Source organism: Mesoplodon mirus, assembly GCF_964341445.2.
Source record: "Mesoplodon mirus genome assembly, chromosome: 16".
In the NCBI taxonomy this organism is placed as follows: Eukaryota; Metazoa; Chordata; class Mammalia; order Artiodactyla; family Ziphiidae; genus Mesoplodon; species Mesoplodon mirus.
This window is the reverse complement of record NC_138992.1, coordinates 56,704,877-56,849,055: the sequence shown is the minus strand read 5'-3', so window position 1 is coordinate 56,849,055 and position 144,179 is coordinate 56,704,877. Positions and strand designations below refer to the sequence as shown.

The following is a 144,179-nucleotide window of genomic DNA, read 5'->3' as shown; positions in this document are numbered from 1 at the left end:
TCTTAACTGCCAATTAAACCTCCATTTTCCACTTGATTTTTCACTGCACAGCATTTGTGCCCATGGCAGCCAACATAAATAGAACCAAAAGTAGTTGAAAGACACACATCCACAGTCACGGACTTTGAAAGGTTCAAATGTATGGAGTACTAGTGAAATGCATTAAGAATTTTAATCTGAGATTCATAAATTCTCTACATTCTAGAATTTAATACAGGGATAATATCTCTTAATTATTCTTATCTACCACTTCTGCCAGGTTTAAGAAATGTAGCGGCTAACCGTGCTTTCTTTCTCTTCTCCTACCACACTGTACTTCTGTTACCATAAAAGCAACATAGCCAACAAATCTCACATCTGAATATTATTATATGCCTTCTGCTAACATGAAAATGGATGCTACTGTACTATTGAAATAGTTTCTTCTTTTCAAGTGCCAGGGTAAACTCTGGCTGATTCCAATAAAATGATCTGAATTTTCAAGCACCGCACATGTCAGCACTCCAGTGAAGAACTAGGACAGAAGGGAGTTGTTTCCATTCACACACAAAATCCACAGAGTTGAGCAGACTTGTCTTTTGTACTTAACAAAACCACAAGTGGTGCTATCCTGCCGAGAACCAAAATACTTCCTGCTATTCTTAACAGAATTTAAATCTGTCTCCTGGCTGTCCTGCAGTTATCTTTGTCTGTGAGGCAATATACCAAATGGCCCCTTAAGTCCCAGTTTGCCTATTAGGATAGGCTATTTGTTTTAGGGATAGAAAACTGCTTACTTTAAAGTATAACATTATTATTCTTTCCAAATTTTGGTTGAGAATGACATTTATTTCATAAAAAAATAACAAAAAAGCATATGATTGAGAATAATATAGGGTTTAGTGATAAAGTTTCAGTTACAAATCCACAGAGAATATGTCCCTTGGAAATAAACTCTTATCTACAGTTGCCTCCAAAGATTTACTATCCTGATGATACGGGATAAAATAATATTACAGGTTTGAGGCAATTATTTTGATTTCAACTGTGGTTGAATGTACCCTGTCACATTGCTCTGAAATTGTCACAGATTATTTTGGTAGACTAGTAGACTATAAAAAGAGCCATACAGTGAGTATTGCTAGACAAATTATGGGGTATGTTCTCTTTCTTAGCACCTAAAATTATGCATATAAAAATCAGGCTAAAATGAAGTATCAAGGACAACTTTAAGAAAATAAGTGTGCTACAAATGGATAATTTTAAAAGTAAGGAAGCAGGAGAGGCCAGTATATGCTAAAGGTCTCTGTACCTGGTCCTCATAGCAGCCTTGAGTATTGATTCTAGGAGGAGACTAAGATGTATAGAGATTCGTTCTTCCTTCCAAAGCTAGCAACTATAAATGGCCTACTGCACATTCAAATTCAGTTCATTTTGTTAGAAACATTCTTGTACATGCGCCACAGAAAGGAATTAAACAGATACTTCTACCCTTGGTATAATGGTTGCATAAGCATCAGGTTTATATTTAGCAGCATCTGTTGCTATCATTTCTTCAACTCAATGTCCCCAGTGTCTCCACAACAAACTCAGGCCCTATTACAAGGAATCCAGGGAGGACACTTAAACATACTATAATAGTGCAATAATTTTGGCAATAGGAAACCAACATGATATCCAGTTGATGATCTATTCCTGACTTGTGAAGCATTCATATTTTTATAGTAGATACATCTCGCCTTGATGGTCTAAAGCATATTATGAAAAAAATACCCCAACCAAAACCCCCTCCTCTCTTCCCTCAACTTCCTACTGTTAGCATGTGTTTGTTTATTACTTTGTGCATTTGTGTATACATCCATCTTCCAAATTGTAAGTTCCTTTGAGGGCAGCAGCTGTAAAATCTAATTTTGTATTCTTTTTGCTGGAAAGAAAAATCTCTTAGCATACTGCTTGGTGTGCGTATATATATATATATATATATATATATATATATATATATATATATATATATACATACATATATGACATTTTTAACATTTACTGATCTAATAGAGTTTAGTTATTTCAATTTCTATTGCTTCAACTTTTTTGACTCATCTTTATACATACTTTTTTGACTACAACATATAGACTGAAGTAAAAAAACTTTCTACTAATTTTGATGCCTTCTCTTGTTTCTGACCAACGTGTGACATCATGCTTGCTCTTAAATCCTGACAGAGGAAGGATGGGACGTTTTGTGTGTGTGCAAATGAGAATGCTCTTCTCAATCTGAACATATTCACCACTGGTGGTGGTGTGCAGAAGGCAGTGGTATGGTCAATATTAAAAGAGATCGTTTTATAGAAATGCAATGATTTCGGTCTAAAAAGTTCAAGGGAAGACCTGGTTGGAAGACATGATGCTTCGTATATATTATGAAATTTAAAACAGTAAATTTAACATGAACAGAAAATGAATTGGTTCATATTTTCCTGTATACTCCGATTTTGTAAGTTATATTGTAGCATGATCAATGAAGCACATTAACATCCTTTGGGAGAGATACTGGAAGTCAATATTCAATCACAGGCAGCATGATGGATGGTGCAGCAACATAAGTGATGATACAACAAACTTCTAAAATCATATTTCAAAGCATAGTGGCAAAAAGATATTTTTCCCAATACAAACAGCTTACAAAAGCCATGGCACTGTAAAACTACCTTTTTTTACTGTGATGGAGGGTTACGACTTTAACCAAGAATGACACACTTGATAATAAGATACATGATGAGACAGTTCTGTAACATGAATGGGAACAGATGAGTTCCGGACACTGCAAGGAATATACATGTGCATTGACTATACATTAAACAAATAAAAAGGGCCTCTTCACTATCTATTATTCTAAATCTAGATCAGTAAATCTCTATTTATCACATTGGTCCGTAAATTTTATTACATATTCTCTAAATCAAATTGTTAGTACAGACCTCACTTTTGACTAAGATGGAGTAACAGGGACCAGATTACCTTCACATCTTGTACATAATGACAAAAACATTATAACTATTTTTATCCAAATATATTATGGATAAAGCAAAACATTTAAATAATAATCAATGAAATATAATTTGACATTATTATTCTTATCATAGTCTCCTATAAGGTATAATGTGTGTCCTTTTACCTATGTCAGCTTTTAGCAACATAGCTCTTGAATTTTGTTTCTTTCTCTTGCTTAGGCTTTTCAGTATTGAACCCTCCCAGAACCACTCAGTCTTTCTGGTATGTTTTCAAAACTATCCTCAGAGCCACCCTTATGGCATGTATCACTAAGAGAGAGAAGAAGACTTTAGTAGGGAGGAAAAGCTTTAAATTTGTCATATTATTCTAAAAAATACTGCCTCCTGGTTTTCCTCCACGTGTTGAGATAAAGGGATTGTGGAAACATAATTAGGATTTTTAATTTTAAAATTTTAACTCAGTAACTTTGACTTTCCAGGTAGAAAAAAGCAACTTTCCTTTCCCAGCATGAATTTTACTGCTAGTTACTATGTTTCCTAGTAGTAATTCAAATTGATTTACTTAGAAATTTGAATTATCATTAATAACCATCTCACTTATAGGATCAGTTACACATGTTTTCTGAATCAAATGGTCTTCTTGTTATAAATGCAAGTTTATGTCAAGTGTGACTTTAAAAATACATAATCAAAGCCTTTCACAGATTTGAAATTTTGTTTTCAAGATGGTTTTACCACAAGGAATACAAGAACAGTTTGAAGTTGATTGTGGCCTCTAGCCTTGAAGAATGGTACTAATAACTGACAGAAATTGGGGAAGCTCTGAAAAGAGAAAACTTTTGGGAGATTTTGATGCATTTAGTTTTAAGTATATTTTGTTTAAGATCATGATAGGATACTCCAGAGTAAACGTCCTACAGACCAGCAGAAATGGGAATGCCTAGAGCTCTGTTAACTCAACAACTATGTTGACCTTATGATTACTCTTCACATAACCCTGAGAACTAGGCATATGTAAAGTTTTAAAGAACACTTCTTAAATACCTTTTGTACCACCATTGGATTTCTGTACTAAAAGTAAAGTATGAAATATATTTCTAAGATCTATCTATAGTCTTGTTAATACAGGCTCCAATTATTTTTGTTCTAAAGTAAAAAATAATGAATAGAATAATGCTCTAACTATAGCATCTAAATAACTTTCTCACCTTCCTTCTTTTATTACAAATATTGCCAAAGGTTGCGTACTATTTCTACCACACTTTCCTAACATCTATAATCCTTCACTCTTCCTTCAAGTACTCTTTTCTTTTTTAATCAAATCTCCATTTCACAGAAAGTTCTCAGATTCTGAAACAACAGAGTACTTTTACAGACCTTAGAAACTCTAAATCGGAGCAGAACACAAGTTATTCACTTTATAAGTATCTTTCATTGTTCTGGTTGGAGGCTAAACAATGCTAATTAAAAATGAAAATAAAAAAAAATTAAAGAATTCTAAAGAACGAAACAAAACTCTTTGCTTAAAAAACAAACAAACAAACAAACAACTAAGCTAATGCTAATATGGATAGAAATACAATCAGGAAAAAAATCTTAATATTACCTTTTGAGCACTTGGTAACTACAAAATACTTGATCTTTATTATATTGGGTTGGCCAAAAAGTTCATTTGGGTTTTTCCCTAACATCTATACCGATTTCTCAATAGAGAAATGTATTTCTGTTTCACAAATGAGAACACAGACATAGAGAGGTATAGTACTGTTATTTGTGTAAATCATATTGCTAAGTAGCAAAAACAGGATTCAAAAATCAAACTTTTCTCTTAACCGCCAATCATAAATGCCTACCAGCAACTATAAAGTGACAGATAAATGTAGGCACTGCATCCTAGAAGATACAATAGTAATAATAATTAAAATAAGTAGACACATGGTCCAACCTACAGTTTTTACTACATTTTCAAAGCCTAAGAATTTACTTTAGCCATGTTATATATCTTGATCAGAAATAAGATATGTGAAATTCAAATTTTACACATGTATAAAATGATACTGAAAATTTATTTATTCGTTAAAAAAGCATGAAAAATCAGCAGATCCAGTAAATAATGGCGCTATCAACTCTGGTTAAATTATTAAAATATAGCAGATAATTCCTGAATATATTAATTTGTTAATAAAGAAAGTAAAATAAACACCCTATAATAATTGTAACTTTAGACTAATATTATGTCATTGCCACTAATAGCTATTTAAATATGTTTTATTTTCCAAAAGAAAAATTGTAATTATTTTTTGAGAAACTCTTTTTAAATTATCTATTTCTACAGTCATTTACTTACATCTCAGAATATGATGCAGACAATATAATAAAATTGCCCCAACAGCTGTAACTATTTTACATATATATTAATTTACATACTTATTTATATATACATGTGAATACACATATAATTTATTTTTGTGTAGTTCCCATACTAGTGCAGTTTCTCCTAGCTAAACCCTAATGAAGAAACACTAGCAGGGGCTTCCCTGGTGGCACGGTGGTTAAGAATCCGCCTGCCAGTGCAGGGGACACAGGTTCGAGCCCTGGTCGGGGAAGATCCCACACGCCTCGGAGCAACTAAGCCCGTGCGCCACAACCACTGAGCCTGCGCTCTAGAGCCCGAGAGCCACAACTACTGAAGCCCACGCACCTAGAGCCTGTGCTCTGCAGCAAGAGAAGCCACCGCAATGAGAAGCCCGCACACCGCAAGAGTAGTCCCCACTCACCGCAGCTAAAGAAAACTTGCGCGCAGCAATGAAGACCCAACGCAGCCAAAAATAAATAAAGAAATTTATTAAAAAAAAAAAAAACCACTAGGGGGTGACCAAGCATCATTTCCTTTTCTTCTCTTGCTCTGGTTAATACCATCATTTACATAATATTAACGTTGTATAAATGTTTCACTATAAATTAATTTATTGGTATTTCTGAAGATTTTCCAAGTTACTAGAAACGTTGGAACAAAACTGAATCCAATACAAGTTAGTCACAAGAGGTTTAAGTACTTCCAAATCCCCCATTTTGTTTAGTCTTAAATCATTTGATTAAACGTTTGCAATCATCTTAAAATCTGAATAAACATCAAATGTGAACTACAAATTGTTTACTCCACCAGAAGTGGATTTTTTATTCCCTCTAGGTTTATGTATTACTTAAATTAACTACAAGTTTGAAAATAAAATATGTAACATGAAAACAATGAGGCTTAGGAACATTTCCAAGCATTTGAAAAATTATGTGCTAACATAAAGATAATAAACGATAATAAACAATGTTTTGAGAACTCGGTTGGCATACAGATGAATTTTTGTTTTATTCTAATTTTGACTGAAGTTTATCATGAGAAACTTTAATAAAGAGTATATTAATAATCACAAATAGAAAAATTATGTCTTTAAAAAGCAATAGTGTTAATAGTTTTAAGTCTCAAAGGTCTGAAGCTTAATAAGAAATTTGGGAAAATATAAATTAAATTATCTATTGACATTTCTGAAACAATGAGCAACTAAACAATAAAGAAATCTTTTATTTACAAAAATGGAGCGAATATTTATTATTTAAATCAGTGATGACAGAAAGAGGAGTGCTTAAAAAAAAAGTACGTACTTGTCAATTCTCCCAGTTTTTGAACCATGAAACAGGCTATTATAAATAAGCAAGCCAATGTCATCCTCTTATTTTCCAGATAGAATGTACTTCTAGAGTCAAACTACTGAGCTTTGAAATCAAGCTTGGTCATTTGCTAATTGTGTGACCTTCAGAAAACTAGTTAACCTCTCTAAGCCACAGTGGGAGAATAAAGTGTTCCTCACTCATGGGATTGCTCAGTGGGTTAGCTGAGATACTGTGTATGATGCATTAAGCAGTATGACTGGCACCAAGCTCTGGCTCAATAAATGTAGAATTACTATTACATGAGAAACTCTGCATCTTGATGAGTGGGTTGGACAAAATGCATCATCTTCACAGTACTCCTACCATTGTCTCACAAAGGGATTAGTTACTGTTATATACCATCCCTCCTCTTGTATATATCATATATATCATTTCCTCCTCCCTTAGCTTTCAAATTTTCCCTCACAAGTTCCTCAAAATATACCATTTCAAGGACTTTGTACACAATTTAATGTGACAAAATTTTTTGAAATCATAGAAAAGAATTGTAATGATTATAAACCCACACTTAAGGCTTGGCACTATGCTGGATTCAATGAGGGATTGAAGTAGAATATAAAAACATGGTCTCTATCCTTGAAAATGAAAATGAGCTAGAGTAGTTGATGGGAGGATATGGGAGAAGAGGAGAGAGGAGGAGAGGGGAGGAAATCAAATTTCTGTTGTTTTAAGTCACCTAGTTTGTAATAATATTTTTACAGCAGCCCTAGGAAATGGATACAGAAGGACTTCCTTTCAAATCTTCATAGTTAACTAAGAAAGAATATATAAATGATTATAGCTGGAAAACTAAAAGATTTAGGTAAGAAATGTGTGTACTGAGTGTCACAGAGAAGAACAAACCTGACTCCATATTGGATCTAATCCTTTAGCTCTAACCTTTGTGCTTGCTCTATTGCCTGTGCTTAGTCATGCTGGCTCTGCACTGTTGTAAAAGAATGTTGCCTATAGCCTGAAATATACATCCCTATCTCAAGGCTCTGCCTCTCAGGCTTGATCTTTAAAGGTATAACACTTTTCATTCATATAGAGATAAAAAGCTGCAGAACAGAGAATAACATTTGTCTTGTTGGAGGTATACAGGAACCTCATAATGACCAGACCTGCAAGAAGAAAGTATTATCACATCCCTTCCAGGGTCTGGCCGGCACTAAAAAAGTTTGCAATAACTAGCCAACCAGTATAAAAGAAGCCTGAATTCTAACATGAGTAAGGTGGTTCTTTGGGACACTAGTCCACCATCTTCTCTGTCTGTTGGATTTCGGAATAAAGTCACTAATCCTTGCTCCATCACCTTGTCTCTTGATTTATTGGCCTGTTGTGTGGCGAGCAGTATAAGCTTGGACTCAGTAACATGAGTAATGAAAAATTTTGCAGTTGGATAGAGATAGCCTAATTGAAGTGTCAGTGATAGTTGAGTTTTCCAAAGTGCTCCTAGATTTTCTTTGGTTATATTTTTATGTTCCCTGTTGATGACATACAACAGGTAAAATTGTGACTTAACTCACAATTTAAGGTGTTGACTTCTTCACCTGATCTTTCTCTCAATTCCATCACATTTCTAACAGATATATTTGTTCTGGTCCCCTCCTCCCACAAGTGTAGAGGTGGTGGTACATGTGTTACCTGATGAGCCTTTGATGCTATGCTTTTCAGTCCTGTGTGCTGGAAATACAGAGAACTGTTTAATTTCAAGAAAAAAACAGAAATTGGAGTTTACATGAGTCTAGTAATTATGAATTATTATGTGACAGCCATTCTGTTAGGTATGTTCATGTATTGTTTGATTTACATTTACCACAACCTTTTGAAGTGCTATTACCACCTCTACTTACAGGTGGAGAAACAGAAACTGATGAAGTTGTCAAAAGTCATTTGATGACAGGAGATAAGATTATGAAGCTAATATGGATCTGTCCTTCTCCAGAGACTTAGCAATTAATCAAAATAGACTTTTATAGATAATATGCCCAACCTTAACAATTTGGCTCAGAGTCAAGGTGTTACTAATAATACTTGAGAATGGCTTTATACTGCCCAATGTAGCAATAAATCAGGCAATATCTCAGTAAGTCTTCAACAAGATGTTTTTGGTTGGACCAGAGCCTACCAGAGCTATTCCTTCCATAAATGGCTACAGAATACTGCTAGAATCACAAAATGTGATGTTTTCCAATGACATGGATCCTATAGTTAACATTTTTATTTTATGAAGGAAGAGACTGAAGGCAGAGATTGTTCAATGATTTGTTCAAGGATTACATGGCTAGTTAGTAATAAAACTTGGACTAGACTTACTGGAATTCAAAAGGAACAAGATGATTAATGTTGAACCTCTTGGAAAACATTTTTAAAAAGTCAAGTCCAAACCACTACAGGAGGAACCTTGCATTTATAAGAAATTTGTACTAAATTTTTAATAAAATATTTGAGTTGTAGTAGAAAAGAACATATACCAAGACACCCCTAAATGTAACCACTAGAGAGAAAAATTTTATCAAGTAGAAGTTATTCACATGGTTTGTTTCTTCAACCGTTTAAAAAAATTCATTCTTTTTTTTTTTAATTGGAGTATAGTTGCTTTACAGTGTTGTGTTAGTTTCCGCTGTCCAGCAAAGTGAATCAGCCATACGTATACATATATCCTGTCTTCTTTGGATTTCCATTCCCATTTAGGTCACCACAGAGCACTGAGTAGAGTTCCCTGTGCTATACAGTGTGTTCTCATTAGTTATCTATTTCATACATAGTAGCGTATATATGTCAATCCCAATCTCCCAATCTATTACACCCACCCCCACATACCCCTTGGTATCCATACATTTGTTCTCTACATCTGTGTCTCTATTTCTGCTTTGCAAGTGAGTTCATCTATACCATTTTTCTACCTTCCACATATATGTGCTAATCTACGACATTTGTTTTTCTCTTTCTGACTTACTTCACTCTGTATGACAGTCTCTAGGTCCATCCATGTCTCTGCAAGTGGCACTATTCCATTCCTTTTTATGGCCGAGTAATATTCCATTGTATATATGTATCACATCTTCTTTATCCATTTCTCTGTTGATGGACATTTAGGTTGCTTCCAGGTCCTAGCTATTGTAAATAGTGCTGCAGTGAACATTGGGGTGCATACATCTTTTTGAATTATGGTTTTCTCCAGGTATATGCCCAGAAATGGGATTGTTGAGTCATATGGTAGTTCTATTTTTAGTTTTTTAAGGAACCTCCATACTGTTCTCCATAGTGGCTGTATCAATTTACATTCCTACCAACAGTGTAAGAGGGTTCCCTTTTCTCCACACCCTCTCCAGCATTTATTGTTTGTAGATTTTTTGGTGATGGCCATTCTGACCAGTGTGAGGTGATACCTCAGTGTAGTTTTGATTTGCATTTCTCTAATAATTAGTGATGTTGAGCATCTTTTCATGTGTTTGTTGGCCATCTATATGTCTTCTTTGGAGAAATGACTATTTAGGTCTTCTGCCCATTTTTTAATTGGGTTGTTTGTTTTTGTTGTTGTTGTTGTTATTGAGCTGCATGAGCTGTTTTTATATTTTGGAGATTAATCCCTTTTCAGTTGCTTCATTTGCAAATATTTTCTCCCATTCTGAGGGTTGCCTTTTCATCTTGTTTGTGGTTTCCTTTGCTATACAAAGGCTTTTAAGTTTAACTATGTCCCATTTGTTTATTTTTGTTTTTATTTGTATTACTCTAGGAGGTGGGTCAAAAAAGATCTTGCTGCAATTTATGTCAAAGAGTGTTCTGCCTATGTTTTCCTCTAAGAGCTTTAGAGTGTCCAGCCTTACATTTAGGTCTTTAATCAATTTTGAGTTTATTTTTGTGTAGGGTGTTAGGGAGTGTTCTAATTTCATTCTTTTACATGTAGCTGTCCAGTTTTCCCAACACCACTTACTGAAGAGACTGGTCTTTTCTCCATTGTATATTCTTGCCTCCTTTGTCAAAGATTAGATGACCATAGGTGTGTAGGTTTATCTCTGGGCTTTCTATCCTATTCCACTGATCTATATAAAAATGCACTCTTAATTCCAACATTTTGTCAAATGGTCAACCAACTTGGTCTGTTATGCTGCTTGAAGAAGCCACAAGTTCATCTTTGACTTAATCTTTGCCTGTTTCCTAGTTTTTCCTATTCTAATTAATGAAGTAAGTAAAGAAATTACAAACTGGCCCTTTGGTTTGCTGTCATAATTTTTAAAAATTTACATGCAGTCAAACTATTTTTTTGTTTGGTGTACAATTCATTGTGGTTTAACACATGTATAGAGTCATGTAACCACCATAACTATCAGGATACAGAATATTTCCATCACCACAAAGTACTCCTTTTTGCCACACCTTTATAGTTATACACTCTCCCCCCCCGCAACTGTTACTGCCGAGCAACCACTAGTGCATTTTCTGTTTCTGTAGACTTAACTTTTCTATATAAAATGAAATAAATAGAATGCAACATTTTAAGACTGGCTTCTCTCACTCAGCATAATGCCTTTGAGATACAGTCACATTGTTGAGTGTATCAAGAGTTGTTATTTTATACTGCTGAGTAGTATTCCATTTTATTGGTATATCAACAGTTTGTTTATCTATTTTAACTGTCGAAACTTTTGAGTTGTTTCCAGCTTTTGGAAATTATGAATAAAACTGCTACAAAATTCAGGTGCAGGATTTTGTATGAACAAAGTTTTTCATTTATTTAGGATAAATACTTTGGGGTGGGATTGCTAGTGTCAAATGGTTAAATTTATATTTAACATTATAAGTAACTGCCTAACTTTTTCAGAGTGGCTGTAGCACTTTGCATTCATATCAACAAAATAGGAGACTTTCCAGTTACTTTATTTGCATTCCAGTCCTTAGTATTGTCGGTTAGTTATTGTTTTAGCCAATCTAAGAAATGTGTAATATTGTGTAGTGGTATCTCACTGTGGTTTAATTTTGCATTTGCCCCATGAGTATTCAGAAATGTATTGTTTAATTTCTAACTATGGGGAAGTGTTTCCATATATCATTAAAAAAATTAATTTCTAATTTAATCTCATTATGACAGAGATATACTTTGATGATTTCAATTCTTTCAAGTTTCTTAGTGTTTTCATATATTGTGGAAAATGCCCCATTTGCCTTGAAAAGAATTTTTATTTCTGCTGTTCCTGAGTGGAGTATCTACAAATGTCAATTAGTTACAGCTGATTGGCTCAACTGATTGCTCAACTTTTTAACATTCTTGATGAGAGTTTTTTCTACCTGTCTTATTAATTAACAGGAGAAGAAAGCTGAAATCTCCAAATCTAATTTTGAATATCTCTATTTCTCCTTTCAGTTTTATCAGTACTTGCTTCATGCATTTGGAAGGTCTTCTGTTAGTGACACAATCTAATTATTGTGTGTTCTTGATGAACTGACTCTTTAATTAATTATGTAATGTCACTCAATTTTTTGTAATTTTCCTTGCTGTGAAGTCTACTTTGCCTGTTGTCAGTGTAATACTCAAGCTTTCATGTGATTAGTGTTTGCATGGTTTATCTTTTCCCATCCTTTTAAACTACCATCATTCTATTTAAAGTGGATTTCTTATAAGCAGCATATAGTTGGTTCTCTTTTTTACTGATTATAAGTCTATATTTTAAGTGTGTGTTGAAACCATTTACATTTAATGTAATTATGATATGTTTGTATTTATGTCTACCATTTTATTATTTGTTCTATGTTTGTCTCCTCTGTTGTTTGTCTTTTTCATTTCCTGTTCATTTTTGGATTATTTGAATATTTTTTAGTAGTCCATTTTAATTTATTTATTGAGTTTTGACTATAATCATTTGTTCAGTTATTTCAGTTGTTCTAGGCATAATAATGTACATACTTAACTTTTTATATTCTACTTAAATTTAGTATTTTGCCACTTTCAAGTGGAATTTAGAAACCTTACCACTGTAGAGATACCTTTATCCTCTCCTCTTTATGTTGTGATTGTCTTTTATATCATATCTACAAACACTGAAAACCCCATCACAATTTTTGTTCTTAATCATTGTATATATTTTAAAGAAATTAAGAGGAGAAAATTATTATATTCACCCAGACCTTTACCACATCTGTTACTTTTCCTGCATTCCTGACCTTCCAGCTTTCCCTCTGATATTATTTCCTTTAGCATCTCTTTTAGAGCATGTCTGTTGGCCATAAATTCTCCTAGTTTTCCTTCATTTATGAATGTTGTTATTTTTCCTTTGTTCTTGAATAAGAATATTTCTGCTGGATGTGGAATTTTAAGTTGACACATCATTTCTTTAGCACTGTATAATTGTTTTTCTACTGCCTTATGACGTCCATGGTTTCTGACTAAAAATCCATAGTCATTTAAATCAGTAGTTCATCTTTTTCTCTGGCTGTTTTCAAGATTCTTTCTTTGCCTGGTTTTCAGTGGTTTGATTATGATTTATTTTCTTTGTCTCTTCTACAATGTCCATTTGATTCTTTTCTATGGCTTCTATTTCTTTCTTGTGATTTTCTATTCTTTCTTTTCAACAGTGTTTTTCCTTATTTCTCGGGACATAGTTTAACAGCTGCTTTAAAGTCTGCAATTATTTTCAGCATCTAGTTTCTCTCAGAGTTGTTGTCTGTTGAGTGAGTTTTCCCTTGTAATTTCTCAAAATGTCCCCATGTTTTGTTTTGTTTGTTTTTTAAAAATAAATTTATTATTTTATTTTATTTATTTATGTTTTTTGGCTGTGTTGGGACTTTGTTGCTGCACACGGGCTTTTCTCTGGTTGTGGTGAGTGGGAGCTACTCTTCGTTGTGGTGCGCGGGCTTCCCATAGTGGTGGCTTCTCTTGTTTCAAAGTACGGGCTCTAGGTGTGTGGGCTTCAGTAGTTGTGGCACATGGGTTCAGTAGTTGTGGCTCATGGCCTCTAGCATGCAGGCTCAGTAGTTGTGGCACATGGGCTTAGTTGCTCCGTGGCATGTGGAATCTTCCCAGACCAGGGCTTGAACCCATGTTCCCTGAATTGGCAGGCAGATTCTTAACCACTGCACCACCAGGGAAGACCTTCCCATGTTTTTATGTTGAGTAATTTTGACTTTAGCCTCCACTCTATCATCCACTTCCAGTGGCTAAGTTGGCCTCCAGAGCCAAGTGGCAAGTGGATAGAGAGAAAAAAAACAAAAGCAATGGGGATTTTCTCCATACTCTTTCAACCACAGTCCCTCTAGTCAGAGAGAAGGAATCTCTCTGTGAGAGGTATAAGTGCTTTCCTAGCCCCTGCTACTGCCCTGCCACCATGGAACTGTAGTTTCAGGACTGGAGCTTACCTGAGGGCAGGGCTAAGACAGTAAAAATAAGACAGTAAAGTACCCCCACTCTCTCTATTCCATGACAGTTCCCCTTCTCACTTCTCAAACCAGAAAGACAGTGTTTCTCTCTGTTCTTTTTTTGGTCCCTGCTGGTATGTACTTCTGACATTTGGGCTGCCTTCAAGCTCAGGTCAGGAGATTAAAAAATTAAAACAAACAAGGAAACCCACTGCCAAATTGCTCATATATCAAGTAGTACCTTTCTTCTCTAATCTCCCTGCTGCCATATATTTCAGATAGCTGTTCCATACCTTCAGTTCAGGGATTTTAGTTGCATTCAGTGGGAGAGACAGGGTGGAATATACTTACTCTATCTTAACCAGTACTGGAGGCTCTTCAAAGTGTTTTAAATCAGAATAAACCTACTTGGTAAGAAAGATGATTATGTATGTTATATTAAATTTTATGAATGAATGTAACTTTTTTTTGTTTTAAAACATTCCACACAGGTTAACAACTTATTACTTTTAACATTAATGAAGATTATGAATTGAGTTGGTTAATGATTGAAGTATCTATAGACAAATCTATGAGATAATACAGAACAAAGTGTTCCTTGATTCAGGTTCATAATTCCAGCTAACATTTATTAATACCTAATATGTACTAAGTGCTTCACCTGAACTTCCACATTTAATCTACATAATAATTCATGAATTAGCTACTATTATCCACATCTTATAAGTATGAAATGGGTGCCTCAGAGGAGCTCAATCTATTTTTCAAGGAAACGAAGGGTGCAAATCCAGGTTTGTGGTGCAGGGGTAGATTGGCAAACTTTTTCTTAAAGAGACAGGTAGTAAATATTTTAGACTTTGCGGGCCATGCAATTTCTGTTGTAAATACTCAACTCTGACACTGTTGAGTGTCAGCCAGAAAATATTATCCAGGAATGGTCACTGATTTTATTACCTTCTGAAATTTCAAGTAATGTTCTTTAATATAAGTACAAAGTTACGTTGAAAGCTGATATCTAGTGAGCAGCCAAATAAAATTTCTGCCTTGTGAAATTGAGAAACAGTAAAGGCAATTTAGAGAAGAGAAAAAAGTGAATTCAACCTGTCTTTCCCTAGAGAAAACATTTGACTCAATCTGTTTATAAGTTTTTCTAAATCCTATTATTTTCAATGGTATTCATACCTAATTCTATCAATTAAAGATTTTTAGTGTCCTACAATTCATAAAATTTATTAAACTTTGCCATATTACTGTGCCTTCTATTGTGTTTATCCTTTTACTTGGAAACATGGTATTATATTTCATTCAATTTTATACCCTGTATTCCTACAAGTTAATGTAAAATTAATTAGATGACACTGCTGTTTAAGAGTGAACCATTACACTGAGATGTGAAAAGTCCTGTAAATCATTTGGATATTTTGAAAGTTTTATCCAGATATACATCTAAAACAATAAAGAGTAGATACTTACCTTTTCATTTTTAAAATTTGAAGAAGTGATTTGATTTAAAATAGAAATTTCCAATGATAAAAAATGCTATTAATTTATGATCTGGCTCAGATATCTATTTTAATTTCACCTGTTAAATAAGTTTGTTAAAAATTGTTATTTAAAACCAAAATTTAATAGCTACTTTGTATCTAAGTTAGAGAGACTTGTAGAAGAGTCTTCAACTATATCTTTAATATTTTAGTTTCTAAGTTTAGTGACAAAAACTTGTGATTTCAGTGTATTATTCTTTCTTTTTTTTAGGGTTTTCTGGAAATTTTTAAAAAAGTTTTATTGAAGTTGATTTACAATGTTGCGTTAGTTTCAGGTATATAGTAAAGTCGCTCAGTTATACATATATATAAATATATGTATATTCTTTTTTTACATTCTCTTCCATTATAGGTTATTACAAGATATTGAGTATAGTTCCCTGTACTATACAATAGGTACTTGTTGGTTATCTGTTTTATATGTAGTAGTGTGTATATTTTAATCCCAAACTCAGATTATCATACTAAGTGATGTAAGCCAGAAAAAGACAAATATATATTGCTTATATGAGGAATCCAAAAAAAAAAAAAAAGGATACAAATAAGCTTATTTACAAAACAGAAATAGGATCACAGACATAGAAAACAAATTTATGGTTACCTAAGGGGAAGCGGGGAGAGGGATAAATTAGGGATTAATTCAGTGTATTATTCTTTAGACTGTATTATCATAAATCCACTATATTGTACATGCAGATATTTATGGGAATGGCATATAGAGATTCAAGGAAAAGAGTCTGATTTCCACAAAGTGATCACCATGGAGCATGGGGAAGAGACCCAGCACCAGGGATAAAGTTAATAATTCAGCAGAACTATGTCGTTGGAGTCAGATATGACCAAGAAAATATAAAATCTATAAATTGGCAAAACTCTTGGCCTTCCCACAGAAGAGTGTTCAATTTAAATAAATTTTCAAAGGACAGATTGACTTCTAATAGGTCAATTCTGTTCTAAAGCTGTGTAAACACTGTGATGCTGCTGCAATTTTTAGACAGACTTCACAGAATTAGTGGGCAAAGTGCTCATTATTCAGTTGGAGAACAAGAAGTAATTTTGAACTTTCTTTCTGTTTTTGTCCCTAAGGAAACACAATAAAGTGTTTGCTATGAAGATGCTTCATTCTGTGTAAAGGAAACAAATTTTAAAAATCCTAATGAAAACAAAATGTCCCTTTTCATTTTTGCATTTCTAAGGTCCATTTGTAAATATTTAAACTTCATTTTAAATTTCAAAATAAATTTTACTTTATTTTAAATGTCTTGGCTACATTGGTACTACCAGGATATCTTTGTAAATGATTGTTTGTTCGCTTAAGGTTGAATCCCATGTTGTAGAAAGGTGGTGAAATTTACCCACCAATCTTGTGATAATTAATTCAGTAAGACCTCATTATCTTTATTTTATAATTTCCCTGATACAAATGGTTTGACTTGTTAATAAGCACCAAAACTTTTACTACTTCATATCTTGCCACAGAAACATTTGTAAAAAACACAATGATGTTAACAATTCACTTCTAAACAGCAACACAAACTAAAGTGTTACTTTGACAACTATATCTCGTGTATTATTGAAAGTACCATATTTAGCTTTATTTTTCGTTTTGTAAAATATCTTATCATTGTAAATTACCAAATGCATATTTTTGTTTCCAATGAACTTCTCTGCCAATTTCCCTTTCCTTCCATTAGAATTTCCATCCTTTTAATCCTCCAAACTAGTCATCTTTATTTTCTAATTTGCCTTCAATTCTCATGTCTTACCATAAATTGCTTTTATAAATCAACTTTAGGAGGAAGTTTCCTGAAGAGTCAGAATACTTCTTAATATCTGATAAAGAGATCTTGTAATTCGGTTTATTTCTTCTAAGTTGGGGTAAGCTTAACTGTCAGAAGGTCACGGAGTTATGGTTAATCTTCAATTATTATAGCCATTTTATTCTAGTCATTGTAAATTACAGTGCCATACACCTTGTATGTCACATTTTAATTTTTTACTAGTATATCAAAAAAAAATGCTGCTATAGACTGAATTGTGTCCCTCCTCCACCCCCAAATTCACATGTTGGAGCCCTAACCCCCCATTGTGACTATATTTGGATGTAGGACCTTTGGTAGGCAATTAAGGTTAAATGAAGTCATAAGAGTGGGGCCCTTCCCCAATATTACTGCTGGCCTTATAAGAAGGGAGGCGAGAGAGAGAGATCTTTTTGTTTCTCCATGTAAGAACACAACAAGAAGCTGGTGTCTGCAAGCCATGAAAAGTGTATTCACCAGAACTCAACCCTGCAACCACCCTGATCTCTGACTCCAGCCTCCAGAACTGTGAGAAAATAAGTTTCTTTTTTCTACAGTACCTACCCCAACTATGGTATTTTGTTATGGCAGCCTGAATTGACTAATACAATGCTTACACTGTGGAGTCCCACCAATAGTTCTACAATGGAGCTATTGAACATTAGCCCAGCCAATAATAAAGTGTTTTACATTTTGTTACTATTTTTCATGGATAATCTATTTAATGTAACACATTGGTGGCTGGAGTAATTGACAAGGGAAGATTCATAAACTTGTATCCTGGAAAATGATAATATCAAATATTATAAAACCACACCCTTGGATCTACCAACTCTGTTACCAACAATAAGCTAAACCATCATCATGTGAGGCTTGGGTCATTTCAGTGTCCTTCCAAAAGATCACTCCACTCACTGTCTCTACCAGAGATAGTCATCTTAAATTATACTTTAAAAAAATGTTTCATCCTGTTCAAAAATCATCAAGGCTGAAGAGCCTTCATGGTCTATAAAATAAATTTTAATCCAAAACCCTCTGTAATCTGGGTCCAATTTAAATTTCTCACATATAATAATGCTCACTAAATACTTGTCTAATTAATTTTCCACCTTCACCATGTTCTCACTGTCCTCTGAACCTGCCCTTATCATTCCTGCTTTTCTGGCCTTGGTTCATCCTGTGATCAACACCCTACCCAAAATATCTGTCATAATCCTACATAACTTAAAAGAACAAATACAAAATCCATTAACTACAATCCATTTTCCAATTCCAAACCATATGAATATTTCTTCCCTATAACTCCTCTGCCTTTTTGACCTAAACTTTTCATTCTTGCATTTTTCATGTTCTGTGTGTGAGCATATATTCCTAGCAATTTTTTATATCTTATTAACCCCATCTAGATTGTAAACTTCTGTAGGGTTTCCATTCTCAGTATCCATTCTTCTTCATTAATCTTTCCTTAGAAACTCAGCCTGAAATAATCTCTCTACTTTGACTATTTAGTACATATTTTCTATAGTCTTCATTTATCCCTTAAATTATATCCAATATGTTATTTGCTATTAGTCATTTATTATTATTATCTTCACATGTTCTTGCTCAATGAACTAGAATTTAAGTTCCTTGAAGTCACAGGCTTTTATGCTTACAATGCCTAGAACTGAACTATGTAATAATTTGTATAAAAAGAGACACAAATTTACAGCCTGAAGGGCAAAGGGCCAGAAGTCAGAAGACCTGGGTTCTAGTCCATGGTTTAGCCAACCAACCATCCATGTTGGGCAATCTTTTAATAAATCTTTCTGGGTCTTTCTAGAATAAAGTGTGGAGGGAGATTAAGATATTTTATAGGTTTATTTTTTTAAATTGGGCCATAGTTTGCTTCTTTCTGTGGTGTCCAAATTGAGACACAAAGAGATGAAATATCTACCTCTGAAAAGAGGATGGGAACAAAGGAGAACTCTGACAACTGGAAGCAGCCAATGGGGTATCTGAATAAGGGCAAAGGTTAAATAAAGATTTGAATTCTTTCAGAGAATATTCTTGGTTTTACTTTGCTGCTTTCCAGATGTTGGTTACCCAACTACCTGGGTAAGCATAGTGTATTAATCAGGATTCTCCAGAGGCCTAGAACCTATCTATAACTATATCTATATCTATATCTATATCTATATCTATATCTATATCTATATCAAGGGAGAAAGAGAAAGAGAGAGCTTGATTGATTTTAAGCAATTGGCTCCTGTGGTTGTATAAGCTTGTAAAGTTCAAAATCTGTAGGTCCTTAGGCTGGAGACCCAGGGTAGAATTTCAGTTTGAGTCCAAAGGCACTCTGCTGACAGAATTCCTTCTTAGGGGAGGTAAGCCTTCAACTGATTGGATGAAGCCCACCCACCTTATGGAAAGCAATCTGCTTTACTCAAAGATCACCAATTTAAATGTTAATTTCATCTAGAAAACACCTTTACAGAAATATCTAGAGTAATTTTTGACCTAGCCAAATTGACTCATAAAACTAACCATCAGACATAGATTCTGTCATTGAAGGAAATAAAGAATAATTCAGATGGCTTCCATTTACTTCATTCCCATTTATTTCATTCCATGGACAGTTTATGAGTCCTCCCTTTCATGATCTGAGACAGAACAGGAATCCAATGCTTTCCCTTTTGTCATTCTCATCAGACTCAGTGTCATTACTTAGAAAAATCAGTTATGCTACAGTAGATGGATCTCAATTTAGAGAATATATTTACATATTCTAATCCTGCTACTTACTCACTCACTATAACTTTGAAAAAGTCACTTACTCTTATGGAATCTCAGTTTCTTTGACATAAAAATGGAAAGAATAACACCTACCTCAAAGGTAGGTTATGAGGATCACATGAAACTATATGGGAAATGGTCTTCATAGTGACATATTAACCATAACCATTATGCATTAAATAAAACCTCTCTGCCTACCTAAAAGAACTGTTTTGAAGACAACACCATTCACTCATATCTATTTACTCATTTAGCAAGTATGTACTGAATACCATTGATTGAAATATTAAACCAAGTTTCTCTAAAACAACATCCTACAAAAATGTAGAGAATTATCAAAAGCGCTGAATAAATGGTTGGTATTCTATATAGTTCTTATCAACTCAATTACTACTGGGCATGGGATGCAGTAACTTTTAATAATAGCACTAGGTCATTAAATTGTCATTACTATTTATCTATAAAGGGATCTTAGGTCAGGTTCCCTATAAGCAAGGATGGAGAGGGAGATTCTTGAGGCAGCGATTTGTTAGAGATGACTCCTCTTGAGTGAAGGAAGCAGGTAGGGCAATAGGGAAGAAGAAAGGTAAGAAAGGATGTGGACTTACCTAAAGACTGGCCTCAGCCTACCTCGAGTCAAAGGTTAGCCTGTTGTACCCCAGAGTCAGTCAGTCACTGGCTGCGGGCTGCTCCCTGATGATGAGGCCATAACCTTTCAGGGGAAGGAAGTAGCTATGGGTTATCAGACAACATTATTAACAAGTGGGGCTGGATGCACCTTCCAGTGTAAAGGAGATTTGAGAACAGGGCAACAATAACCTTCACTACAAAGGGCCTCTGATGTTCATAATAATAACAGATGCACTGCAAAGGTGTTAAGAACTCTCTGAATCCTTACTGACATCCATACGGTCTTTTTTTTTTTTTTTTTTCCGGTACGCGGGCCTCTCACTGCTGTGGCCTCTCCCGTTGCGGAGCACAGGCTCCAGACACGCAGGCTCAGTGGCCATAGCTCACAGGCCTAGCTGCTCTGCGGCATGTAGGATCTTCCCGGACCAGGGCACGAACCCGTGTCCCCTGCATCGGCAGGCAGACTCTCAACCACTGCGCCACCAGGGAAGCCCCATACGGTCTTTTATAGTATTCAAATGCTCTGAAAACTGCTTAATTTAATTATATGTAAATTAAATTCCTATTAATACTAATATTTTATTATATGTAATTTCTCTTTCTTATGAAAATATACATTTTATTATGTTTTGAAAACAGAACCAGAGGAGATTCTTATTTCTGTTTTGTTGATTATCTGTCAGCTGCTAAGAAACATAAAAGTGAATAGGCTTAAGCAACTCTGTTTCTTGGAAACAGCAAGCAAACAATTGTTGGATTCATATGACAAAAGTAGATCAACAATATACCAAGCTTACACTTTTGGTATGCATTCTAAGTAGCAAGTAAGTAAATAGAATAATATACTTTCATTGTAAAACTGTAAAAAGCAACTTTTCTAGAAAGACAGGATTGCAAATGTGGGCATTTGTATAAATAGTTAATGGCAGATAATTCTAATAACATGTATATCCATGACGGAAATTAGAGCTTTAGTTTTTCACTTTTACCTGTTAGTTCTTTAGGCAAAACCAAGTAGTCAATTATATTAGTAATTAGAATGTGTTTATAGGGTGAATTCTTATATAGCTGTTTCCATTAAAAGGTACCTGCAAAAACTATAGTACCTAATACTTGTTTTAAGAAACAGAGCCATAAGGCTTTTAAAATCATAAAGAAGCACCAGGGTATTCATTTAGGTGATTTATAATGGTGATGACATCGTCATCAACGTTATATAATATTTATTTGCAATACTATACAGCATTTTAAAGGAAACTCTTTTAAAGCCTGTGAGAAGCTGCTATGATAAATAATAAAGCCAGGGAGAAGGACTCAATATTTTTCACTTTTTTTTTTTCTGTTTTTCTTCCTCCAGGTGGGAAAAGAAGCATCTAAAAACATTTTGCTTTCCTGGCGACAACAGGCAAAATTGGATAAAGCTGAAATTCACGTCTCAAAACATTCTAGGCATTGGTTCTTATTTGAATTTTTAGAGTTACCCCATAACACAAAAGACACTAGAAAAAAATGTTTTTGTTGTCCTCTCCAGTTTGAATCTAAATTGTCTCCATTTTCTTAGGATTTGGTTTGGCTTCACTAACAGAAAAACATGTAAACAAATACCCTCATAATCTAGAGGTGAAGAGAACCTTAATAAGAAATCAAATGCACAATTCATAAGGAAAATATATTGATGGACTTGACAAAATTAAAGTTAAGGATTTCTATTCAAGGACAGGGATCATAGACAAAGTTATCAGATATTTGACAAACTAGGAAAAGATTTTTAAACTAATCAAAATCAGCAAGAAGTTAATATCTAGAATATACAAGGAATTTAAAAATCCATAACAGAAAGATGAGATCACAATATAAAATATGGATAAAATTAGGCAATTCATTGAACGGCAAATCTGAATCAGCAAGTTTATGAAGAGATTCCCAACTCGTGATTCCCGGCAGATGGGCAAAAATTAGCGCTAAGCCAGGTATTAATGAGATATAGGAAGATGGGCAGTCTTACACACTGCTGATGGCTGTGTACGCTGGTATAGACATTGCAGAGAACAGTCTGGGCATACTTACTGGAAATGAATATGGCCCAGTAATCCATTCCAGGGATGCATCCCAGAGGAACTTGAGCCCAGGTTCATAAGGGGACAGTCACAAAGATGCTCATTGTAGCAGCCGGTTAGAGGCAGCTGGGTGCCCTTCACTGCAGGAATGAGAAAATAAACTGTGGTGTATGCATATGGTAAAATACTTTTCAGCATTCGTAAGCAGTAAACTAGTGTTATATACAGCAGCATAGGTGAATCTCTAAATGAATATTTATTTAACACCAATTACTCTTATAAGCTGTACCACAACATCTAAGACTTAATAATCCATTGTATATATTGTCCTCTATTGTTCTGTATTATGTCTTGCCCAGGCTTCCTTTACTAGATATTAACTTCCTATAGAGACCAAAGAGACTATTTTGGAGCTCCTGTTGTGCCTAGAACAGTGTTACATATGTAGGAGTATCTCAGTAAGTATTTGAACTAATAGATTTTCATCTGAGATTTGGAATTGTGGTGGCAAGAGACATATAGATGGGATCATAATTGAAGGTTTAAAAAATTCATCCTTTTGCAGCTGGGAATTAGTTTTGAAAGTGGAGGAGAATAGAGGCTCCTTAAGGAATTGGAGTTCTTTCTGGAACTAGAGGAGAAAGAGGTAGAATAATCACTATCACACTGTGAACGGAGTAACCCTCCAACCAATGAAGGCAATGAAGTTTGCTTTAGGATCCTCTCTTTTTCCTTTTCTTAGTGTTTCCTTGTTCAGGACTATCATTATTTTGTCCCTGAACACTTACAGGTTTTGTTTTGCTTCAATCTACAAAATAAAACTAATAAGACCTAACTCAGAATATGGTTCCTCAGTCTAGAACACTTGTTCGGACCCTTCTCCCCATTTTTAAGGAAAATATGTCTCTTTTGTTTTTGATGAAAACTATAATTTTTGTTATGATTGCCAAATGTATAAATGATTTTTTATGTGTTAAATTGTGGTGGGTCAGTTCCCTGGAGACTGTGGAGGGAAAAAAATACCTTACAGAGTGGGTTTAGAAAATGAGTTGGTTTTTCACCGAGATTCAGAATCTCATTTAGCTGTGTTCTGAAAATGATTTGAATGAGGACCAAAGGATGTGTCTCTGAAAGGGAAATTGATCTTTGTGTAAGATCCAACAGGAGGTTGGAGCTTTGAAACAAGAAGATATAAGCAGCTTGCTCAGCCCTTTGGAAGGTGCAAATGAGATGTGGATGGGCTCCAGGGAATGGTGGTTGAAGGGAAAGTATTGCAAAGTGTAAAGAATCAGGGATATGATGTAATCAGACAAGCGTGCAATATCTATTTCAGCTACTTAGTAGTTTTGTAATCTGGATCGAGTCAGTAAACATCTCTGAACCTTTCCTTTCTTTTTTGTATGATAAGGAGGTGGGAAGATCTCTAATTCATATTCCTCTATGAATGTTACCATTAGCTAAAAAGCTCACTGGAGAGCAAAAGAAAATTATGAACAGATAAAAGCTTAGGAACATAGAGAAGAAACTGAGCTTCATTCATTTTAGTAACTGGATAGTAATGAAATGGTCCTGAAACATAGTAGGTACTCAACAAATATTTGTTGAATGAATGCATCAGAAAAATGGAATAGATCAAGAGGAAGAAAAGCCAGAGGAGAGCATCAAGACCAAAGAGACTCTCAGGCCAGGCATGTAAGAGACAGAGGAAGGAACTTAGGAAGGCAGTAAGAAAATTTCCTCTTCATCCAGGGATCAGGACCAGGAAAAGCTGAAGGAGCCAGGGTAGCTGGAGCATAAAAGTGTTGAGAGACCATTACCTGTAGAGATTGACAGGCACATTTTAAAGAATTAAGATTCACAGTAGTAATGCCTACACAAGTACACCTTAAACAATGAATCTGAATATTTGGATTTACATTTAAGATAATTAGAAAGCAATGTGGGGAGGAAGGGAAGTGAGCAGTCCCATGAAATCGTCACAGGTATTCAGAAAGACTAGAGTTTACATCCAAGCTACCATTCACTAAGAGTATAAAATATTAGCAACAAAATTAATCTCTCTGAGACATCTAGAAACTGAAGACTTTAATTCTCAAAAATGAAAATTATAGTATCTACTTGGTAGAGCTGTTTTTAAGATTAAATAAGTGAATATATGAAAAGGACCTAAAACATGCCTAATATGATTTTTTTAATTGTTACTATTATCATTATTATTGTTTTTGTTGTTACTATAGCATTTATGCCCAATAGGGTGTGTATCAACCAACTCCATTTTTTGGCTTGACTTTAAGAATTTGTCATTTGTAAAGTAAATTGTTTCTTTATTTTTGGTTTTTCTTCCAAGTGTGTTTTTTTCCTTCTTAGTGCTCTTTTAAAGCACTTCGATGCCCCCACGATTCTCACTTCAGCCTTAGCAGCACCAAGGAGAAAGGACCTTTCCACACTCAGTCCAGGGTGACTAAGTGGCAGGAAAGGCTGTGGGCTGGCCCATTAGGCCTAGGATCTCGGATCTCAGAGGAACAAAAGAGCCAGGGCAGAAACAGGGGTAGGGGAGGAGTTGAGACCGGGCTGTCTCATGACTCCATATAAGAGATGGACTGCACCACATTCAAATATACTTAGATCATCTTCCCAATAAGAGATGGTGCTGCCCTCAAGTGCTTGTTCACTTGTTTATAATGCCATCATTGGAGTGGAGAGAACTCTCGCTTCATAAAGGCTATTGGTTCGTAAGATACATACTTCTAACAGTAGACAAAGTTAGATATGATGCCAAAACTTTGTAACTGAACAGATTAATAAGAAAATTAATATTTGTTATGGAAATTACATTAATACTGATAACTTGCCGAGAGGTATACTGGAGTTACCCGACGATATGGCTTGCTTATCACTGCTAAATCAAATTTCCAAAGACATTTAGTTCTGGTGAAATGTTAAGCAGAGGTTTTAGCTGGTTTTGGAGTTACCTTCATCCCCAAGAGGTTTTCACAGAAACAGGCCTCCTTCTGTCATGTTCGTTCCCGCCTTAAGCTTCCTGATCAAGCATAGTTTTGATGTTACCTCATCAGCTGGGAGACCTGCATTCTACTTTAGTTCAAGAATGATCAAATCTGGGGCCACGGGAGGCCAAGAGTAGCTGAAGATGAAGGGAGGGCTGGGTTTCACCTCTTTTGGGCCCAAGCTTTCATGCTGAAGAAATTGTTTCTAAATACTGAGAGGAATCTCAGTTCTACAATCCCACTTAGAAAGTATGGTTTCTGTAGGAAGAAGGTTCCTTAACTCATAAATCTGTGTGTAAAGATAAAGTCTAGGGAACACACTCAGGTAAAGTGTGACAATAGCGGGTAACAGAGAGGGTGCTGCTCAGGAGTGTGTAGGACGTGGGCTCTGCTTGTTTGCTTCAAGCCCTCAGAGAGGGACAGACGGAAATTCAGAACTGCACTGACTGAGGGACTGCGGACGGGAACCCTGAGGTGCTGAGATATTCTAAACAAGAGGATAAGGCGTGAAGAAAACAAGGCTGGAATCGAACAAAGACGGCAGGACGCAAACCGAACCGCTCTAGGATTACTCGGAGGACTACCACGAAAGCCTAGAAACGAGAGGCAGCTGTGCAGCGGCAGCGGGAGGAACTCCACCCCGAGGCTCCGCCCCCCAGGAGCCCCGCCCCTTCAGCTCCGGACCAATGGGCGCTCGGAATATTAGCGGGTGGGAGGCGCGGCCGGGTTGCTACAGCCCGAGGTGCGCGGCGGCGGCGGCGGCGGCGGCGGCGGCGGCGGCGGCGGCGGCGGCGGCGGCGGCGGCGGCGGCGGCGGCGGCGGGGTGCTGTTGGAGGAGTCTGGCGGAACTGGAGGCGGTGGCGCCATGGAGTCAGTGGAAGGTAAGGAGGTGAAGGGATGCGGGCCGGGCGTCTGGGGGTGGGGTGGCTGGCAGGAGGGGCTGCCCTGGACCTCGGTACCGGGGAGGCCAGGGCAGGTCCGGAGAGATGGACCCCGCCGCTCCTCAGAGGCCCGGGGAACAGGCGGGCGCCCTGCAGCCCCAGCGCGGTCGAGCTAATGATCCTCAGGCTGCCCCTCCTCAGATGGTTTTCACCTGATGCTTCCCCACCCCGGGCCTGATGCTGGTTAACGCCTGCAAATCCCTTCCTACCATTTTCTGGTCTTGCCTGACTCCCTGAGGGTCCTGTTGGTAATCACAACCTCCGGCCAGATTTTATTTTCCTTGCAAAGTAGACTCTCCGTTAATGTCTACCGCCTCCCCACCGCCAGCCTTTGCTGGAGGCCCGTGGTGTGTCTTCAACCTCGAGCTTCTGATACTTTTCTTGGCCACTTCCCTTGGTTTCCCTAGGTAACCGTTTTTCCATTTCTACAGCATCTTCTGTGGGAGGGATGCCAAGAGCATCTCCCAAGGAAGTGTCACGGATCAGCTTTAGAGCCGGGACAATAGATTAACCGCAGGATTTAAGGGTTTATTCACGAGGACTCTGTAAGGAAGAGCCAGCACTGATTCGTTATCTTTAGGTTTATCTTTGTGCTGTAACCACGACTCCACATTTTGCTTTGTTCCCAATTCTTTTACTTCTCTATTCTCTTTACCCATTTTATCTTGTGTAATACAGCATTCGCTTAAAAACAACAAAGGGGGGAAGAAAACCCAGCTAGCATTAGCAACAACAGTGTCAAAATTCCTTTTCAAATTGTGGTCAATCCTTCTGATGAAGAATAAGCCTGCAGAATTGACAGATCCTGTTGTCTTGATTTAGCCTTGATTTTTTTCCCCCTCTTAATTTACATAGATTCAGGTGGAATTAGTAAACAGAGGTACTGAGTTCTGTGTATTGTTGCATGCTAGAGAGTAAATTGTTTCAGGTTGTGTTATGAAAGGAAAAGTAATAACTGTTGACTGCAGTGACCTAGGGTCACCAAAAAACAAATGCAGTAATGAGTATGATAGTATTTCATGCTTTTGCTCCTAGCTCATAGTAAACACCTTGAGGATGATAGATAAGCAAGAATTCTGATGATTTTTCCACTTGTGAGCTGCTGCAGTATGCTACGACAAATGAAGTTCTTGTTCTTTGCTTGTTTAATTTTAGGCAGATCACTCAAGTTTCCATGAAATAGGACTTGTAATGAAAGTATTCCTTACTCAAGATACTTTTGTTTAGAGAGCTCCTGGAGGCAGCTTTTTTTTTTTTTTTTTTAAATAAGTTTTCAAACGTGGTATTATAGCATAGTGGGTAGGATCATGGGTCCTGGAATTCTCATGAAATTATCATAATGTACATAAAGTGCTTTAGAATAGTTGTTTTTCTGGAGATTTCTATTATTTTATTCAACATTTATAACTGAGGCAAAGATCTTCATCTGATTTTTCATTTATGTATTCTAAGCATCTAAAACAGTGTCTGACACAAAGTAGGTATTCAGTAAATATTTCTTGTTAGATAAATGACTTTGTCTATGAGAGGCTCTGGGGATGCAGAAAAAAATAAAAATTCAAAGCCCTGCTCTCATGGAGCCTACGTTTTAGGGAATCTTATATTTTAGCAGTGCTAAGACATTACTATTGAAATCTTACCAAGGATGCTTTTAAAATATAATGAAAACCTATTATAATGCTCAACTACATGGGTGGAGGAAAACATGAATTCTGGTGTAATATGGTATGTTATCGTGGGCGTGTTTTAGGGGACCAGCTTGTGATGTTTCATGTTAAACAGTACTTGTTCTTCACTCATTTTTTTTTAAACAAAATAAGTTACTGTCATTAACTATGATGTGTTTAATTGTAATGAATTAGGTTAAAATATATGAAATTATTCTTGTAGGCCAAAACAGTTGAATATTGGTAACTTCAAATAGTAATGAAATAAAATTTTTTATTTTAATAAAATAAAAGCTCTAAGAGTGTTTTGTTGAAGTTAGTGCCTTTCTTTTACTCCTTTTTTAAAATTAGTCCTTGTTAGGTCATACTTTATAGAGATGAACTTTGAGTCTCAAGGTTACCATTCATTAATTCATTCATCTATGCCTTCGTTTAATAAACAGTGATACATTGGTACAGTGATAGTTAAGATAGTTCTTCCCTATTGGAAATTAAAACCTAGCACTTTGAAGGTGTCTAATGAACATTATATTACAACATCCAGTAGAAAATCTTTAAGAGTTTGCTTAATATATATCCTAGTAATTGAACAAATATTGTACTGCTTGGCATTAGACCCATGTTTTTAGTTGAAGCCAGTTAGCAGACTAATCTTGATTGTAAAATCAGAAAATATATGGACTCCTGAAAAATTTTATTGAAGATTATCATACTCTTTATTTTTAAAATTACTTGCGTGTAGATCATATATCGCTTACATTATTTTTGGTCTTTCTGGGACTTTTATATTTCCTGGATTGTCAGGAGTTGAGCTGTTAGGCTGAACACTGTATTTCAAAATCAAATATAAATTATTGCTCATGATTTTGTATACTCTGTATCTGAGCACTTCTGCATTGTGTGTACAATTAGAGTAAAGCCTTTAATTCCTTTTCACCTAAAGCTTGTGCCCTATAGGTATATCTAAAGGCAATAGAAGTATTTCTAGATTTGGGAGAGTTCAGTCTCTCATAAGCTTTTTATCTGTAAAATGGAGAGGTGACAAACCCTAAGCAGATTTTATCCATATTATTTTCATTCCTTTCATAATATCTTGATAAGTGATTATTAACAAATATGACAGAGATCAAGCTGCCTTTTCCTCTTTTGGACTGCTAAAATTAGTAGATCTTAGTGTACTGCCCTGTAAAACTTGATTAGAAGTCTGATTGCTCTTTTCTAATGTAGCTCTTGATGTAGTTGAAGACAGCCATGCTGTCCCATTAGGGTTTTTTGTTTTGTTTTTCCCTAATCTAAGCAATGGTTTAACTGAATAATTCTTCATCTTTATTAATTTATCTAGATTCATTTTTTGTGTGAGTGCTGAATCTGATGCTAGGTTATTTTAATAGTCAGTGTATTGGACAGGTCTGTGTTTGGATTCTTGCTTTGTTTTGCTTTTTTAGCTCTGTGATTTGGTTAATCTGAACCTCAGTTTCCTGAGCTATAAAAAATGGAGCTAGTAAATACCAATCTACCTGAACTATATTAAGAATTTAATGATGAAAACATGTATAAAGCATTTGGCAAGCTGCCTAGTACATAGGAGGCCCCCTCCTGTACTTGTTTATTGGGTGGATAAAATCACAGGACATGTTTTAGGACCTTGAGAGTGGTTCAGTATAGGTAAAACGTAGCAGACTTGGAAGGGACTGTGGGCAATCTCACTAGATAATTATGGCAGCAGGATAGATTGGAGAAGGGAGAGGCTGGAAATACATATATGTGATAAGTATTTGAGCTAAGGCAAAAGTAGCAGGAATTAAAAGGGGTATAGATTTAGAAGACATATCTGAGATGGAAAGATGAAATAGAACTGCTCGAAGCGAGAGGGAAAAGGAATCAAAGATAAAGCAGCTTTCTAGCTTGGACTTAGAGTTAACATTAAGATCTTTAACCAAGAGAAAGACAAGTTTGGAAGATGAGGTAATGATTTTGGCTTTAGAAGTGTTGTGTTTGTATGGTACTTGGGGCATATCTGGTGGAAAAGTTTTATAGCTACTTGTAAATATCTCTCTGGAGTTTTTAGTTTAGTAGTCATCAGCATATAAGTGACAGCAAATGGATGTGTTTGCCCAGGAAAGCTATATTTAACAAAACAAAGAAAAAAACTTGTGAGGGACTGATGCTTCAGGGTTGAGCAAGAAAGGAAGTTGGAGTGGGGAACAGTCTTTAAAAAGGTTTAAAATTGTCAAGAATGGGAATTGGGGGAGAACAAATATTTATTGAGTAATGAATATGCTAGAAAAAGCTTATAGCACCTGGTATTCCTGGAGATCTAAGTACTAACTAGGTCAAACTCTGCTTCGTTGTGAAATCTGAAAAACTTGGGCTTAGGAGAGAGAAATACCATTGAAGCCAAGAGAGAAAGGACTTTAAAGGCAGAAGGGATTGATCAGCAGAGCCTTATGATGTGGAAAGGTCCAGTAAGGTGAGGATTCAAAAGAGGGCTTTCAGTTTGACAATTAATAGATTAGCAGCGATCAGTTGCCTCTGTTTCTTAAGGTCTTTACTCTAATGCCTCATTTTTTTTTTTTTAACAGTGAGTCTAAATTACTTTATTTTCAGATTTCTTCAGACATGAAAGAACTTGAGTCTATGCATTGTTCCCTGAATATAAACTCAGTTGGTTTAATATAAAGTGTTAAATGTGAAGTATTCTCCTCTCCATGCTTTCTAGATAGTATGTAATTTCAGTTTAAAATTTCTCTCTGATTCAGAGGTTATTTATGAGAGTGTTCCTTAACTTCCAAAATGTTAGGATTTTTTTTTTGTTAAGATATTTTTAGTCATTAGTTTTTTTTTACTTCTCATTTTGTGTGTTCTATGAGTAGTCTACCTTTCAAAAAGTTTTCTTTGTGGTCAAATACACCATCAATTTCTCCACGTTTTATAGTCATACAAAAATGCACACTCTGAATTGGTAGGAAACAAAGTACATATAATTTTTAAAAATAAATTTATTTATTTTATTTTTGGCTGCTTTGGGTCTTCGTTGCTGCTCACAGGCTTTCTCTAGTTGCGGTGAGCGGGGTCTACTCTTCATTGTGGTGCGCGGGCTTCTCATTGCGGTGGCTTCTCTTGTTGCGGAGCACGGGCTCTAGGCGTGTAGGCTTCAGTAGTTGTGGCTCGTGGGCTCTAGAGCACATAATGTCTCCTTATTAAAGAAGCTTTCACTGATCTTACCCACTTCTCAAACACACGCACATAGGAAAATATATAAAATGTCAGGTAGTGAAAAAAAGTGATTTTTTTCCCCCCAAAGAATAGAAACTCCATAAGATCAGGGTCTTTGTTTTTTTATCACTGTTTGCCTAACTCCTAGGACAGTTCCTATCTCATGCTAGGTGCTCAGTAAATACTTGTTGAATCAACAAATGGGTCTATTTTAATATAGTGTTTAATCCTGATAAAGCTTGCCTGCAGTTCAGATAGGGGGAGAATGAAAGGTAGAAAGGAGCTAGTCAGTAAATGTAAGCCAGTGTTTCGAAAAATATGATACTCGGGGCATCAGTCCTAAATACCTTTTAGGGGCAGAAAGGATTTCTGTTGGGGAAATAACAGCATACTAAATCTTTCTCTGTCTTTTTTTTTTTTTTTTTTTTTAAGACTGAGGAAGTTCTGTTCTAAGAAAACCTGTTTGTTTAATTTAGCATTTTCCAAACATTTGACCATGAGCAAAGGATTTGAGGGTGCTTGGTAGAAGTAGTGGAAATGACTAGTCAGGTTCAGACTGGATAGGAAGGGAAGTGCAGTCAGGAATGGGTTATCAAGAAAATGCAAGTCACTCTGAGATCAAGAAGGTGATTTAGAGGTACATGGTAGAAGCCTGTGGTTCCGGAGGGAGCTTGTGTATTTTAAGAGTCCAGAGGTGGATCATTCTAAGTTGTTTTAGCAGTGGTGGTTTTTGCTGAACTGGAGTGCAGGTCACTAAAGTGGAGTGGAGGGTGAAGGATGTGTGCTGAGTAGGTAAAGCATGAATGTTGAAACTTTGAAATCTAGGATGAGCTGAAAAGGAATATCTTGTGAGATATTAGAGATTGTTGACCTGGAAGTAATTCGGTTTTAAAAAAGGATTGTAGGAAGAAAGTAGTAAAACGGGTGCCGTGTACTTCAAAAGAGAGGTTTGTTGAGTTTTAAAGGTTGGTTTCAGATAAGCAGTGACCAGTGGTGAAGGAATAGACATGAAACACAGAGCCCAGAATTGTTCTTGATTTCCAGATTTTTCTTTTGGAAATGTTCTCTACTATTTCTTAAATATATACATTTTAGGATGTCATAACTATTTTAGATAAGAGCATATTATTTCACATCACCTGTATAATAGTATTATATAAAGATACCATTTTAAGTCTTATTATTGTGCAGATTTTGAAATTACTCAATACAGTAACTCATAACAGAATCAACAGTATGTACAGGATACATTTTGTAAGGAGAGGTTGGCTTCTTTAAAGTTTTAGAATATTAAATACTTATTCACTCGGTTCTGTCCATCAGTTTGAGTGCTTCTTTCAACAGTGAATATCATCTCTCTCTACTGTATTTTTATAAGCTGCACAATTCTCTAGCATTCGCCACTCAGGAGAAAGTAGTGGAGTTTGCCTGCATGCCCTGGAGAGTAGTATTTTTTATTTCATTGGTTGTGAAACATTTTTATATATAACCTCTCAGTTGATCCTCTTAAATTTTAAGGTAGATTGAGTGGATGTTATCTGCATTTAACAGATGTTAAACTTCAGGCTACCTATATGATTAGTCATACATTTTCTTGTAGTTCATATAGTGAAAACTTTTCCAGCAAGGAGAGAGACATCATGTTCTTTGCTATAGGTCCTCGCAGATTCTCAGTTCTGTATATAGACAAGTGGAAGTGATTTCCTCAGCATCCTACACACTACCTGAAACATTCATTCTACTGTCCACAATCGGTCAATTGGTTTAATCATTCTTATATGTGACCAATTTTTTTTTTTAATATAACATCAGTAAGGGAGGTGTCTTATCATCATTTACTTTTCTTATTAATGTGGTCTTAAGGTAGATTTTATTAAATAAATATGCTATATTTATTATGGCATAATAGAGGTAGAAGCAGGCCACATAGTTCATTTAATCTAACTTTCTTATTTTATACAAGAGGAATTTCTGAACCTTAGGTTAAATATCTTGCCCAGCAAGTCATAGCTCTTAAGTGACAGAGCTGGGACGTGAACTTAGATAGTATGAGACAAATTCCAGTGCCTTTTCTACTACACTCTCGTGTCTTTTAATGAATGCCATTAGAACAAAATGTGGTGATGTGACTCTAAACCCTAAGCTGCTTATTGTTACCTGTCGGTAGAAGTTCTTTTCAGGGGATGTTGATACCAACACACATGACATATTTTGTGGATTATAGGGCTATACTCTATAAGAGGAAACTGTAAATTTATTTATTTATTTTATTTTGAATAAAGTAATAACTTAAAAATTTTTTTTGTGATAATTGTTTTTAAATGTTTTCTCTTTAATGCTGTTTTCTCTTTTGTATGCCTTGTAGCGATAATAATTTTCTTTTCCTTTAGAGACAATCTGAACATGTTTGATGACTTGTAGGAATTAATCCCAGGAGTTGGATTTTATTTTATGTTAGTATTCTAGTTGCTGTTATATTAAGTTTTAAGCTTTTGTATTAAAAGAAAAGGAAGATGATTTGGCTCTTTGATATAGTGAAGAAGTAACTCATGTAGACTCTTGGCTTTATGAAGCAAAGATTGTGTGACTCCACCCTTGTGTCACTGTTACTTGGTACATGCTTGTCAAGTATTGATAGTAGGTACTCAAGTAGACACTCACATTATTTCCATGTGTTGAATTGATTTTTCTCAATAGTTAATTTTTTATTAGATTTTGCTTTGTTATCTATTTAACAAGGAAATACTGAAATATACTTGTAAGCAAGTAACATAGTGGTACTTTTCAACATTTTATATGGATAAAGTTTTAAATTATTGTTTGGAATTTAAAGGAAGACATGAAAACTATAAATAGGCAGGCCTAATAGATTATGCAGTATGTGGTATCACTTTGACAGTCGTTATGAAGACATTATAATCTTCATATACCTAATGGAGTCCATCCAGCAACTGCTTCAACTTTTTGGATAGTTAATGGAACTAAGTGATCCAGATAAATGAAGTTGCTTTGCTGTCTCTCCCTAAATAACCTCGTCTTTGCTATTGGAAAGGACAAATCAGGCAAATCTTAGTTTTTGCTTTCCTAGTGTTCACAGCTTACCTGCCTACCTACCACTGAAATAGTGCGGTAGAGTACTTGGAGAATGAGAGAACAAAACAATTCTTCTGTTACTGTTTGATTGCGTTCCCTCCAATGTCTTTTTTGATTCTCCTAATAAGTTTTCTGTGGACTCTCTAAATGCCTTGGAACAACACATTACATGAAGTCCATAATTGTACTTTTTTCATGAGTTTGTTACTTCTAAAAGAAAATGTTTTTTTTTACTTGTCTTTCATATGATAAAAGAATTTTAACAGAAATTCAGCAGAAGATATAAGGGTATCATTTTTGTCATTTTTATGAAAATTACAGGTATGGAAATAAATTTAGGTGTGATGTTTGGCTAGATAATAAAATGACAAATTGACTTAATTATGTAGGATCCCAAAGAATGTAGTTTGTGTGTGTGTATATGTGACGAAATTTGTTATGTGCAAGTACATGATAGATGCATTAACTTCTGATTTTGTGAAAGTTGCAGCTACTTCTTCCTTATTTAATCAGTTGTGCCCATAAGGTCAGATTATCTCAATTTGTTGGTCCAGTGAATCTTAACGTAATATTATATGTATAAAATAATGAACAATTCACATAATGCGTAGTAACTAGGTGATCTTTTCCTTAAAGCCTAATACTTCTGTTGTCAGGGAGGACAACATTCTTTTTATTCTAGACTCCCTAATCATATCAGGAAGCCACCTCACTGATCTCCAGGGTTATTTCTTACTTTTTTTTTTTTTTTAGTTTAAAAAATGTTGTATTGTGGAAAAATAGACATAACATAAAATTTACCATTTTAACCATTTTTAAGTGTACAATTCAGTGGTATTTAGTACATTCACATTGTTGTGCAACTATCATCACTATCCATCCCCAGAACGTTTTCATCATCCCAAATTGTAGCACCTGTTTTTATCTTATTTTTTTCTTCCAGTTTTATATATATAATTGACATAGAGCACTGTGTAAGGTGTACAGAATACTGATTTTATTTAGATACATCATGAAATGATTACCACAATAAATTTAGTGAATACCCATCATCTTATACAGATACAAAATAAAAGGAAAAAACCATTTTTTTTCCTTGTGATGAGAAACTCCTATGATCCAATCTCTTAACTTTATACACAACATAGAACAGTGTTAATTATCTTTATCATATTGTACATTACATCTCTAGTACTTGTTTATCTCATTACTGGAAATTTGTACCTTTTGATGATGTTCATCCAGTTTCCCATCCTCCCCACCCCCCCCACCCGGTAGCCACAAACCTGATCTCTTTTTCTATGAGTTTGTTTAGGAAGTATATTTGACTACAAAACTATTTTTGTTCCTGGTATACAATTTAGTAATTTGATGCTTCTCTACATTTCAAAATGATCACCATGATAAGTCTAGTTATCATCTGTCACCATACAAAGATATTACATTATTATTGACTATATTTTCTACACTATGCATTTCATACCTGTGACTCATTTATTTTGTAACTGGAAGTTTGGTTGTCTTAATCTCCCTCACCTATTTCCTCCCCACCCCTGGCAACTACCTGTTTGTTCTCTGTGTCTATGACTGTGTTTCTGTTTTAAGTTTGTTCATTTGTTTTTTAAATTCCACATATAAGTGAAATTATACAGTATTTGTCTTTCTCTGTCTTACTTCACGTAGCATAATACCCTCTAGTTCCATCCATTTTGTCACAAATGATAAGATTTCATTTTTTAGGGCTGAGTAGTATTCGTGTGTGTGTGTGCACGTGTGCACACACGTGTGTCATTTTCTTTATCCATTCGTCTCTGGATGAGCACTGATTTAGTCTTGGGGTATTGTATATTTCTAGGAATTTGTCCATATCTTCTGACTTGTCCATTTTATTGGCGTATAATTGTTCATGGTAATCTCTTATGATCCTTTGTATTTGCATGGTATTAAGTGTAACTTCTCCACTTCCATTTCTGATTTTTTTAAATTTGAGCCCTCTTTTTTTCTTGAGTTTAGCTGAAGTTTTATCAATTTTGTTTAGCTTTTCAAGGAACCAGCTCTTATTTTAATTGACATTTTCTATGATTTTTAGTCTCTATTTTATTTATTTCTGCTATATTTTTATGATTTCTTCTACTAAGTTTGGGTTTTGTTTGTTGTTCTTTCTCTAGTTCCTTTAGGTATAAGGATAGGTTGTTTATTTGAGATTTTTCCTGTTTCCTGAGGTAGGTTTGTATTGCTATAAACTTCCCTCTTAGAACTGCTTTTGCTGAAACCTATAGATTTTGGATCATTGAGTTTTTCATTTTCATTTGTCTCCAGTTATTTTTTTGATTTCTTCTTTGACTTCTTCAGTGACCCAATGGTTGTTTAGTTCTACATGTTTATGGGTTTTTTTGCAGTATTTTTTCCTTGTTGTTGATTTCTGGTCTCATAGCATGTGCCTGAAAAGTTTCTTGATATGATTTCAGTCTTCTCAAATTCACTGAGACTTGTTTTTTGGCCTACCATGTGATCTATACTGGAGAATGTTCCATGTGCACTTGAAAAGAATGTGTATTCTGATGCTTTTGGATGGAATATTCTATATTTATTAAGACCATCTGGTCTAATGTGTTGTGTAAGGCTAGTGTTTCTGCATTGATTTTCTCTCTGGATGATCTGTTCATTGATGTAAGTGGGGTGTTAAAGTCCCCTACTGTTATTGTGTTGCTGTCCATTTCTCCCTTTTTGTTTGTTAATATTGCTTTATGTCTTTAGGTGCATCTATGTTGAGTGCATATATATTTACAATTGTTACAGCTTTTTCTTGGATTGACCCCTTTATTATTAGGTAAAGTCCTACTTTGTCTCTTGTTACAGTCATTGTTTTAAAGTCTACTTTGTCTGATATAAGTATTGCTACCTTGGTTTTTTTTAAATTTCCATTTGCATGGAATACCTTTGTCCATTCCCTCACTTTCAGTCTGTGTATTCCTTTAGATCTGGACTGAATCTCTTGATTAGCATGTATACAGGTCTTGTTTTTGTATCCATTGAGCCACCCTATGTCTTTTGATTGGAGCACTCTGTGTCCATATATACTTTAAGTGTAATTGTTGATAAGTATGTACTTATTGCCATTTTGTTAATTGTTTTCAGGTTTAGTTTGTAGTTTTGTTGTTGTTGTTATTCCTTCTTCTTTTGCTCTCATTCCTTGTGATTTGATGACTGTCTTTAATATTATGTTTAGATTTCTTTCAGTTTTTTGTGTTTGTATCTGTTATAGATTTTTAGTTTGGTTACCAGGAGGTTTATATATAGCAATCAATATATATGTGATTATTTTAAGCTGATGTGATGTCCTCTTAAGTTTGAATGTATTTTAACAACCCTGAGTTTTTACTCCCCTTCGATGTTTAATGTTTTTGACATCATAGTCTACATTTTTTGGGTATTTCTTAACTACTTATTTTGGGTATAGAAGATTTTACTAGTTTTGTCTTTTAACCTTTCTACTAGCTTTTTAAGTGGTTGGTCTACTACCTTTACGGTGTACTTGCTTTTACCAATGAGATTTCTCCTTTCGTAACTTTCATATTTCTAGTTGTGGCTTTTTCTTTTTCACTTAGAGAAGCACCTTTTCATTTCTTGTAAAGCTGGTTTTGTGGTACTGAACTTTTTTAGCTTTTAATATTTAAAATTTATTTATTTTATTTTATTTATTTTATTTTTGGCTGTGTTGGGTCTTGCCGCGTGTGGGCTTTTCTCTAGTCATGGTGAGCGAGGGCTACTCTTATTTGTGGTGCGCGGGCTTCTCATTGCAGTGGCTTCTCTTGTTGCGGAGCATGGGCTCTAGGCGCATGGGCTTCAGTAGCTGTGGCTTGCAGGCTCTAGAGCTCAGACTCAGCAGTTGTGGCACACGGGCTTAGTTGCTCCGCAGCATGTGGGATCTTACTGGACGAGGGCTCAAACCCATGTCCCCTTCATTGGCAAGTGGATTCTTAACCATTGTGCCACCAGGGAAACCCCTTTTTAGCTTTTGCTTGTCTGCAATACTCTTTATCTTATCTTTCTGAATGATAGCTTTGCTGGGAAGAGTATTCTTGGTTGTAGGTTTTTTTCCTTTCATCACTTTAAATGTATCGTGATATTCCCTTCCGGTCTGCAGGGTTTCTACTGAAAAGTCAGCTAATAGACTTATGGAAGTTCCCTTGTATGTAACTAGTTGCTTTTCCCTTGCTGCTTTTAATACTCTGTCTTTAATTTTAGTCATTTTAATTACGATGTTCTTTTGGTGTGGTCGGTTTGGGGTAGATCCTGTTTGGAACTGTCTGTGCTTCCTGGACTTGTATATATCTGTTTCCTCTCCCAGGTTAGGGAAGTTTTCAGCCATTATGTCTTCAAATATGTTCTGTGCCTCCCCTTTTCCTTTTGGAACCCCTATAATGCAAATGTTAGTATGCTTAGTGTTGTCTCACAGGTGCCTTGAACTGTCCTCATTTTTTTTTTTTTTTTTGCGGTACGCGGGCCTCTCACTGTTGTGGCCTCTCCCGTTGCGGAGCACAGGCTCCGGACACGCAGGCTCAGCGGCCATGGCTCACAGGCCCAGCCGCTCCGCGGCATGTGGGATCTTCCCAGACTGGGGCATGAACCCGTGTCCCCTGAATCAGCAGGCGGACTCTCAACCACTGCGCCACCAGGGAAGCCCCTGTCCTCATTTTTTAAACTCTTTTTTTTTCTCTTCAGCTTGAGTGATTTCTACTACTGTCTTCCAGCTTGCTGATCCATTCCTCCATATTATCTAATCTACTGTTGATTCCTTCTAGTATGTTTTTATTTCACTTATTGTTGTCTTCAGCTCTGTTTTGTTCTTCTTTATATTTTATAACTCTTTGTTAAACTTCTTACTATGTTTTTCCATTCTTCTCCCAAGTTCCTTGAGCATTTTTATGATCATTACCTTGAACTCTTTATTGGGTAAGTTCCTTAGTTCCACTTCACTTAATTCTTCTGGTGTTTTATCTTATTCCTTTGTTTGGAACAAATTCTTCTGCCACCTCATTTGCCTAACCTGCTGTTTTTATTTCTGTGTATTTGGTAGGTTGGTTACCTTTCTTGATCCTGTTGAAGTGGTCTTTTATAGGAAAGGTCCTGTGCATCCCAGCAGCTCACTTCCCTTTGGTCACCAGAGCTTTATGTTCTAGGAATGTCCCCTATGTGGGTTTCATGGGCCCTTCTTTTGTGGTGGGCTCATTTCTATTGGTGGTCTAGTAGGCATGGATGGCCCCTGGTCTGATTGGTTGCCACGCTCTGCGTTCGTGGATGCTGACAGCTGCTGGTAGGTAGGGCCAGGTCACAAGGTGGCTGGCTGATTGTGAAGGCTTAGGGGGTCCCAAGGCTAGTGCTGGTCCACTGGTGGGCAGAGCTGGATCCTGGTGTGGCTGGCTGAAGGTGTCTCACAGATGGTCTGTCCACTGATCGGCAGCACTGGGGCCAAGGGAGTCCAGTGATTGGTGCCTGCCCATTGGTGGGTGAGGCCAGGTTCTGGAGTTAGTGCCAGCCCTCTGGTGGGTGGAGCTGGGTCCTGGGTTCTCTGGTGGCAGGGCTGGGTCCCTGGGTGGCTGGGGGAATCAAGGTGCCTATAGTCATTGCCAGCCTGCTGTTGGGTGAAGCTGTGCCCCCACAGTTAGCTGCTTGGCCTGTGGGTCCCAAGGACTGTTGCAGACAGGCTGGTGGGTAGGGCTGGGTCCTTGCACTTCGAAGCTAGAGGGAGGACTCCATAATGTTTCTTGCCAGCACGAGCATTCCTCATGGTAGAATGAGCTCCAGAAAATGGCAGTCATCAGTGTCTGTGTCCCCAGGGTGAGTCCCACATGCCTCCTCCTCTCTGGGAGGCTCTTCAAGATCAGCATGTGTGTCTGACCCAGGCCAGTTTAAAATGACTGCTTCTGCCCTGGGTCTTGGAGCATGTAAATTTTCTGTGTGCCCTCTAACAGTGGAGTCTTTATTTCCCACAGCCCTCTGGGTCTTCTGAAAGTAAGCCCCCTGGGTCTCATCTTCTCATTGCAGGACCCTTCGGGTTGGGGAGTCCAAAGTGGGGCTTGGACCCCTTGCTCCTTGGGGAAAGCCTCTGCAATTGTGATTATCCTCGTGTTTGTGGGTAGCCTACCTGCGGGTGTGGATCTTGACTGTACCATGTCTCTGCCTCTCTTACTTGTCTCAGTGTGGATCCTTCTTTATATTTTTAGTTGTGGAAGATCTTTTCTGCTAGTCTTTAGGTTGTTCTCATCATGATAGTTGCTCTGTAAATAGTTGTAATTTTGTTGTGCCCATGGAAGGAGGTGAGCGCAGGGTTTTCCTCCTCATCTTCTCTATTCCACTAGCCACCAGTGTTATTTTTTAATGCTTTGAAGATAAATAATGTATTTAACCTTCAGATAAATTTGGTTTTTAAACTTCAGTAATTTACACTAGAGACAGCCTATAAATTAAGAGACTGTGACAAATTGATTTGGTTAAAATAGAAGAAAACCAGATATTTCCAACATTGTCAGTTTGGTTCTCCTTAAATTATGCATTCTGTATTTGGCATTTGCCTTTTTGACCACTGATAATTTTAAGTCTTCTGCCCATTTTAATTGATGATGTTACTTATTTCAAAATGACGTGACATTTTTCACAAGAACTGACAACTTACACATGAAACTAAGTGAAGACATTAAAATTTGGAACTTTCACAATTTGAGCCGCTGAGTATATTGACTACATTCTTTTCGATTTTAGAAAATGGAAGTGTCCAAGTTGGAGAATTGTTACCTTGCAAGATTTGTGGAAGAACATTCTTTCCAGTGGCATTAGTGAGTACCTTTTTTTTTTTTTGGAGTTTGGTTGATCTTTAATTGTTTAATACTTCAGGACAATGGAAAGAACCTTTGGAATAATTTAAAGAGATACTGGCTAGTATTCATTGCTCAGGAGTATCAATTCCATCTTTGTCATTCTTCCAGAGTGCTCTCTTTCCTTCAGAGTTTGATTGGTCTTCAAAACTCCTCTCTGTTAAACTATTAAAGTGTTTCTCCCTTTGTGGGACTATTAACAAAATAAAACCAAAATAAACTCTTAGAAATACTGTTAGAAATAATGTATTTAAAGAAGCAGAAGGCTATGATGTCTGGGATTTTCTTTAAACTTAGGAAAAAGTGCTGGGGCTGGGATAGATGAAACAAGATTGCTTAAATGTTGGTAATTGTTGAAGCAGGGATGAGTAAATGGAGCTGATGACACTATTCTGTCAATTCTTATGTATGTTTGAAATATTCTAAAGGAAAAAATATTTTAGTTAAAAGTGCATCTAAAATATATTATGCATTCTTTAGATGCTTAGTATATACAAATAGAAGCACATTTAACTGATTTTAATATAAAATCTCTAGCTAAATAGAGAATAAGGAAGTCAGTATGCCTTATGTAACTTCAAATATAAATATGTGTTTATTAATATTTTGATGTGGAATAAAGATTTTTCTTTGAGTATGGGTCGGCTGATTAGAGTTTTGCTACATTTTATTTTGCATCCTCTCATTGTTTCCAGTTTTTCTTTAAAGCAGTGAGGAATTAATGACCCAAAATGTCCACCTGACTGCAGACTCCTCTTAAATATTAACAGTTTTCTTTCTTAAACCTTTCTTGCCTGTGCTTAATTCATCGACTTTTTTTTGTTATTAATTAACTATTTTTCAAACCATTTTCAAAGCATTAAGCTGAGTTTTCACTGGGAAAAATATGCCTTTTTTTGGCCCTCATTTATGTATTTATTTAATATTTAAATGATATAATCACGATAACAACTACAATTTGTTTACATCAGTTTTGGGAACAGGCACTACATACTTTTGACATACACAGCTCAATGTGAGAACAGACATCACTAGAAAGTCGCCCGTTAGCCATCCTTTTTTTTTTCTTTTTAAGAGCTTTTATTCTAACAGTTACAGTTACTGTGTTTGTTTGTCAGAATGATATCCAAAAACAAGTATCTAAAACAGTTGTGTATTGAAAATATTAGCGGCTCCATTAACATTGAATCAGCCATTTCTGCGGTTCCTATTTTCCCAGATAAAGTTTAACAGTTCTGACTTGTTCATTGTTTATCAAAATACAAAAGAAAAAAAAGGCATCTAGTATCCTCTATGTTATTAGTCAAAATGTTTTATTTAGGGGAAGGAGAACTATTATTTATCCAGTAGGTTAATTTGAGGTCAGTTAAGAGAGCTTCCATTGTAATGTCTTTAAAATGACTATATGAATGACTGAACGAGCTGGCAGCCATATTAAAACAGCAACAGCAACAACAAACCCCCATCCCCCCACCCAAAAACTGTAGGAGTGGAACACTAGGTAGCACAAGAAAAATCCTTGGTAAAAAAAAGGTGGAAAATTTGAGTTCCAGAGAGGGGGAAGAGATGATAGTGGAGTAAGGACACAAACCTGACCACCTTGTCCTATATTGTGTTAACAAACTACTATTTTGTTAACTTGAGTAATCCCAACTATTATTATTATGTTAGCTTTTGTAATCCTAATGCTAATGTGTTTTCCATTTACATTCCTTTTTCTAGTATCTATTTTCAAGTATTTAGTAATAAAGGTAACTTTTTTCCCACTTCAATAGCTTTGACTTGCTTACATTAGCTTCCTTATTCTTAGCAGTGTAAAAACCAGGAGACTATTAAATAACTTTAAAAAAAATTTGGGGGGCTTCCCTGGTGGCGCAGTGGTTGAGAGTCTGCCTGCCGATGCAGGGGACACAGGTTTGTGCCCTGCTCTGGGAGGATCCCACATGCCGCGGAGCGGCTGGGCCCGTGAGCCATGGCCGCTGAGCCTGCGTGTCCGGAGCCTGTGCTCCGCAACGGGAGAGGCCACAGCAGTGAGAGGCCCGCGTACCGAAAAAAAAAAAAAAAAAAAAAAAAAAAAAAAAAATTTGGGAGAGTATTTATCAATACTTTCTTGTTGTGAGAAAGATAACTTGTAACATGCGTTGCATATATTTTTTAACAATTTTAGCTAAAACATTTCTTATTTATGGATTATTATTTATTTCATCTTTCAGGTTTTTAAACTGGTCTCAAATGACAATTTAAAGTTTTATAGTCTTTGTAGAAAAGAAAATGACATGTTGTATTTCCTCATCTTGACAGAAAAAACACGGACCTATTTGCCAGAAAACTGCCACTAAAAAACGGAAGACTTTTGATTCAAGCAGACAAAGAGCTGAAGGAACTGATATTCCAACAGTAAAACCTCTTAAACCTAGGGTAATTATATGACCTTGTGAACAGTATGAACATTGCTGCTATGAGTAATGAAAAAATTATGATAATATGTTATACTAAGATTGAAGAATAAGCAGACTTCTGTGTCATGTTCTCAGTTTAGAAGTGATCAGAAACTTGTTTATTTTGAATTTCAACAAAAGGGAGGCCAAAGTACTGTCCAACTATTACAGGGAGGTTTTTGTAGCATTGGAGAGCCAATTGCTTAGCTATAGGCTGGAAATAACTGAGAAGTCCTCATACATTCATTGTGAGTCGTTAATTACTTCAGCTATAATTAGGTTTATGTCTCAATATGTTACACTATTACCAGTAGTGTAATCCCTGTAGTATACAAAAGGAAAGCTATTAGTTACAAACATCTTAGCATAATAAATATTATCTTAGCTGACTGATTTGTCGGCATTTATCATCTTATTATGCTTTCTGGGGAAGAGTTTTATCCGTTGCTCAATTGTTCACATATGGTCATTGTCACCTTATTTTCTTCTTTGTAACTAAAAGCAATGGATCTCCTATGCTCATCTCTCCTTAATACCACCTGTCATGATATGTTATTTGCTAAGAATAAATCACATAAATGCTTTGTCCGACATAGTTTTAAAGAGTTATTTCAGTGTAATAGTCAAAATTTGAGTACCTGATTTAAATAGGTTTTTGAAACAAACTACTTTCAGTGGTAATAACTTTTCCCAGTGTTACAGGAAAACATTTCCCTATGAGGCAATTAATCTTACTAATAAAATCCTTTGATAACAGAAAAGTCAGTTCATCTTTGTTTTTCAGTTTATGAATATTTAAGGAAAGGATGGAGAAGCTTGAATAAGGTACATTATTATTTAAAGTTTTTCTTGGTAACCTGCCAGATGTATGATTGTATTAGCTTTAATTAGCTTAGATAAATTAATTAAATCTTGGTATAGCATAGTGGGTTTGAAAACTGGCTCAAGATTCAGACCGCCTGGATTTGACCCTGGCTCTGCTACTTTGTTGTGTTGGGTGAGTTACTTAATCTTTACTTCTGTTTGTCTGTAAAATGGAGGTATTAGTGTTAGTATCTATCTGTGGAATTATTAGGGGAATTAAGTTTATCCATGGTGATCTCTCAGTAAATGTTATTTATCTTGTTTCTTTAAGCGAGGAGGTTTGTATGCTTAAAAAAAATTAATCTTTAGGAAAAAGTAAAGTAAAAACCATTATTTTACATTAAGTAGTTTTATTTTCTTGCTCCTTAAAGTGTGGTCCATAGAGCAGTTACATCAGCAGTATTTGGAAACTTGTTAGAAATGCAGAATCTCAGGTCCCACCAAGCATACTGAATTAGAACCTGCATTTTAACAGAATCTTCGGGTGAATCATATGCATGTTACTTGGAGAAGCAGTGTGTTAAAAGATTTTGAACATCATGGTGTAGTTCTCAGTATCTTTACTTGTATCAAGGAACTCCTACAAAGTCACAAGCAGAGTGGAGCAAAGCAAATACAAGCTCCATTTTTGGAGAAAGGCAGGCATAATCCAGGGACTACAAAATATATGTTAGAGCTGCCCAAAACAACTGAGATCCAGGAGAAGCTACCCATAGAGGAAGGGCAGGAAGTTGCTGGGGAGCCCATGGCCCAGAATCTGGGAACCTGCCACCTTAAAGGTGAAGGGTGTGCTCACCCTTAAAGGTGACTCCTTAAAGATGAGGGGTCTTATCTGGAAGTATATATCTCTTGTTTATCACAGCCAAGGCAGTAACTGGGGTGAGCTGCAGGAACTTGGAATGAGCCGAAACTGGAATGAGCCTGGCTGAAATTGGACAAAAGCCAGGAGGGAGGAAGTGGGGAGAAGAGGCACAGAGAGTTGAAGAGGCCCGAGCAGAGGCTCTCAGAAAGCACTAATGGAAAAGAAAATATCCTTTCTGAAGGTGAGGGGCCCACTTTAAAAGGGCTGTGTCCTATTTTGCAAGTGGTTAGTGTAAGAACTGAGGGAAGTATGGATGGCAGCAGCAGGCCTCCTGGACACATTGTTTTAGAGAAGCAGAAGAGGAATGTCTGTGCTATCACACACAGAGGCCTTATTTGTATCAGTATCTGGTACATCAGAGAAGAGAACTGTTTTGTGTAGCCTAGAAAGCTACCCTGGGCTGCTCCTTTCTCCCAGAACCTCTTGTAAATAGCTGTACCAGGAAAACCTAACTCATTCAATGATGGGTAATAAAAAACATGAGCTAAGCATTAATATAATAATATATATAATAATACTTCGAGAAGAAAAGGTAGATGAGAACAGCAAAAATTAGTAATACTCACTGTGGAGCAGATGAATGTTGTGATCAGGAATCTCACTATAAAGTAAGAAACTCTAAAGAATCAGTCAACTCAAACATCTAAATCTGCTTTTATTTAGTTAAGATTTTTGCATCTATATTCATGAGAAAAGTGGCCTGTGATTTTTCATTTCATCAGTTTTGTTGCTCTCATGGGACTAGTTGGAAGGTTGTTCTCTTGTTTTCTATTTTTGAAAGAGTTTTTAAAAGATTGGTGCTGTTTCTTCCTTAAATTTCTGCAAGTACTCAACAGTAAAAGGCATCTGGGCCAGGAGTTTTCTCTGTGGGTCTTTTAATAATAGAGTCATTTAGAAAATAAATATAAGACTATTATAATTTTTCTGTTTCTGGTATCTGTTTTGTGGTGTTTGTCAAGGATATTACCCATTTCATCTTAAATGTCCCATGTATTACCATAAAGTTTTTTTTTATAATATCTTCTTTTCTTTCTCATGTTTGTAAGAACTGTTTTCCATTCCTTGGTAATTTTTGTTTTCTCTTTTTTTCTGGATTAGTCTTGCCTTATTAGTGTTTTTAAAGAACAATCTTTTGACTTTGTTGGCTCAACATAATATTCTTGATTTAAAAAACAAAGACATAATAGGAATAATCAGATATTTCAATATTATGACAAAATAAATTTCTTTGTAGCACACAAGCCAGCATTATGTTTAATGGAAAGATACTTAGAGGTAGTTCCATTAAAGTCAGGAACAAGATTAAGCTCCAACCAATACAGTAAGTGCTAGTCAATAGAGTTAAATAATAACAAGAAATTAGATGCATAAGAATTGGAAAAGAGGGGGTAAAACTATCATTATTAGATGATGATATACCTGGAAAACCCAAGAGGATCAACTGAAAAATTAGTACAAACAATAAGAGAAATCAGTGAAGTAATGAGGTGTAATGTTAATATACAGAAATTATCAGCTTTCATACTTCAACAAACAACTCCTTGAAATATAAAAATGATTAAAAGACCCTTATAAAATAACAACACAAAATATAAAATATTTAGGAATAAACCTTATAATAATGAAGGTACAAGACTTCCACAAAGACTACTTTTAAAAACCACTAAAAGACACAAACAAATACTTCTTCAGATGGAAATATATCTCATTCTGGGACAGGTAGACTTAGCAAAATAGAGTCCTTAAGTTCTTTAAGTTGTTTATGAATGTAATGTTTAATTTTTCCAGTTAAAATGTAGTTTAAAAAAATAGACAAGCTGAATCTAAAGTTCATATGGAAAAATACACATATAAGAATAACCAGAAAAGATTGAAAGAAAAGCAGAATAAAGTAGGGTTACCTTAGTGGATATTAAAATATTATTATAAAATTTCAATATTTAAAACATGGGTACTGACACACATATAGTCAGAACAGTACAACAGAGAATTCAGAAATAGACCCAAATGCCAAAGAGAATATGATAAAGGTGTTCTCTCAATTCACTGGGGAGAAAAGTTAATAAAGGATGGTGAGATAACAACATAGCCATGTTAAAAAAACAGAAAATAGAGTCCATATGTCATAAATCAGGATAAATTCCAAATGAATAAACGATTTAAGAATGGTTCTAGGTAGAAACATGGAAATATTTTATTTTACCTTGGTGTGAGGTTGGGCCTTGCTAACTGACTGCAAATCTGGAGACTATAAAAGAAAAAGTAAGTTAAACTACATTTAAAAATAATTCTGCATATCGGAAGACCCTTAAACAAGGTTAAAAGAGATGTATTGTGGGGGAGGGGTGGGTCTAGTCTCCTATAAAGAATTACAAGAAATTGTTAAAAAAAAAAAAAAAAAAGGCCAATAACCCAATAGATACGTTGACCAGGCTTATAAACAGTTCATAGAAAAGACAATACAAATGATTCTTTATGATTTGAAAAGATGTTCGCTCTCACTCATTATAGGAAAAAAAGGCAGTTAAAACCACAGAGAGAGCTATTTTTCACCTCTCTAATCAGTTAAAAAACCAGAAGTTTAGTATCATACTATGTTGGAGAAACTATGGGAAAATAAAGAAATACACTCTTAGTGGTGGCTTAAGTGTTTGTAACACCTACAAGAGGCAATTTAGCACTGTCTGTCACAATTACAATTGTATTTTAAAAATTGCATATAATTTAGTTGCCTAAAGTTTCTTTTTAAAATTATAAATTTGGGGGGGAGATCATTTAAGGACTCCTGATGAGGGAACATTTAAAATAATATGGCGTTTTCTTGAGTTTTATTTAAATTTATTAAAAATTGTTTTGAAACTGTTTTTTGTTTGTTTTTTTAATTTGTTTGCAGCCTGAACCACCAAAGAAGCCATCTAATTGGAGGAGGAAGCACGAAGAGTTCATAGCCACCATAAGAGCAGCTAAAGGCCTTGGTCAGGCCCTTAAAGAGGGTGGCAAACTTCCTCCCCCTCCTCCACCTTCTTATGATCCTGGTATATGTCATATTGTTGACAGAAATTGTTCATGTGGGAAGGAAATATCGATAGTATTGATAGATTTCTTATAAATTTTAAGATATTATTAAACTTATAATAATTGAACCTAATGAAGCATGATCTTAAAAGTTTTCCTATAAAATAATGGTGACAATCCAGGCATTTAGGCTTATAAAAGACACATCAGTGTTGAACATAGAATTGCATTATCTTTTTATCTCAATGCTTTATAAAGCATTTAATATCATTTAAAAATTATTGTAGTAACTATTAAATGTTAATATTCCAGGAATTTTTTTTTTTTTTTTTTTTTTTTTTTTTTTTTTTTTTTTTTGCGTTACGTGGGCCTCTCACTGTTGTGGCCTCTCCCATTGCGGAGCACAGGCTCCGGACGCGCAGGCTCAGCAGCCATGGCTCACGGGCCCAGCCGCTCTGTGGCATGTGGGATCTTCCCGGACTGGGGCACGAACCCGTGTCCCCTGCATCGGCAGGCGGACTCTCAACCACTGCGCCACCAGGGAAACCCCTCCAGGAAATATTTTAATCATGCATAATGTCGATTGAAATGTAGTGATTCAGTAAGATTCAAATAATTATGTTGCCTGGTTCTTTGGTATCTTCTAATCTGGGAAGGGAAAAAAATCATAATTTTGCTTCTAAAAATGTATTATTCTAGTGGGGTAACCACCACATAGACAGATATACCTAGATTATGCCCTAAATTCATGTATTTTTATATTTTCTTCATTGGGTGGGTAGAAGTTTCTTGTTTATTGTTCCCAAAAGCAAGGCAAGATGCTGGCAACCACATATGAGATAATTGAGATGATGAAAGATTTAAAATAGCACCATTGACATTTTGACAGTGGTTAATGGAGTAGCCTCAAGGGGTAGTTATTTTAATATAACAAGTTAGCTGCATTAAAATTGTGTTAGTAATCTAAGTTGGGATTAATTTCTTAGTAAAGAGAAAGTTAGGTGTGATCCTTTATAACATTTTATTGTAGAGGAGAGGTTGATAAACAATTTCTATAAAGGACTAATAGTTAATATCTTAGGTTTTGCAGTCCATAAGGTCTCTGTTTCAACTCCTTAACTCTGCCACTGTTGCAAGAAATCAGCCACAGAAAATATGTATATGAATGAATGTGGCTGTGTTCCAGAAACATGCAGCAGGCAGGCTGGATTTGGCCCATGGGCCCTTGTTTGCCAACTCCTGTTTGAGTCTTAGTAATTAACTTTAATGCTATGAGTATTTCTGGAATGTTCCATTTGGGTTTGCATCTCTTCAATTTCTACCTTAATTTTCCCCATGAAGTTGAATTCTCTCTTTGTTTTAGAGGTATTTGTATATTGCATCTTATTCAACACAGCTATATTTCTCATGTTTATGTTAAGTCAGAGCTGGGGTCGGGGGCAGTTCTTCAGGATAATTTGGACTTCAGAAATTTTTTGATCTCTTAGTCCTGACAGAACAACTTCTTTGTTATTAGAGATTTTAGACCTATTTCACTAGTTAGCAGGACAAATTTCTGAGATTCAGATGAGTAAATTCTAAAGGACAAAATACTCCATCTCAAAAAGTAAACCTGTTGAAATAAATTGAATATTTTTTTTGACACTGCTAAGTTGTTATATTTATTTCTTCTCTGTATCTCATAGAGTTGACATCTTTCACAGTGCTATAAAATTTGGTTCTTTCTGGGATAACTTTAAGATTTATTTTGTGAGAAGTTTTGTTTTTACTATATATTGCATTTGGGGAGAATACATAATCTGCAACATTTGCTGTTTCTTAAATTTGAATTAATTATGTTAAGGAGATATATTTTTATTACTTATTCCATCTGTTGGGATCTCTAAGAGAAAATAAAACTGTATAAAGTCTATTAAATTATATCTTAACAGCTTTCCTCTAATTGAAATTAAAGATTTTAACAGATAAGCCCAAATTTTAAATTTTTATTTTATGTAAATTTTTATATAATGTAATGTGTTATTAACTACTTAACCTAGTCTACCTTATGAAAATATATATTTGTGATGAAAACATGTAATATAGAAGCAAAAAGTAATTAACATTTTTCCTTTACTTATTCATTTTTATGAATAAGTAAGGAGTAGGGTTGGGGATAGGTTTAGGTTGAGGCCAAGGGTTAGGGTTAGCAAAACGGTAAAATTTACAGTACAGTTGAGGGTACAGAATCATATTAGCGTCAGGGTACGTTTCAGGGCAAGGGTTTGTGTTAATGTACGTGTTAGGATTAGGGTACTGTTTCGGGCAATGGGTAGGGTTGGGGTTAGTGTTAGGTTTAGGGCTTCAGTTCGGGTTCGCAAATGGTAATGTGTAGGGTACAAGTGAGGGTACGGAAAAGATTTAGGGTTCGGGTACGTGTTAGGCCATTGGTTAGTGTTAGTATATGTGTTAACATTATGCTACAGGTTAGGGTAAGGGGTAAGATTAGTGTTAGGTTTAGGTCTAGGGGTAGGGGTATTGTTAGCAAACCGGTAAAGTTTCGGGTACAGGTGAAGGCACGGAAACGTGTTAGGGTCAGGATATGTGTTAAGGCACGGGTTAGTCTTAGTGTACGGGTTAGCATAACGTATGGCTTAGAGTAAGGCGTAGGGTTGGCATTAGGTTTAAGTTTAGGGCTAAGGTTAGGGTTAGGAAACCTGAAATTTTAGGGTACAGGTGAGGGTACAGAAACCTGTTAGGGTCAAGTTATATGTTAGGGTATGGGTTAGTATTCGTGTACAGGCTAGGATTAGTGTACATGTTAGCGTAATGTGTAGGGTTGGGTTTAGCTTTAGGTTCTGGGTTAGGGTATGGGTTAGCAAACCAGTAAAGTTAATGGTACAGGTAAGTGTATGGAAAATTTTGGGTAAGTGTACGTGTTATGTCACGGGTTAGTGTTAGTGTATGGGTTTGGATTAGGGTACTGGTTAGGGTAAGTGGAGGGCAGGGGTTAAGATTAGGTTTAGGTCTAGGGCTAGTGTTAGCAAACTGGTAAAGTTTCGAGTAGAGGTGATGTTAAGGAAACGTGCTATGGTCAGGGTACGTGTTAGGGCATGGGTTAGGATTAGGGTATGGGTTCGGGTAAGCTGTAGGGTGGGGGCTAGGGTCATGTTTAGGGCAAGGGTTAGGGTTAGTGAACGGTAAGGTTTAGGGTACATGTGAGGGTACGGAAACGTGTTAGGTCCAGGGTACGTGTTAAGGCATGCATTAGTGTGAGTGTACAGGTTACAATTAGGGTGCGTGTTAGGGTAAGGCGTAGGGTTGGCTTTAGGTTTAAGTTCAGGGCTAGAGTTGTGGTTGGCAAACCTGTAAATTTTAGGGACAGGAGAGGGTACAGAAACGTGTTAGTGTCAGGGTACATGTTTGGGTATGGGTTAGTGTTAGTGTACGGGTAAGGATTAGTGTACAGTTGAGGGTAAGGTGTAGGATTGTGTTTAGCCTTAGGTTTCAGGCTACGGTTAGGCTTACCAAACCAGTAAAGTTAGGGTAAATGTGAGGGTACAGAAATGTGTTAGTATCAGTGTACATATTAGGGCATGGGTTATTGTTACTGTACGGGTAAGGATTCGTGTACATTTTAGAGTAAGGTGTAGGGTTGGGTTTAGCTTTAGGTTTCGGGCTAGGGTTAGGGTTAGCAAACCAGTACAATTTAGGGTACAGGTGAAGGCATGGAAACGTGTTAGTGTCAGGGTACGTGATAGGGCATGGGTTACTGTTAGTGTATGGGTTACCATTATGATATGGGTTAGGGTAAGGGGTAGGGTTGGTGTTAGGGTTAGGTTTAGGGCTAGGGTTAGTTTTAGCACACTGGTAAAGTTTAGGGTACAGGTGAAGGCATGGAAACGTGTTAGGGTCAGGGTACGTGTTAGGTCACAAGTTATTGTTAGTGTACAGGTTAGGGTTAGTGTACTTGTTTGGGTAAGGGATAGGTTTGGGGTTAGGCTTATGTTTAGGGCTAGGTTTAGTGTTAGCGAACGGTAAAGTTTAGGGTACAGGTGAGGGTACAGAAAAGTGTTAGGGTCCGGTTATGTGTTAAGGCACGGTTTAGCCTTAGGGTATGGGCTAGGATGAGTGTACAGTTTAGGGTACGGCGTAGGGCTGGGTTTAGATTTAGGTTTAGCACTTGGGTTAGTGTTAGCAAACCAGTAAAGTTTAGGGTACAGGTGAGTTTACAGAAACGTGTTAGTGTCAGGTTACATTTAGGTTACAGGTTATTGTTAGTGTATGGGTTAGGATTAGGTTACGGGATCGGGTAACGTTTAGGGTTTGTGTTTTTATCTTTTTTTTCCCCTCAAATTTGATTCTAAGCTGGGAGAAAATTGTAGTTTATCATATACTAGCATACTTTTTTTCTTAAATGTCTTTACTAAGTTTAGATAAGTCAGGTTGGGTGGTTATAAGAAAATGAGAGTTTTTGCTTAGCAGTTGTTATTTATGTTATATGTCTTGAGTTACTGTTCATAAAACTTATAACTCTTTATGCCCCATTTCAAGTATTATGTTACTAATCTGTTTCTTTTTTCTGTTTTAGATTATATTCAGTGTCCATATTGCCAGAGGAGATTTAATGAAAATGCAGCTGATAGACATATAAATTTCTGTAAAGAACAGGCAGCACGTATTAGTAATAAAGGCAAATTTTCTACTGATACCAAAGGAAAATCAACTTCTCGGACACAGGTAATCATTGTGGTCATTTCTACAAATAAATGAGAAAATGACTTTAAGTTCACAGTTTTGTATTTATTCTTTACAGCACATTTAACTACAGTTTTCTCACCTGCTAAAATTTATATATTACTGTTCAGGGATTTAGTAAGAAATTTGAATGGCTAGTTGAGAACAAAATTTGAAGTGGACTTGAGTTAGTAAAGACTTAAAAATATACAGATTTAAAGAGGTATTAGGAAAAAAGGGAGAAAATTAGTTTAAAATAGATGCAGCAGATTCAGAGGAAACTAGAGGGGTTAGATGAGTGAGAAAATGACAATAAAAATCCACATTTGAAAATCATGTAAGTTGTGAATGTTGCCATGTTATATATGAGTAACACATTTGAGGAAATGAAAACATGGGGTCACATCCAGACTGCTACTTTTGAACTTTTAGGCAAATGACATTAATGTATGTAATCCTTCATTTCTTCATCTGTGAAGTGGTAATCTACATAACTATAGTGAGAAGCAAATGAAATGATGTATGTGAAAGCACTTAGAGAACCATAAACCATGTAAAGATTTTGTAATATTAAATTTATTTTTACACTACTATTGTTTTTCTTTAAGCATATTGTTACATAAAAACTTTGACAATGTCATACTTTTAAGCAAATTTTATTTTTCACAAAGCTTTCATTTGTAAACTTTTTTTAGTACTGTAAACTTAGCAAATAGTAAATAATCAAATCTATTTTTTTTGTTACTTATGAATAAAATATTGGATTAAAAGACCACATTGCAATTGAGACCTCCTTGAGAGAATCCTCCTATTGAATTTTTGTTAATATTATTGGAAATGGAACATATCATTATTACCATCATCATTGTGGGGAAAGAATAGCAAAGAAAACTCATTTAGAAGAATTTCCAAAACAGATGGCAAACAATGTATATCTTTTGAACAGTTAAGAACATCAGTAGGATTTTGTTTTGTTTTAAGAATAAAATAGTAGAGCAAAGGAAGTACAATAGAATGGGTGTATTCCAGCAGCTTGGTGCCAAATGATTCGTAAATGTAAAATCCAAGTAGTTTTTAAGGTCCCACCTTAAATTTTATAAGTTCTGATACCATGCCTAGTCATATATATTTATTTCAGTCTGACCCCATATTTTCTCATCTGTATTCATTCAAGAAGTTTTTGAGTACTCTCTCTGAACCAGACACTGTACCCGGTACTGGATCTACATTAGTAAACTAAGTAGAGTACTCTTTCTAAACATGCTTTAATGCTTCCTTGTCATATTTAGCAACTGTAATCTGGCCTGATTACCGCCCACTTTTTGACCCTGCTCTAATCAGAATAATGATACAAACACAGTGAAGATCAGGTTTCTGTAGGTAAAAACAAGAAGTTCTATCTTTCAGTTAAGCTGTCATAATTCTTCTTCACTAGGAATTTTATCAAATTCAGGCATGGTTGTATTAAAGTAGACCCATGAAGACATAGCAAACCAAAAATATTATCTAATGTATGCTAAATTACATGTCTTGTTATTTTAAAAGAACAAATTATTTTGAAATAACTCATGCATAATTTAGATCCTGCAATAGTTTTTCATCAAATTAGGCTAGACTGAGTTACCTTATGATTTTAAAGCAATACGATAAGTATTTTATGATTTAGGAATTTTCCTAATCATATTCTGATAGGAAATCATATTCTGATTTCCAAATCAGTATTCTGATTGATTCTTACCCTACTTATTCTAAAGTAATTAAGTTTTAAGTCTGGAAAGATGATGTGCAATTTTTAATAAATTTTTTTTCTGATTATTAAAGGGATTCCTATTCTTTATGGAAAATTTGAGAAATATATATATTTTAAAAGTTATCAACATAGTTAACATTTTAAATATTTATCTCTAAGCTCTTATTTTCTACAACACTTTTATTCTGATTTTTTCTTACAATTTTCCTGTTATTTTTTTGTAAATTATACACATAGAAAAAAAGCACAAAACATAAATACATGCATAACCACAGGAAAGTTGAGAAATACAATATTGTTAGTCTCACAAAAGCCTCCACTAGTGTTTCACTCCCAGAATGTAATGTTCTCTCACTCCTAGCCCCCAAACCCATGAAGTAGTCACTATTTTGACTTTACATATAATCAGTTTTTCCCTTTTATATAGTCCCCAGACCTCAATAATATTTTTATTTACTATAGCTTTATGAAATTTTTTTAATTGAAGTATAGTGGGTTTACAATATTACATTAGTTTCAGGTATATAGCATAGTGATTCAGTATTTTTACAGATTATACTTCATTTAAATTTATTACATAATAGTGGCTATATTTCCCTGTGCTGTACAATATATCCTTGTTGCTTATTTATTTTATACATAGTAGTTTGTATCTCTTAATCCCTTATGCCTATTTTGCCCCTCCCGCCTTCTCTAACTCCACTGGTAACCACTAGTTTGTTCTCTGTATGTGTGAATCTGCTTTTTTGTTATACTCACTAGTTTGGTTTTTTTTAGATTCCACACATGAGTGATAACATACAGTATTTGTCTTTCTCTGACTTACTATGATATTCTCTAGGTCCATTTATGTTGCTGCAAGTGGTAATATTTAATTCCTTTTTATGGATGAATAATATTTCATTGTGTATATGTATATATATATATATACCACATCTTCTTTAGCCATTCATCTGTCAGTGGACATTTAGGTTGCTTCCATGTCTTGGCTATTGTAAATAGTGCTTCAGTGAACATTGGGGTGCATGTATCTTTTCGAATTAGTTTTCATTTTTTCCAGATATATGCCCAGGAGTGGGATTGCAGTATCACATGGTACCTCTATTTTTAGTTTTTTAAGGAACCTCCATACTGTTCTCCATAGTGGCTCTACCAATTTACATTCCCACCAACAGTGTAGGAGGTTTCCTTTTTCTCCACTCTCTCCAGCATTTATTATTTGTAGACTTTTTGATGATAGCCATTCTGACTGGAGTGAGGTGATACCTCATTGTAGTTTTGATTTGCATTTCTCTGATAATTAGCAGTGTTGAGCATTTTTTCATGTGTCTGTTGGCCATCTCTGTCTTCTTTGGAAAAATGTCTATTTAAGTCTTCTGCCCTTTTTTTTTTTTTTGCGGTACACGGGCCTCTCACTGTTGTGGCCTCTCCCGTTGCGGAGCACAGGCTCTGGACGCGCAGGCTCAGCGGCCATGGCTCACGGGTCTAGCCGCTCTGCGGCATGTGGGATCTTCCTGGACCAGGGCACGAACTCGTGTCCCCTGCATCAGCAGGCGGACTCTCAACCACTGCGCCACCAGGAAAGCCCTCTTCTGCCCATTTTTTAGTTGGGTTTTTTGTGTTCTTCATGTTGAGTTGTATGAGCTGTTTATAAATTTTGGGTACTAATCCCTTATCAGTCACATCATTTGCAAATGATTTTCTCCCACTCAGTAGGTAGTCTTTTTGTCTTGTCAGTGGTTTCCCTTGGCTGTGCAAAAGCTCTTAGGTTTAATTAGGTCCCATTCACTTATTTTTTCATTTATTTCCTTTGCCTTAGTAGGCATATCTAAAAAAAATATTGCTATGCCTTATGTCAAAGAGTGTTCTGCCTGTTTTCTCTTCTAGGAATTTTATGGTTTCTGGTCTTACACTTAGGTCCTTAATCCATTCTGAGTTTATCTTTGTATATGGTTTGAGGAAATGTTATAATCTCATTCTTTTATATGTAGCCATCCAGTTTTCTCAGCACCACTTAATTAAACAGACTGTCTTTTCTCCCTTGTATATTCTTGCTTCCCTGTTGTAGATTAATTGACCATAGGTGCATGGGTTTATTTCTGGGCTCTCTGTCCTGTTCCATTGATCTAGATGTCTTATTTTTGTGCCAGTACCATGCTATGTTGATGATTGTAGCTTTATATTATAGTCTGAAGGCAGGGAGCATGATACCTCTGGCTTTGTTCTTAGCTTTATAAATCTTGATATCTGGTAGAACTTTTTCTCCTACCTTCTGTTTTTTAAGGTTGTTTTAGCTAATTTTGGTCCTTTGCATTTTCACATAAATTTGAAATTATCTTTTTAAGGTCATTGCACACATGTACACATACATACACACCTGTATTTGATTTTTGATTAGGATTGCATTGAATCAGCTGGGATTGAGTTTATATCTTCACTGTCTCGGTTTATCCCAGACTCAATATTATCAATCTTTTTCATTTTGGCTGTTGTTGTGCATGTATGGTGGTGTATTGTTGTGATTTTAATTTACATTTCTTTGAAAACCAATTAGTTTTAGTATCATTTTGTGTTTTTATTGGTCATTTGTGTCTTCTGTGAAGTATCTGGAAGGTTTTTCTGGTCCTTTTTTTAGGTTCTCTTATTGAATGAAAGCATGTGTTAAATATTCTCAGTCTTTTCTCAAATGTGTATTAACAATATTTTCTTCCCTTCTGTGTCTTGGTTTTTTTTTTTTTTAAGGATGGCTTTTGAAAAGCAAAAGCTTAAAACTTTGATGAAGTCTAATTTATAAATTATTTCTTTTGTGATTTTTTTTTCTTCTTGTTTCTAAGGAATCTTTACCCTTACGAAGCTTGCAAAGATTTTTCTCCTTTGTCTTCTAGAAATTTTATAGTTTTAGCTCTTACATTTAGATCTGTGGATTATTTCAAGCTAATATTTGTATGATGTGAAGTAAAGGGCAATTTTTAATTTTTTTCTATATGGATAATCTGTTGTTTCGGCACCATTTGTTGAAAAGACTTCTTTACCCAATGAATTGGCCTAAGCACCTTGTTTGATCATCAGTTGAATGTATATTTTTAGGTCTATTTCAGGACATACTGTTCTGTTCCATTGATCTGTATGTTCTTTTATCAATACCACACTATTGCCATACTAAATATTATACCATATAAGCCTTAAAATCATGTAGTCTAAATTCTTCAACTTCTTTTTTCTTTTTAAAATTACTTTGGTTATTCTAGGTTGTTTACATTTTATATAAATTTTTTTTGTTTTGCTAATTTCTACAAAAAAAGTCTACTAGTGCTTGATTGAAATTACATTAAATACATAAATCATTTGGGGAAAATTAACATCTTAATATTGAATTGTCCAGTCCATGAATTTGTTATATTTCTTGCTTATTTAGGTGTTCTTCTTTTTAATTGAATATAATTGATGTAGAACATTATATTAGTTTCAGGTGTACAACCTAATGACTCAATATTTGTTTATATTACAAAGTGATCACCACAATAAGTCTAGTTAACATCCATCATCATACACGATTACCGAATTTTTTTCTTATGATGAAAAACAAAATTTATTTCAAGAGTGTTTTCCTTATCTTGTTTGATCTTGACATTGTTTCTTAATCTTGCACCCTACTATTTTGCTAAATTCACTTATTAATTATAATAGCTTATTGTAGATATCGTAGGGTTTTTCTGTGTACACAATCATGTCATCTGTAAATAAGGACAGTTTTACTACCTCCTCTTCAATCTCTATGCCTTTTTCTCCCTGTAATAATTTATTGCACTAGATAGAATTTTCAGTCCAGTGTTGAGTAAAAGTTGAGAAAGTGAGAGAGTTGCCTTCTTCCTGTTCTTAGGTGAAAACCATTCAGTTTTTCACCATTGAGTACGATATTGCTGTGGATTTTTGTTGATGCCCTTTGTCAGGCTGAGAAAGTTCTCTTCTAATTGCTGAGAGTTCTTTTTTAAACCAAGAATGCATTTTGCATTCTGTCGAATGCTCTTTATCTATTGAAATACCATAGTTTTTCTCTTACTCTGTTAATGTGATGAAATGCACTTATTTATTTTCAGATGTTAAACCAACTTTGCATTCCATGAATAAATTCTACTTTGTTATGAATTATTGCTCTTTTTATAAATTATTGGATTTGATATGCTAAAATTTAGAATTACTGCCTCTATGCTTGTGAGAAATATTGGTGGGTAGTTCTCTTCATTTGATGTTTTTAGCTGGTCTTGGTATCAGGGTAATGCTAGCCTCATATTGATTTGCAATTATTTCCTCCTCCATTTCCTGAAAGAGCTTGTAAATTCTTTTTTTGTAGACTTTTACAGTATTGGTATTATTCCTATTGTGTATGTTTGCTAAAATTCACCAGTGAAGCCATCTAGGTATGGGTTTTTCTTTTTTTCAGAGCTTTTCATCTACATCATTTTCTTGGGTAGATACAAAGCTGTTCAGATTTTCATTTCTTCTTGGTGTCAGTTTGGGCAGTTTGTATCTCTTAAGTAATTTGTGTAATTGGATTTATTGACCTAAGGTGTTAACTTCTTAATGTAGAAATTTGTTGTGATATCCTCTTTTTCATTCCTAATACAGGTATTTTGTATTCTCTTTTTTTTTCCCCTCTGATTAGTTTTTTTCCCTTGATTATTCTGTTTAGAGACTTGTTGATTTCATTACATCTTTTCAAAGAAACAGCTTTTGGTTTTATTGCTCTAGCATTGCTTTAGCTACAGCTCAAAAATCTGAATATGTGTTTTTTTTTTTCTTATTCATTCAAAACATTTTTAAATTTGTGGCTTCTTTTACTCAAAAGTCTAGTCAAATATGAGTCATTTACTTCCAGATACAGTCATCCCTTGGTATCCTTGGAGGACTGGTTCCAGGAACCCCACCCCACGCTCGCTGCCCCTCCAAGGATAAGTCCCTAATGTAAAATTGCATAGTGTTTGCATATAACCTACATCCTTCCCACATATTTTAATCAGATCATCTCTAGATTACTTATAATATCTAATACAATGTAAATGCTATGTAAATAGTTGTAAATACAGTATAAATGATATGTAAATAGTTGTGTACATGTGGCAAATTCAAGTTTTGCTTTTTGGAACTTTTTGGAATTGTTTTTGACCTGTGGTTAGTTGAATCCATGGATTCGGAACCTGTAAATGTGGAACCAGTAGATATAAAACCCATGGATACAGAGGGCCAACTGTGTTTGGAGCTGTTCTAGATGTTTTGTTGTTGTTGTTTTAATTCTGTTGTGGTCTGAGAACGTACTTGGTAAGATTTTTATCTTATTGGGATTTGTTTAATTGCCTAGCATGTGGTCTCTTAATGAATGTTCTGTGGCATATAAAAAGCAGAGTGCATTCTGAAGTTGTTGGATATAAAGTTTTATAAATGTCAGTCTGGTAAGGTGGCTGGTAGCTTCATTCAGATCTTCCATGTTCTTTTTATTCCATCAGTTACTAAGAGAAATGTGTTAAAATCTTTATGATTGTGAGCTTTTCTATCTCATTAATTTTGCCAGTTTTTGCTTCAAGTATTTTGAATTTCTCTTATTAAATGTGTTTTATATTTACAAATGTAATATCTTCTGTATTTATTGATTCTTTTATCATATGGAGTGTCCCTTTTTGTCTTTAGTGACATTCCTTGTGTTGAAATTTGTTTCATCGATAACATAGCTGTTTCAGCTTAATTATCCTAATTTTCTTTCTATTCTTTAACTTAAATTTGTAGATTTGCATCTCCTGTAGACAGCCTATAATTTTCTTTAATCCATCTGACAACCTCAACCTGTTTGTTGAAGTGTTTCGGCATTTACATTTAATGTAACCATTGATATGTTTGTGTTTAGGTCTGCTGTGTTGCTATTTTCTCTTTTTTTATTTTTGTTTTTATTCCTCTGTTACTTCTTCCTTGCCTCTCTTGTTTTAGTAAAAGACATTTTATTTTCTCTATTGGCTTTCTAACCATAAGTCTCTGTGTTTTTTAAAATCATTACTCTAGGGATAACAAAATGCATCTTTAACTTAACCCTGTCTATTGATATGTTTATATACCTCTCACCAATCTTAGTGCTGTTGTTGTATATATGTAAAACTCTGTAGACATTATTAAGCCATCAGTACTCTTGATGTGTATTGTTATAAGTGTTATACTTACTGCTTTAAAACCTGTCTTTTAAAGAAATTAGGAGAAAATAATATGTGAACATATATTTATATGTATATAGGCACACACACTATATATATTTATGCATACATGTATATACTCTGCATTTTATATTTACTCACATATTATCATTTCCAAACCTCTTCATTTCTTTTTATAAATCTCTGTTGCCATATTTTGTCATTTTCCTTCAGCCCAAATAAGTTTCTTTAGCTTTCTAATAGTACAGATCTGCTGGCAATGAATTCTCTGTTTTTGGTTATCTGAAAAAATGCCTATATTTTACCTTCATTTCTCTGTTGAGATTCCTTATATGTTCATTCACTGTTACCATATTTCCCTTTAATTCTTGTGTATATGTTCCTTTACTTTTTGAACATATTTATAATAACTGTTTTGAAATTCTTAATTACAAAGTCTTACACACCTGTGCCCACTTGAAGTCAGTTTCTGTTGACTTTTTTTTTGCTGAATATGGGTCATGCTTTCCTGTTTTCATTTTCCTTTCCTTGTCTCCCCTTTCCCCTTCCCTTCCGCTTCCCTTCTCTTTCGTTTCCTGAAATGAAACCCAGAGATACACAGTTTCCAGAAGGACTGCTTTTGGATGATTTCCAATCTCTTAAAATCCTTTTTTTAAATCCTCTTTTTAAAATCATTATCTATAGGAGGATTATACAGCTGCTTCATTTCTCCACCATTGAATTTGTAATCTGTTATTTTAATTTCTTCTTCTAATTTTCTGTTACTTTTTTTTTTTTTTTTTTTTGCCATACGCGGGCCTCTCACTGTTGCGGCCTCTCCCGTTGCGGAGCACGGGCTCCGGACGTGCAGGCTCAGCGGCCATGGCTCACGGGCCCAGCTGCTCCGCGGCATGTGGGATCTTCCCGGACCGGGGCACGAACCTGTGTCCCCTGCATCGGCAGGCGAACTCTCAACCACTGCGCCACCAGGGAAGCCCCCATGTTACTTTTTATAGTTTCCAATTCCCCGTTGATATTTTCAAAGTTGTCTTTTATATCTTTGAATGTAGTAAGCATAATTGTTTTATGTGTCTGATAATTGTTATGTCATGTGACCTTTATGGATATGTTCTTGCTTTTTTCATTCGTGGTTCCTTATATCATTATGTTTGTAATTATTGACCATTTTCTGCTGTTGCTCTTAAAATGTTATTCTCGAGGATTAATCTTGTGAAGTGCCTTTTTCAGAGAAAATTTGTACTTGTTTCTTCCAGGTATCTACCAGTCTGGAGACACATTAAATTAAATTACTGGCTTTAGTTTGCTGTACCATCTAGTAATGCATAATCATAAAGCAAATCCATGTGATGGCCAGACCCTGTTACAATCTCACATGGTGTTGGCCTGGCAGTTCTTTTTCCTCTCATCTGACATTCAGTGCTTTTAAAATGATTTTTTTGTACTTTCCTGAGCATTTTAAAATTTTTAATTGAAGGTTTGGTACAAATAGTACCTTTTACCATTTTATCAGAAATGAACGTCCTCCACGTTCTTTAAGCTTTTTCCAATTTCAATAAAAAGTCTTCGTAAATATAAATATTTTACTAACAAAATTTATTAGATTTGTGATCTGTATAAAAACACATGAAATAATCACCTAACAAATACTTACATGATGAATGAAATATGTATTGAGTATAACTATAAAATCAGAGTTTGTTCTTTTGATCATTAAAGTAAATTTATACAAAATTGTTGCTAGCTAGAGTCATCCTGAAATCCTACCAGTAGAATTTCAGCTTGATGTTGTAGAATAGATAAAATACAGGTCAGTAAGGAAGGAGTCATATTATCTAGGTCAGGGGAACAGCAAGTTACTGAGAGACAGGTGAATATGTTTTAAACAAGAGGCATTCAGAGTAGTATGAGGATTCAGTAAGGAAACTAATGTGACTAGTTTTGGTTGAAAATAATAGAAAATATTATAGGAGATAGATAAAGTTGGGCTAGGTTCTGGTCATCTCAGAAGATCTGGCCAAAAAATTGAGTAAAATAGTAGGAGGTCTCTACGGAGGGGGAAAAACAAAGCACCTTTTGAAAGGAATATTCTGCCTTTTTCTGTTTGTAAGCCATTAAGTTAATAATAGTAATTCCGAACATGTGAATAAAAATTTCTAGTACCGGTATGTAATGCTGCCAGGGCCCTTCCTGCCTAAAATTTGACCTCTCAATGTGTAATACGCTATACCAGTATCTTTTATTTTATTTTATTATTTTATCATTTTTATTTTTTTTTGTGGTACGCGGGCCTCTCCCTGTTGTGGCCTCTCCCATTGCAGAGCACAGGCTCCGGATGTGCAGGCTCAGCGGCCATGGCTCACGGGCCCAGCCGCTCCGCAGCATGTGGTATCTTCCCGGACCGGGGCACGAACCCGTGTCCCCTGCATCGGCAGGCGGACTCTCAACCACTGCGCCACCAGGGAAGCCCACCAGTATCTTTTATTAATGCTAATCATTTTGCTCTGTTTTTGGTAATTAGCACAATATGAGTGGGTTACCAATCCTGTTTCTTAATCCAATTTTATTGACCCCATTTTTAGTAGACATGCCTCTAATATTTTGACAAATCTTTGTTTGTTAGGTCTTTTTTTCCATATTGTTAGTTTTAAAATCTTGCCTTATGTCTTCATTAGCATTGGCATTTTAGTAGCAGAGACTAACACTAACCAGAAATACCCCTTAGGTTTTCAAAGAAACAGTATATTTATATGGCTCATCTCCAAAGTCTCCTAGTCATTTGTTCATTTGACAGACAGTTATTGCAGGTTTTCTAGTTGCCAAGTGCTTAAGAAATTGCAGTTTCTGGCATTACACTGCCAAATGTCCATGGTGTGTGTGTGTGTGTGAGAGAGAGAGAGAGAGAGAGAGACCATTTTACCAAGATTTGTTTTTGTAAAAGGTCAGTTACTGAATTTTGAAGAGAGATAATATTTGACTTCAAAATTTGTGCTTAGCAGTTTTCATTAGTAGCACATCTTAAATTTTTTACTGATTATAGGTTATAAATATGATTTGATTTTTGAAAATTAGGTTTCAAACCAATTTTTCTCACTAAGTCCAGAGCAATCTAAATAATGCATTGGGCTCAAGTACACATACATGCAAGCACAGTAATCACCTTATAGTTGCAGTATGGGGCTAGAACTAAGGTGGCGTGAGTCTTAATTCCTATTTTGTTGTTAAGTTGGGGTGTAACCCTGGGCAAATTCACTTCTTTATATTGGAGTAGGTGTTCAATAAGATTCTTTTAAATTCAGTAACAGCAAAATTTGACTCAAGTAAGAGACAGTAAAAATTAATGGTGATACCTCTAGAGAATAGAGAAAAAAATGAGAATAAACGAGATAAGCTAAAATACCCTGTCTTTCTCAGCCCACATTCCATTCATCTAACATGGTCTGGTGAGGTTAATAAAGACAGAATTAGCTCTTTCCACATTGGGACAATAATCCATTAAGCAGCTATTGTAAAACTTGTTCAGACTGATAGGTACTCTTATGAATTTTTATCAGTAAGAAATATGACTGGACTATATATATGAAATATAAAACCATACCCAGGAACATGTAAAAATCTTGACCTTTAAAGCTACACCACTGAGTGAGCATCATTGGGCATTTCGAAGTTTTTCTGTTATTATGGTTGGCATTTAAAATCTTAACATTGAGGAAATTTTTTTTCCATTTCATCCATTTTGTTTTCTTTGAATTGGGAATAGTTGCTCTTAGTTTATTTTAGCAGTACAACATCTGAGCCAAACTTTTAGTTCTCTAGTTTTGAGAAGAAACATATTTTAGGAAACCTCTCTGTGAGGTGATATATTTTAACCTACAGTTTCTAAATTTGGATAATTCAGGAACTAATAAAAAGATTGCTCATTTAAGGTAATGTATGCTTTTGAAATACTGGTTTACAATCCATAATCAAAGAGTGATGATGATCAAATATTTTATTTTCATTATTTTAGTATAAGCCTCCTGCACTCAAAAAGTCCAATTCTCCTGGAGCCACCTCATCAGGATCTTCACGATTACCACAGCCAAGTGGCACTAGCAAAACTGTTGTAGGTAATGAGATCCATAAAATAACTTGATTTTTTTTTTCTTTTAACAGTGTTGGTACAGAAGGAAATGAATATAGTATTCTGTTCTGGATTATTCAAAATAGATTTATAATTAGGATGAGATGTGGAGGATAAGTAATTATTTTGGCTTAGAAATAAAGCTTTCAGTAGCTTCTACTTTAGATATTTTATAGTACTTTTTTTTTTTTTTTTTAGCTATATGTCTACCATCAGTGTTGTAGTGATATATCATCTCTTGAGAATAGTCAACCAAGTTCTTTTCTTGATTCTTTGACCACAGTATTTTTCCCCTCGTTTCTCCCTATCCCTCTCTGAACTTGACAGGTATCCTTAATAGACAAATATTTAATGGTTTGAAGAAAATACTGATTACTGAAGTGTATCTTTACTTGTATATAAATTGTAAGAAGGAAATACAGAAATTATAAATGAAGGATGTGTATGTTGTTCCCTGGAAATTTTATTTATTTATTTTTTCTTATTTGATAACTCATTTTGTTCTTTTGCCACAAAGATTTATTGCCACTAAAGCACTGTTTTCCTTGTCAGATGCTCTGTTTTTTGTGATTTTTGTTTTTCAGACTGTCGTTAAAACTAATACCTTTTTTATTATAAGGTGTTCCTTCAGGTAAAGTGTCTTCAGTTAGCAGCTCTTTGGGAAACAAACTTCAGACCTTGTCTCCCTCCCATAAAGGGATAGCAGTCCCTCATGTAGGGTAAGTCTACATTGAATTTAATTTATTAGTAATATATACATATATATATACACACACGATACTAAGGTTTTATTTTGTTTAGGTAATTGGCTTTTTCATTAATCTTAATTTCTAAGTGTGTCTTTTAACATATTGCTCATTAGGAGCTCACACATTGCTATTGAGAATCTAAATTAGTATAACCAGTTAGGAAGAAAATCTGGTGGCATTTATCAAGAGTCTTAACATTCATATCTTCGATTGAATAATTTTATTTCTGGGAATCTAGTCTAAGGAAATCACTTAAAATATGGTAGATTTTTATAATCATTATTTTTTAAGCACGTATCAGGCACTGTGCTAGACATTTTACATTATTTTTATTAAAACTGTCCACTGCCATAGGATGAGAGGATCAGAGAAGCAGAGTAATTCACTCAAAGCTACACAGCTGTTAAGAGTTGGAAGCAGGATACAAATTGGAGTCTCTTTGGCAGTAAACACTGGTCTCTTTTCATGTTTTTATTATAAAGTAAAAAAAATAAAATCACCTAAATGTCTAGCTTTGTTTGAATAGCAAATTGTGAAAATCTACAAAAGGATATTATATAATCATAAAATATATATAAATTTTAAAAAGATGATCCTGCTATTATAGAAGTATGTGGGATACAAACTCCATGTATACTTTGATAGAAGCTATAAAAATTTAATAATTTTAAAATACTTTTTATCTTTCTATGGTTTTATATACATGGCTTTTAATAAAGTAGCATAATTAAGCTTTCAACAATTATTTTAATCTGGGAAAATTTGTTGATAACACTAGAGTTTTTAATAGAAGTCTTTCTATTCCAGTAGAAACTCACTTTCCATTTTGATAAACTAGAAAATTAAGGAATTGCCATATGATTATTAGAATGCAGCCTTATTCTTTATCTTTACACATACTGATAAAGTTGATTTAGGAAACATAGCATACATTATTTTCAGATCTAATTTCTCACTTTGGTTTTTATGTAGGAAATATATATGATGGTATCTATCCATATAGACTAACTGCCTTTTGTTTTCTAATTTGGACTACATAGAAAGTGTAAGACCTCAAAAGAGTTTCATGTAATTATTATAGAAAAAGAACGAGATCTCTTTAGTTAAATGTCTTTCCTCTTTGTTGTGCTTCCAAAAAGAAGAGACAGGCTATCCTTAAGAAAGAGACAGGTTATCAGTAGAACAGGTGGTTGAAAAGTAAAAAGTTCTCATCTTCCAGTGCTAAAAAAACTCATCGATTTTTTTTGTTTGTTTGTTTTGCTTCTCTGCTGAGTTGACCCACTAGATATTTCACTGAAGTATAGACATAGCAATATGTTTTAACTTTACAAACAGTAGCTTCATTTAGTTGATTATGAATTAAAGGCTGGTAGTTTTTTAGTACCTTTCCTAGCATACTGGTAATTTTATCAGTTGACACTATTAAGTTGTACTGACACTGTTTTTAAAAGAGAACATGTGAAGCTGGCTGGTAAAATGAAAAGGGTTACTGACTTTGGATTAGAAAGCTAGGCTTCTAGATCCTACTTTGCCCCTAAATACCTATATGACTTTGTGCATATCTCTTTTCTCTGACTCACTCTGACAACTTTCTGTGACTCTGCTTACACCTTGACAGATGATCTAAGAAAATCTGACCAACATTTATTGATCTTTAGGAGAAAATGTTTTTACTAACTAGCAAAGGCTTTAGGCACAAGAACTTTATAAGTTATGCACTGCTACAATGCTGTAAAGATTTAAAATTTTTGGTGGTCCCATATTATATTAAACTGTCAAACATAACTGTTTAAATCCCAATTTTATATATGATCCTATGTGTTAAAGGCGTTGTTTCCAACTACTGGAAGGAGAGTGCTGATGTGTGCTTCTGACCAATATATTACTGTATTAACTGGAACATTACTGTATTACTATATTGAATAGAATCCTTCATGACTATTTAGTGGCACAGCTGGTTATTTTTTTAGATTATTGAGATAATGATTTGTCTCTTTCCCTTACTAGATTGTAAGCTCTGTGATAGCAAAGCCCTGTGTCTGCTTTGCTTACAAATATAACTACAAAATGTAAATAGTATAATGCTTGGCATATAGGCACACGAATTTTTGGTGAATATACGAAAAAAATAATGAATCAATAAATTCCTCATTTGTCAATTTTTTGACCCATCACAGAATCATGGTCTGGTAGTGGTAAGAAAATTACTAGAGGTTTATATGATAACAATCATTTTTATTGACACAGATAATTCAGGATTGAGTAAAGATAGAATTAAGACATCTGACTAGCTATGATGTTCAAGCAACTGAACACCCTTCTGAGATTAGTAAAATGAGTTGTTTTAGTGGCTTGATTATTTAGAGCCTGGTATATATAATCTTTATTGTGGTCAGCTTTAATCATACATATCAGTGGTCTGTAATGCTTAGCATATATTGGAGTCATACGACAGAAAAATTTATCTTTTTACTTGGAAAAATTCTCATATGTTTGATAATTCTACACAACCTGTGGGTTGACTGATTTAAACAGAATTTTTATTTAAGCAAAACATACCCCTGATAGAAAATTTTTTTCTTAGCTAAAAGATGATTTTCTTTACTACTAGAGATTTTAGACGTATGATGAAACACAGAGCTTTTAAATAAATATTGCCACGCTTGAATTGTATCAGAGAGTTTACATAGTCATGCCTTGAGAATTGTGTTTTCTTAATGGTTAATTACTAGCTTAAATGAATATGTCAGCTGATAATTTTCAATAGCTAAATTATCAAATTTCAAAGATTTACTTCTGTTCAGTTACTCTGAAAAACAGGAGTTTACTTTGGAGATATAATGTAATAGATGTGGTAAAACTAGAGAAACAGAATGCATGTAAGGAGCATTTTTTAATAAAAAAAAAGAAATTGTTTTCTCATACTTTACATTAACAAAAGTGAGAAATAAATGTCTAGTTTTTAAGTATATTTTTGTATGAATGGAAGCAGGCTTTTCTTATAAGCCAATCTTTTGATGTGTGTGGTTTGTGTGGACCATTATTTAGATTTTTCTGAATTTCTCTGTCTTTTATTATTGATCTAGAAATGCCACAACCTAGAATTTCAGAGTTTGACTTATTTTATGGATAACAATGATTTAGGCTATTGGACTAGGGAAGCTCACTTTGCCATGGAATTGAGATACTACATTATCTGTATAGGATTGATGAGTTTAGGATTAAAATTAATTTGTCATTAATCTTATGACAGATTTCAAAACTTTGAGTGCCTCAAAGTATCAGAGCTATAGATGTCTACAGAGATACAGAATACCACTTGATAAAATTTTTCCCCAAATTATTTCAGACATCATTTTTCTACTTTTATCTATTCTGCTTTGTTACAGTCATACAGGACTGAGTGGCTTATTTTCTAAGGGTTCATTCTAATGGTATCAACAATAAACAAGGACCTCCCCTAAGTTAAAGTTTGTCTCAAATTAGAAATAGATTGATACTGTTGCCAAATATTTTTTTTAAATGTTCATTCAGGTATAAATATTTGGAAAGCCTGCCAAAGTATTGTTCCTTTCTAGATATACTAATCATATCATAGCAGTTACATGCAACTAGAGATAGTCCTTTTAAAAAGTCTAGGTCAAAATTGAAGAGTTTATCATCTACAGAAATGTATTAGCTTGACAAAAAGTTAAGTGTTTTTGTCTAGGAATACAGGATAATCTAGTGATATTTATCATAACTCTTTATAGTAAAATTTTAAAGATCGTCATTGAAATCTGCCTTTCATTTAGATTTTCAAAGTCCTAAAATACTGGCATGCTCTCATGTATGTAATTTTGATATTTTAGAACAGGTGATCTTTTTGTACTTATTTTATTATTATTATTTTTTTTATGTTGCGGTACGCGGGCCTCTCACTGTTGTGGCCTCTCCCGTTGCGGAGCGCAGGCTCCGGACGCACAGGCTCAGCGGCCATGGCTCACGGGCCCAGCCACTCCACAGCATGTGGATCTTCCCGGACCGGAGCACGAACCCGTGTCCCCTGCATCGGCAGATGGACTCTCAACCACTGTGCCACCAGGGAAGCCCCCAACAATTGTTTTTATTGGAACATGGCCACACCCAATTGTTTATATATTGTCTGTGGCTGCATTCATGCTACGGTTACAAAGTTGAGTGTGACAGAGATGGTGTGGCTTACAAAGCCTAAAATATTTACTGTCTGGCTTTTTACAGGAAAAGTTTGCCACTCCCTTTTTTTCTGAATGAGCGAGTTATCATAGGAATTAGATATTTGTAATTTGAAGGTATGGGTTTTAAGGATTCTTCATTTATTCCCAAGGATGGAACTGTTTTTAAGTCATGTGGAATATCTAGGAAGTTAGGCCAAAGATTAGTGTTCCCGTGAACCAAAGGGTTTTTTAAAAAAAAACTTTTATTAATCCACTCAAACACATTTCTGTGGTTGAATTGAAAGAACAATAAGGGATTACAAATACACTTTCGTGTTGATTCTGACCAAATCTGGGTGCCAATTTCAGGACATATCCTTGAATTTCATATGGGATTCTATGTTATGTGTAGAATTGCTTATTCTGCACCAAATTTACACTGTGTAGATGTGCTTGCTTGGCTTCAAAATACCTTCCTTTTTTTCCTTAACAGTAGCAAGACTTCTTTTACTGCTGAATGGATTTGTTTATTCCTGCCTTAATTTCTTTCAGACCTTGGGTGTGTCACTGTCATTACTGAATTGGACCCTTTAAAAGAAAAATAGCATAGAGACACTCTAAAAACATTGATATTGATAGTCCATAATTATTACTATCAAATTGAAATTTCTCAAACTTTGTCAATTATGTAAATATACATTATAAAGTAGATTTCTCATTGTACTTTTTCAAAATTTATTATCAGAGTAACCCCTGATGTAGATAGATGTATAAATGCAGTATTAAAATCAACAAAGGTGATTGTTTTTTTCATAACTTGAAACATCTAAGGCATCTGAGGGCAGGCCAAACATGTAATAGAGAACTCCTGGTTCCTTTACTTGTTTTATTCACTTCCTTAAGTCAGTTACTGATGGTGTGCAAGACCAAGAAAGACATAGAGAAGAAACTTTGACCAAAGAGCAATCAGTTGGGTTTAAAACTTTAAATTCCTTTTGAATATATGTCACTACTTTCGCAAAGATTTCAGTTTCTTTTCAAATGTCCCTTTATCTTGTTTCTGCTTTGATTTATCTTTAGTGCTACTGCAGGTATAGGGACAGAAAAGAAGGGGTTTAATAGAAAAGGAGACAAGAGCAAAGAAGTGTTCTTGTTCACTAAAATAAATATGAAGATGGTAAATGGTCTGGATCTGAGTCAGTTTAGGGAACGATTTAAGTATTTGAAAGGTCTTCTTTCATAAACTGATAATTTTACCTTTTAAATTTTTTATTGAAGTATAGTTGATGTACAATATTATATGTTTCAGGTGTACAACATAGTGATTCATAATTTTTAAGGTTATAATCCATTTATAGTCTTAAAAATATTGGCTATATTCCTTTTGTTGCTCAGTATATCCTTGTAGCCTGTTTATTTTATACATGGTAGCTTGAACCTCTTAATCTCTTACCCCAAACTTTCCCTCCCTCCTTCCGTCTCCGCACTGGTAACCACTAGCTTTTTCTCTATATCTGTGAGTCTGTTTCTTTTTAGTTATATTCACTATTTTATTTTATTTTTTAGATTCCACATATAAGTGATACCATACAGTATTTGTCTTTCTCTCTCTGACTTATGTTCACTTAGCATAGTAATACCCTCCAAGTCCATCCATATTGTTGCAAATGGCAAAATTTCATTTCTTTTTAAGGCTGTATAGTATTCCGGGGTGTGTGTGTGTGTGTTTGTGTGTATGTGTGTATTCAATACATATGTGTGTGTGTATATATGTACATATATATGTATATATCACATCTTCTTTATCCATTCATCTGTTGATGGACACTTAGGTTGCTTCCATATCTTGGCAATTGTAAATAATGCCACTGTGAACATTGGGTGCATGTATCCTTTTGAATTAGTGTTTTTTTGGATCTGTACCCAGGAGTGGAATTACTGGACCATATGGTAGTTCTATTTTTAGTTTTCTGAGAAACCTCCTTACCGTTTTCCACAATAGCTGCACCAGTTTACATTTTCACCAACAGTGTACAAGGGTTCCCTTTTTTCCACATCCTCACCAACATTTGTTATTTGCGGTCGTTTTGATGGTAGCCTTTCTGACAGGTGTAAGTTTTGATAGCTCATTGTGGTTTTGATTTGCATTTCTCTGATGATTAACAATGATGAGCATCTTTTCATGTGCCTGTTGGCCATCTGTAGGTCGTCTTTGGAAAAATGTCTATTCAGGTCTTTTGTTTGTTTTTTTCATGTTGAGTTGTATGAGCTGTTTATATTTTGGATATTAACCCCTTAAGGGTCGTATTACTTGCAAATATTTTCTGCCATTCAGTTGGTTGTCTTTTTGTTTTGTTGATGGTTTCTTTTGCTGTGCAAAAGCCTCTAAGTTTAATTAGGTCCCAGGATAATTTTAAAATTTATTTAATTATACCACATTGACTATTATTTCATGGTATTTAAAATATATATGTAAGCAAAATTTATATGTAAAAACACTTAAATATATAAATTCATTTATATAAAATTATATTTATTAAAAATTATAGAAAATACATTATGTATAAGTTTATTATATAATCTTGATTACATTATGAAATTTTTAAATTGTATTTTTGTACGGTTAGACCTTGATAATAACATAGCATAACAGTAGCAAATTTTACTAGAACATAAGTTCAAGTGATTTGAGCTTAATACAACATTTAGCCTAAGTAACATTTAAACACACACATACATATACATAGGTAGATATATCAATTGAGTTGAATTTCATAACACAGGTATGTGGTACGGTAAAATCATCATTGGAACTGCCTTTTAATTACGTTTTTAAAATCTGAAAATACTAGCAGTTTTTTCATATATGGAAAATATATAATATTCCCACTAGATAATTACCTTTAGATTTTTATTAGATTTTACTCATCTCCTTTGTTTTATCGTACATAAGATTTTAATAGTTCTTATCATGTTAGAATCCATTTTTAGAATGTTTCTAAATTTTTAAATTTTAATTGCAATAACTTTTTTCTGAGGGAGAAAGTAAGGTCTTGTATTTCTTTTTCCAAATCCACAGATGCCTTTTGTGAGATAAACATGTTTGGAACAATAATGTTTTGATTGTTATTAAGTAATTTAAAGAAAAATCTGATTTCTTAATTAAAATTCTAAATAGGTGAATTTTCCAGTAGTCTCTCACAAATAAAGCCCATAAAATTAATATTCTGAGACATGAGTTTCAGAATTAATGTTGTGAGACTAAAGTCTCAGAAATTTTAGAAATTTTGATATATATACATATATTTAATGGAGACATCTAAAAAATCCTTTAAAATGTTTTTAGGAGTATGATGTAAACACCTAATTTAAGTATCACCGCCAGCAAAATATTAATATCACCTTTTACAACAAAATGCCTGCTATGTATAGGATACTGAAGGAACAGAATGTGGATAAAATGTGTCCTTCCTTAGAGACCCTTATTATCTAGAGGAATGAACAAATTCGTTTTAGACACTAAACTCCTTAGTAAGAACAAAGCATCAGGTCTGTCTTATTTGCCACAATATCTGCATAATTTAGCACAGTGCCTGATACATAGTAGGTGCTCAAGGTTTAAATGAGTAAAAAAAAAAAAAAAAAAAAAAAAATCCCTTAAAAAAAACTATACTTTTTTTTTTTTTTTTTTTTTTTTTTTTTTTTGCGGTATGTGGGCCTCTCACTATTGTGGCCTCTCCCGTTGCGGAGCGCAGGCTCCGGACGCGCAGGCTCAGCGGCCACGGCTCACGGGCCTAGCCGCTCCGCGGCATGTGGGATCTTCCCAGACCAGGGCACGAACCCGTGTCCCCTGCGTCGGCAGGTAGACTCTCAACCACTGCGCCACCAGAGAAGCCTGATATTTTTTAAGTTATCAAATAGTGATGTGTCGTTCAGTAGTCATTTAAGATAATTCTAGTTTCCTAATTTAATTATCCCTGCTCCCTACTATGAATGGATATTGGTTGGTGATAATATAATTTGGTTGATGTAAAACAATGAGTTCTTTGCAAACCTGTAGTTTTTCTATTATTCACTAGCTGGAAATCCTTTACACTTCTGGTTAAAAAAAAATTGTAAGCTTCAGATGGCATGGCCACTTAACATTTTTACATGTGATTTTTAGAATTGCCATCCACATTTTCATAGGATCCTGTTTTACATTTCTCTGGATAAATTTTAGAAATAGTCATTCTTTGTTAGAAAGTCAGGGATAAAAATAAAAATACATTATTTGATTCATTATTTTATATTTAGAATTTTTAAAGGTAGGGGAAATCATAAAATAAAGTAATAAAGAAGAAAACAGAGAAAGGTTCTGTGATTCAAGGAAGGGGAAAATTAGATTATTTGTGAGCTCCACAAGAATAAACGTCAAATCTGTCTTTATTTACCAGACTAACAACTTTCAGTTCATCTCTGGCTTCACGAATTTTATTTGAAACAAATCCTTCTTAAGTTTTTTTTATTGATTCCATTGCCCTGCTGTGTATAAGTGTGGGATTTGTTAGGATATTTATCAAAACTGGCAGGGTGGCCTGCATGGTCAGAATATTCATATCTAATAATGGACATTGTATGAACTGTCTGAGGATTCTTTTTTGACATTAGTCCTTACCCTGGCAGATAATTAAGAGCTTGGGGGTTGGATTTCTGATGAACCAGAATAATGTCTTAAAAATTTTTTTTTAATATAAAGAAACGAACAGTAGCATTCTCCTCATGAGTACACCTTTATATATTTTAATAGTAAGATGGACAAGTTAGGCCCTCCACTTCGAACTGGAAGACATGTGCAAGGGTTGCATGACAGTGATACAAAATCAGACAGTGCCATCAAAAGACATGAGTTATTACCCATTTACAAGTAAGTATTTGTAACTCAGTTTCATTAATCTTTTTCAGATATTTCCTTAAAGGCTTTATATAATGGAATACTGTAAATTTGTACATTCCTATACTTAAATTTTTTTTTTATTTTAAACATTTTTAAGCCAAGAAGTACTAAATACTCTTCTAGGATTTATCACACTTTGATTTTTGATGAACATTTCTATTGTCCTAAATCTGTTTTTAGAGCTTTCATTTTATTCCATTAAATTTTAATTTTTAGGGGGTTGAAATAGGGGTCACCTTCAATAATTGTTATTTTTATGAAGCTCTTTTTTAGGAGTAACATTTTTTAAAGAAGAATATGGGGAATATTACATATATATAACATTGTTAGATTATCTTTTAGTTAAGCAGATGATAAATTATTATAAAAAAGCTGGAAAAAAAAAGAAGTCTTAGAAAACATTCAGTCCAGGATCCTGTCTTTTTGTTAGATGGTTACAAATTCCACATAAAACGGGGAAAAGGTTATGACACTGCCAAGCACACTCCCCTCTGTGTACTGGCCTAGCAGACTGAGTGAGGCAAGAGTGGCAGTGACAGTCTTGGAGCTCTCCCGCACAGGCCTTCAAGGTTTACTAGTTTGGGCACCCAAACCAAGTCTAGCCCTCTCATCTTAAAATGATGAACTTAGGGTCTCATAAATTAAACTACTTATTAACATTGAAAAATATGTTGTTAAATAGAGTTTACTTAGTTAAATTTTAAACCAAGGCCCGCTACAACATTCTCTTAACACTAGATTATAATAAATTTAACTAGATATACAATAAAACAAATATGGGAAAAGTCTGATGCATTAGCAGCCGTCATGTGTTATTTTTAAGTAGTTAGTGATAAATCCTAGAAGGAAGAATATGTGCCCTGAGCCTTTTTCTTTGTACTCCAGCTCTGTGTAGCCTCTGAAGCAGATCTCAAAGAAACAGTGATTAGCAGTGAGGTAGATTAAGTGCAGTTCCAAAATTAAACCTTTTTTATTATTGCTTGAACTACAGCAGGCAGACTATAGATACATAATATGGGTAGCACTTTTCAGACTCTGACCAGGAAGAAAAATGTGTTGACCATGTTAGACTGGGGTAACATGTTTTAAGTACTGCTCAAAATGGTTCTAGTTCTCCAGTCTCTTAAGAATCGTTCTCAACGTTCCGATTCTACGTCATAGATATTACTAAAAGTACACAATGGGCATTGAATAATGGCTGCTGTAGTTGATAACCTTATATTTTTCTCTAATTTTTAAAATTTTCTAATTATTTGAATAACTTGATAATGAAGTTGTGTGTGTATATTCATGGGTTTGTTTGCATTATCTATATATCTCATGTACATATTATATGAAGGTGATAGGATTTCTAACAAGACTTTATTCTAGAGCCCCCCCAAAAAAGAAATGTGTCCTTCCTGATTCTCTTATAACTCTTATTACTTGGAGGAATTGCCATCCTTTGGCAATGAATTTTCAGAGATTGAGTTCCTAAAAAGGCATGTGTTAGTTCTACAACATCCCTAGAGAGGCTGTATAAAAGTAGAGTAGAATACACCTCATGGATGGACTTGCATATTGAATATAAGATTTGTAATAAGACCCACCTAAATTCAAGTTCAAACACTCTGGCCATGTAATAGCTTTGCACTTTACTTAATCTCTCTGAATATGAGTTTCTTCAACTTTAAAATGGGAATAATATCTTCTGAGATTTTTGTGAAGATTAAAGAAGCAAAGTATGTATAGTACCTGGTATCATATTTGATATGTAATGGGCATTTGAAAAATAGTAGATGTTGTTATTTCCTGCATGTATTTTGGAGATAGCCCTTTAAAATTTTGGGAGACTCTCCAACTTTGCTGTATAAGTAGAAAAGGAAGAATTTCAGCCAGTTTGCGAACTTCCAATATAAAGGCATTTTTTAAAGTATCCTATTTGATCATATAACACAACATTGCTTATCTTTGAAATAAAAAGATTTGACTAAATTTCTAAAGAGTGGGAGGGAACTAACACTTTATTAAACATCTTACCCCTGGTTCTGCAACATACTGACTGTGTCTGTCACCTTGGGTAAATTACTCTTTGCCTCAATTGCCTCCTTTGTAAGATGGAATTATTAATCCTTCCTACTTCATAGGATTATTATGAAGATTAAATGAGCTTTATATGAAGGCAATTAGAAATGTAGCTATACCAAACGTAGTAAGCGCTGTTATATAAATGTTAATTTGTAGTAGCAATAGCCATAGTAGTAATAGTAGTATTACCACCATCAACTATGCTAAATGTTTATAAAAATTACAATTTATATATCTAACTTTCTGTAAGATAAGCGATGATGGTCATATTTTATAAATGAGGGAACTTGGACTCAGAGAGGTTGCCACTACCACAGAGTTGTTCAGAAGCAGTTGGAATTTGAATCCAGATTCATCTGAATTTCAAAGCCTATACTTTTACCATTATTACCTCATATAGTTTACAAGCTTTCTTTGATTCTGACAGTTTCAGAAAGGGAATTCAGTTATGATCCAACCACAACTGCTTCTTTACTGGTAACAGGTAGCCCAGGCTGTATAGTTGGTGAAATTAAATCTTCATATTAACCCACTTATTTTAGTTGCTCTTTCCAGCAACAGACTTTCGTAAATAGAATATTATCCTTTTAAAATGGTTAGCTGATTTTTTTAACCACATCTCATACGCTTTTAACATTATTATTTAACAGTTATTCATAGGCATTTAACGAAACACATCTCTATTTTGAGGGAACTATGGATTTCAATTTTAAAAAATTTGAAACCTTTTAGAATGGTTAACTTATAAATTTCAACTAAAGAATATACACATATGTCAAATGATTTTATGTACCATCAAGATAATGTTAGTAAATGCAGAATGCTTTGGCTTATCCTTAGTATTAAGGATTTCATTTTTGAAATAATCATTTGGATTTTAATCTTTTGAATTTACACCTCTCTACAGCTTCTAATTATTATTATTTTTTTATTGGAGTATAATTGCTTTACAATGTTGTGTTAGTTTCTGCTGTACAATGAAGTGAATCAGCTATATGTATACCTATATCCCCTCCCTCTTGGACCTCCCTCCTACCACCCCCTCCAACCCCCCCATCTAGGTCATCACAGAGCACCGAGCTGAACTCCCTGTGCTATACAGCAGGTTCCCACTAGCTCTCTGTTTTACACATGGTAGTATATTTATGTCAAACCTAATCTCCCAATTCGTCCCACCCTCCCCTGCCCCCTGTGTCCACATGTCCATTCTCTACATCTGTGTCTCCATTCCTGCCCTACATATAAGTTCATCTGTACCATTTTTCTGGATTCCACATATATGCGTTAATGTACGGTATTTGTTTTCTCTTTCTGGCTTACTTCACTCTGTATGACAGACTCTAGGTCCATCCACATCCTACAAATGACCCAATTACATTCCTTTTTATGGCTGAGTAATATTCCATTGTATATATGTACCTAATTATTTTTCTAATCATGTAAATAAGCAATTTGAGAAAGAAATGCTTACTATTCAGTAGGGTTTTCATTATGCCATCTCTTTCTCTCTTCTAGAGCTAACATCAAACCTCGAAATTCCACACCACCTAGTTTGGCTAGAACTCCTGCCTCAAGTATGCTTGCAAGCAAAAGAAAAACATATACTGAGAGCTACATGGCCAGGTATGTTTAACTCTGATATTCTAATAACTAAAATAAAAATGAGTATATGCTGTTTTCCAAGGACCATATACAAAACTTTCTATCAGGCTATTTATAGAAAATCTAAGTTTTCCTTTGCTATATGATTTAATGTGGTTTTTATGTTATACACTAAAGAAATAGTTTGGGCATAAATAATGTTTTCTTATACCTTACAGTTATAATCTTTATGGTAAATACTCAAGGATGTTTGTTCATTTACACTGGATGCATTTGTTTTTTATGTCTTAATTTTAACTGCAACATGCTTATTTTTACCTCTAGAAATTGAATAATAGACCCTTTACGCCACTGCTATTATAATTTTCAGCAGCATTTTAATACATTTAAATTCCCCTGCTGAGATTGTGATTATCTATGTACTTCCCTTTCTAATCTGTCACAGTATTTGTACAGTTTCGACATTCACTCTGTTTTTAAGCATATAATGAAATCATTTTAGTTATAAATATTTATTTTTTATATGTATCCCAGTTTATTCCAGAAAGTTTTAAGGAAAGGTACAGAAGGCCATGATGTATAGTGAGATACAGCATTTTTTTTTAATGAAGGAAGAATAGGAAAAGGAAAGATGAGAATTAAAAGATACAGTGGAAGAAGGAACGGGGTTAGTCCACAAAATGTGTGTCATGAGACCCTGTAGGTGGACTAGCCCTGGGCCACAAAGTGGAGTTTGAACTTTGTTTTAGGAGCCAAAGTACAGGAGAGGATAGGAGTAGTTACATGATTCATGATGTCTAAAACAGAAAAATAAATCACTTTCTCTGTGAAAGTACAACTAGTTCTGAGGCTTCAAAAATTCTCCTTTGATTTCTCATAAGGAGACACTGGATAACTTAATTGTTAACTTCTTAATTAACATCCCTACTGAATCCATACTAAATATGGCAGTGGATTTCATAGGGTGTTTTTTTTAAGATGCCCTCAATGCAGGCCTATAACATGACATCCTATGATTCACCAAAACCAGTTGTGACGTGGGTGTGTTATGTGTAACTGTATATATTGTCTGCTTTTGTTGTAAGTATGTAACATGTACATAGTCATTATTCAGATTTAATCCGGGGATAGATTTTCAAGTATCTAAGATGCTAGCTCTCCATCCTGGTTGCCCATTAAAAAGAAGCATCTGTGGAGCTTTCTGAAAATGAACATGTCAGGGTCCCTCCCTAAGATTTTGATTTCTTTAATTTGGAGAGTGGGATCTGGGCATCTGCCATTTGGGAAGTTTTAAGAGTGATGCCTGTGCATAAGATGAGGACCGCAGAGGAATTGCTGAGTTGCTGTCTTTTCAGCTAGATTCTTTAATAAATATTGTTTGTCTCACCTGAGGTTTTAATACATGTTAAATATCAAAGAAGTGAACTTATGTTTCTTAGAGTCCTGGAGTGTGGTTGTACTATGTTGTCGCATATGTGTGGAACCATGTGTTTTGGATCAATGCTGAGTATAAGATTAACGTTCTTATAAAATGGAAAACTTAATAAAACATATGCTTGAATAAAAGGATCATTTTATCTTTCCAAAGAGGTGGACAAAAGAAGTGTCAACAGGCAGGAGCAAAAATCACATTAAAAAATGTTTGGCTTATTCTTTTTTTTTTTACTTTTTAGAGCTTTATATGTGATAGGAAGGCCTGGGCCTTACTCACTTGACTTATACTCTACCCCCATCCCAGACAGAAATAATTACAACCATAACAGATAGAGAATTCTCAGAGATTTACTTTTCTGGCAGTGTGATAGATTACATTTCCAGGACAACCCCTCCCACCCAAAACACCTAGAAATGCTGGATAAAAAAGAAAAATTATCTTTCTGAATGTATAGCTTAGCTCTCAGAAAAGTAACGGGAACTTCTACAGAACAAAAATATAAAGGAAGCTAGAGGTCAAATTGTAAATTAACTGTGACACTGCAGCTACATTTGAGGTTTTCAGTGATCTTCACTATGTAGAGATTTGGGTTTTAAGGTCATTGTGGGAGAGAGGAGTTGACTTCTTGGACTTGTACAAAGTGGAGTGTTAAAACCAACTTTTCCTTACCCTTCCCGCCGTGCCTCTTGCTCTAAGCCAAGACTCTTGAAAGATTCAGTAAGGAATCTTCTTAGACTCAGCCAGAGATACTTATGTGACAGTATATTACATTTGTCACTGGAATTGTTTACAGAAATATAGGATAATAGCAGGGCAGTGTCAGGTGTTTCTCTTTCATGGGAGCACTTGCAGCGGTCCTGGAGCTCGTCTTCCTTGGCTGTCTAGTTGACAGCTTAGGTGTGAGAGAATTAAGTTCTCATAGGTGGGTGTAGGGACAGTTTAATGAGAAATCCTTTGTCCCCAAAGGGAACCAGTATCTCATATAACAGTTTCGTAGGCATAGCTTCCAGGTTATCCTGAGGGAGATATCCAGTTTCAGTGGACTGCTTATAAGCACTGTTGCCTAGAAACACAGCTGGCATTTCACCTATGTTGGGTTTTCATTAAACAGAGCTAGGAAGTTATCCCAAGGTCAAATATGTCCACAGAAAAGGAGAAAGAGTGTGTTAACCCTTCTCTCACAGTATTCAAAGGGTTATCTCTCAGTGAAAGGATGGACTAGGAAAAAAAAATTTTTTTACCACCCAGAAATAAGAGACTCCAAGGAAACTTGTCTGTCTCAGCCATGGCTCAGAGGGATGTGAGAATTCCCACCAATAATTCATAACTATAGGCGCACCTTCCCATGAGTTTAAGGTTTGAAAGCACAACATCTGCATATTTTAAGAAATTCTTAACTGAAAAAATAACTTAGATACTCTTGGTTTAAGAGCTTCCTTGGAGCTTGTAAAAGCAAAAGCAAAAAGAATCATCTCTGGTATGAAATGCTGTTAACCCAGGCCTCCTGATTCTCACAGGTAAACAAACATGAGCTTGCAATTCTGAATTACAGAACACACATGGAAATTTCAAACTGTACAAGGAAACAAGGAATCAGTCATGAAAGCAAAAAAATGAACACATGTGCCCATGACTTATGATACTGAAATCATCATAATTATGACTTATAAAATAAGTCAGTTTGAAGTATATAAGGAAATAAGACGGAATTGAAGTCATTAACAGTGATAATATACTATCAAAAAAAGATTAGAGCATCTTTACAAAAGAACCAAACAACTCAATATAAGGGAAAAAAACCTCAAAAGATGGTGTTTAAATTGTAGATTACACTCAACTGAAGAAGAGAGGAGTGAGAGGAAAGATTCAAAGACATTATCTAGAGTGTAGTCCTAAGAGAGAAGGAAGGCGTGAGAGAGATTAAAAATCATAGGTGGTAAAATAAGGTCTAAGATTTGTTGAGTCAGAGGTCAAAAGAAACTAGGGTGAGTGAGAGGCAACATCTGAATAATTTATACCTGAAAATAATCCAGGATTAATGAAAAACATGAGTTCTCATAATCAAAGAACAACAATCCCAAGCAGGACAAATAAAATGAAAACAACATGTAGATACACTGTAATGAAGCTTGGGAAGACAGACCATGAGAAGGTCTTAAAAGGTCTTAAAAGGAGGAATTTTGCAAGGCGGACTGGTGAAGAAATCAGTAATTAAGTAAATCTAAACTAATAGTACATAAAATAATAAAGATAAAACAGAAATTAATGAAATAAAAAGATTATAATGGAGAGCATTAAGGAAATAAATTGGTGGTCAAATAGGAGCTTCCTCCCAGTTGGTGCTCAGCAACTGCTAGAGATCTTGATTAGACCAGTAGATCCGAATCTTGGCTTCTGTATCTTTGTTGGCAGGAGGTAGAGAGGGAGCTTCAGGATTCTGTGTGGTACTTCGCCTTTAATTAATTCAAATTCTCATCAGCCTGCTGTCATCAGGTTGAATTTTGTCAGGGCCTTTGTTCTAACTTACTTTGTTATCACAACATGCTCCAAACTCTTTCATTCTTCATCCCCTCTACTGCAATCCTAATGGCTCTGACCAGTCTCTGCCACCCTGTACCATGTCCTCTTTGCTTTATTGTTTTCTAGCTGACATGCTATATATGGTATTTATGTTGTTTCTTGTCTTCTCCATAAAACTAAGCTCCCTAGGCACAGGGATTCTTATCTGTTTTGTTACTGCTCTTAACTCTAGGATCAAGAGGAGTACTTTACGTAAACTAGGCTCCCAGTAAATATTTTTAAATGAATAAGTGAATGAATAATGCATGATGAAGACTCACAAAACGAGAAGGTTGGTTGATTTAAAATGATAAATCAAACTTCTCAAGATGGATCAACAAAAAAGGAGAGACGGTACAAATAATATGCAGAATGAAAAGAGGAATGCAACCACAGATGCAACAGAGATTTAAAATTATAAGAACAACTTTTTGCCAGTAACTTGAAACAGATAAAATGCACAATTTCCTAGAAAAATATAACTTTTGAAAACTGATTTCAAATGAACTAGAAACTATAATCATTAAAGAAATTGGATCAGTAATTAAACTATGCTTACTTCCTCACTACACGAGTGCACATACACACACATACGGTACACACACACACATACAAAATGGGCTCATGATAGTTTTATATAGTAAGTTCTACCAAACTTTTCCAGGGGAGTGAGGTGAAAAACAACATTCTTCAACTTCTTTTCAAAGGTTAGGGAAACCTTTATATCCAGACTAAAGAGAATGCAAAATTATGATCAGGCTTACTTATAAACTTGAAAATACATATAAAAATCTCCAAGAAATTTATCAAACCCAAGCCACAGATGTGAAATTCATGACACTGTAGATTCATCACAGAAAATGATTGATTTAACATTAGAAAGTCTATTAATATAATTTTTCACATCAACAGATGGAAGGATTAAAAAATATTCGTCAAATAATAATATATGATTTACCACCTACTTTTGATTTTAAAAAAAAAGCTCTTAGAAAATTGGGAATAGAAGGGAATGTCATTAAATTGACAAGAACGCTAGATTTACTAGAACCCTACGTCACTCTTCATATTTAGTGGTGGCATGTAAGAAGCATTTTCTGTAAAAGCAGAAATAACACAAGAATGTCGGCTATAATTTCTATTTTAATCTAGCTAGTGTAGTAAAAAAATGAAAATTACAAGACATGGAAATAAGGACACAAAACTGTTATATTTACATATATATATTATGATTATATATAGAATACCCAAAAAAAGACTAATGAATAAATAATAATGAAGTATTTTAATAAATTTGCTGGTTTTGTTATCATTATATTGAAAGTTATTGCAGCCTGTTTATCAGCAACAAACAGAAAATGCAGTCTTCAGAAATACACACATACACACACACACACACACACACACACACTCAAGGTATTTAGGAATCAATTTAAAAACCAAGCAAGAAGTTTAATTTTGATGGAGAAAATTACAAAACTTCAGAGATGTTAAAACCTAAGTAGAAATATACCTTCTTTATAAAATAGAAAATTCAATATTATAAAGCTATCTGTTCTCTCCTAAATCAGTGTATAAATTCTGTGCCATTTTCAAACAAAGTTTATGAATCCTGACAAGTCCTTTTCATATGAAAGAACAAAAGCCTAACATTAGCCAAGACAAGTTAAAGAATAATGCATGAATGATTTATGAAGCTATAGTAATTAGTGTGATACTGATTCAAGGGTAGACAAATAGAACAATGGATCATGATGGAGTGGTTAGAAAAAGACCCCATGGATTTTGTTTAATCTGAACTAGAAGAATATTAACAATGAGATTAAGCAAGCTTTTAGTTACACTTAATATTATGTTCTGTTTCCCAAGGCTTACAGATTGAAAACTACTGACATGAACTTTGTGTTTCTACTTTCTTTCTGTACCTCTCCAGGCCAGATGGAGACTATGTCTCTTCACTTAATGGTGGAAACATTAAAGGCATTGAAGGAAACTCAGTGGGACACTTACCAAAATTCTGCCATGAGTGTGGGACTAAATACCCTGTAGAATGGGCAAAGTTCTGCTGCGAATGTGGCGTTCGAAGAATGATTCTGTGAACAGAATCCAAAAAGAGAAAGAGCTAAGTCCAGAATTTTATGACTGTTGATGCTTGGACATCTAGAGCACTTCCTCAAGTGATCTTGTGCTAAAATCATTCATAATACTTTTTTCAACAGTTTTTGGAGCATAATCCTTTGGCTGTGTAATGTGTGTGTGTATGTATGTGTGTGTACATATATACTGTATATAATAAATACCTGACAACCTAAACTGTGCCATACAAGGAGATATTCACTTATCAGTCAGAAAATAATTTCAAGTGGAATCATTAACTTAGGTATTACTTTTCTGTTGTTGTTAAAGCACATTAAACATACCTCCACAAACTCTCAAACACTAGTGCTTAGCCCTTTAAGCTTTAGGATGATCATTACTTTGAGCAAAAAATCAGAATAAACATTTTTATTATTGGTGCCTATTTTCAGATAGTATCATTTAGGCTGGGATGCTTGGAATTTTGGAACTGAAGAGAATATTTTTAGTTACACTTAGTTATGTGAGGTCATTTTTCTGTAGAGCTCTTTCATAATTAATTTTATAAATATTTTTTAGAAAGAGGGGGAAAAAAACCCCTATGGTCTCTGTTGCCCTTTACTCGGTGTATTATTGATTATATAATTTAGAGGTCTTTACTTAATTCTTTAAAATGTAATTATGCAATTTTTTTCAGAAATACAGGCTGAAAATACAGATGTATCTTATTCTAGTTATAGCTGAATGAGTTTTTAACTCAGTGTATATTAGTTGAACATATATTCTTTCTACTGCTAATTGTCTTCAAATTTCACTTTTTTTCCTTTCTTTTCCATAAACTCATGTCTGAACAGTAATTTTAATTTACTACTTCATTTTTGCAAAGTTTGCATATTATTTAATAGAAGATGCAAAAAATTCCTTGCAAAATCTTGCATTTATATCTATGTACTTGATTTAGAAGAAATATTAATGGATTTTAAAACAAACCATCTCAGCTAATAGACAGTAACTTCAATAATTAATCATTAGTGCAGGGCATGCAGGTTTAAAAGAATTTGCATTTTAGTCACTTGAAGTATAGTTATATGTAGTTATGGGTAGGTTAAGAGAACATCTAATTTTTCCTACTCATATTTCCTTTCTAGTGTTTAGCACTGAATCACCATTCACATCACAATAAAAAGCCACTGAAAATGCATTGCTTTAATGGATAGCTGATTTATTATGTAATCAAACATTCACAAAAATGTAATTATACTTCCTCTTTAACTTTGACTAAAATACTGCTTTTAATCATTGTCACTTTCAGTGTAACATAGTATTTAGGAGTAGACATCTTTGATTGCTTGTGCAGCCATATTCAGTAATTCAGTAGTAGTTTCTGTCGAATCAAACCTAACAGAGCCTTGATCTTATAAAGGTACAAGCAGATCTATTATAGGTAGTTTCTAGCTTCCTATTTATGATTCTTATCAGTTGTAAGGATCAGTGTAGAATTTTGTGGCTCATAACTTTCTCTGAAATTTATTTATACATATACTTTATAATTTTATTCATTGGTTTTTTTGTTTTGGGGTTTTTTTTGTTGTCTTTTCCATTTGGGCAGGGGATAACTTAGTAGTAATGGGAATTATTTACCTTATAGTTTCTTTCCTTTCTATTAATTTTTTTCTGGTTGCCTTTATTCAATCATATTGGTCAAAAGGAAGGGTCAAAAGTCAAAAAAATGTATTACAGCTTATTCCATCAACTAGAATAAGCTGTAATAAATTTAGGAAAATAATGTACATATTAGGATTCCATTTCAATAGTTTGTTCTTCTGTTCTAATTATTATAAATAATTTGAAGAAGAACTTCAAACCCTTGTCTTGATCTAGAATTGAGCACTGTCTTCTTTCAAATATATTTTTAAAGATCACATTTTTTGTCTGCCCAAGGAAGGGATAGGTGAATGAGCTTAAAGTGGCACATGTTTGTTTCTCACTGAATTTTACTGTGGCAAGTAAATGTTATAATGTACTACATGGAAATGGGTTGGTAAGAAATCATCTAATTCCAGAACCCAGAGATTATTATAAACAGTAAGTAGGTGAAATATATTTATGAATTATGAAACATGCAATGTATTTAAATGCATTTTTATATTACTTGCATATATTATTCTCATGTTGATTTGTTGTGCAATAGTTCAGTTTTTAAGAAATTTTCCTTGATCTATGCATCATTTATTTTATTTTTATTTATTTTCACAAGTATTTTCCATTGTGGTAGGATAAAAAGATGACTGTAAGCATAAATTAAAAATGTAAAAATTGCTTATGTAATATTCTGAAAGTTATTAGCTTGGAAAAGTAAGATTATTATGGCTGCTGTTGTCTCTTGTTCACTGTTTTTTAATTACAAATAATGTCCTCATTTTTGAACCTATTCAATAAAGACATGAAGCAAAAAAATGCTAGTTGGTTTTCACTGATGTCTTATCTTTTATCCAGAAACAGGCAGAAAGATAGGAATGTAGTGAAATATAAAGAAAATATTCGAAGTCAGAATATAGACTTTTTAATGAAAAAAGAGTTTTCTTTGGAAGTTTTTTTGTGCTGTCAGCTTTTAAAGGAATTATTACTGTTTTGTTGAATTGAAATGTTTTATAAATTTAAAGCACTATAAATATGTTTCTTCACAAGATTTTTAAGGCATAGAATCATTCTCTTCATAGCCAATAAAATTTAGCAGTTGAAAACATTAGGGAAATCAAGGTTGATAGGAAACATGGATATTTCTAATTAGGTAATATACAGTTCAATGGCAGAAAGTATTTGTGATTAATACTTAGTGATTTAGATCATCATATTTAAAATTTTAAACAGCTGTGTCTAGTGAAAATATGATCAGGTTAGACGTTTAATTTGCACTCAATTTTTCTTAGGCTAGAGGTGGACACTTTCTACCATGAGTAGAAGCTCAGGGAATGAAAAAATAGTAGAATACGTACATAGCTACAGAAAGTCAGCAGAACTCTTATGTCTTTATTAGCATTGCAGATATATGTATTTTTATATGCTAAGTATATTTTCAGTTTTTTAATGGTAAGTGTATTTTTAGTACCAAGATAGGTTAATTTTTCCATCTGACTATGTTATTGCGTAGAGCAGTGGAGAATCATTGAAACAAAGTTTATGGTAGCCACACTCATCTTTATTTTCATTTAGAAAATTTTTAGTTAAATATTATTGTCATGATATTCATTATTTCTATACAATTTTGCTTTTATATGTGAATTGCTTTTTTGCCACTAGAGGGTGCTTTTGGATAATTTTTTTATTATTATTAGTTTCTGCTTTATAACAAAGTGAATCAGTCATACATATACATCTGTTCCCACATCCCTTCCCTCTTGCGTCTCCCTCCCTCCCACCCTCCCTATCCCACCCCTCCAGGCGGTCACAAAGCACCGAGGTGGATAATTTATATTGCCAGCCTCCAGTTATTACTTGAAGGCCCTTCAGCAATAAGTATGATTTTTTTTTCATAACGTGAAATTACACAGATTTATAAGATGTAGTTTTTTGCTGTTTATTTTGTCATGATTTTAATAACCCATATGTTTTTTGTTTGCTTGTTTTTAAGAAACCTAGTGTAGCTCATTTTGGGTACCAGCCTGGCAGTTTTTGATAGAAATATTTCATATTAACACCTCACATAATTTTGTTAGCAAAATTATTCATCTCAAACATATTACTTATGCACATCACCAAATAATTCTTGTACTATTACTTTAACATTTCATCTTAATTGTATAACAGTTACAATCTCCTTTTAAGATGGGGATTTTGTTTTCCATCAATCAGCTAGTCTTAACATTATATCTAACATACTCAAGTGACATCGATTTAGATAGCTAAATAAGTGGTTAGACCAACTAATGTAAGATGCACAAAGCTAAAACTTTCCAAACAGTTAAAAAAATGCTTTACATGTTCTTAAATCTATGAAATGCTAGGAATCAAGAGATATAAGTAAAATGTGATTTAGTCCCTGCCTTGAAGTTGATAATTTATTTGGAAAAGCTGTTATATAAACAGACAATTACAACTTAGGACAAAAAGAAGGATTTTTTAAAATTGAAGTATAGTTGATTTGCAATGTTGTGAAAGGATTCATCTTAATGGAACTTTTCCTTATAAAAGTACCAACAAAATGCTTTATTAAGTGTTGAAGCTTCTTATCACAAGTCATACAGTTGACCATTTACTATTTTCTTTTTTTTCCTTCCTTGTTCCAATGCTTAGGAGAAAACTTGGTAGAATATAAGTGAGAGCTGCACCACCTTTTAGTGAGGAAAAGGCAAGTGGCAGTGGAGAAGGATATGTGTGTGATGGGGTTTGTCAGAGCTGTAAAATGTGAACTATGTGGACTGTCCTGAGGACTGAGGAAAATCAGTACTGAGTAAAAGTTACTGAAAATTCCAGCTGTTCAATCTTATCTCACATAACTCTTCACTTTAACTTTCACTGTCCTTTTTTTCCCCTGTCCTTTTTTTTTTTTTTTTTTTTTTTTTTCTCTCTTTGCTCCATTTCTATGCCTATTTTGAATCTGCAATAATAAGGCCGGGGAGAGGAGGCTGCCAGTATTGGTGAGTAGATTATACTTGACAATGAAATGCTGATTTTCACTCATCAAATCAGTGATCTTAAATTATAATAAAACTGAAAACCGTCTGGGGCATTAAGATAAATGTCCTTATCTACTGATGACGGAGATATAAATTGATAATACTTTTTGAAGAAGTTGACTAAATTTACTTTAAAAGCCTTTAAAATACACATGCCTCATAACCCAGTAATTTTATTTCTAAGATGTATTTCTTCTTGAAGGAGTAATCTAAAGAAAAATATTTATGCAGAATACATTTAATAGTACTATTTGTAGCGATAAAAATTAATTTAGTAAGTTAATAAAGCACTTTCAAATAATTTTTAATGGCATGATGAGGTTATGTTTTATTAGGACAAATAGCCTAAAATAGGGAATGTGTGTAAAATATGATTCCAGCTATATAAAAGATTGCACAAATAAAAAGGCTTGAAATATATTCCTCATCATATTTTCCTTGTTTCTACTAAGTATTTGTGATGTTACATATTCTTTATATTTTTTGTATTGTCAATTTTTTTTTTTTTTTTTTTTTTTTTGCGGTATGCGGGCCTCTCACTGTTGTGGCCTCTCCCGTTGCGGAGCACAGGCTTTGGACGCGCAGGCTCAGCAGCCATGACTCACAGGCCTAGCCGCTCCACGGCATGTGGGATCCTCCTGGACCAGGGTACAAACCCATGTCCACTGCATCGGCAGGCGGACTCTCAACCACTGTGCCACCAGGGAAGCCCATGTATTGTCAATTTTTAAATGAATATATAATACTTTTTTAATCTTTAGAAATGAGGGTTATGTTTTTCAGAATCACTTGTATGTGATAATCGTTTATTTAAAATCACTACCTCATCTTCATTTGTTTTCTGACATTCACAAATGTAGTTGATAGCCCTTGTAATATAGTTAAGCTAGTTTGTTTCTGATACCTCTGTTGCTGTGGTTTCTGTCAACTCTATATAATTTTAGTAAGATAATTTTTCTTGAATTTTAGTCATATTATATTCTTGTATAGGCCTCCCTCCCTTAACTGTTTATCATCTGTGATTTGAAGAGTCCAAGGAATACAAGTGAATTTTTAATTTATAGAGCATAAAGTAAAAAACCTGGTCTAAATATTTTAGAGGTTTTTTGGTTTTTTTTTTTTATTGTTTTTTGCCATTCCGTTGTTGAGCAGTGGGGGCAAAAAATATGTGTGTGTGTGTGTGTGTGTGTATCTGTGTATGTGTGTGTGTATGTGTGTATATGTATGTGTGTGGGTATGTGTGTATATGTGTGTCTGTCTGTGTATGTGTGTGTGCATTTGAAACATTCACATCTATTTTCACATACCTACTATAAAACTTTAAAGATTTTTTAAAAGTTATCTTACTTTCTTCTCCTTGTTATTTTAATCAAGAAGAATACTTTAAGAACCAGAAAGTTTTAAAAATAGATTTCCATTTTTACTAATCTTCCCAAACTTAAGAGTCCTAATAGGGAAAACTCATATGTACCTCACAAGAAACATCAGAAATTCTTTATTTTGAACACTAGTTCTTCAAGGGTGATTCTCTTTGGAAACATACTATTCTAACTGTTAATTTGAAAATTTAAAACAATAGGTTTGTTTTTCAATTTATTCCTTACTATAGACAAAATCAAAACACCATTTGAATGAGTAGCACGTCTGCTAGATCAGCTCTGTATCCTTGGTGAGGCACTGTATTCTCATGGTCTTTGCTTTTGATAAACAGTGTTATGATTCTCCCTCAAGTATCTCTAGAAAGATTGTTTCTCACTGATGCCATTACCAGAAAGCTGATATGAGGAGGAGGGGCACTTATCACTCACTGCCTTAGATAGTTTACTATAATTTAAGTAGAAAACTTTGAACAATATTAGAAGATAAACACTGCTCAAAACATAGCTAGTAGTGAAAAATTATCTTGATCTAATTTTAAACCTAAATTTTCTTACTATCTATAATGGGCATTTGTCCTGTTTATGGACAGCATCTTTTGAAAATCCTGTGTTCGGTGAGTTTTCTGTATTGAATCCCACTGCCTTGAAATCATAGCCAGAGTTTAGTTTTCCATGCTTTCTTGTGGGTAAGGAGTAGTCATGTGACTTGGGAACTACCGACCAGACTCAGATTCTGAAAAAAGTAATGCGGGAAAACAGATGCTGTATAACATCTTTTTCTATTGAGGATGGTGGGGAGACACTGAGCTTTGAAGGGAACTGTGGCAGAGTCAAGAAATGGCACCCTTATTGCAAGATGTGACTTGTCACTCTTTAACTCTGAACCAGTGACTATGCCAAGGGGAAAAGCAGGAAGAACACACTGATTCATCTGAAGAAGTCAAATGACATCAAATGGATTAAAGGGAATGGGTTATTAAAATATCAGTGCTAAATGATGCTTTTTCAAAGGCAATTGGGAATCTTTCTTTTTACATTTGTATACACAATATCTGTGACAACAGCCCTAGAATGTGAGTCCAGAGCTTCAGATCTAAGTCCAAATGCTAAATGATTTAAAGTTGTTTTAATTTTAACTTGAAAACTTAAAGTCACATGTCCCCATGGTAGCACTTTAGCTGACTGTCCCCCACTGGAGTAGTGTTTCATTATGATTTGGGCATTGTTTCTGGCTGAACAACTGCCAGACTTGATTAGCGGGCTCTTCCAGAGATTCTGTGAGTTACCCAATAGCTTTTAATAAATTCCTTTTTGCTTAAACTAAGTAGACTGGCATCTGTGATTTGAACTGAAAAAGCTTTCAAAGGTAGAATTTAGTATGACCTTGTGCTTCCCTTTTGAAAAGTGCTTAAAACCATATTCTACAGCAGGACTCTTCAATGTACTGAGTTAAGACAACTTTCCTCATCCCAGGCATGCTGTTAGATAATCACAAACTGAATTTTAAGAAATGTATTTAAGTTAATGTAATTATATCCATCTGGCAGGGCTAATTTTAGGATTATCAATAATGTGTATAAAATCTTTGCCACAAGGTCTGACACTTAACAGGTTCTCAATAAATGATATAAATTACTTATATAATTTTGGATATATGTACATGTTCCTCAAATAATTACTTAATTCCTATTATGTGCCAGGCACTATTCTAGGGGCAGTGAACAAAACAGTCAAAAGTCCCTGACCTTTTGAAGTTTACATTCTAGTGGAGGAAGATTGAAAATAAAGGAGCTAAATCAATAAATATATGTTGTATTAGAATGTGATGAGTGCTATGGAGAAAAATGAAGCGGGGAAGAGATGGTTAGAATGAGATAGGAGGGAGAGTGGACATGAGTTGCAGTTTTAAGTAGGGTGTTGAAGGATGATGACAGTAGGTGACATTTGAGTGCACAACTTCTAGAGGGATGAGCCCTTACTGTTTGTCCTTTTTGTTTACTGTGTTGAATTGTTTGTTGCATCATTCCCCCTAATGTTAAGTGCTTTCTGTTAAGAGTATTTAATATCTTGAAGCATGCAGGTGGACAAGAGAGAAAAGAGTATTTCATGTGGAAGATAAAAAAGAACAAAGCCTCTGAGGTAGGACCCCTGGAAATGTGGAATGGTGTGAGCAAGGAACAAAAGATTAGAAATTTAAGGTAGCCAGATTGTTCATGCTGTAGAAGCCACCAACATGATTTTGGCTTACTCAGAGTAAGATAGGAATAGGGAGTGACATGATCTGCCTTAAACATATACTCTGAATATGTGTTCTTTGGCCCCTAAATGAATGAGAAATAAAAGGCAAAAGAAAATAGTCGTCACCCATTCTGTTCTAAAATGTCCGTGTGTATCGATGAAATTAAGTTCTCTTAACACTCAGCTTTCGTGAAAGAATTACATGATGCACTTTAGAGTTGAAACAAACTGAAACTTTCCAACCCCACCTGAGTATAACACAAAATGAGCTGCTTCTTCATTTCACAGGTTTCCGCTCACTGGAAATGAAGCCCTATTTGTTATTGACGCAGCTATTTTGTCTTACTTAGGGAGGCAAAGTTTAGTCATTAATTTTACCTTCTTAATATAGTACCTAATATTCATAAACTTATATTTCATTCTTATTTCCTCATTCATCAGTGTAAAATAATCTCAACATAACCTTCAAATGTATGAAACAGAGATCCTTCTAAGATACCTTGAAAAGCAGGAGGGAGGGTTAGTAAAAGATGCACGTGGACTAAAACTGGAAGGTCATTAGGTCCGGAGGAAGCTCTAAGTATTGGTCCATCTGCCAGCCTCTATGCTTCTCTTGCTCATCTGTCCATTCTCTAATTGCCAATCTTCTTCACTCACTCCTATGTACCTTGTTCTCCCATTCCTTAGCTTGCCAATGCCCAACTTAATAAAACCTTAAAACATTCTATTTCAGACTTAACTTTGGGCAAATTTATTTAGGATTGTGGCTCAAATTTCTGGAACAGGGCACATGAACTCTAGCTCCTCTTCTCAAGCTATGTGATATACGTCACAGATCATTACCCAGTCTATCAATTAGTTGTACTTTGAGCAGATGCCCTATACCCTCTTCCCATTAGTTGCGATAGAGGCATGAGTTCACGTGGTTAAGAACAGAGTCACTTAGCAGAAGTCATGGGTGGTGCAGACTCCCTTACAGGAGGCGTGGATATGTCAGGGAATGACTGACATGTTTAGAAAACAAGTATTTGCTTATATTTGTAATAGTCTTCAAACTAGCAAATTTGAAAACTGAAGTGAAATGTTTTATGTAGAAAATTTGTTAATAACTCTTTATTCGTATTAATCTGGTGCAAAGATTCTCAATGGCAGGAGAGAGACAAACCTCTGGGAAATACGTATCCAAATTTTCTGATGATGCAGTGGAGTAATGTATAGTTTAAAAAAGCAAATTCATTGCATCTCTTACTTTCATAATACCTCAGAAAGTAAAACTTGACAAAATCTTGGCTGGTGGGGTTATGCTGAAGGTAAATTAAGAATTTAAAAAGTGATTTTAGAAGTTTCTACATTCATGGAACACATGACTTCTGTTTATAGATGACATGATTTTCTATGTAGAAAATCTCAAGGAATCTACCAAAAAAACCTAGAACTTATAAGTTTAGTTCTAACAAGGTCATAGGATCCAAGGACAATATCCAAAACTCAGTTAATCCTATATGGCAGCAATAAACAATAGGGATTTGAATTTTAAATACAATAGCATGCAGGCACGCACACACACACAAATAGTTATGCATAAATGTAACAATATATGTGTATGCTGAAAACTATAAAGCACTGATGAAAGAACACAAAAATTTAAGGATATATATACTGTGTTTATTAATTCAAAGAATAAACATAACATAGATGTCAGTTCTCCCCAGTTGAATCAATGCAATCTCAATCAAAATTCCAGCAAGTTTTTGGGGTTTTTTGGGGGGATGGTGGAGTTTGTGGTTTGGCATCCTGATCCTAAAATGTATATGGAAAGGCAAAATAGCTAGAATAGCCAAAACAATTCTGAAAAAGAAAAACTTGGAGAACTCATTCAACCCAATTTCTAGATATTATAAGGTCATAGTAATCAAGTCAGTGTGGTTTTGTAGAAAAGATAGACATTTAGATCATTGGAACAGAATAGAGCATCCATAACTCAATCCACACAAAAACAGTCAACTGAAGTTTACAAAAGCCCAAAAGTAATTCAGTTGATAAAGTATAGTCTTTTCAACAAATGGCAAATGATTGTCCATGTGCAAAAAAATGAACCTTAATACACACCTTATATTCAGACAGAGTGAAGTAAGTCAGAAAGAGAAAAACAAATATTGTATATTAACACATATATGTGGAATCTGAAAAATTTGGTATAGATGATTTTATTTACAAAGCAGAAATAGAGACACAGATGTAGAGAACAAATGTATGGATACTAAGGGGGAAGGAGGTGTGGGATGAACTGGGAGATTGGGATTGATATATATATACTATAGATACTATGTATAAAATAGATAACTAATGAGAACCTACTATATAGCACAGGGAACTCTACTCAGTGCTCTGTGGTGACTTAAATGATAAGGAAATCCAAAAGAGGGGATATATGTTTACGTATAGCTGATTCACTTTGCTGTACAGTATAAACTAACACAATATTGTAAAGCAACTACACTCCAATAAAATAAATAAATAACTCAAGTGCTTCGCTGGTGGCGCAGTGGTTGAGAATCCGCCTGCCAATGCAGGGGACAAGGGTTCGAACCCTGGTCTGGGAAGATCCCACATGCTGCGGAGCAGCTACGCCCATGCGCCACAACTACTGAAGCCCATGAACCTAGAGCCCGTGCTCCGCAAAAAGAGAAGCCACCGTACTGAGAAGCCTGTGCACCGCAACAAAGAGCCCCTGCTCTCTGCAACTAGAGAAAGCCCGTGTGCAGCAACGAAGACTCAATGCAGCCAAAAAACAAAAAAAAACAAAAAAACTCAAAATGAGTCATAGACCTAACTGTAAAACATATGACTCTAAAAAACTTTTAGGTCAGTGGTTTCAACTCTCTGTCTGGGACAGTTCAGCAATGGCTGGAGACATTTTTTTTTTTTTTTTTTTTTTTTTTTTTTTTTTTTGGTACTCGGGCCTCTCACTGCTGTGGGCTCTCCCGTTGCAGAGCACAGGCTCCGGACGCGCAGGCTCAGCGGCCATGGCTCACGGGCCCAGCCGCTCTGCGGCATGTGGGATCCTCCCGGACCGGGGCACAAACCCGTATCCCCTGCATCGGCAGGAGGACCCTCAGCCACTGCGCCACCAGGGAAGCCCTGGAGACATTTTTGATTGTCACTTCTTGGAGGAGGATGCTATTGGTGTCGAGTGAGTAGAGACCAGGGATGCTGCTAAACATCCTACAATGTACAGCACAACCATACCTACAACAAATAATGCTAATTTTTTTAGTTTGGATAAATGTACTATGGTTTTGTAAGATATTAGTGTTAGAGGAAACTTGGTAAAGGGTATTTGGGAACATGCTGTACTCTTTTTGTAACTCTTCTATGCATCTGAAATTATTTCAAACTAAAAAGTAAAGCTTGTGTATCACTACTTTAGAGTAGCAGACTACTTCAAAGGGAAACATTTGGTAATTTCCTAATTTATTTCTATGACAGCATCATGTACTATTGTTGAAGCATTCTGTTTTGATTTCTGTTGCAAAATGACTTGAATCCTTCAATGAAATGTATTAAATGTGTAAATATTGCCAGTCATGTATTAAATGCTAAAATTTTTGAGACTAAGAAAATATTTTCAAAAGTCTTCTCTTAAAAGGGGGTCTTCTTTGATTATCTAACCTAAAATATCACCTCTTTCCACCAGTCTGTTTTTTTTTTCTTTTCCATTAGAACTTGTTTTCTGTAGTAATTTTGTTTATTTATTGTTTACTGTTTCCTCTCCTAGAATATATGCTTCATGAAAGCACAGATTTTATTGTACCAATAGGATCAGGACTATCACATTAGAGACGGACGCTTAATAAGTGTTTGTTGAGTGAATGAATTATCTATTTGTGTTGCGTCTTCCTGTTAATTGGTCAGTATTTAGAAGTTGGAGCTTCTTCTTTAAACCCACTGGCTCTGAATATATTAGTCCCAACCCTAGTAATTTCCCCTGAGTGAAACTCATTCCTAAGCAGAAAGATGTATTGGTCTACACACTTAAGATTTTTCACAGAAAAAGACAAATCCCTTTCCTCCTTTCTGTTGGGAAGGAGGCAAGGAGATGACAGAGTAAATAACTGTTGTTTTGTACTTTTCTGTCAGATCTTTCTGGTTCTACGAGAAGGCTTTTATCTCACCATATTGGATGCTCTACAAACTAAGCTCCTTTCATTTGTGATAGTATTTGGACCACTGCCAGGACAATTTATTAGATTTTCTTCTGTTTAATTAAATTTTTAAGTAAAATGCTCCTGTTAGAACCAGATTATTTCAGACATAAGAAAGTTTGTGATAAGCATCAAAGATGGAAATTGGCAAACACATGTCCACTTTCCACATGGCAGCATCTGGTGATTGAGTTATTTGCTGAGCTGAGCAGTGGAGACACAAACAAAGGAATCATCAACCCCACCTGGGAAGGTGTGAAAAGACTTCAGAAAGGATGGTACCCTTAGAATGAGTCTTGGAAGAAAAGGAATAAATCAGCACGCAAGAGTAGCTAAACTTAAATTGTGAATATTGCCACTTGTCTACATTTTCTTCATTTTAAATGTGATAGAAAATTAATTCACCTTTAAGATAGTATCTTAAAGAACACTAACCAATCCCCCACTTAGAAAATTTCTTATACACAAAAATGTACTTCTTTCTTACCATTTTGTATGGAGAGGTAGAAAAACAAACCCCAGTTTATTCCTAAACGAGAATAACCATTTTTGCATCTTTCTCAAATACTAATTTTGTGGATCTAGATGAATACATATATTTTGTTATTTAGACATTAAAAACTGTTGGAATTGGCAATTATCAATGTATCTACCTATTTTGTTTCTCTTATTCTGTAAGATTTCCTATTAGGTCAGAATCAAGACTGAAAGATGTTTCACAACTAATAACGTTTAGAAATCAAAGAAAGTTCCATTGAGATTGTGAGAAGATGACGTTGAGAGGTCATGTTCATTTAAATTAGTTATGTTTTAGGGCCTTATCTATCTTTAAGTAATCTATATTATAGAAATGTATTTTCTGGATTATTTAAATAGGTTTATTAATTAATTTACAATTCATCTTTATTAACTACCATATGTGTGGCTTTATCCATTAGGTGCTGGATGAAACAAAAGGTCATACATTCTTTCAGGGGAGAGAAAACATTTTAAACAACTCAGAATAGAAAAATTAATAATAATTGTATTTAAGATAAAGTAGTAAGAGGAACATATCAAATAATAATGCACAATGCAGGCAATTAAGTTCTACGAGCAACTAAAGGAGGAAACATTAGCATTAGAGGCAGACTTTTGAGATATTGCGTGTTCAGTTCCAGACCACCGCAATAAAGCAAGTCACATGAATGTTTTTGGTTTCCCAGTGCATGTAAAAATTATGTTTACACTATCCTGTAGTGTAAAAATGTGCAATAGCATTGTGTCTAAAGAAAAAATAAGCAATGTACATATCTTAATTAAATACTTTATTGTTAAAAAATGCTAAGCATCACCTGAGCTTTCAGTGAGTCATAATCCTTTTGCAATAGTAGCATCAAAAATCACAGATTACCATAACATATAATAATAATCATAAAGTTTGAAATATTGCAAGATTCACCAAAATGTGACCAGAGACGTTAAGTGAGCAAATGCTGTTGCAAAAAATGGTACAGATAAACTTGTTTGACACAGGGTTGCCACAAATTTTCAATTTGTAAAAAACCCAGTATCTGTGAAGCGCAGTAAAGTGAAGCACAATAAAACAAGTTTATCCCTTATCTACAACTATCATAGAAGTCACAGCAATTGAGAAGAAAGGAATTAAGATGCCCCTAGAAGTTTGAGCAGGATCTGACTAGAATTTGGGAAAACTTTCTAAGCAGTAAGAACATAATGACTAAAGATATGAAGATTGCATTGACAGAGTACTATACAGACTGTAGAGTAGAAATGTATGTTTCTGGAGAAATATTTACAGTAGATTTGATGAGATGTCCTTCTTAAACTGGCTGTCAATGAAAGAATGGCTTAAAGAAAAGAAACACTTCTAATTGTAATAGAACTATCTTAATCCTGAAAGGAGTATTTCCTTCAGCAGATCCCTTTAAAGCTTATTTTAAAAGACTTCTAACGGAGTTCCTTTGTATAAAGCAATATTCCTCAAAGTGTGGTAGGATAATGGTTTTTACATAAAAGTGTTCTGTAGTCAAATTTTGGAAATGCTATGTTAGTGTTAAACTTTTTTAAAAAAAGCTTTATGAGTTTACAGAGTTTTAAATTACTTACATGAATTATGAGTCTCCAAGAGAAAATTATCTGACCTCAGAACTCAGAATTCTCTGGGGTTTTAATTATTATTATTATTATTATTATTATTATTATTATTATCATTATTTTAATAATCAATAAGTTTTAGGGTTTCTTGAGACAAGCTTTAGAAAATGCTGATTGAAAGCATCCACATACATATTTCAAAGAAAATGTTCATTGAGATAAAACAAGTCGAACTGAGGGATAGAAATAATAAAAAATATATAGTATCCAAGATCATTATTAACCAGCCTGCCTTGTCTTTACTTACCTTGCTGGTAGCTAGGAAACATAGAAGGGAAATATAACCATAAAAGCCTGGGTATTTTTTTCAAAGTATTTGACACACCATGATGAATAAAAATTTTTGAGTGCAAATTTTCTGTAAAATTCAATTCTATCATAAACAATGATAAAAATCAAAGTCAAAGGTTAAAATAAAATGGAAGAAAATTTTAATAATGTAATAAAGCATTTTAAAATATTTTTCCTTATTTTGCCACAATCTCAGAATTTTTTCAACACTGTTGGAAACGTTATAGACAGCCTTCAAGGAAACATCTTTTATTTTTTTATTTTTATTTTTTTTTGCGGTACACGGGCCTCTCACTGTTGTGGCCTCTCCCGTTGCGGAGCACAGGCTCCGGACATGCAGGCTCAGCGGCCATGGCTCACGGGCCCAGCCGCTCCGCGGCATGTGGGATCTTCCCGGACCAGGGCACGACCCCGTGTCCCCTGCATTGGCAGGCGGACTCTCAACCACTGCACCACCAGGGAATCCCCCAAGGAAACATCTTAAAGAACATTTTAAGTTTCCCTTTAGAAATTTAAAATTTCACCATTTCATAGCTGATGGTTTACCAATAGCACCAGTTCATCAGGGTGGAAATGTACCACATAATTGACCTGTTTAGTGGTGGAAGGAAGAATAGCCTACTTTGAAAAGTCCATCTGAAGAAAAAGCTTGGTGAAGAATCATTTGCTCCTAAAAAGTGTTAGTAAACTCCCTTTTCTGGAGTTAATAATGAAAACCAAATAGAAAACATAGTTGGGTCAACACCTCATTAATGGGATAATCAGTGAATTCTATACAACAGTCTGTACAATTCTATACAGCTATCTGCACCAGTGAGGAAGAAACTCCATGTAGGTTGGGGAGAGTGAGAAAGAGATGCAGAGAGACAGACATGAACTGAGAGGAAGGTCTTACCTCCACACATTGAGGATGGCACCTGAGCATTGTCAGTAGATCAAATAAAGCCAGTCAGCTCTTAACCAGATGGTGATGAGGCCGTGGTGGCTATTTTAGAACTCTTGGCTTGCCTAGAATAGTGTTTTCAGTTCCCTTTATAAGTGGAGACTGTTGGCAAACCTTTCTAAGCTGCATCTGATATATACAAAAGTTTCTTTAAAAAGACTAAAATTTAACATAGGAAGTAAAGCAGCGTTCCTGTTCTTGTATAGTTTGGCAGTCCAGGTCTCATGTACATTCTCAATAATAAGAGATTAAAGGTTATATTTCAGTGAAAGTGAGAAATCAAATAATGGTGCGGTATTAAAAATCTTGATCTTAAAAATTTATGTTGGGGGAATTCCTGGGCGGTCCAGTGGTTAGGACTCTGCACTTCCACTGCAGAGGGCCCAGGTTCGATCCCTACTTGGGGACCTAAGATCCTGTAAGCCGCATGGTACAGCCAAAAACCAAACAAACTAAACTCCTATTGGGATTCATTAAGTGAATCTGACAGTGTTAATACATAGGTCATTTATTATCAAAGGAGAAATGTTATCCAAAGTAAGCAATTGTAATACTGTATGAAAATATTTTTATATACAAATAGAGTGTCAAAATTAAATATATACATTCCATTAATTAAAAGGCCAACATATATTATTCTCTTAAAAATATAGTTCCCAAGTTGCAAACTCATTTAGACAAATTTTATTACACATAAATGACAACAGTAACTCAGTACTATGGTTTAGCATCCTTAGAACAGATGACTTTCTATTTTGTGGAATTATTCTTTATCTTCATTTTAAAACATCTGTTATATCATTTATTAAAGGCACTGTGTTATACATTCATGCTTAATTACATCTCTCAATTATCTTGGATTCCTTTATGCTACTGCTTCTTTAAGCTGTATGACACTTGTTCTCATGGGCCTTATCCATATCTCACTGTAACTCTGAAACATTTCCAGCACAGATGACAACAATTTCCACTCTCATTGCAGTATGCTGATGCATAGTGGGCCATAAAATTATTTTGGTAATAATGACATGTTAATTTTTAATCCTTGTAAACTTTATACATTTCACAGAATTTATATGTCTTCTGAAAATTTTAAACAGGTTTAAAAAGTATTATTGCAACTAATATCTTACATAGATTGTCTTACAAAAATCAGTTCAGAATTAATGCCGATTGATATATGTCCTCATGCATGTGAAATAGTTTGTTGATTGCAGCATTTGGTTTCCACTGTTTATGTCCATCTTCTAGTACTACAGTAAGGATTTCTCAATTGCCGTAATCCGTTTTTACCAGGATGCATTCAGTAACTTCCAGAAGACATTTTACCCGGAAAATTGCATAAGCAGATAGATTCTTGGAGGATACAAATAAAGCTCTTAAGTTTTTATATTGCCACTCCGTAATTTTCAATGTTCTTTAGCGCCCCTCAAAATTTTATTCCAACAAGTTTTTATCTTTTGTAGTAGTATCTTTAGGAAACACAGGTCATTCTGTTTTTTCTGTTCCTTTAAAGACTTATTCTCTTCCTAGAGAAATATATAAAAAAAGTTTTTAAGTTCACATTTTTATAAAAATACACATTTAAAAATATTTAATCTTTAATATCCATTATGCTAGCTTATACTAAAAATTTGGTTTAATTAAAAAGAATCTTGGATGATATTTTTTAAAACCATGGTTTCTAGCTATAATTGTGATCATTGATGTGTAGAAAAGTCAAGGTTGTTACGGTTTAAGATTTAGGATTAATTAAAGAGCTATGTTAGGTGGATGTCATTTTCACCACTGCAACAGTGGTCATAAAGAGTGCTATTTAAACTTTTGTGAGAAAGATTTGTACATTACTCAATTGATTTTTTTTACAATGGAAAAAATGTTTTTATGGAAGGAATAATTAACACTGAAAATATTCAGTTTATTTTGTCAAAGATGATTAATAAGGACATACCTGATAAACCTTGTTCCCTAATCTTCCCTAGAGTATGGAAGATCCCTGCCTCATAAGCTGGTTTTCAGTCCCTGACAAAAATCTTAATAAGGGCTACTTGTACACCCTACAGAAAGTGGAGAAAGAGATACCTCACACGGAAAAGATATATAGGAGAGTAGCTGTGCATATACTCAGTTATATTTCCATGAGTCTCTGGGAAGTGGATTAGTACAGGGTTGAGTAATTTCTTCATTTAGATAACAACCAATTATTGGGTGTTTTCTAGGTCAGGTATTGTGCTCAGTGTTATAAATGCATTATTTCATTTTATCTACCTAATAATTATGAAATTGACTATTTCACCTTTCACATTTGAGGAAACTGAGATGTAAAGAGGATAAATAAGCCGCCATGGTCACACATTAAGTAAATATAATGATTAGGTCTTGAGCTTGTTTGTCCTATTTTTAGTTTAGTCACATTCAGATCTCTTTTAGCTATATATTTAGTAACAGTAACACATATCCTTTAAATAATGCACTTAAAAGATTAGAGGACAGATTTCAAAGATAAATATGAAGGAGAATTTCTCGTATTCTTCTCTTTAATGAGGGTCCCAGGACATCTTTAAAAAGTGCAAATTGAAGTTTATGTGACTAAGCAGGTTTGAAATACATAGATGTGAATATTTGATGACTTTTCTCAAAGATCAAGATTGAACATTCATTAAAAAGACAAAAAAAACAAAGAACCATGATTTTGCCTCTGTAATCCTGGGAACACAGATGTTATCTCCTTTTTCTAAACTTTCTTTCTATATTCCCCCTAGCCAGAGACCCTCAATGTATTTATTTATATTGCTAAGTTATTCATTTCAACTATTCCACTTCAGGTTGAATTCCTAGGGTTTCCTGAGTCCCAGGGTGTGCAGACTCACCCTGCTTCTCTAAGAGGAATAAGGAATTTCCATATATATATATATATATATATATATATATATACACACATAGTGGTCAAATAACATAATAACGGAAGTGTGAAAAAGGAATCTATCGCTCTCATGAGCCAGGTGTGTTCATTTTTCTATGTCTCATTCTAGTTAATATTTATATCATTGTAATATTTAATCAGATTTAATTAAATATTCTGACTTTTTCATTCATATTTTCTACATTGTTATATAATTTTGTGTAATAATCTAATAGAATGTGTGTAAATATATATAAATATAGAATATTCATATACTATTATACATATACAGTATATACTGTACAGTCTATACTAATAAAATAGGTATAAAATGGTTTCTCATGTTTAGTATGTATTTCTTTACTAGAGTAGCTTTTTTTCATTGTGTCTTGTTGTCTAGTTTATTTTCTCCTATATTGTTCATGCCCTTTGCTATTACCTACTGAGGTTTTAATTTTATTTCTTTTTAAAAAATCAATGCTCTGACATTTTCTCTAGCTTCTTTAATTTTAAAATAGTGGTTTTTAAAAATGTAGTTTAAAGGGATCCAATTTCTAAGGGGTACCTCCCTTCTCCTTTTACCAACATTATAATGAATATTTTCAAAATCGAGCATATAAAAGGAAACAATTCAAAGAGAAATATTAAGGAATTAAGTTGAGTAAAATCTGATAGGAAAAGAAAACTATACAATCACTCTTACCAAATTCTTAGTGGGTTGGGCTTCACCCAGGGAAGTTGGTTTTCTTCCTTTACCCTTAAAAACCAAATCATATTTACAATATTGATTATTAATCCTTTATTACTCCTTCCATTAATATAATTGCTAATATTCATATTACTCTCAGCTCATCTAATCTATTTGAATATCTACTTTAAATTATTTATTGTTAGTGTGGCAGAATACTAATCTCATTTAGAAATTGAATAACAGGGAAAAGGGAGAAACAAGAGAGGTTAGTCTTCTGAATAACCTGGATGCATAATTTTTCAAATATGCCCAGCACTGTGTTAATTGCTGTGAGGTATGAAAAACTAATATAGAAGGGTATACTAACAGAGACAAAACTAGAATTTTAATCAACATGAAAATAACATTAGCATTAAGTTGTTAAATCCTTACCATAAATTTTATTAAGCTTTACCCATCAGAAGCAAAATGAAATAACTATAAAAAGCTTGTAGCATGCCTAACTCACGAAGAAAATTCAATATAGCTGACCATCTTTAACATCTTGCCTTCTCTTTTCAAGAAAAATGTGGATTGTAGCAGGTTAATTTTGTAACATAATTTTATTTAATTTCAAGATTTGAATTATTTGTTTATTTTCTTTTTCTACAATTAGTTGATTTTGGAATATGGTAATCAATGCAAAACTCAACACATGAGAGAAAGAATTGCAAATATACATCATACCTATAACCTTTAACACTTTCTAGGCCAAGAGGTGATATCACTAGTTTGCTCTGCATTCTTTTCAGTTAAGCCCTGACGTGAAGCTTATACACAACATAAGCCATTACTAAGTAACTGGATGTGTAAGCAACATGAAATGAACTTGCTATTCCTGCATTAGATAGTACAGTAGTCTCTCTGTATTTGTGGGGGATTGGTTACAGGACCCCAGTGGATACCAAAATCTAAGGATGGATGCTCAAGTCCCCTATATAAAATAGCGCTGAATTTGCATATAACAAGGCACATGCTCCTGTATACTTTAAATCATCTCTAGATTACTTACAATAGCTAATGCAATGTAAATGCTATGTAAATAGTTGTAAACACAAAATAAATGCTGTGTAAATAGTTGCCGATGTGGCTTGACAAATTCGAGTTTTGCTTTTTGGAACTTTCTAGAGATTTTTTTCTGAATATTATTGATCCACAGTTGGTTGAATCAGAGGATGCAGAACCCATGGATATGAAAGGCTGACTGTACTTTAAATCACTATAAATAAGGATTAAGAGATGGTAGGCTAGAATGTAAAGTCTTCATGAATCTTAAGCTTGGCCTTGAAGGATGCATAGAACAAGAGAGATCAGATTTACAGAAAAGAGAACAGTAGAAATTCCATATAAGGAACATTAGTAAGGGGACAAGATTGGAAATAATCTTGGCAAATCCACAACACCAAGAGGAGACTGGCTTGCATCAAGTAGATAATGTAATGATAAATGAAGTGGTCCAACTTATACGGTCCAACATATATTTTCATCACTGTCAGTAGGGCTCAGGACAATCTTACCACTTTACCTTCTGTGGACAACTACTAGTATTAAAAATTAAAAACACACACAATCTTTTTTCTATCATAAAAATATTAAAATTTTCTTTTAAAAATTATAAGAAATATTTTTGGCCTTATGTGGCAGCTGATAAAATTCCTGAAGAGGGAGTAAAAATAATAATAATAATAGTAATTATAAAACATTTATTGAAACTTTTTAGTACTAAGTACTCTATATTATGTCATTTTCACATCCTATAATGTAGGTACTATATTTTTCTCCACTTTGCAGATGAAGAAACTGTTGTCTAGTCTCAAGATAATGTCTTCCAAATTTTGTTTTATTGTTTACATTTCATGACCACTAGCAGAGAAGTAGGAAAAAATTAGCCCTATACTTATCAAAATTATTGAGGCAAAAAACTTGAAAATTGTTGGACATAAACATGCCCAATTTTTATATACAAATATACTTGTTAAATACATTTGATTACCCATTTTATTGACCATGAGTTCTTATAAGTGTGTACATGTATGGATTAAAATTATTAAGACATTTTAGAAATAAAAATTTACCATTCCTCACCCAACTTATCACACTAGCCTCCTTGAAAGTTATTATGACAATAAAATTTATTATTTTCTTTCATTTATTTATTTTCCTTTTTTAATTGAAGTATAGTTGACTTACAGTGTTGCTTTCATTTATTTTTAGTACCTTTTTAAAAACAATTTATTTGCCCTAGCCAAGAGATGAATAGGTACTTTACAAGTTGAGGCTTTCCTCTTCTAGAATTGAGTAAATGTATTTCAATTTCCTTGTAAGCACTTAGATTTTTATGTTAACAATTTGATCATCAGAGAATGATAGTATCTTATCACTGGAGTTGTTTACAGTTTTGTTCAAACAGTCCTCAGCTTACCTTGCTGGTGCAGTTCAACAGTGTTAATGTGCCCTGTGAAACTGTTGATAGGTGAAGATTGAAATCGTCACTGATATTCATTTTAAGGAATTGCTTCAACTTTCGAGCAGCACGATATAAAAACGAAGCTTCCTATTACAGAAAAAAATCAGAAGGGCTGTGTTTCAAATAAAATATTAAGAAGTGATAAGCTTTCCTAAGGAGCCTAAGGCCAGAACTGTATTCCTAAGTAACACCCCACCTCCACCCCAGTTTTCTTCTATTCCAGTTAATCGCATGACTGAAGAGCAACTAGACTGAAACTGTTTAGCTCCCAGGTGACAGCCTAAAGTGCCTAGAACCCAGTTTAATGACTATTTGACTTTTTAAAGTCTCTTTTCTTTGCTATGTGTGATCTTATCGCTTATGAGTGAACATATAACAAGTTTATTCAATTTTAAACAAGATAACTAAAGGAGAGGTCTTCTGGAAGCAATAATAGTGAAAGGTATGTGGGACTTTTCTTATTGTTATTATTTTTGCCCTTTTTGAGCTATGGAAGAATAGCTGGCAATAAGAAAATAAAGGGCCTATTCACCTAAAACAAGTTTTTCAAATATTTAATGTAAGAAATTAAAAAAAAAAGAAGTTATGGATATATTCTTAAATGCCATGAAGTTAACTCAGCTATTGTGAGTTTAAAAAAAGTCTATTGAATAACACACTAGTTTCTGCAGAAAGAGGTGACACAAATTTTTGTTGGAAATTCTGTAGATTGTAATATTATACTAACTAGAAGTGGTAGTGGTTTGAAGATAAGCAAATATTGAAAGAAAAAATTTCAAAATGCCTACAACTAAATTACACCCATTATGTGTGTGTGTGTGTGTGTGTGTGTGTATGTGTGCAAGCAGTCACTCTGACAAGCATTTCCCTGCGTAAAAATTTCAGAAATAAGAGATATGTGTCTTTGAATTCAGCAGTTCTAGTATTTTCAAGGTGAAAATGAAATGTTAAAATTAAAAGGAATATTTATCAAATAAGCATAGGGCTATTTGTAAAATAAAAGTATAAAAGACCATAGTATAACTTAACATATCAGTGGGAATTGTCGGGTTAGAGCCAAAAGACTGTGTTATTAATATAATCAATATAATTAACAGAGATACAAAAAATATAAGCTTCTATGAAATCAAGCTTGAATGACATATAAACTCCAAATAATTGTCATTACCTTATTATCATCACATGAATGTTTTTTAAAAAAGTTAGGTTCGTTATTCAGGCAATTGCTATCAAAGTCTATCATGCTGTCCTGTAATAAATAATATAAAATAATATGGTTAAACTGGGGACCTTTCTAGCATGTAGTAATTATAAAAATAACAATGTTATACTTGGTATTTATATGTGCATTTTAAGGAAAATAACTTTAGTCTGACTTAGCTGACTAGGCAGGAAGAATAGTCTATTGTTGAAGAATAAACAAGCATATACAAACCCTCACGTATTTAGAGCTTCCCCCAGACTCTATAGGTTAATCTCAGAAATCATGGAGAGAAACTGGCTTTTTTGGGGAAATAAAAGTACCTATTTTAGAAGTTATACTATATAGACAGCGTACTATAAATTTTGAAATCATGAAGTTGAGATGCATTTAAGAGGTTATTTGGTCCAATTTCCTGCCACTATCAAACAGCGACAAAGGGAATTTACTTTAGAATGAAGGTGAAGCCTCTTGACAGTGAGTAAATTTGAAATTCATTCTGCAGCATTTTAAATAATCCAGTTGGGGATGTTTGAGGTAGAATTTAGTTGAGAAAAAAGTGAGATTGAATATGTGCATTGTCATTCTCATGTACGAGGGGGGGAAGGCAAACTGACACATTCTCATTTTTCTTTTCTAAGGAATGTAGTATTAGAAGGTGGGTATTAGCTGAATCAAGAATGTACTTGAGGGCTTCCCTGGTGGCACAGTGGTTGAGAGTCCACCTGCCGATGCAGGGGACACGGGTTCATGCCCTGGTCCGGGAAGATCCCACATGCCGCAGAGCGGCTAGGCCCGTGAGCCATGGCTGCTGAGCCTGCGCTCCTCAACGGGAGAGGCCACAACAGTGAGAGGCCCGCGTACCACCAAAAAAAAAAAAGAATGTACAATGTACTTGACATATTAGGAAGAATTTCCTAAGGATTCAGATTCTTTATGCACAAGATTGGACTAGCTCTGTCCAGCAAACTAGCCATTCCATGCTATCAGAGCTTCTAGAAGGACTTCAAGCAATCTTAGCCTATGTGTTGTCATCTAAGGAACAGATAAAACGTGGAGTAATGGCAGGATGTAATCATGGGCTTCTAATCTTCATCTGCCTCTCAGAAACATATGCATTACTCTTCTCACCATTGAAAAGCATAAATGGTCTCTGGAATTATCCTGACTTTAAATGTATCTGTTTTATCTATAGGAATTACAGCCTGAACACTTAATCATTCATTTAACCGTTCAACACTTACTACAGGCCAATGGGCAAAGTCCTCTGCCAAGCTTGATAGGGGAACAAAGACAAGAAAACACAGTCCCATTTTCTTATGCCATTTGATGTAAAGGGCAGATGCTGCATCCTTGGACACTTGTACATAACTTCTTATATTTGTAAAAGTATGCTTATGTAAACAGAAGATTTGTTAGTGCCAGACATCCCAGTCATGCTGCAAATATCTCAAGTGCAAATAGATATATTTTTCTATTACTATCCTCATGTTGCCATTATACGTATTCCTGAAAAGATAGTGGAAAATTAATGTTTGCCTGTTAAATCATTTTCCTATTGACTTGCATTTAACCCTAAGAAGTACAATAAATCATGTATACATTTCTCTCTGATAAAACATGCTTTTCATTTTTGCCATGCCATCTGTCAAAAAAAAGAAGATAAACAAATGTGCAGCTAATCTGTGTGATGTTTTCCAATTTACCAAAAATATTATATGAACTAGTACCTATTTCTTGGATCATTTTAACCAATTGCATGACACACGAATATTTGAAAAGTCATATTGGTTAAGCCATTGCTCCAGGTATTTAACAAAACTCATTTTTGGCAGATACAGAAAGGGTGTTTTTATACCAGGTAATTTGTTTGCCAGATGTGTACAGCAGTAGATAAAATTCTCACTTAAAAGTTTGACTTAAAAGGTTGAATCCTATAAAAGTCACAATTATAGTTGACTAGTTGACTTTAGTGCATTTTATGAATAGATTTAACAAAGCATACATGAGTGCCAACTACAGTTGCTTTCTGAAATTGTCTCCATTTAAGCCCTGTGAGAAGGATGGCTCAGACTGAGATATGTAGAATCATGGAGTTGGAAAGAACCTTTTGTACCTATCTTTTGATTTAACAAATAGTAGAGTTACGTTATCAGTAATAGTTTCTTACAGGCATCTTGACATATGTGAATATTTCTTCATATTTATTATGAATATGAAAGAAACAAGAGACAAGGCAAGATCACATTGACTGTGAACTCAGTATTTTCCAGTGTAAAACATTATGTTACATAAGTTGTTCCTAAGATACCTAATGTTCTTTTGATGTGTAGAATTGCATCTTCTTTCATTTTAGCATAGTTTTCTTCTATCTTTGAATTTTTTTCTAATTCATGCACAGCAGCCCCTTCCCCAGAAACACTAATTATATACACAGTTGATTTTCTATTTCACTTTTTTCTTTTATATATTTATCTTTGATTTTTTTTTATGATTCAATTTTGTGTGGTTTTCTCCAACATGTCTTCCATATGTCTGTTCTAATGGGGCACTCATGGTTACATGTGTTCTAAGTGAACTAATGTCTATTTACTGCCCATAAATGATTCTCATTGGCAGCTACATAACTGATAGCTGTCTCCTTTCTATTCTTCTTCTATTTTGTAGGTCTGGGCCTAAGGACTGGGATTTTGATATGGAGAAGAAAGATTCAGTCTCGTATCTTACTATTCTTTGAAAATGAACTTGGTCCCTACAGAAATATTTTCCATTTCTGATTATCACTATCACAGCACACACACGGCCCAAAGTCTTATGGCATATAAAGACTCATTTGGAGGACCTTTTGAAAAGTGAAACTTATTTTTAATGAAATCTGTAGCCTGTACGAAAATTGAAAAGGTCTGTATTGTTCTTGGAATCCTATTTCAAATGTTACAAATTTTACCATTAAGTAGCTTACCAGATTATTGTAAGAATTGGTAGTTAATTCCTTGCTTAAATTAAAAGTCATTCATTTATTCTTCAAATACTTGTCGAAATCTACCATGTGCCACATAGTAGTGGAGAGAGAACTGTGATCAAAATCACAGAGGGTTCCTTCCTTCAAGAAATTTACTGTCTGGTGGTAAAGACAGACATCAATCCAATAATCACAATCAAATCTCAAATTAATAATTGTTATGAATAAAAAGTATATGTTACCATAAAGCCTATAAAGAAGGATTTTACTTAGGAACCTCAGTAAAGCCTTCCCTAAGAAAGGAACACTTCAACTGAGATCTGAAGCATGAATAAACTAGAGAAAAAGAAAATAGAGAAAGAGTAAAGATGTAGAAAACAGCATGGATGGCTTCAGTTAAGTGGGAGGGAATAATGGCAGATAGGCTGCTGGATGAAAGAGAGCAAGGGAAAGCTGGTACATAGCTGAGAAAGCAAGATAAATTACCGGTTTCATACGAAAGAGATCTGGAGGAAACTAAATTATGCTGGGCCTTAAGGACACGTTAAGGAGCTTTGTCTTGATCCTAAAATCAATAATTAATGACTAAATACCTTTTTCAAAGATCATATTAATAGCAGCATGGTAAATGGTTTGGAAAGGTTCAAGAAAGTATGTGTGTGAATCTTTAGCAGACTATTACATAGTGCTTGAAATAATGGTTTATTGAACTTGGTGGTGGGAAAGAATGTAGAAATAGGTGAATAGACTTGAGAAATATTTAAAAAGCAAATATAACACTATTTGAGAATTAAAGTTAAGGAAGATTGACAGACCAGGGATGATTTCTGGGTTTCTGGTGTATGCAGCAGGATGTACTGTGTTGCCATTCACTGAGATAGGGAATAGTAGTAGAGGTGGTGTGAATAAAATATGTTTGGTTTTAAACAGATGAAGTTTGAGTTGACATTCAGAGATCCAAGAACATACATAAAGAAGCCAGAAAGTTAGAAAATCTGGGGAATAGACTGTTTTAAGAAGGTGGTGATCCATAATGTACAAGGCCAACTGAAAAGGCAAGTTGTCTTTTACAAAATCTATTCACATAAAGAAAGCAAAACTAAATTAAAAAACAGCTGATAATAGATGGTAAAATGAAGTATTAAGCAGATATGTTATTTGTTTTGAGATAATATAAGCAAGAGCATAAGCTTATAATAAAACATGCTTATAATAAAAATATTTCAAAAGAAAAAGGTGTTATATATAAGCATATATTCAAATGTATATGCATATGCACAAGCATGAACATATGTATAAGAATTGACTAATTAATCTTCACTTAACTTGCTGGGATAATCAATATTCTACTCCTTCTGTAAAACATATTGACTAATGCTCACAGTATACCAAAGACTCCCAACTCCAGTTTCTGATATACTCATGTGTTTTTGCATTCACAAATGGAGTTGCATATTTACTAAGTAAATTCCTAAACACTAAGTTATACTTATTATTTAATTAGATCACTTAATTAAATACTATATAAATCAAAGAATATTAGAATGAAAATACAGCTGTGTGTAGGACTTCCAGTTTCTAGTCTGGGAGGTAAGGAGCTTAGAAGTCACCATTCCATCATAACAACAAGTAAAATGCTGAACAAACTGAAGAATCAGCAATTATATATCTTCTTATATCTTTCAGAGAAGTGAGGTCACAGGGTAAACTGCCTCCCCAAATATTGGAGAAACAGACAGCTGATGCAATAATTACAATTTATAGCACCAGAAGCCCAGGAGCAGAAACCTCCATGTGAACCAGTGCTGGGATACAAAAACCTGAACTGTAATTGATGAATTACTGGAAGCTCAGAATGGACAAGTCTTAGAGTTAAAATTCCAAGGGGACCTACCACTGGAGGTCCCCCTTTGCTCACACTTTTTCTGAGCTTTACTTACAGGAGTTCTATGAGGTCCTCACAGTGAATATGAGAAAAATCCCCATGTGCTTCTGGCAGAGAGAGGGAAAAAGCATTGATTTTGAAATATGCCAGAGTGTTATGTTATTCTTAACAAGGCCTCCCCTTATGAGAACCTAACCTGCTGGAATTTTATCAGAGCCTAACCTATCTGGGGTAAGGGAAATACCCAGCTCCAGTCCTTGCTAGACATCCTTTCTCACCTAAGTGGGGAGGTATTGAGAAGCATTTGGTAAAGTTTACCAGAAGCACTGATAACGTTTACAATCCAGGGGCACAGACTCATCAAAAGACTGAGACCTAATCAAAGGACTATAGAAAGCTTCCCATCTCCCCACACCTTCTCACTATATTACTAAAAACCCATTTACCACAGGTTTATTTATGCAGAACATCATGTCCACCTTCCAACAAAAAATTACGAAGCATACTAAAAGGCAAAAAACACAATTTGAAGAGACAGAGCAAGCATCAGAACTAGAGATAGATACGGCAGTGATGTTGAAATTATCTGACTGGGATTTTTTTTTTTTTTTTTTTTTGCGTTACGTGGGCCTCTCACTGCCGTGGCCCCTCCTGTTGCAGAGCACAGGCTCCGGATGTGCAGGCCCAACAGCCACGGCCCACGGGTCCAGCCGCTCCGCAGCATGTAGGATCCTCCCGGACCGGGGCACGAACCCGTGTCCCCTGCATCGGTAGGCGGACTCCCAACCACTGCGCCACCAGAGAAGCTCCTGACTAAGAATTAAATATATATATATATTATTATGCTATGGCCTTTAATGGGAAAATATGCAGAAAAAATGGATAATGTAAACAGAGAGAGGGTAATTCTAAGAAAGAATCAAAAAGAAATGCTAGAGATAAAAAGCACTGTAATGGAATTATGGGCTCTTTATTAAATTAGACATGGCTGAGGAAAGAATCTCTGAGCTTGAGCATATGACAATAGAACTTCCAAAACTGAAAAGAAAAAAGAAAAAATACCAGGGGAAAAAATGGGACAGAATATCTAAGACTGTGGACAACTACAAACTGTGTAACATATGCATAGCAAGAATATCAGAAGAAAGAGAGAAAGGAACAGAAGCAATATTTGAAGAAATAATGGCTGAGAATTTTTCCCAAATCAATGCCAGACATCAAACCACACATACAGAAAGCTCACAGAACACCAAGCAGTATAAATGCCCCAAGTCATATACCTAGGCATATAATATTCAAACTTTAGAAAATCAAAGATAAAGAAAACATCTTGAAAGAAGCCATGGGGGTCAGTGGGGGAAACTTACTTACAGAAAAGCAAAGATAAAAATTGCATCCAATTTATCTTCTGAAATCATTCAAACAAGAAAAAAGTGAGGTGAAATATTTAAAATATTGAGAGAAAAAACCACCAACCTAGAGTTCTGTACCCTGAGAAATTAGCCTTCAAAGGGAAAAAAGAAATAAAGTCTTTCTCAAACAAAAATTGAGGTAATTTTTTGCCAGTAGAACTGCCTTGAAAGGAATGTTAAAAAAAACTTCTTTAGAGAGAAGAGAAATGATACAGATCAGAAACTCAGAGCTACATAGAAAAAGGAAGAGCATCAGAGAATGAATAAATGAAGAAAAAAATAAAAACTTTTATCTTCTTATTCTGAATTGGCCTAACACTTTGATTAAAATAATAATGGCAACAATGCATTTAACTATATATAATTTGATTATATCTATACATATATACACACATATATATATAATACATGCTTATATATAAGTGAAATCAATGAAACAGTGATATGAGAGACAGGAGGAAAGAAAAGAGGAATTATTAGGAATATTTTATTATTTTAAGGTACTTGTACTACTTGTGAAGTGGCACAGAGTTATTTCAAAGTGGACTTGGATTAGTTGCAAATATATATGCCAAACTCTAGGGTAACCACTAATAAAAGTTTAAAAAGAAGTATAATTGTTATGTTAAGAAAGGACAGAAATGGAATCATATAAAATGTCACAACCATAAAAGACAAATAAAATGTGAAGACAAAAATAGGAACAAAGAATAAGAGCAACAAATAGAAAAAAGTAAAAAACATACGGTACATATTGGTCCATCTATATCAATAATCACTTTAAAATGTCAACAGTCTAAATACACCAATTAAAAGACAGAGATTGTCAGAGTGGGTCAAAAAAACACAACTTAATTATATATTTTCTATAAAAAACCTACTTTTAATATAAAAACACATATAGATTAAATGTAAAATGAAGAAATATATACCATGCTAACATTAATGAAATGAAAGCAGGGTAGCTATATTAATTTTAAACAGAGCCAACTTCAGAGCAAGGAAAGTTATCAGGATGAAATGGACATTACATAATGATAATGGAGACAATTGTCCAAGAAGATATGACAATTCTTAATGTGTACTCGGCTAACAACAAAGAGTCTAAATACATGAGGGAAAACTGATAGAATACTAAGAGAAATAGATGAATTCACTATTATAGTTGAAAACTTTAATATCTTTCTATCATAAATGGACAGATCCAGCAGGCAGAAAATCAGTAAGGACATATTTGAACTTGACAGAACAAGCAATTAACTCTATATAGTTGGCATGCATAGACAACTTCATACTTCATCCAACAACAGCAGATTACATAGTTTTCTCAAGAACACATAGAATAGTCTCCAAAAGAGAGCAAATTATGGGCCATAAATTGAATCTTAACAAATTTAAAAAAATAGAAATCATATAATGTCTGCTATTAGATCACAACAGAATCAAACTAGAAATCAATAACAGAAAGACAGCTGGGACATCCCAAAGTATTTGGAGATTAAACAATACACTTTGAAGTTATATGTGGATTGAAGAAGAAATTTCAAGAGAAATTTTCAAATATTTGAAATAAATAAAAATATAACATTGAAATCTGTGGGATGCAGTGAAAGCAGTGCTTAGAGGGAAATTTATAGTATTGACTGCATGTGTTAAATAAGGAAAGTATCTAAAATCAATAATCTAAGCTTCCACTTTAGGAAACTACAAAAGAAGAGAAAATTAAATCCAAAGTAAGCAAAAGCCAAAAAAAAAGTAATAATAAAAGTTAAAGCAGAGATCAATTAAATTAAAAACAGGAAATCAATAAACTCAACAAAACAAAAAACTTCTCCTTTGGAAATATAAATAAAATTGATAAACCTTAACCAGATTAACTAAGAAAAAAAAAACGACACAAATTTCCTAATATCAAAAATGAAAGAGGGGACATCATTACAGATCCCATGGACATTAACAAGTATAATAGATACTCTAGACAATAATTGATAATCTAGATGAAATTGACCAATTCCTTAAAAGACACAATCTGCCAAAATTTACCAAGAAATAGGCAATCTGAATAGGCTTATATCTATAAAAGCAGTTCAATCAATTGTCAATAAGCTTACAAAACAGAAGCACCAGGCCCAGATGGGTTCACTGATTATTTCTATCAAACTCTTAAGGAAGAAATCATAGCTATTGTCTATAATCTCTTCCAGAAGAGAGAAGCAGAGGGAATACTTCCTATCTTGTTCTGTGAGGCCAGGCTTACCCTAATACCAAAACCAAATGAAGACAGTACAAGAAAAGAAAACCACAGATCAATATATCTTGTGAAAATAGATGCAAAAATCCTCAACAAAATATAAAAAATTGAATCCAACAATGTATAAAATAATTATACACCATAACCAAGTGATATTCACCCGTATATGTAAGACTGGTTCAACATTCAAAAAAATCAAAGAATGTAATCTATCACTTTAAGAGGGTAAAGAAGAAAGATCACATGATCAAATTAATAGATGCAGAAAAAAACAGTTGACAAAATCCAACATCATTCATTAAAAAAAAAACCATGGAAAACAAAACAAAAAAAATCTCTCTGTAAACAAGGACTAGAGAGGAACTTCCCCAGCTTGATAAAGAGCATCTACATAATCCTATAGCTAATAGCATACTTAATGGTGAGAAACTCAGAACTTTCCTATGATCAGAACAAGGAAAAGATGTCCCTCTCGCCATTGCTTATCAACATTGTATGAAAAAACCTAGGTGATTCAATATGATAAGAAAAGGAAAACAAAAGATATAAAAATTAAGAAGGATGAAATATAACTGTCTTTTTTACTAGGTGACATTGTAATTTATGCAGACAATCCTAAAGAATCAACGGGGAAAAAAAAAAAAACCCTCCTGGAACTAACAAATGATTATGCAAGGTTGCAGTATATACAAAGTTAGACAAAAGTTAATAGTTTTCTTCTATACCAGCAATGAACAAATGGAATTTGAAATTAAAAACACAACACTGTTTAGAGTACTTAGGTATAAATGTAATAAAATATGTACATGATCTTTATGAGGAAAACTACACAACTCTGGTGAAAGATCCAAGGAGACCTAAATAAATGGAAAGATAGTCCATGTTCATGGATTGGAAGACTCAACGTTGTCAAGATGTTTGTTATCCCAACTTCACCTATAGATTTATCATAATCTCAAAAAGCTCAGCAAGTTATTTTGTGATATCAAACAACCTGATTATAAAACTTATATGGAGAGGCAAGGAGAGGACTTGTTTACTAAGGTTGTTCATACAGACAGGTGGGGAATCAACAGAAGATTAACATTCTATCATTTAATGACTGCATTTCTGATTAGCCTTACATCCACAGTGACTGATTTCTTAAGAACTTAAATGTTTTTAAATATCATTTAATATCAGCATTCCAGCCAGAGGTGATTTTACCTAGACAAGGTGAATACCGAGATAAGAGTGTAACACTCTCTTGCCACCTAGGGTCCCATAAAGTGGCCTAGCATATATTGAAAACATAGATTCCTGCCTTAGCTATATCAAACCTCAGACATTTTAAAAAATTGAGACATAATTGACATATAACATTTGTTTCAGGTGTTTAACAATAATTTGATATTTTTATACATTGCAAAATGATCACCACGATCAGCCTAGTTCGATAAGTTTAGTTAGCATCCATCTCTACACATAGTTACAATTTTTATCTTGTGATGAGAACTTTTGAGGTTTAATCTATTAGCAATTTTCAAAATATACAATACAGTATTATTAACTGTAGTCACTGTGCTGTACATTACACCCCCAAGACATAATTCCCAGTTTTCTGGGATCATTCTGGATTATGCCAGAATTATAACCTGTTTGCTTAGCTCCCCCTTGCATTCTTAAAAGTGTTTCAGTTTGGGCAATAATGTATTTTCTTACCCTATTTGTACTATGGTGTTTTGATTTTGGTTTGCATGATATGGTTTTCCTATCTTTTAACTTTTTAAATTATTTTGAACATAAAAATATTTTAATGTCATATATATTACCTGCTTATCATTATTCAAACAATACTGAGATATATAATGAAAACCTTAATATTTGTCTCCACTGCCCCCACTAGAATCACATACCTGAGGTGATTCATATTAGCAGTTTGATAAGAATACTCTTCTTGCTCAAAAAACCTATGCATATGTGTAATGTACATACATGCATACAAAATTCACACATTTACATGCATATATAGGGATTATGAAGGCACTTTCCTTTACCATTTAAAAATATAGGATCATAATATATACATTACTCTTCAACTTGTTTTGTATTATTTTTACTTTATATTATGATCATCATTCTACATCAAACATATCTAGAACAGCTTTTTAAAAATAACTACATAATATTCTACAGTAAGTGTATTCCAAGGTTTATTCAACACTTCTCTTATTGATGAAAAAAGTCAATATTTGCTCCAACAAACAATGCTACAATAGACATCTTTGTATGTGTGTTTATATATTTGTATGTGTATATTATCTCCTTTTATATTAATGTTTGCATTTTTGTAGAATTGGTTCCCATAATTGAGACTTGCTGAAGGAAATGGTATGTTCATTTAAAAATCATTATGTTCAGTAAAACTGATTCATGCTTCCACCAGCAAATAAGGGAGCCCATTTTATCAAATCCTTGTCAGCACCAGATGTCATAAGCCTTTCACAATTTTACCAGTCCTGATATGTGAAAATTTGTGCCTCATTATAGCTTAAATTTTCATTTCCATGACTACTAGAGAATAAGCACCATTTCATGTTAATTGACAGTTTGCATTTCCTTTTCTATGAATAGCCTGTTCTTAACAATTTTCTTAGGTTGTCTGTCTTTTACTGATCAGTTTCTACATTTTATATAAGGAATTTTTATAAAGTTTCTGTGTTTTGTTTCAGATGTATTTCTTACATAATGCATATTTTTTATACAATTGGTTTTAAGTTCAGAGATTAAAATAATTCATATTTATTATCAGATATTCTTTACTATTTCTTTATGCTCCCTTTCATTTGTTTTTAATTTTGGTATATTGTTGGCTTTAGCATTTATTCTTTGTTATGAATAACTATGCTCTGATATTCAAGAAATGGGGGAGATATTTAATAGCTAAAATGTTTTCTACTAAATTTTATGCTAAAATTCTAAGGTGAATATACAGTACTATTAATTAACAACTATAAGTTAATTAATCAAAGCTCTGAGGCTACCAAAGTGTGATTATGTTATTTCCAGTCCTTCCTATGACCAAGAGTAGCCAAAGTAAAGCAATTCTAATGAAATTTATTGTCATTTTGTTTCTCATTTAACTTACATTCATAAAATAGTATGTTTTATACTGCATGTCTCCATAGTACATAAACAATAGCGGAAATAGAAAGTTAAGTGCTTTAACAATTAATATTGATGGCCATTCTGTAGAGAACAGTCCAGGAATAAAAGCAAAAAACACCAGTCCAAAAATAACATTGAAAATGACTATATTATCAAATATAGTGTGTCAAAATAATATAATAAAAGTACCCTCAATATGCTTTTTATGCAGAAAAGTTAGAAAAGAAAATTTGTTAATGTGAATTTCAACTTGTGAAAATACCTCTAGAGAATTTCTTTGATTAGGCACAATTATAAAAAAGTCAATCATACAAAATACTATATATAAAATAGATAAACAACAAGATCCTACTATATGGCACAGAGAATATGTTCAATATCTTGTAATAACCTGTAGTGAAAAAGAATATGAAAATATATATATATATATATATGTATAATGGAATCGCTTTACTGTACACCAGAAACTACCGCAACACTATAAATCAACTGTACTTCAATAAAAAAAAGATTTAAAAGTCAATCCAGCAAAATTCATTAGAAACTCTTATAGTGTTATGAATATGAAACAAAGGGGGATACCACAAAAGGGTAATGAATAAATCTTAGTTTTAAACCCATTTTTTTTATCTTGTGTAAAATTGTATATGCCTTGCATGTCTTTTCTGGAAGTGAATATATTTGCTATATTTATGGAATGACTCTCCAGTGTTAGCAACACCCCTTAGATACATAACTTGATATTTTACTCATTTGTGTTAATCAAGGTGTGGCTAGGTAAGCCTGGGGATAAGAAACCATGTTACAGGACTGGTATTATTCAGCAACTGGCAGATTTTCCTAGATATCAATGTTCATGTCAAATAGAAACACTGAATAATTACTGAAACCTGGCAGCATATTCACCTATAGCTGGTGTAGTGCCACAGATCAAGAAGTTGTGCATATCTACTCTGGATGTGTAGGAATGTTATTATGAGACATATATAAAAGTTTCATACAGGGCATCCGTTCTCTGTTTCTTCTAAATAGACTGTAGTCCTACATCAGTGCAATGGGAAGAACACTGAAACTGAGGTGTGGATAACTCCATCTTAACATTTCCACTATTCGCATTAAATAATTTTTCAGCAGTAATGGACTTCAGAGATTATGCAAGCCAAATTTCTAATCTTATGAATTAGAAAAGTAAGGCACAACAGCAGTTAACTTACTTGTCCAAAGTCTCAAAGCCAAAGTGACAAAGCTGGGACTCTGACCCAAACATTTTCATTCCAGAACAGTAGACCTATAACACCATGATGACATATGGTAGCCTCTCCTTGAATTTCCTCATCTGTAAAACTGAGTTCATTGAACTTGAGCAGTAGTTTTCATACAGGATTACCCCAGGTAATCCTGGGGTTCCACAGGATGACTTGGGGGCCCTTATAAATAGGCATGAGATGATGCATAATAGTCAAGTTTCAGGGCCTCACTGGAGTTCTATGTAGGGGTCATTTGAAAAAAGAAATTTCATGGATAAATAAAAATTTGAAAACACAGTTATTAATGATTTATTTCCAAGTTCTAGAGATGCAAAATCGTCATGCATAAGTTTGAAGTTCAGTAGAATTTCACCCTGATAAATCAAGCAATTTATAGTCTCCTCTTTTTCTCTCCAGCTGCTGGGGGTATTTCATCCCACTACTCCTTTTGGGCACTTTGCTCTAAGAACTCCATCCACTCACTTAGTATTTACTACTTTTTATTTACTTGTTTCTGGTGCAAGAACTACATTTCATCAGTTTTTAAGTTTTCCATTGTATCTTCATAAAATCAAAGTGTTACTGCTTGATTGACAGTATCAATATCACACATTCCCAAACTTTCAGAGGACATCCACTGTCATATGTAAACTCTGAATACTGAAATAACCATCTTTCTGAATGTTTCTCAACTCTAATTTATTTTATATGAGCCATATGAATTATCTTTCTAAAGCCCAGATCTAATTCTACCATTATGAAGTTTAAAAAGCCATCAATGGCTCCCTATTACCTAGTCCTAGAAAATCAAGTTCACATTCCTCACGTTGCCACACAAGACCTTCCAAGATCTGATCACAGCCTAACTTCCAAACTTTATACACTCACATCTCAACCAAAGCTCAAGCCACATAGGCCATTGACCGTTAAAGGCAACTCTCCAACTCCCATACTTAATAAGTTTCTGTCTCTAAATACTTTTATCTTTAATATCAGCATTATCCCTTTGTGTTGTAATTCTTTATTTAAAAGTTTGTCTTTCCTTCAAAACTGTGATCTTACAGGACTGGGACTTTGTCTCATAGACTGGTCTTTTTATACTCCTGTTCAATATCTAACAGCTTACAAACAAGGGATTAATTTCCAAAATATACAAACAGCTCATATAGCTTAACATCAAAAAACAAACAACCCAATCAAAAAATGGGCAGAAGATCTAAAAAGACATTTCTCTAAAGAAGACATACAGGTGGCCAACAGGCACATGAAAAGATGCTCAATTTCACTAATTATTAGAGAAATGCAAATCGAAACTACAATGACCTCACACGAGTCAGAATGGTCACCATTAAAAAGTCCACAAATAATAAATGCTGAAGAGAGTGTGGAGAAAAGGGAACCCTCCTATACTGTTGTGGGAATGTAAATTGGTGTAGCCACCGAGGAGAACAATATGGAGGCTTCAGAAAAAACTAAAAATAGAACTACCATACGATCCAGCCACTCCTGGGCATGTATCTGGAGAAAACTCTTAATTCGAAAAGATACATGCACCCCAGTGTTCATAGTAACACTATTTACAATAGCCAAGACATGGAAGCAACCTAAATGCCCATCACAGATGAATGGATAAAGAAGATGTAGTATATATATATATATATATATATATATATATATATATAATGGACTATCATTCAGCCATAAAAGAGAATGAAATAATTCCATCTGCAGCAACAGGGATGAACCTAGAGATTATCATATTAAGTGAAGTCAGACAAGACAAATATCACATGATATCACTTATACATGGAATCTTTAAAAATGCTACAAATGAACTTATTTACAAAACAGAAATATACTCACAGATATAGAAAACAAACTTATGGTTACCAAAGGGGATGGGGGGAGGGGAGGAGAGATAAATTAGGAGTTTGGGATTAACATATACACACTACTATATATAAAATAGATAACGAACAAGGACCTACTGTATAGAACCGGGAACTATACACAATATCTTGTAATAACCCATAATGGAAAAGAATCTGAAAAAGAATGTATATATATATATATATATATGTATAACTGAAAAAAATTAACAACTTGCAGGTAATGACTAGCAGACATTTTGTAGATGCATACAAAATTGCATTAAAACCTGGACTCCAATCTTACTTCCTTAAAACCTACCCATTTTTCAAAGTCCTATTAAAATTGTAATTCTCCAGTCACTAGAGTTCTTAGAGAGAGTGCATATCATACATCTTTGAATTGGCAGATTATAATCGGCAGATGCTTAGTAAATGCTAAACTGAACTATTAAGGAACAGAAGTTAAGATTTTACAGAGATCTAGAAAAATTCATTACAAATCTGCCAACGTATGCACAATGATCATTTTAGGAGATTTTAATCACTCATCTGTCTTAAGGTTAATATGCAGTAATGGTTACATATTATGTCATAAGCATGGCAATCAGCAATTAACAAATGAGCCAAATATAAAATTCTAATCACCGGTACTTTTATATTCTATTCTCTAACTGTCTTACTACTTGCCTGAACTTTATATATCACTGTCCAACTATAGGACTCATAGGATTTTATGAATGAGAGAAAATGAGTGGCCAAGTACTAGACTGAATCTATTTAAAGATTCTGGTGAGCTGAAGTGTGATGGTCACGGGTAGAACAAAGATAGAGATTTACTGAAGAAAAATGTCAAGGAAAGCAATATAACCAAGCATGGTAGACCAAACTATCGTACAGAGTCACAAGGGAGTGCTTTATTCTGAAAGCAAAACTATAAACAATGCCTGGTCCAGCAACAATAAGCAAGACATTAGGTAAGTTATATGTGCATGTATTGGTAGCACATAAACCAAGAGTGGTAAGAAGTCATGAGTATAGCTAGTATGGTAAAAACTGTAAGTCATGTAATAAATTTTACAATGTCACTCATGTACATTAACATCTTTACACTATAATTTAAAAATGACATTTCAAGTTTTTTATATAAATATAGTAAAGTATGTGCATTCAGTCAATAACTGTTTTTGAGGGGTCTACTCTGTGCTAGGCAATATTCTAGTTTCTGGGGGAGAGTGATTGACAAGAGAGTCTCTGTCCTCACAAATAAGAAAATTTCAGATAATAGCAAGAAGTATGAGGAAAATGAAAGAATATAAGACATTGCAGGGAGAGGAGAGGCCACTCTCATTCTAGAAGGAAGTGAATTTTATGCTCATCAATTCACCTTTCACCGCAGTCTGCATTCTTCTTTTAGTTGGTTGGATTTTGTGGCTACTGTAGTAGTTTTTTTCTTCTTCTTTAAGAAAAGGCTCATGAGTTCTCTGTCCCCTACATTTTGACATGGATGCATAATTTTCTACCCATGCACTTTATACTTAAACGTTAACTTGGCTAGGTATAAAATTCTTCAAGTCACGTTTTATTTCCCTCGAAATTTTGTGGCTATTATTCCATTATCTTTTGTATTTAGGTGTGGAAAATCTGAAGCCACTTTGATCACCGCCCCCTCCCGCCCCAGGATGATGTTCCGTTTCTACCTGAACGCTTGAATCATTCTTCTTTTATCTTGAAGTTCAGTCATGCTACCATGATATAATGTACTGACAATCATTTTATATTAATTTTTAAATAGTATATGATATTCCCCTTTGTTAATTCCATTGTTTCAGTCATTTGGAGGAAAATTTTCCCCTGTCACAGATTATTTTACTTTTCCATTTGAGGCTTATATTTTGTAGGAACATTTATCTATAAATTGTCTTATTACTGTCCCTGGTATTTCTATACAGTTGCCCTGTTGTTTTCATCTGAAATTTACAGTGGCCCACTCTGTGCTAATATTTATTCTCTACTCCTTATCTCGTGACGCTCTTCTCACCTACCAGACAACATTGTCTTTTCTCAGCACTTCTAAATGAGGACATGGTATTGTCTCTTCTATCTGCTCTTATGAAGCCTAGAAACACAGGGTGTATGCATAGGGGTGTGTGAGGGTGGTAGTAAAGCAGGGGAATGCAAGAAGGCAAAGTTATTGTCAGTTGTATTGGTGAACAAGGACTGTGCTCCTTTTTTAACAATTTATTTTTTTAAGTTCATTGTGGGGTTTGATGAGCTGCCTTTCTTGGTGAGAGAGTGGTCACTTGGTCTTCAAGATTTCCTTCCAGTTAAGTGTGAAGTGTTTTGCTTTTGACAGAGACTATGATATTCAGGGTCATTTGCCCACTTCACTTGCCTTTCTCCAACAGACATGTCCACTGCTTCTCTCCAAGGTGGAGTACTACTGAGATCTGTTTCAGAATTTTACCCACTGTTGTTACCATCTATATAAGTTTTCTAAGAGTGCCATAACAAATATCCGCAATCTGGGTGACTTAAAACAATAGAAATTCATTCTCTCACAGTTCTGGGAGCCAAAGTTTGAAATCAAAGTGTTGACAGAATTCCATGCCTCTCTCTTAGTTTTAGGAGGCTGCTGGTGTTCCTTAGCTAGTAACTGCCTAACTCCGATTTCTGCCTTTGTCTTCACATGGCCTTTTCCTCTTTGTCTCTTTTCCCCGTTCTTCATTTCCAAGGACACTTGTCATTGGATTTAGGACCCACCTAATTCAGGACTATCTCATCTGGAGATTCTTAAATTAATTATATCTGAACAGACCCTTTTTCCACATCAGGTCACATTCATAGATTCTAGGTGCATATATCATTTGGAGTGCCACCACTCAATTCACTACACTATCTATATTATTATTTTTGGAGGGATGTCATTTTAGGAGATGCTGTTAGTCATGTGGGCTCTTGAAAGACTTTTCTCATTCTCGGGCTGCCAGCTTTCAATGACTTTTTTGCATAAAGTGTCTTTTACTTAGTTTGATTCTCTATTTTATACTTTTGTAAGGTTTTAGGTACCCAATTTTAGCTCATTTTAATGTGCTTCCATCTGTCATCTTACCCCACCAGTATATTTTACTTTATGAATAACAGGGATACATATACCTTTAGACTCTATTGTGTAATCATTAGAATAGTATGTTAAAGTCCATTATGAAGGTCAGAATCTATGTTATATCATTTCTTTGCTGTAATGAGTTGTTTTAAAAAGAGTATGATATGCCATCAAAATAGGTATGACATACTTCAGCAGATTGAGAGTACTCATGATGTCATATCTTTTCAATTTTTCCAATTAAACTAATTCTATCTCTACTTGCTAAATTTGTAGAAATCTCTTTTTGGTCTCCTGAATTGTCCAAGAATACAGAGTTTGTTCAGTGAGAACAAACTAGGTTTCTTTCCAAATGCCATCTAGAGAAAACAAGATTATCTGATCCATTCACAGCTTTTGGTTTATGCTTTTCCTTTTTTTTTTTTCAAATTTTTGTTGCAGCTAAAAGGTATCAACACAGAAAACCAGTGCAACATAGTTTGATGTTCTTGCTGGTCCAGATACCTGTACAATCTCCAACGGTGCACAGGTCTGAGTCCCAAATTTATAATTATCTAATTCATATTTATATGCCCAGCATTGTCTCCAAAGAGATCTGCAATGGCAGGGTTCTTGGATCTGAAATTGATGCCAATCCTTACACTCTTTTCCAGAGTAAACTTTTCCCAACAGGTATCTTGAACCTGGCGTTGAGTCCAGGTGACCAGTCAGTATTCCTTTCTCTCATGATGAATTCACCCTGTCAGTGAATATCAGTCAGGAACAATTCACTCTTTCATAAAGACAATCATGGGACCTCAAAAAATAAGAGGTTGGGTTCTTAACCACATTCTGCCCAGGAAACTATCTATGGAAATGTAATTATTTCCTCCTTAGCAACCAGTTGTGCATAAAAAAGCATATTGGACTTGTAGAATTTACGTCACCATAAAATAAGTATTACTAGTCTTCTTTTATTTTTAATTATTTTATTTTGCATCTTTTGGTAAAAAAAATAAACTGTACTTTCTTTTTAAATTGAAGTATAGTTGATTTTCAATGCTCTGTTAATTTCTGGTGTACAGCAAAGTGATTCATATATATATATATATATATATATATATATATATACACATATACATATATATACCTTATACCTTTTCATACTCTTTTCCATTATGGTTTATTACAGGATATTGAATATAGCTCCCTGTGCTATGCAGAGGACCTTGTTTACCTAAAAAAAGGACAAAGTTCACATATATCCCCTCCCCTCCATCCACAGTTTCCTCTATTATTGATGTCTTGCATTAGTGGCAGCTTTGTTACAATTCATGAATTAATATTGTTACATTATTATTAACTTAAGTTCATTGTTTACATTTGGGTTCACTCTTTGTGCTGTAAAGTTCTATGGGTGTTGACAAATGTATGCCATGTGTCCACCATGAAAGTGTCATATTGAACAGTTTCACTGATTTAAAATTCTCCTGTGCAGCACCTATTCTTTCCTCCCTACCACCCTTCTCAATCCCTGGAACCGTTAACCTTTTTTCTTTCTCCATACTTTTGTCATTTCTAGAATGTCATATAGTTGGAATCACACAGCAGGTAGCCCTTTAACATTGGATTCTTTTGCACAATATGCATTTGAGATACTTCCATGTCCTTCTGTGGCTTGATAGTTCATTTCTTTTTATCACTGATTATATTCCATTGAATGGATATACCACATTTGTTTACCCATTTACCTGTTGAAGGACATCCTGGTTGTTTACATTTTGGGCAATTATAAATAAATAAAACTTCTATGAACATTAGCATGACAGTTGGGAAGAATTGACATCTTAACAATAGTGAGTCTTCCTATTGATAAATATGGAATATCTATTAACTTAGTTCTTTTTTATTTCTTTCATCAGAGTTTTATTGTTTTACTCATATATATATATATATATATATATATATATATATATATATATATATATAGTACTTATTTTGTTATTGTACTTATTTTTACCTGATTACTTCATTTTCATGCTAATGTAAATGGTGTTGTGTTTTTAATTTCAAATGACAATTGTTCATTACTGGTATATAGAAAGCAATAGTCCTTTGTAATTAACCTTGTATCTTTACCTTTCTATAATTGCTTATTAGTTCCAGGAGTTCTTTTGTTGATTCGTTTGGGTTTTTTTAAATCATGTCATCTAGAAAGAGAACACTTTTTTATTTCTTCTGTATGCATTTTACTTCTTTTTCTCATTTAATTAGATTAGCTATATTTCTCAAATGATGTTGATACGAGTGGTGAGAGGGTTACATTATTAACTTGTCCTTAGTCTTAAAGGAAAGCATCTAGTTTCTTACAATTAAGTATGGTGTTGGCTGTAGGTGTTTTGTAAATAAATTTTACCAGATTGCATAAATTACTCTCTATTCCTAGTTTGCTGCAAGTGTTTATAATGAATCCCTGTTGGATTTTGTAAAATCCTTTTTCTGCATTTATTGACATGATTTTTCTTTTTAGCCTGTTGATGTTATTGAGTAATTGATTAAATTAACTGATTTTCAGTTATGGAACCACACTTACATATCTTGAATAAATTCCAGTTAGTCGTGATGAATAATTAATACACTATCGGAATTAATTTGCTAATATTTTGTTGAGTTTTTTTCCTACCTAAGTTCATGGAAATATTCATCTGGAGGTTTGCTATCATGTAATGCCATCATCAGGTTTTAGTATTAGGGTGATGCTGGCCTTATAGAATGAGTTAGTAAATAATCTCTCTGTTTTTACTTCTACAAGAGTTTATAGAGAGTTGGTATACTTTCTTCCCTAAATGTTTGGTAGAATTCACTGGTGAAACCATCTGAACCTGGAATTTTGTCTTTTGGAAAGTTATTAATTGTTGATTCAATTTCTTTAATAAAGAAAATAGACCTATCCAGATCATCTCTTTCTTCATGTGTGAGTTTTGGTCACTGTGTCTTTTAAGGAATTGGTCCTTTTATCCAAATTATCAAATTTGTGGACATAGAATTGTTCATAATTCATTAGGCAAGGTTCTTCAGAAAAACAGAACCAATAGGGAGTGTATATATATATATATATATATATATATATATATATATATATATATATATATATATATATATAATAATTAGCTCATGTGATTTTGGGGGCTGGGAAGTTCAAAATTCGCAGAATAGGTCAGTAGGCTGGTGGTCCAGGGAAGTTGATGTTGGAATCTTGTATCTGAAGGCAATCTGGAGGCAGAATTCCTTCTTCCTTGGGAGAACACAGTCTTTACTCTTACAGTCTTCAAGAGACTGAATGATGTCTTAGCCTGCTCAGGTTGCTACAACAAAATACCACAGACTAGGTGGCTTAAACAATAGATATTTATTTCTCACAGTTCTGGAGGCTGGAGAGTCCAAGATCAAGGTGCCACTCAAGTTGGTTCCTGGTGAGAATCTTCCTGGCTTGCAGAGGACCATCTTCTCACTATGTCCTCACATGATGGAGAGAGGACATTCTGGTGTCTCTTCCACTTATAAGGGCACTAATCTCATAATGAGTATCTTACTTTCATGACTTCATCTAAAATTACCTCCTGAAGTCCCAACCTAATACCATTACAGTTCAGTTTAAGGCTTCAATATATAAGTTTTGGGAATAATACAGGTATTTAGTCCATAACAACCTAGGATCATCCACATCATGAAGGTAACTTAACCTGTTTTCTTCATAGTCTATAGATTTAAATGTTAATATCATCTAAAATATACCTTCACAGCAACATATGGACAGGTGTTTGACCAAGCAACTGATTACCATAGCCAAGCCAAGTTGACCCATAAAATTAACGATCATGGTAATATTCCTTTATTATTCTTTTAATACCTATGGAGCTAGTAGTAATGACCCATCTTATTTCTAACATTAGTAATTTGTCTTCTTTCTGATTTTCTTGGTGAGCCTGGCTGGAGAGCAGTTTACCAATTTTAGTCATCTTTCAAACAACCAGATATCAGTTTCAATGAGTTTCTCTATTAATTTTTTGTTTTCAATTTGTTCTCTAAATTTTGTTAGTTATTTTCTTCTGATTAGTTTAGGGGTTTTTTTTAACATCTTTATTGGAGTATAATTGCTTTACAATGGTGTGTTAGTTTCTGCTTTATAACAAAGTGAATCAGGTATACTTATACATATATCCCCATATCTCCTCCCTCTTACATCTCCCTACCATCCTGCCTATCCCACCTCTCTAGGTGGTCACAAAGGACAGAGCTGATCTCCCTGTGCTATGCAGTTGCTTCCCACTAGCTATCTGTTTTACATTTGGTAGTGTATATATGTTCATGCCACTCTCTCACTTCGTCCCAGCTTACCCTTGCCCCTCCCCGTGTCCTCAAGTCCATTCTTTATGTCTGTGTCTTTATTCCTGTCCTGTCCCTAGGTTCTTCAGGACCTTTTTTTTTTTTTTTTTAGATTCAATATATATGTATTAGCATATGGTATTTGTTTTTCTCTTTCTGACTTCACTCTGTATGACAGACTCTAGGTCCATCCACATCACTACAAATAACTCAATTTCATTTATTTTTATGGCTGAGTAACATTCCATTGTATATATGTGCCACATCTTCTTTATCCATTCATTTGTCAATGGACACTTAGGTCGCTTCCATGTCCTGGCTACTGTACATAAAGCTGCAATGAACATTGTGGTACATGACTCTTTTTGAATTACGGTTTTCTCAGGGTAAAAATTATGGTTTTCTCAGCATTTATTGTTTCTAGATTTTTTGATGATGCACATTCTGACTGGTGTGAGGTGATACCTCATTGTAGTTTTGATTTGCATTTCTCTAATGATTAGTGATGTTGAGCATCCTTTCATGTATTTCTTGCCAATCTGTATATCTTCTTTGGAGAAATGGTTATTTAGGTCTTCTGCCCATTTTTGGATTGGGTCGTATGTTTTTTTGATATTGAGCTGCATGAGCTGCTTGTAAATTTTGGAGATTAATCCTTTGTCAGTTACTTCATTGAAAATGTTTTCTCCCACTTTGAGGGTTGCCTTTGTGTCCTGTTTATGTTTTCCTTTGCTGTGCAAAAGCTTTTAAGTTTCATTAGGTCCCATTTGTTTATTTTTGTTTTTATTTCCATTTCTCTAGGAGGTGGGTCAAAAGGATCTTGCTGTGATTTATGTCATAGAGTGTTCTGCCTGTGTTTTCCTCTAAGAGTTTTAGAGTATCTGGCCTTACATTTAGGTCTTTAATCCATTTTGAGTTTATTTTTGTGTATAGTGTTAGGGAGTGTTCTAATTTCATTCTTTTACATGTAGCTGTACAGTTTTCCCAGCACCACTTATTGAAGGGGTTGTCTTTTCTCCACTGTGTATTCTTGCCTCCTTTATCAAAAATAAGGTGATCATGTGTGTGTGCATTTATCTCTTGGCTTTCTATCTTGTTCCATTGATCTATCTTTCTGTTTTTGTGCCAGTACCATACTGTCTTGATTACTGTAGCTTTGTAGTATCGTCTGAAGTCAGGGAGCCTGATTTCTCCAGCTCCATTTTTCTTTCTCAAGGTTGCTTTGGCTATTCAGGGTCTTTTGTGTTTCCATACAAGTTGTGAAAGTTTTTGTTCTAGTTCTGTAAAAAGTGCCATTGGTAGTTTGATAGGGATTGCATTGAATCTGTAGATTGCTTTGGGTAGTTGAGTCATTTTCACAATGTTGATTCTTCTGATCTGAGAATATAGTATATCTCTCCGTCTGTTTGTATCATCTTTAATTACTTTCATCAGTGTCTTATAGTTTTTTGCATACAGGTCTTTTGTCTCCCTCAGTAGGTTTATTCCTAGGTGTTTTATTCTTTTTGTTGCAATGGTAAATGGAAGCATTTCCTTAATTTCTGTTTCAGATTTTTCATCATTAGTGTATAGGAAAGCATGTGATTCCTGTGCAAATATTTTGTATCCTGCTACTTTACCAAATTCATTGATTAGCTCTAGTAGTTTTCTGGTAGCATCTTTAGGATTCTCTATGTATAGTATCATGTCATCTGTATGATTAATTTAGTTTTAATTTGTTCTCTTTTTTTCTATTTTCCTAATATGGAATCTTAGAGAATTAACTTACCTCTTTCTTCTTTTCTAATATATGCATTCAATGCTCTAGGCACTGCTTTTACTGTGTTACACACATTTTGTTAATATGTATTTTATTTTCATTTAGTTCAAAATATTTTAAAATTTCTCTTGAGACTTCTTCTTTGATCCATATGTTATCTAAAAGTGTGTTTTTTTAATCTCCAAATATTTTGGTACTTTCCATCTATTTTTCTGTTGTTGATTTCTAGTTTAATTACATTTTGGTTTGAGAGCATAGTTTGCATGACTTCTATTTTTTAAAATCTTGTTAAGGTATATTTTGTGACTCAGAATGTGCTCAACCCTATTGAAAATTCCATGTAAACTTGCACAAAGTGTGTATCGTGTAGTTGTTGGATTAATTAGTTTACAAATGTCAATTAGGTCTGGTTAATTTACAGCACTTTTTAGTTCAATTACATCCTTACTGATTTTCTGTCTGCCGAATCTGTCAATTACTGCTAGAGGAGTGTTGAAATCTCCAATTAAAACAGTGGTTTTATCTATTTCTTCTTGCATTTTATCAGTTTTTGCTCCCAAGGTTTCAATGCAGTTGTTAGGCACAATCACATTAAGAATTGTAATGTTTTCTTAGAGAATTGACCCCTTTATTATTATGTAATTCCCCTGTCTATTCCTGAGAGTTTTCCTTGCTCTGAAGCCAGCTTTGTCTGAAATGAATATAGCTACTTCAGCTTTCTTTTGATTAAGGTTAACATGACACATCATTCTCCATCTTTTCACTTTTAATCTTTATATGTCTTTATATTTAAATTGGGTTTCTTGTAGACAACATATAATTGGGTCTCATTTTTTTTTTTTTATCCACTCAGAGAGTCTCTGTCTTTTAGCTGGTGTATTTTTACTTCATTTTTACAACTTTAAAAAGTCATTAATTTTTAGTTTTTTAAAGAACCTCCATACTGTTCTCCACAGTGGCTGTATCAGTTTACATTCCTACCGACAGTGCAAGAGGGTCCCCTTTTCTCCACACCCTCTCCAGCATTCACTGTTTGTAGATTTTCTGATGATGGCCATTCTGACCAGTGTGAGGTGATACCTCATTGTAGTTTTGATTTGCATTTCTCTAATGAATAGTGATGTTAAGCATCCTTTCATGTGTTTGTTGGCAATCTGTACATCTTCTCTGGAGAAATGTTTATTTAGGTCTTTTGTCCATTTTTGGATTGGGTTGTTTGTTTTTTTGGTATTGAGCTGCATGAGCTGCTTGTATATTTTGGAGATTAATCCTTTGTCAGTTGCTTCATTTGCCATTATTTTCTCCCATTCTGAGGGTTGTCTTTTTGTCTTGTTTATGGTTTCCTTTGCTGTGCAAAAGCTTTTAAGTTTCATTAGGTCCCATTTGTTTATTTTTGTTTTTATTTCCATTTCTCTAGGAAGTGGATCAAAAAGGATCTTGCTGTGATTTATGTCTAGAGTGTTCTTCCTATGTTTTCCTCTAAGAGTTTTATAGTGTCTGGTCTTACATTTAGGTCTTTAATCCATTTTGAGTTTATTTTTTTTGTATGGTGTTAGGAAGTATTCTAATTTCATTCTTTAACATGTAGCTCTCCAGTTTTCCCAGTACCACTTATTGAAGATGCTGTCTTTTCTCCATTATATATTCTTGCTTCCTTTATCAAAGATAGAACTACCATATGACCCAGCAATCTCACTACTGGGCATATACCCTGAGAAAACCATAATTCAAAAAGAGTCATGTACCACAATGTTCATTGCAGCTCTATTTACAATAGCCAGGACATGGAAGCAACCTAAGTGTCCATTGACAGATGAATGGATAAAGAAGATGTAGCACATATATACAATGGAATATTACTCAGCCATAAAAAGAAACAAAATTGAGTTATTTGTAGTGAGGTAGATGGACCTAGAGTCTGTCATACAGAGTGAAGTAAGTCAGAAAGAGAAAAACAAACACCATATGTTAACACATATAAAGGGAATCTAAAAAAAAAAAGTTCTGAAGAACCTAGGGGCAGGACAGGAATAAAGATGCAGAAATAGAGAATGGACTTGAGGACATGGGGAGGGGGAAGTTTAAGCTGGGACAAATTGAGAGAGTAACACTGACATATATACACTACGAAATGTAAAATAGATAGCTAATGGGAAGCAGCTGCATAGCACAGGGACATCAGCTCAGTGCTTTGTGACCACCTAGAAGGGTGGGATAAGGAGGGTGTTAGGGAGACACAAGAGGGAGGGGATTTGGGTATATATGTATACATGTAGCTGATTCACTTTGTTATACAGCAGATACTATTACACCATTGTAAAGCAATTATACTGCAATAAAGATGTTAAAGAACTAAATAAATAGAATAGTTCCAAGAAGTTCCAATATCATAAAAAGGAAAAATTCATTAATAGAACATAAAGACTTACCTCTTAATAGGTTACTTCTCCTGTTAAATTGTAACTGATTCAGTCATGCTGCTAAATTATATACACAGGAAATTTGATTTATCTTTAGCATAACTTGATTAATAGAGAACTAATTTAGTCTTTATTTAGTCAGTTTAAATCTTTTCTCTGTTAATTACAGTTATTTAAACATAATATACGTAGACATATTTCTAAAGTAATATTCGACTAGAATTTGATCATTTATTTTCTTAGCTGCTTCTGTTAACAAACCAATCAAATGCAAGATCGACAGGTGTTAGGGGAGAGAGACTTTAAAGAATTAAAACGTTTTTGAAAAGGAGAGAGAAAGATTATTAGATATGATTTTGGAAAGATAACTCAAGTGCCAGTAAAGAGGACAGATGCACTTAGATGACAGGGAGATCAGCTGAGGTTTACTGAAGGCTATAGAAGTGTTTCCAATGAAATTTGATGATTGCCTGAACTAAGACTAAGGTAGTAGAAGTCAACAGAGTGAATGACTTATACAGGTGTTAAGGAGATATACTACTCTGTAGGATTTGGTAATGAATGAGATGAAGGAGCCAAGGTATTAAGAGTGAGTCCAGGCTTTGATGAATAAATGATTGGGCAAACGTTGTTCCCTAGGACAGAGAATGTAGAAGGAGGAACAAGCTAAAAGTGATGATAATCAGTCTTCCATTGTGCCACATACATCTGTGTAGAGATTTCTAATTGGTATTTGACTTGAATGTTTTTAAAGTTCACAAAAGAGGTATAGACTTGAGAGTATTTGAGAGTTATCTATGGAATTTAAATCCGTGAGGGCCCCTAGAATAGAGACAGATACAGAATTAAAGATATTAGAAATGATAAAGGCCAATTATAACCTATTAATCATTAGATTTTATAATTTAATAACTTAAAGGACAGCCCTTTATATGGCTGCAATCCGACTGAGTCATTCCTAGAAAGTATTTGGCCATCTTTTGCAGCCTTTATTATTTTTACCAGACTCTGTTTTGGTGGCTAAGAGTTACATCATTCAATCATATGAGTCATATTTAGGCAAAACGATTTTTTATGGATAAAATAATGTTGTATAACATCTAAAACTAGCTCATATTGGATATCAGAAAAGTACTTGACATTTGATTCATAACAAATTTCTAAACAAACACATGTTCAACAAAAAAAGACTTAGCCTATTTGAAACAAGTTCTGGGTTTCCATCAACTTATGGTGTCAATTTACAATTCATAAGTTATTTATTATACATTATCACAATTCATATTATTATTTACATGAAAAACTACAACGTGCATTGTATTGTGCTGAGCATTCTGTGGGATACAAAGATGAATCAGATGTAAACTGTCCTTAAGATACTTATAGAGTTGTATGGGGAACTAAGATACAGACTTAGGTAAGTATACAAGGAGTACAGAATTAAGAATCACAGACAATTTTAAAATGAAATTAAGAGAACAATCCTATTTGCAATAGCATCAGAGCCCCATAAAATATTTAGGAATAAATTTAACAAAATAAGTTCAAAGCTTACAGTCTGGAAACTACAAAACATTGTTGAAAGAAATTAAAGAAGATCTAAATAAATGGGAAAACATCCTATATTCATGGATAAGAAGCATTGTTATGCATTGTTAAAAGGCAATACCCATCAAATTGATCTATAGGAGCAACAAAATCCTTAGCAGAATCCCAGCTGACAACTTCTGAGAAATTAGAGAGATGATTCTAAAAGTCTTATGGAATTGCAAGGACCTGAAACAGCCAAAACAATCTTGAAAAAGAACAAACCAGAAGGATTCACACTTTCTGCTTTCAAAATTTAATCCAAAGCAATGGTAATAAAACTCTGGTAGTGGCACAGGATAAATATGTATACGAATGGAATAGAATTGAAGAGTCTAGAAATAAACCCATACATCTACAGTTAACTGATTGATTTTTGACAAGGTGCTAGGACTAATCAATGGGGGAAATAATAGTCTTTTCTTCTACAAATATGGTTTACTTGTTGCTTTATAAGATAATTATTTTTTAATAAATTTCACTCCAGTCCTCGATTATATATCTATTGGCAACAGATAGCTTATTATTAATTATTATTATTATTATTATTAACTTAGAGGCATAATGTTTGACACAGAACATTCCAGATAGTAGAAGACTGATAAATATTTATAAAAGGAGGAAAATAATCAATTTAAGGCCAGTAATGAAGGAAGGGAGGAAGAGGAAGAAGAAAATAAAACATGATTTTTTTCCCTGTCTCAAAAAATTTGAGCACTACAATGGACCCCAGAGATAATTCAATTTTCACATTTTATAGGGGATTGAAAAGTACTAAAGAGGTTAAATGAGCTATCCAAGATCACAGTCTTGCTAATAACAAAGCTAGTAACAAATTAGGTCTTCTGATCCTTCACTCAGTGTCCTTTACACTGCACTGCAATGCTATTTCACTGAACAGAAATCTAATCAAGGTTATCAATGAAAATATATTTTTCCATGCTACAGAAGATTGCTTTATTTATCCTTAAAATATATGTTTAATCATGGATTCTAAAATAAAGTGGATAACTTTAAAATAATGCCTAATTGAATTTATTGTGTAACTTTTCTTACTGTGGTTGAGCTAAATACTGAAAAAAAAACACAGAAACCTCAAAGCAGCTGTTACCCGCAGAGCGTAATATATGGCTTTTCAGGTTTGATGCAATAGAATTTAGGTATCAGATTAAAATCAGAGTACTATTCTAATTTTTCCTTTAACTTTATGAATTCTTTCCATATGCATCAAGGACATACGTGAAGTTATCCAGTGGAATTCCCAGATCGCCAAAATTCCTCAAAAATAGGAGCCTCTGAGAGTAGGGCCCAGAAATTTGTATTTTAACAAGGCTTTCAGTTCACCTGAAAGACCCTAAAGTTATGAATCACTGCCTTAGTCTACAACCATCAATGATTTACACCTAAATCACTGAAGTTGTTTCCCACTGTCTCCTTGCTTTCCATCCTAACACACAAATTATCTACATGGTTGCCAGAAAAGTTATAAGATAAAAATCTGATGATGTTATTTCATTCTTCATTCATTCATCAAATATTTATTGAGACTTCTAACCCTTCAGGATACAGCAGTGAACACAAAGAACAAAGATTTATATTCTTGTGGTGGTTATATTCAGTGCATTTTATTCCCCTCCAAATTCCTCAGTGACTTCCTAGTGCTTAGATAAAAAATCCAAACTCCTTTGTACAATAGGCCTAACACTCAGTGGTCCAGGCTTCCTCTGAGGATTCGGTTCTCTTCTTGTATCTTAACCACAACCACACCATGCAGTTGCTTTCTTTTTTACATTCATTTGCAAGGTGATCTATCCCCTTCCTGGGGAAACCCCCCAACCCTGTTCTGCTCCATTTGGCAAAACCTACATGCATTTTAAGATTCATGAGTTATTTGTGACCAAAATTCACAAGAAGAAATAGATGATCTGAATAGGCCTATATCTATTGAAGAAATTGAATCAGTAAGTAATAACCTTCCAAAACAGAAAGCGCCAGGTCCAGATGGGTTCACTGGTGAATTCTAACAAATATTTAAGAAAGAAATTAGACCAAATTTCTACAATCTCTTTCAGAGCACAGAAGTAGAGGGAACACTTTCTAACTCACTCTATGAGGCTACTATTACTTTAATAGCAAAATCAGATGAAGACATGACAAGAAAAGAAAACTACAGACCAATATCTCTCATCAACATAGATGTAAAAATCCTCAATAAAATATTAGCATATCCAATCCAGTAAAATACAAAAAGAATTATACACCAAAACCAAGGGGGATTTATTCCCAGCACACAAGGCTGATTCAACATTGGAAAATCAATTAATTTAATCCACCACATCAACATATATATTTTTTAAATCACATGATATTATCGTTTGATGCAGAAAAAGTATTTGACAAAATCTAACACCCATTCATGAAAAAAACTCTCAATAAACTAGGAAAAGAGGGAACTTCCTCACCTTGATAAAGACTATGCAAAAAAACTACAGCTAATGTCTTACTTAATGGTGAGGAACTCGAAGTTTTCCCACTAAGATCAGGTAGAAAGCAAGGATATCCCCTCACACCACTCCTTTTCAAAACTGTACTGGAAGCACTTGCTAATGCAATAAGTCCTTGTTAATGCAATAAGGCAAGGAAATAAAAGGTATACAGATTGGAAAAGGAGGCATAAAGCTGGAAAAGGCAAAACAATGAGACAATATAAAATCAGTGGTTGCCAGAGGTTGGGGGGAATGGAAAGATAAATAGGCAGAGCATAAAAGGACCTTTAGAGAAGTGAAAATACTCTGTATGATATTACAATACAATGATGGATATATGCCATTATACTTTCTCCAAATCCATAGAATGTACAATACAAGAGTGAACCCTAAGGGAAAACTGTGGACTTTGGGTGATTATGATAAGTCAATGTAGGTGCACCCTTCATAAAAAATGTACTTCATAAAAAAGCAAGTAATGTTGATAATAGGGGTGGCTATGCATGCGTGGGAGCATGGGTACATAAGAAATATGTACCTTTCTCTCAATTTTGTTGTAAACCTAAAACTACTCTAAAAAGTTGTCTTTGAAAAAAAAGTCAAGACAAAAAAATTCATGTGTTCTATGAAGTCTTGACTGACCTCCTCCCTAAAGAGGGAAATGGCAGCTCCCATTTTTATGCCTACATTGTGCCCTATTTTATATGTAATTCTATTTTATAGATGTGACTACATAAAATAAAATCTGTATATTAAAAAAACAAGATAAAAAGTAAATAAACTGGAAACTGGAAAATGTTTTAATCAAATATGACAGTCGTAAAGTTATCATACTTAATATATAATGAGCTCTGATAAAATGGTGGGAATATCAATAAAAGCCAATAGGAGAATGGCAAAGGATCTTGAGGGCTATAAGGGAGAAGATATCCTTAAGCTGGTCTCTGCCTTGTCCACTGTCATTGCCTGTGTCCATACCACTGACTCGGCCATGATTACAGGTGTATGGAGTTATGTGGTATAATTATTGCACAGAGGAATGGCATCACCAGAGTTTTGTACTGCATTTAAATTCTAAAGCTTTTGAACAACAGAATCCCTAAGTAGAATAAATATCAACAATTGATTTAATATAAGTGATGAGGAACCATAAGAGCCAAAACAATCTTAAAAAAGAACATAGTTGGAAGACTCACACTTCCAATTTTAAAACTAACTACTGAGCTACAGTGATCAAGACTGTGTGGTACTGACAAAAGGATGGGCAGATAGACAATGGAATGGAATTGGAAATCTAAAAATATACTCATACATTTTGGTACAATTGATATTCAATAAAGGCACCAAGATAATCAATGGGGGGGGAAATAGTCTGTTCAACAAAAGGTGCAGGAACAACTGGAAAAGAATGAACTTGGACCCCTATCTCATATCACGTACAAAGATTAACTAAAAATAGATCAAAGACCTAAATATGAACTAAAGCTATAAAACTCTTAGAAAAAAATGTAAGCGTAAATCTTTGTGACCTTGGAATAGGCAATAGTTTCTTAAATATGACACCAAAAGCATTACTAAAAAAAGAAAAAATAAATTGGACTTTATCAAAATCGACTTTTGTGCTTTAGAGGACACCATAAAGAAAGTGAAAAGAAACACAGAGAATGGGAAAAATATTTGCAAATTGTACATCTGATAAAGGTTTAGTATCCAGAATATATAAAAAAACTCTCACAACCAAACAATAAAAAGATGATGCAATTTAAAAGTGAGCAATGTATTTGAAAAAAAATTTTTTCTTCAAAGAAGATACACAAATGGCCAGTAAGAATGGTCAATATTGAAAAGATGCTTGACATCATCAGTCATCAGGGAAATGTAAATCAAAGGAAAAGTGAGATACCACTTCACACCCACTGGGATGACTAGAGTAAAAAAGTCAGACAACAAGTATCGGTGAGGATATGGGGGAATTGGAACCCTCATACACTGATGGTGTGAGTGTAAAATGGTGCAGTCCCTTTGGAAATAGTTTGGCATTTCCTCAAAAGTTAAAAATAGAGTTACCATATGACCCAGCAATTCCACTTGTAGGTGTATATCAAAGAGTATTCCAGAAAAACTTGTACAACTAACATTTGAAGAAGCATTACTTGTAATAACTGAAGAGTGGAAACAACTTATCCATTCAACTGAAACAGAAATGTGGTACATCCATTCAACAGATTATTGATCTATAAGAAGAAATGAGGTACTGATTCATGCTATAATATGGGTGAATCTTGAAAACATTACGCTCAGTGAAAGAAGTCCAGTACAAAAGGCTGTATATGGTACGATTCCATTTGAATGAATCACCTAGAAAAGGCAGATCCATAGAAACAGAAAGTAGATTAGTAGCTACCAGGGTCTGGTGATGAGGAATGGAAAGCTATAGCAAATGGTTTTATCAATCTCTGAGATGAAGAAAATGTTCTGGAAGTAGATAATGGTGATGATTGCACAGCTTGTGAATATACTAAAAGCCACCAAACTGTACACTTTAGAGAGTACATTGAATTTTATCTCAATGTAAAATAAACACAGAAAACATAAATGATGTATACATGTTAAAAAAAAAAAAACAGTCAATGTCACTAGCAGTCAAAGAAATGTAAATCCAAACAGAAAGTTATTTTTCCACTACCCTGGCAGATATTATCAAAAATAAAAATACTGCTGACAAAAATGATGATCTCATATATTGTTGTAAGAACTGTAAACTGATGGGTCCTTTCTGGAAAATAATTTGGTAATATTTTTTAAGAAGCTTAAAGTGCTGATTCTATTTTACCTAGTCATCCAAGTTCTAGGAATCTGAATTCCTTATTTACTAGACCATATAGAAAAAGGACCTTTGTTATTTATTATGAACCTCTCATTCCTTCTGAGCTAGGTGAAAAAATGAGTCTCACACTTACCCTGGGCCCTATTTGGACTCTATGTAATAGTTCCCATCATTTCTATTTTCTTACTTCTACAACTCAATTCTACCTTATTGACCTGCTCTGGATGATTTATTTTTATTTATTTATTTATTTATTTATTTTTTGTGTTACGCAGGCTTCTCACTGCTGTGGCCTTTCCGTTGCAGAGCACAGGCTCTGGACGCGCAGGCTCAGCGGCCATGGCTCACGGGCCCAGCCGCTCCGCAGCATGCGGGCTCCCCCCGGACCCGGGCACGAACCCACGTCCCCTGCATCGTCAGGTGGACTCTCAACCACTGCGCCACCAAGGAAGCCTTGGATGATTTTAACAGTATTCAGAACATCTGTGCAGCTCCCCATCACCTTTCCCTACAGTTCAACCAGTTCAGTCACCATCTAGTGTCCCTGATACTCTTCTTTCATTATGTTATCCTCATAGCTATCTTCTGTTTTCCCTCAAAAAACAAACAAACAAAAAAAAAACAAGCAAACAAAAAAGCCAGGGCTATTATCTGCTTTGCCTCATAAGAATGAGGGCTCTTTCTGGAACCAGATTGCTTGGGTTTGAATTCCAGCCTTGCCACTTGCCAGCTATGTGGTCCAGTCTCAGTTTCCTCATTACATGGAATTATCATAAGAATTATATAATTATTACATGGAAAGTAGTCAGAGCAGCTCTGGCACATAGTGAACCCTGAATTTGTGTTAGTTGTTATTATTATTATCACCTCATAGAGATATGATGAAACTCAAATAAAATAATGTGTATGAAACTTTTTTAATGCACTGCTATTATCATTTCATATTATAGTGACACGTGTATATCTTATCCTCATAAATTATAGAAGAACAAGGACTATCTTATTTTTAATGGCTCACATTGCACATAGTAAATGCTCAAAATTTGCATTGTAATTCAATGTTACTTTTATGATCAAATCTCTATTGACTTTTGGTTGTCTAAATACCATCACATCAAGACCACTGACAATCTTGTTAGAGCATATATCCATTTGTGTCTTCCACTATGTCAGCAGTCTTTTCAAAGTGGAGTCCACAATGGACAATCCACTGCAAGTATGGGAGGAAAATTTTTAGGAACTCTATCTATATTTTTTCCTCACCTTTCATAAATTTTCATTATTTGGAATTTATCATTACTAATGTGTGCAAAATTACTATGAAAATGCTATGTCATATAAATAAATGCTAATGTGTATTGGAAGTGCAGGCTCAAGATAGTTTTACTAAAGGGTGTACTGTCTAAAAAGTCTGGAGTTCAGCACACTATCCCACAATATGGTTTCTCTCCTAGCATCAAGCTGATCTATTCAACTCCTCCTAGAACACAGTTTATATCTCTTTGTTTGCAAATCTGACTCACAACCAGTCTGTCTGAAATGAGAGTATGGCAGCCACTCCTTTTCAAGTTGCAACTTGCATTCTTCACACCAAGACTTAACCATCACCAAACGTAAGCTTCTTAAAGAAGGGTCTGTATCTGGTTCACCTTTGTGTCTATTGTCACACCTCTACCACCCCACCACAAAAAAAGGGTTTTCCATAATAACTGGCACATAATAGGCTCCACATAAATGTTTGCTGAATGAATAAACTGACAGAGAGGTTGTTATTGGAAGGCAGGAGAGTGTGCTGGTTAACAGCAGAGGCTCAGATCCTGGCTCTGCCACTTAACTGGGTAGCCCTGGGTCTCAGATTTTTCCTCTGTGAAATGAAGGTAATAAGAGTAAGTAACAAGTAAAAAACATTATCTTAACTCAAAATGATTAATTTAGTAGCATAATTTAATGCAAAAAAAATGCCCCAGTTAATGAAATATAAAATGGGACAATTACCATGTAGTGAGCACTTTTTTTTTTGTCAGTGGACAAAATCAGCAGTTCTTTGTGATACAATGTTCAATACATATCATCTTGAGTTTCCCATATCCCTCCAAGAGGTATAACACTGAATTTCCCAAGGTGTCATGCCAGTTCTCTATGAGTATGCAGAGAAGACAGTAGAGTGGAAGGAGGGGAAAGGTTAGACAATTTCTTCCCACCTTATGAACATCTGAGAGGTTTTTCTTTTGTCATTTGGGGTTTCAACTATTGGTCACTGTTAAAACAACACATCCCATTATTTGAATACAGCTCTTAAACTGTAAAAAAAATTAATTTTGGTAGATGACTTATTTGTCTATGTTGAAAAGCCCAAAGAACCAATAACAACAATAACAACATCTCCTGGAACTAAAAAGCAATTATAGAAAGGTTTCAGAATACAAAGTTAATATACAAAAGTCAATTGCTCTCTTA

At 34.3% G+C, this 144,179-nt stretch overlaps 2 protein-coding genes across 3 annotated transcripts; one reads left to right on the top strand and one right to left on the bottom strand.

The window, feature by feature from the left end:
- Window positions 1-26,649: 26,649 nt before the first annotated feature.
- Window positions 26,650-87,655, top strand: ZC2HC1A (zinc finger C2HC-type containing 1A). 2 transcript variants are annotated; one of them, XM_082600801.1, is made up of 9 exons: window positions 26,650-26,742; window positions 41,541-41,614; window positions 43,955-44,071; window positions 48,711-48,852; window positions 53,403-53,551; window positions 65,499-65,598; window positions 66,244-66,331; window positions 79,055-79,162; window positions 85,069-87,655. In XM_082600801.1, exons 1-9 carry the CDS (start codon window positions 26,727-26,729, stop codon window positions 85,232-85,234), a joined length of 960 nt encoding a protein of 319 aa, XP_082456927.1. In that variant the 5' UTR covers window positions 26,650-26,726; the 3' UTR covers window positions 85,235-87,655. The 2 variants fall into 2 exon arrangements, with proteins under 2 accessions (XP_082456927.1, XP_082456926.1); XM_082600800.1 differs by having other exon boundaries at window positions 66,232-66,331.
- A 14,176-nt stretch (window positions 87,656-101,831) lies between these two features.
- IL7 (interleukin 7) lies at window positions 101,832-108,442 on the bottom strand (the record flags this gene model as incomplete). Its single annotated transcript, XM_082600802.1, has 3 exons — window positions 101,832-102,629; window positions 107,155-107,286; window positions 108,368-108,442. The coding sequence occupies 3 exons, from the start codon at window positions 108,440-108,442 to the stop codon at window positions 102,510-102,512; spliced, it is 327 nt and encodes a 108-aa protein (XP_082456928.1). The 3' UTR covers window positions 101,832-102,509.
- Between the last annotated feature and the right edge of the window lie 35,737 nt (window positions 108,443-144,179).

Excerpts from the sequence above, each read along its gene's own strand:
- ZC2HC1A (XM_082600800.1), top strand. Across the intron at positions 66,332-79,054 it reads ATAGCAGTCCCTCATGTAGG|AGCTAACATCAAACCTCGAA; the intron begins GTAAGTCTACAT and ends TCTCTCTTCTAG. Across the intron at positions 79,163-85,068 it reads ACTGAGAGCTACATGGCCAG|GCCAGATGGAGACTATGTCT; the intron begins GTATGTTTAACT and ends GTACCTCTCCAG.